We start from the raw sequence: 114,778 nt of genomic DNA, 5'->3' as shown, positions 1-114,778 counted from the left end.
GGAGTAATTACAGAGCGCGTGCAGCCCACCGCTCGCTGCGCCTTTAATAAACTGTACGTGTTCGAGCACATGCTCATTTAGCCTCTCTCTAACAACCGAGACAATGAAAGCAACATTAGTTTATCATTTAACCCTGACAAGTGTGCACAAGTTAGAGATCAAGCAAAACTCAGAGAGGGGAAGAAAGTGTGTTAAGAAACTTTTGTGCAAATAAATGTATGTATCAACTGTTTATTACTATCACAAAGATTCTCACAATTATACCCTACAATTAGGAGAAATACAGCGCACGAGAATGAGTTGCAACAGTAGAATGAAACATTAACATGACTCATTTATGGTGTTATACCGCCATCTAGCGGCCATGAAATTCCAGTGCGTCAATAGAGTTTTGAGGTAACAATGAAACCAATGCACATTCAAATTAATATTTCGCGTTCATAAAAATGACGTAAGTTATGAAACACAGAGTGAAAGAGAGACTACATATAAGACAAAAAATGTCCCCAAAATTTAAAGACAGAGGTCATCAATATGTCAGCATGTGATAGACATTTAAAAAAAATCACGAGATATTTACGTTATAACTAGAACGAAAGTGTGAACTGAAAGCAGAAGATTTGGGGTGAATTTTACTCATAATGTTTAAGTCCAAATTCAGTTCATTTTAACGTTCAACTTTGTCCTGACATACAAAACTAGAAGTCCGTTCTTGCCTCTAATTTTGTAATCCAACTGCTCCTTTTTAACAGAAGACATGCCGTCGGATGTTGCTCTCTTCGTGCACCTCTCTCATTATGATTGCTCGCTGTTGTTGATTTAAGCTGCTTCATTGTCTGACTCTAGAGCTCCTCGGCCTGACCACAACTTCATAAACTAACCCGCCACCTCTCATCAAAACAACTCATCCAACCATTGTTTTGCACAAACATTTCCCAACTCGTTTGCAAGCAGTCTCGTACAACCTTATATTTCTATATAAGTTTCTAGAACATAATATTAAAAAGGGTTAGTTCATCAAAAAAATGAAAATTCTCTCATATTTTACTCACCCTCATGCCATCCCAGATGTGTAAGTCTTTTTTTTTTTTATCTATTGAATACAAAGAGTTTTAGAAGAATATTTAAGCTCTGTAGGTCTATTCAATGCAAGTGAATGTTACCAAATTTGTAAAGCTCCAAAATGCAAATATAGGCAGCATAAAAGTAATCCATAATACTCCAGTGGTTAAATCCATATCTTCAGAAGTGATATAATAGGTGTGGGTGAGAAACAGATAAATATTTTAGTAATTTTTTTACTATAAATTCTCCTCCTGGCCCAGTAGGTGGTGATATACACAAAGAATGCTAATTACATTAAAGGAAGAAGAAAGTGAAAGTGGAGATTGACAGTAAATTCATATATATATATATATATATATATATATATATATATATATATATATATATATATATATATATATATATATGTTTATCAATTCATATTGATAAACCATGTTGAAAAGGCATCTTTTTATAAAAATTATTTATGTTAAAAGCCAAATTATGTAAATTCCATCCATCCATCCATCCATCCATCGTCAACCGCTTATCCTGTGTACAGGGTAGCGGGGGGCTGGAGCCTATCCCAGCTAACATTGGGCGAAAGGCGGGGGACACCCTGGACAGGTCGCCAGTTATGTAAATTCCATAAATACATTTTTATTTTGTACATGTATGTGAGAATGGTATAATAATGAGACCTCTTCAAATATTTTAAAAAGCTTCATTTCAATTTCTAAATGCTTAAAAATGCAAAATGATCAAAAACCCAAATTAAATTATATTCTTTAAAATATAATAGGAAATCCTTAAATATATTTACCTAAACAAAAAAAACAAAACAAAAAAAGAACTTAAAAATTAACAAAAAAATATCAGTTTTTAGTGTCTGAGAATCAAAATACTCATAAAAAAAAATACTGAGGGAATACCTCAATGAGTGCAACAGGATTGGATTCATGGATCCCTCAACATAGTTTTCTTTACAAAAATTTCACTGGCTACAAATGAAACAGTAACAGACATTGTAATAAATATGAAACTTAGGTCATCTCCATTAATAATTAAAAGCAATATAAAAAGTTGCTTTAAATGTGGCTTGAGTGTTATACAAACAATGCAATCAACCACACAATAAACAGTCACAAAGAGTCCTAGCCTAATTTTGGGCAACATTTTGCACAAACTCAAAAGCAGTTCAGTACCCAAAAATATGTCTTCCAAGGTTGAAATGATCTGTTGACCTTGAACATGATTCTCATATTGAAATGATAACCATAAACAAATGTAAGCAAATTATAAAACTGCACTAAAATCAGCTATAAAAGTGTAACTTTGCAACGAAAAAAAAAGCGAGGTATAGTAAAACACCCCAAATTTATAATTCATATAACTAATATACCTGCCAATTAAGGTGTAAGGTGTGCACTTTTCAGTGAGCTACTCAGTAACTCCAGGTGCAGACATTAACAGCAAGAGAATGGATCCTTTTCACAGACCTGCTTTGACGTGTTTCCACCTTCTTTAACAACTTAAAAGTAGAAAATATGTTTACATTTCCAATTTTAAAAGTATTTAGTGTAAATTTATAACATTGTATTTTTTATATTATAGTAATCTGGATTACATTTAAAAAAAATCAGTTACCATAGTGGCGACGAGGCTTAACACAGCTGTTGAGGGAGTGACAGAAAATTTGGCCTGTTTCTTTCTTCTTACAGCTATTATCCAGCACTTTATATTTTTTATCTTCTTTGCGAAGCTGTGAATGTGTAATCACTAATTTTTTTATTTTGCTGTTGGAGCAAATGGGTAAGAAAAATTGTAATGTGCTGTGGCCCCCCATTCACCGCCATTCAAGTTTAGCCAACTATGACGACTTCCACTTGGTGAAAGCGGACGTGTGAAAAGGGTCCATCAGTAACAGTGCAAACTAAATGTATAAAACACAGGGGTTTTTTTTCTTTCTTATTTTAAAATGTGCACTCACATATCAAACACATTTGTAGGTAAAGCATAGCTAAATTTTTAGGAGAGGAGGGTTAATCTGTGTGTGCTCTGCTGGCTTATAGCCTACAGTTCATCTCTGGCTTGTTTTGCTCGCCACTGTGGGTGCCGGGTCACATGTCCAGCCGCAAGCAGGACTAACCGCATGAACTCCTCTAATTCAAAAGAGTAGTTGGTAAACTTTGGATGTTCTCCAAGAGTAGGGTGATGACCCTGAGACAGAACATTTTTGAAATATTAGTAAATCATTGTGACTTAGAATATGTTTATAAATTAAAGATGATAATTACTATCATTATGAATTTGCAATGGTCCCAAAAAGTATTTGGACACTTAAAAATGTATGAATTTTATTGCATTTGTTACAAAATATCATTGCAAGTGGCACCTGCAAATAAATGGTACTAGACCTTTTCCAAGAACTAACTTCATTTTTCTGTTTCTGAAATTACTCAACTGGTCCCAAGGTCATTTTTAGTGGATGTACAGTATAAAGTCAAGTTCACATAGGTGTTCTAGCAGAGTACCCACAGGTGTAGTTCATCACATTACCAATGGACATGTTCCACTTAGTTTGACAACCAGAAAGAGTCTAAAAAAAATCATTTTAAACAGTATCTATTTTTCCCTTCAAAGTAAAAAGCAATCATTACATACACTGAAAATGAGAAAAATGACTTCAAAGCCAGTACTTGGCTTCAGTGTGGATTTTGCAATTTTCACACTTTTTTCTCTGAATCTGAGCACTGTTGAGCCAAACCTCTATGTCACAGAACAGATCATAAGCTGTTTCTATCCAAGTTGCACATTTAATTAATGCAAAAAAACATAATATCACAAAAACAATATGCGAATAAAGCCACGTTTCTATTCCATGTGTTCAAAGAACAAAATCTTCACTTCTGGAAAGTGCAGCCACTTTGACACTTTTATTAAACAAATACTCATGGTTTAGAGTACATAAACAAAACACAGTAAAGAACTTTGTCTCATGTCTGGCAGCGACAGTGCGTCACAGTTCTGGGAACCCTATGTGTGTGCGTTCCTCCTTATTTCTTTGCCGTGCGGATCTGCCATGTATTCTTCAAAAGTGTCAATAAACCTGCTTTTCAACACAGTTCAAGTTTCTATCAACTTATTTGTTCTGCAAACTCTATGCAGGCTTTGGATTTTCTAGACACTGTTATTTCAGGATGACCAGAGCAACATTTCAGCTGTGATTGGACCTCTGGTTAGTCCAGTTATTAAGTTTTTTGATGCGCATCTTGTAAAATAATAGTAAATGTGTTTCCATCATAGTTTATGGGCATTTCTTCTTATAAAATAAAACATTTATCCACCACCAAGTGAGTGTATATGTTTTTATGCGCATTTTGGAGATTTTATTTACATCTTGGTGTGTCCATCCAGCAGTTTTTATGCGATACCCTAAAATGCAATAATAAATATGTGGATGGAAACCCAGCTATAGTCTAAGAGACCTGATTTGGTCATAACTTAATTTTGACAAAGTGTGGTTACGGCGCTTTCTCTTTACACGGCAGTATTGTTTTATCATTTAAAACCAAACAAACTTCTTTGGTGAATTTTTTTGCTTGAAGAGTGTGCTTGTGCTATGTGTGATCTTTCTATAAAATGAATGCCACTTGATTTGATATTTTGTTATCTAATGCAATTACATTCATACATTTTTAAGCATGGCTCAAGTGTCCAGTAACTGAATTATAAGTATAAACTTATTTTAATTATGCTACAGTATATAGTAATACTGAAATTAAATATAGTAAATTGGAGTGATTCCCAGGCAGCTGTGTGTGTGTGTGTGTGTGTGTGTGTGTGTGTGTGTGTGTGTGTGTGTGTGTGTGCTCTCTTCACCTTATCCTGGGGGAACACTTTGTCCTTTTTCTGCCAAGTCATGTAATGGACTCCCCTCAGTCGGGCCAGATCACGGTAGCAGCTCTCATCTTGACAGTTGTACCTGTGGAATACAGAAATAGGGATGCTTTATGTCCCAAACTTAGCAGGCAGCAGCCCACAATGCCTCTGCAGATTCAGTTTGATGGATAACTGTTTAATTAGGCTGTATTTCACTGTCACATACACACACACACACACACACACACACACACACACACACATACACTGTCAGAGCCAGACTCAGCTCATTTAGGGATGCTGCTTTCCTCCTAACACACACGCAGTACATTAGACAAGTAAATCATAGAAGGTTGACTGTGCCCACATGGTTTCTGGAATTGATTAGTGCACTGGGTAGACATGTAACATGACATGCTATCTTAAAGTCAGCACAGGATGTCAGACAAACACACATGGGAATTCATCATCACTTATCATGCACAAACAGTACTGTCAATTTGCAGTATCGGTAGTGAAACAGAAATAAACTTTTTAAAGAAACATGCAGAGTATGTCCTTGTTCCGTCATATGAAAAAAAGATGCATTATTTGATGTGGAGTCATTAAATAGTTCACCTAAAAATTACATCTCTCATCATTTACTCACCCACATGCCATGCCAGATGTATATGACTTTCTTCTGCAGAACATAAACAAATATTTTTAGAAGAATATTTCAGCTCTGTGGTCATCATGATGTAAGTGAATGGTAGCCAGAAGTTTAAATCTCCAAAAAGCACATAAAGGCAGCATAAAAGTAATCCATGTGACTCGAGTGGTTAAATCCATATCTTCAGATGCAATACGATAAGTATGGGTGAGAAAAATGTCTATATTTTAGTCCTTTTGAAGATTTGGATTTAACCACTGGAGTCATATGGATTACTTTTATGCTGCCTTTACGTCCTTTTTTGGAGATTCAAAATTTTGGTACCCATTCACTTGCATTGTATGGACCTACAGAGCCGAGATATTCTTCTAAAAATCTTTGTTTGTGTTCAGCAGACGCAAGAAAGTCACATCTGGGATGGCATGAGGGTGAGTAAATGATGAGAGAAATTTAATTTTTGGGTGAACTATCCCTTTAAAAATGTATGAATGTCATTGTATTTAGTTCTGGGAATCGATTCCAAATAGAATAGATTCCTTGATTCCGAGGCATTGGGAATCGAGAATCGATCCCAAGCTGGGAATCGACTCCACTCAGGGCATGATATATTTTACAGGCTTTACAGAACTCATTCAAATCACATATTATAAATATTTTTCATCTGTATTAAGCAATTGTACAAGCTCTATAAACATATCAGACAGCTGCTTTCCAGACCGAAATGTAGTGGACAAAAGGTAGTGGACAATTACATACTAAAATAAACCTCTTTCTAAACACGAACAACTTATGAGTGGTAACAGGCAATTTCTTTACATTATTTGCGGTAGTTTTTCAAATAACAGGCATATCTGGTCAGCCAACCTTCCCTTAAATTCATCCAATGGGATGAAGTATCACAAATTGGAATGTGAATATAGGCACATATTTATATTTAGAATAGACCTAAATCTATATTTACATTATTGCATTTGGCAGACGCTTTTATCCAAAGCAACTTGCATTCAAGATAAACATTGAAATCAGTTTGTGAGTTCCCTGGGAATCGAACCCATGACCATTGCGTTGCTAGCACCATGCTCTACATGTTGACATATAGGAACATATACATTTTCTAACATCAAATTAACCTTTTGAATTGTGCTACTATAACCACTTTCAAAGTATAATTTCGGAACTCTCATTTAAAAACTGCAGCTGCTCACCACAAACCGTTCATAAACCGTTTATAACTTTAAAGGGTTTTTAAAGTGCCTTGTTTCAAACTGTAAAATAATTTACATTCCTGAAGGTAACAGCACTACAATGGGGTGAAGTTGAACACACAGAACACTTAGAGAGCAGAAAGGTACACATGCCACCTACAATTCAAATATGACGGACCAGTCGGGAAGGAAGAGGAGGTGGGTCAGTCCGGCTCCATGCATCCCAATAAAGATATCAGAGTTGTGTGTGATGTGGATCTGCTCCAGAAATGACATCTCTCTACAAACACAAATCACCTTTAAGTGCAGTGCGGATCCTAATGCAAACATCAAATCAACTATCTCCAAAGAAATCAATACATTTTAAAAACAAGTAAGACTAAATTACTCACTTGAATTTGTAATCCACCAGTTTGACCTCAAATAAAGGCACTGTCTTCAGGGCATTTATAAGCTGCACACACACACACAGCGGGGATTCAGAGGGTGATTAACGAGACCTCACACTCATGTGGACAGAGGCCAAGTAAATCAAGGCTTTTTACCAAACAGGAGTCTCCAGCAAATAAGACTTTAAATGGGCAGTTAAAGAACCAGAGTGATAAATCAATGATAAGCAAAGAGAGAGGGAGAGACAGAGGGAGCTCCTCACCTCCAGCTGGTTTATTATCTTACGGTACTCAGTGCTTCTAGCCAACAGTGTGACACGAACTTGGCCTTCCTGACAGAGTAAAAAATAAATTACATTCAGATATCATATGCATATGACATACTGTATGTTTGTGTCTAAAGATATATTTTGTAATATGGTAAATCCATATTATTTTTAAACTATACATTTAGATGAGTAAAGAGGGAGAAAATGTATATAATGTGCATTATAAGACAGAACTGGGCTCCTCCATTGACAAGTGACAAACACAATGACAATATGTAGGCATAAATTGTACAACTGTGCCATCTAGTGACAGATGGAGTAATCACTGCACTGATTATATGGCCTTATAATCTAAACATTATTGCAAATCCACAAACACAAGAGACTGTGGCACAGACTATTGAAACTGTGGCATATACTAAATAATATTTTATGGCTGTTTTCCATTTTCCTTTTTGATTTGAAATAGTATCCCCTAAGAAACATGCTTTAGATCAAATATGTTTCCTAAAAATGGATGTCTACATATGTGAACAGTGGGACTAAGTTGTGAAATTTGAATAATACCAAGCTATATAAAGTCAGATTTCTTTTAATCAAATTGTTTATTATGTTTCCAGGAGTGTTGTTTATTCATGTTTTTGAAATGTTACAGACAATACATCATAAATTAGCATAAATTATTCTGATTCAAACTATTGGCCAGCATCATCCAAACACAGCCAACCAAATGTTAAAATACAATTTTGCGTGAAAAATTCTTAATCTATATGTACTGATTACAAACGTCCCATGTTTGACAAACATGTTGAGTTGTCCAAACATCATCTGCATCCTGAAACTGAACTTTTGACCAGATGTTAGGAGTGAACGCACCCATTGATTCTCAATGTGATAATGCACAGTAAATAGAGGACAAAAATGAGCCTATAGTCCACGTATGTGGTCATTGTGTTTAACAGCACCGCTCCCCCCCGGAGCAACCTAGAACTAAGTGCCATGCTCAAGGACACAATGGTGGTGGCTGTGGGGATTGAACCAACAACCTTCTGCTTACCAGCTCAGTGCTTTAGCCCACTACGCCTCAACCACTCACATGACTCGGTGGGTCAAAAGTTTAACCCTTTAATGACTGAGTATTCTGAACTGAGATCAGTCGGCTTAAATGAAATTAAATTATGCATAGCCTATAGAAAAACCAAAACATAATGTCCACGCATGTGGACGCAGGGTCGCGGGAGGATAACATTTCCAAAATTACATGATGAAACAATTCATTCAGTGTGTATTAGTGTGGTTTTTTAAACATTTCATTCAGAGACTATGATATTCTCTCAATATACAAGTATATAAGAATCATGACTAGTATGTGCATATTTTTGTGTGCGTTTGTGCATTGTGCAATATTATTACCTTTGGTCCCTCTTGTGGGACATTGAGTCGATAAAGGACATGCTGGGAAAATGCCCTGAACATCCCCTCACTGTGGCAGTCAGAGATCTATCAAAGTACGCAAACATGTTGCAAAGAAACAGGCACACACACATCCGTCAGTTATATCTACCACACATTCACTTTAAATAGAGTACATGCCATTTGCAAATACAGGGCGACAGAATCCTAAACATGAGGATAATTTGAACGAAAGCAGCAGGCGTGTTCAGTCTCATACAAGGCAAATATTCTATATCACACACACACACACAGCTTCCACCAATGTCATGCAGAGATGCATTAACATAGACAGATGACAGCAGATGTAGAGCCGAAATGAACAAATGAAAAAAAAAAAAAAACATGAGCACAATAGAGCAATAATGCAAGTTAATACAGTTAAAGGAATTATTCTGGGTTCAATACAAGTTAAGGTCAATCGAAAGCATTTGTGGCATAATGTGGATTAACACAAAAATGTATTTAGAATTATCCAATTGAGGGTTACAGTGAGGCACTTACAATGGAAGTGAATGGGGCCAATTTATAGAGGGTTTAAAACAGAATTGTGAAGCTTACAATTTTATAAAAGCACTTACAATAATTCTTCTGTTAAAACTTGTGTATTACTTGAGCTGTAAAGTTGTTTAAATTGTCATTTTTACAGTCGTTTTTGGGGTTTAGGGTTTGTTGACATTACATCGTCATGGCAACAAAGTTATAAAACTGGATATAACTTTACACAGAAATGGTAATCGGTTTTATCACACTAAAATCATGTCAACATGCATATTTTTTGTCTTGTTGCAATACTTTTGAAACAGTGTGTTTTTTAACATTTACCGATTGGCCCCATTCACTTCCAATGTAAGTGCTTCATTATAATTAGATTTTTTTTTTTAAAGGAGGGAAAAGTCTAAATGAATTTTTGTGGTAATCAATATTATGCCACAATTGCTGTCGATTGAGCTTAACTTGTATTGAACCTGGAATATTCCTATAAAATGTAAAAAGCTGCATGACTATCAGTTAGGATTTGGAAATGTAAGGGCATAATGCCACATAAATTATTCAAGCAATGTTTTTTTGTCTTTGGGATACTTACAAGAGGGGTGTTGTAGAAAAGGCCATATCGCATTCTCGGAAGGAGAGAGAAAAATGCGTCTCTAAAACACACCTGTGGCAAAATATTAATTTAAGGAGTAAATATATGAACTTAAGGAAAAGTGGCACATGTGAGAAAGGGTGATGTGATACAATGTAAAAGTATTTTACCCTTTTAGAGTCAAAATGTTTGAGGTGGATGATGTCATAATCCGAGAAAACTTGCCACGTTTCACTGAACAAGTCTCCATATCCAAACACACTCTGAAAGGCAAAACAAAATTAACTGAATAAACTTTTTTTTTTAACATTGAACTTAATGGACATTACAATGCACTTAGTTATGCAGCAGCCATTTCACCCTGTAGCTCAAGACTGGTTGCTACTGAAGCTAAGCAGTGTTGAGCCTGGCCAGTACCTGGATGGGAGACCTCTTGGGGACAACTAAGGTTGCTGCTGGAAGAAGTGTTAGGGAGGCCAGCAGGGGGAGCTCACCCTACAGTCTGTATGCACCAGTATAATGATGAGGACACTGAACTGTAAAAAGGCACTGTCTTTTGGATGAGAGGTTAAACTGAGGTCCTGACTCTCTGTGGTCATTAAAAATCCCAGGGCTTCTTGTAAAAGAGTAGGGATATAACCCTGGTGTCCTGGCCAAATTCCCTCCATTATCCCCTCTCAATCATAGCCTCCTAATATTCCTCATCCATGAATTGGCTCTATAACTCTACTCTCTCCTCACCACCAATAGCTAGTGTGTGGTGAGTGTACTGGGACACTATGGCTGCTGTCACATCTTTCAGGGTGATGCTGCATACTGGTGGTGGTTGAGGAGAGTCTCCTGTTCACTGTGTACAGCGCTTTGATTGTAATGTCTGAAAAAGTGCTATATAAATGCCACATTCATTCATAGTCTGTTATTGGAGGCACTTTCTTAATGAAATGAATAAGCCTGAATTAAAGAATCAGTTCACCGGTTTACTTGTCTTTTTATGCATCTGTGGAACACACAAAAGATTTCCTGAGTGTTCTTTTCCATACAAGGTAAGTCTTGCCTTCTGCTATAGCTTTCAAATCTCATTCATGCATTCGCATATACAAAATTAAAGAGATTGTTTACCCAAAAATGAAAATTCTCTCATCATTTACTCAACCTCATGCCACCCCAGATGTGTCTGACATTCTTTCTTCTGCAGAACACAAACAAAGAATTTTAGAGGAATATCTCAGCTCTGTTTGTCCATACAATGTGTTGGTGACCAGACGTTTGAAGCTCAGAAAATCACAGGGACAATTAAATGAATTTAAATGACTTCAGTGGTTAAATCCATGTCAATATTTAAGTCCTTTTTTTTTACTATAAATCTCCACTCTCACTTTCAAAATGTGAATGTGAAAGTGAAAGCAGAGATTTATAGTATAAAAAAGGACTTAAATATTGACAACCACTGTAGAGAATTTTAAATTCTTTTACCTGCATGAGTTTCTTTTTCGCAGAGACAATTTTATGTTCTTACTCGAAAATAAAATAGTGATATTATTTTTTTGTTACACTGTTTAATCCATTATGGCGGACAAAATTAATCACAAGTGAAAGATTTAATCACTGGTTAACATTTTAATCACTTTTTTTGTTAATCCATGCTTAAATGTTAGTGGTACCACACAACTCAAATTAAAATAAATCCTAGATCAACAAATCTTTGATTAGCTCTAAACTCTTCTTAATTTAATCCTTATTGTTGCAACCCATAGTCACATTGTTTAAAAAAAAAAAAAGCCTCCCTCCTTCTCCACACCCCTTCATTCTTCCCTCTCTTCCTTATGCTTGAAAAACTCATGTATGAACAATAGGCAGGATAAGGTTTCCTCATAAGTCACTCTAATTTCTGCCCACGGTTTTCTCTTTATCTTTTCAGCAGTACAACACCTGAAACTGAGGCAATACATTCATCATCAAACCTTCTGTTGCTGTGTTTTCTAATCCTGACAAGTAAAAATTCTACTTGTGACAAATTCACTCAGAGTCCTTATGGTTGATGATATATTGGAAAATATGTTTTCAGAACACAGTGTTTTTGTGCATGTTAGAGAGAAGAACACTTACCGTGTCCCACATGACGATGTTTATGTCACGGCTGAAGGAATTGTTGATGTGTTGGGAGATGTATAGATTAACAAAGTCACAGAAATGATGATACATGTTAACTCCTACAAAATACACATCAAAGATGCAGAGCATTGAAATATGTTTTATTAAAAACCACAAAGCATATGAGCCTACGCCGCTGTGAAAGACAAAAATAAAAAGGCACAAGCACCTTAATCAGGGTAGACGCCATATTTAATTTCAGTCATGACAACTCTCAGAAAGATATTAGCTTGGGGTGCTGTAAGTGATTTTTTCATGGAAAGATATGCAAAACAAAATGTCCTACTCCCTGAAAGACATTATTGTAATAAGTGTCCTGAGATATCTCATGGTTCTCTGTGACAGCCCTGGACTCTGTAAACAGCAAACAAAAATGTGTCCACGGTCCGTGGACAAGGACTCTTCTCATAGTTCTCATAGTATTGTAGTTGCAGCAGATTATTGTGGCTAACTGCCATTTTTAAGCCATTGTGTTCATAACACTTGTCAGTTGAGGGTGCTATGATGCTGCTGTTGATTTAAACAAATATTTCTGCACGATATCTGTCTTAATATAACTCATTTGTTATCTCTGGAGTGCAGGGTTTTGGAAAGAGGGGGTGTGGCTAATTCAGCGGCTCAATCTCGTGGAAGTAGAATGGCTGAAATAGCTACAGCACCTTTAATGTGGGTATGACATATTTGCTGTAGCAAAGCAAGTACAGAGACTTTCTAGAACATGCACAGGCATACTGAGTTAACTGTGTGCTTCTGCTACTGAACATAGAAAAACACAAGACATGCCTCATCAAGCATGTATGACATGCTGCTGCACGATTAGACAAATACAATCCCCATGTAGCAGATCTAGACTGGTGGACCTGGCAAGGTGGAGGGTTTTAGAAAAAAACACTAGCAGCATGCTGCAGTAAAACTGGCTTACTTGCAAACTGATCAAATTTAAATGTTAGCCAAACAGAGGTATGCAAGTTGATTGGCTACCTAATTACATGTCTAAGGTCCTACCAGCTTGTGCCATTCATAGTTTCATGCCTGAACTAAGTAATTTGACACAAATAAAAAAGAAACTGTGAGGGATAGAATGATAGTCTTTTCAATGATGTTGATTGTTCAGATGGCAAACATTAAAATACATCTTGTATCGTGGAAATGAGAAGTGATCTAGGACATTAAAGGAATAATTCACCCACAAATGAAAATACTGTCATAATTTACCCAACCTCATAGAGAACTTGTGTTGTTTTAGCACTAAACAAGTTCTCCTGAGAACACGCATGCCACTGTGAACAAACTTATTTCATGCACTCATGTACATGCTAGAGACAAAAATGTCTACAATTTGGGTCGTACATCGTACATCTTCAGAAGACTTGGAATATGATGTATGAGTCGCATGGACTACTTTTTCAGCTTTAAAGTGAGTTACAAGCTGCCATTGTTTTGAAAAGACAGACAGGGATGTTATTTTATGTTCTGCATAAGAAATAAAATCATACATGTTTGGAATGGCAGAATTGTAATTTTGGGGTGGACTATTCCTATAAGGCTGTATTTTCATCCCTCATTGCCTCGTTTTCATTGAAGCTAAATTAAACATGCTGTCTTCCCTGATAAAGGTCCATTATCCCAAACATGTACAAACTGATAACCTGCATCCAGCTTCATGAAGACAGTGGGTCTATTGATTATGACATCACAATGCCCGTCATCTGAGGGGAGAAAGTCAAGCTTGGAGTATGTCTGCAATTCAGCAAACCTAAAAAAGGAAATACCCAGAGGTCTCTGAGCAATGGAATTCTTGACATGTACACAAGTCATTATAAAATCAGCCTTGAGTAATAGGATTCATGCAAAAAAAAAATATTTGTCATCATTTACTTAAAGCTATCGAATGGCTTCAGAAGCCAGGAATATAGCACAAAACGCATATAGACTAATTTGATGGTACTTTTAAGGTACAATTCGACCTTTTAAAAGCTTGACAACTGCTGGTAATAGTCTACATTTATTGTATCAAAAAGACCAGCAAGAATATTATTTACAATATCTCTTTTTGTGTTCCACGAAGGAAAGAAGTTCATGTGGGATTGAAACAACATAAGGGTGATTAAATGATGACATAAAATTCATTTTTGGATGAACATAGAAATATCGCTGATCATTGCAATGTTAGTATGAGAAGAGTATTTTAGTGAAATATGTTTTGTAACAAGAGGAGAAACAAATACATTTAGCCAAAGCAAATAGTTTCTATTTGCAATAAAAGCTTATGAAGTTATCTGAATCAATGTTTTTAGCAATAGGCTTTTTTTATTATTAATCATTAAGTTATTTACCAAGACTGAAGAGGACTTTTGTGTGTTCCTTCTGAGGCTAGTGCTTGACTATTAATGCTGCAGTGACCACCAATCTCACCCTCTTTAAAGAAATCCTCTTTATACCTGCAGTGACATAAGAGAAAGAGAGATAGAGAGAAACAGTGCGGTCATTTAGACAGGAAGTTCTCACAGCGCTGTCAGACAGAAAACTATTTCACACAGATCTACATTTTCCTTGACCTCCCCTGACCTCTCATGACCTCTGCGGGGATTCCTCAAGTCCAGGTAAAGGTTTGTGGCCCTGCAGAACCGCATAAGACTTGTGCACTTCAGAGAAGAATCCCCCTTTAAAAATCATAACATATCAGTAAAAGTGCCATTCGAAAGAGTAACGAGCCATTCAAAACTAAATAATATTTTGGTCTTATTGGAAAAGACAGAGCAGCTGAGGTAAAGGCTTCAACAGACAGGTGGGCAGCTGAAATGGGAGCTTTTGTGATAGGGAGGATCAGAGAGCATTGTGTAAAGGTGAGATAGAAGGTAAGAGAGGGACACTCACAGGACTCAGTGGCTTGCACAACGTCTTCATTTCATTGAGTTGCTCCCTCACATAGCCAAAATCTGCCTGCTTCCAGAACAATTCCTGGGCAGTCTGAATAGAACTAGCCCTAAAGAGAGAGAGAAAAAAAAAGACAGCCATTATCAAAATTTTGAGTATGTACTACAACAAGAATACATTATAAACAGGTAGTCTTATATTTAAAGGTCAGGTCTTAAAAGTATAGTTCATACAAAAATGTAAATTCAATTATTTACTCACCCTCAAGTTATTCCATACAATTAAAGTGAATGGTTTAAAGTGAAGCTATTTTAACCCTTTGATGAATAATGTCCACATCAGTACTTATCTTTCAAAGCTAGGTTTAACCATTAGGAGAATTATATGGGCGCGGGGTGGGGGTGGGGGTATCTTTGACCCTTACCCACAATTGTATAATATGTCATTGTGTTTTTTATTTATAACAACAAATTAAAAAAGATTGACAAAAGTTTTGAAGCACCAAGTACCTCCAGAATGTTCACTATTATCTAATGGACAGGTTTCAATTTAATACCCTGAAATACATCAATATATTTAGATATTTGTAATTTAATAATTCAGACTTTAGAGGCTTAATATCAGTCCTTCTGCACTTGAGTGACAGTGGAAAAATAGGCTGCATTCAAATGTTGGTAACTTGAATTAGCAAGTGTTAGTAACAGGTATTTGATGAGCTAAAAGAACACAACTTTGCATTCCATGGAGAAAGGGTTTGCTGTCCATATGAAAAGAGACTTATAGGAACTGATTTACAATGGTGTCCATTGAATAAAGCTCCTAGATCACATTTATTTTCAACAAAAAATTGAAAATAGTTTTTGTAAACTGAAATTTAATGGAAAGATGTTTTTTTTTGTAATCTTTTGTCAGCAGAATGATCCAAAACACTTTAAACAACCATACATGACATTTTTGCTGCAATTCCTATGGAGCCATTCTCAACAGGGGCGAACATTCAAGCTGACAAATGATATACATACTGTTGTACAGATTTTGCTCTTATGGAAAGAAATTGGTACTTTTGTTCACCAAAGTGGAATTCAACTGATCACAATGTATAATCAGGACATTAATAACGTGAAAAATTACTATTACTATTTGAAAAAAAAAATCTGAATTTCTTAAACTACTTCAAAGAGTTCTCATCAAAACATCCTCCTCATGCAGCAATGACAGGTTTGCAGATCCTTGACATTCTAGCTGTCAGTTTGTCCAGATACTCTGGTGACATTTCACCCCACACTTCCTGTAGCACTTGCCATAGATGTGGATGTCTTATCGGGCACTTCTCACACACCTTACAGTCTAGCTGATCCCACAAAAGCTCAATAGCTTTTCACACTCTTTTCCAGTTATCTGTTGTCCAATGTCTGTGTTTCTTTGCCCTCTCTAACCTTTTTTTTTTTTCAAAAGTTGCTTTTCTTTGCAATTGTTCCCATAAGGTCTGCATCCCTGAGTCTTCTCTTTACTGTTGTACATGAAACTGGTGCTGAGTGGGTAGAATTCAATGAAGCTGTCAGCTGAGGATATGTGAGGTGTCTAATTCTCAAACTAGAGACTCTGATGTACTTATCCTCTTGTTTATTTGTACATCTGACCTTCCACATCTCTTTATGTCCTTCTTAGAACCAGTTGTCCTTTGTCTTTGAAGACTGTAGTGTACACCTTTGTATGAAATCTTCAGTTTTTTGGCAATTTCAAGCATTGTATAGCCTTCATTCCTCAAAACAATTATTGACCGACGAGATTCTAGCCATTTTTTACCTAATATTGACCTTAAAACATGCCAGTCTATTGTATACTGTGGCAACTCAAAAACAAACACAAAGACAATGTTAAGCTTAATTTAACAAACCAAATAGCTTTCAACTGTGTTTGAAAATGACGGCAAGTGATTTTTCTAGTACCAAATTAGCAATTTAGCATGATTACTCAAGGATAAGGTGTTGGAGTGATGGCTGCTGGAAATGGGGCCTGTGCTTTTAAATAGTGATGGCGTTGTTTTTACCTCAGTAATGTATGAATAATGAGACGTGTAAAAGTGTTAAAGAAAAATACATATTTCACTACTTTGAGTAGGTCAGTGAAGAAAAGCGTACCATCCCGAATCAAGTCTGGTACACACAGGATAGCTGAACCTGTGCTCTGGGGAGCAATTCCTTTCATAGCCCCAGCAGGCCTTCCTGTGCAGCAGAGCATCCTGCCATAGCCAACAAAGAAGACAAAGCTAAGTGTACACCATAGCAACATATCATCACATTTATAATCATTTATGGTCTTAATTGTTTTATTCAGATTCCCATTAGTTTCCATAAAGTGGTCGCTAGTCTTTCTAGGGTAAATTATTAGTATGACAAAAATAATAATAAAGCTACTGCATCCAAAACAACAAAAATGCTTTTTCACATTTCACTCACCTTATAATTAATAATTATTACAATGTGACCATTATAAATATGTATACATAAAAAAAAACAGAATGAAATAAGTCTCTCATCCTTTTGCCGTCCCAGATGTGCATGGCTTTCCTTCTAATGCTCAATACAAACTAAGATTTTTTATTTTTTTTAATTCAGCTCTGTAGGTTCTTACAATGCAAGTGAATGGTGGCCAGAACTTTGAATGTCCAAAAAGCATATAAAGTCAGCATAAAAGTAATCCATAGTGGATTCCATAGATCCACAAACTCCAGTGGTTAAATCCACATCTTCAGAAGCGATATTTTTGTATTTATATTTATTTATTAATAAAGCACTATTAAAACAACAGACTGTTGACCAATGTGCTGTACAGTAATAAAAGTAAATAATATAAACCCCAAGAGATCGACAAACAAACAAATAACAAAATAAACCACACCCAAAAAAATATCAAATGTTAACAGAAAAGAAAAAACAAAAATGTACGGGTCAATAACGTGACAGAAGTTTTTTTGTGTCCATATGATTTAGTTAAATATAAAAGGGTTCAAATGTGAAAGTAAATGTACAAATTACTTGCATACATTCTTTTATTGAGGACCTAGTCTAAAAGATCTGAATATTTGGGGCATGATGGCAAAAATGTCAATGTGGTGTAACCGTAAAAACTTTGTACCAAATAATTAAACTTGCTTAAAAAAGGTAAAATTCTCAATATAACACCCTATCAACTAGTTTGGAATAATCTTACATTAGAACTATTTAATAGTAAATAAAATACTGGAACACCATTGTTCTGAAAATTAAAATAATTTGGGGGATCTTGTCAGTAAAGTTAATTTCCTTAAGCGTCAAGTTGGTGTAACCACAATTCAAGGAGCAATTTTGTTATGTGCAAGAAGACCATGTGGCAGGGAATAATATCATAGAGAAAGACCCCTGATGACTGCTGCATAAAAAGTTTAGTAACTCTCTTTAAAATATTTGAGATAATTTGATATGTTTAGGGTTTGGTCAGGTATGCTTGTGTCAAATGTAAAATAGTATGACCCCAGTAAAACATTGATCATTCATCATAAATAAAAAAATGTGTAGGCTATTTACTTTAAAAAATTATGTTTGAAATATTCACACCAAGGTCATGTGCATGTGTCCAGTATTATGCTTGTCAAATTAGATTTTAAATTGAAATGTCAAATGTTACACCATTTCACTCCTATTACAAGCCTGTCTGTTAGAGGCCAATTTGAAAAAATATCAGTAATTTATGATGCTGATTAAAGTTAAAGTAAATATTACACAATATTACACAACATTTACATAAGTATTACATTAAGCAAATAATAATCTGACACCTCCTGTTGAACATGAACAGCAGCTTTAAAATACCTCAAACTCCAACAATTCAGTGATAGGAGAAACATTACTCAAAGATGAAGATGTACACTGTAAAATACAATTTACTGAATTCCTGCAATTTCACAATTAATACAATATAATAGAGGGAAATTCCATGTAACGGTCACCCTTACCATGGAAAAAATAAGTTTTGCACACACCTGGCCTCATCAACCTGACCTCCTATTCTATTATGAGTCTGATGTGCTGCACATTCTCTCTGAGCCAGAACCTTTGAACTCACGTCATTCAAAACTAACAATGGAGGACTGGAAACATTTCAAAGCTCACGCCCTAATCATACATGATTCTCCCTCTCTCTCTCTCTCTCTCACACACACACACACACAATTTTTGAAAACATGTTTTTACTCTGATTTGTTGTTGTCAGATGTTTTTCCTTTATTGAAATAAAATAGTTTACATCAACTTGTTTGCTTGATTTTCAGTGTCAATCAAGTCATCAAAACTCAATTTACCCAAATGCTAGAGAGTAAAGGTGCGCTTTCAGCCGACATTTTAAAATATTTAAAGTGTGAGCTAATCTTATGTGGAGCAGTAATTCATTCCAACGCTTCGGTGCAGCTACTGCAAATGGATGATCGACCATTAGCTTCAGCCTAGACCTGGGAACAGCCAGAACCATCTGGTCAGAAGGCCTAAGAGACCTAGAAGGCTTATGTATATGCAAGAGTGCTGACAAATAAGAGGGTGCTAACCCATTCAGAGATTTAAAAATAAATATAAGAATCTAAAATAGGCTAAATATACTCTCGCTTATGAGTGCCCATCAGAAGCCTAGTAGCAGCATTCTAGACTAATTGCAGCCGAGATAATGATGATTGGCTAACACCAACGTATAAAGAGTTACAGTAATCTAGCCTTACCAAGACAAAGGCATGAATCACCTTCTAAATATCACTAAAAGATAGAAAAGTCTAAGTTGCCACTAATCATAAATAAAAAAAATCTCGATTTGACAACCGAGTTAATCTGTTTGTCAAATTTCAGAGCGCAATCAAACAGAACACCTAGGTTTCGCCACCGGTTTATAAAAAGGGGCCAGTTTACCTTTTAAGTCAGAGACATCAGTCCCCAAACCAAACAATCTCCGTTTTACTCATTTAGATTAAAAAAATGTACCGACATCCAGGCTTTAATTTAATTTAAACAATTCAAATCTAGAGCACTATTATCATCTTTTCTCAGGATCATATAGATTTGAGTGTCATCTGCAAAGCAGTGAAAAGAAATACCATGCTTATTAAAAATAGACCCTAAGGGCAGCATATTTAGCGAAAACAAGATAGGACCAAAGATAGACCCTTGTGGAACCCCACTAGTACGAGTGGCTGAAGAATAAAAAACCTGACCGATATTGACCGAAAAACTTCTATTTGACAAAAAAGACTTGAACCATTTAAGAGCAGTACCCTGAATACCCACCACCTCCTCAAGGCGGGAGATAAGAATCCCATGATCTATAGTATCAAATGGTGCACTAAGGTCTAATAGCATAAGAAACACAGAGTGTCCTGAATCAATTAATAAAAAGATGTCATAAAGTACTTTTAACAAAGCTGATTCTGTACTATGGTGAGCTTTATATCCTGACTGGAAAGCCTCAAAAACAGCATTTTGGTCAAAGAATCTCTGCAATTGGCTAAGAGCGACTTTCTCTAGGACCTTAGACAGAAATGGCAATTTGGAAATTGGCCTAAAGTTTTCGAAAACCATTTGATCCATGTTTGGTTTTTTAAAAGAAGCTGCACTACAGCATGTTTAAGATACAGTGGCACTTATCCTGTTTCAAGACTACTATTAATTATAGCCAGGATACTAGGCTCAATAATATCAAAAACCTGTTTGAAATGCCTAGATGGTATCACATCATAGGGACAATTAGTAGGCTTCATTTAGTCTAAAATTCGGACAGAAAAAGGATAGAAACCGGTTCAAATTGACTAAAAACCACCTGACATATAAAAGTGGCTGATGGGTCAAAAGTAAAATGTACAATATCTGATCTAATATTAACAACCTTATTTACAAAATACTAAGAACATTTTCACAGGTATCAAAAGACACATCAGTGCATGAAATATTAGTCGGATTGATCACAGAATTAATAGTACTAAATAAAACTCTAGGCTTGTGACAGTTTTTGGTAATATATTAAAAATAATATTGTGATAAATATACAATGACTCTCTTAAAATGTCATATAACATCTGGAGTTTATCTCTCTTACATATTTGCTCAGCTCTTCTGCAAACCTGTCTAAGGCCACAAGTGACCTCATTTAGCTCTGGCTTAGGTTTATAATTCTTTACCCTTAAAGGAGCAACAGAGTTCAAAATGGAAGATCAAAAGGAATTAAACAATTTGAGTAGAGCCTCCACATATGATAGGTGTGGGTGAGACAAAAAAAGAATGTGAAAGTACTTAAATATTAATCTGTTCCTCACCCAGACGTATTATATCGCTTCTGAAGATATGGATTAAACCATTAGTATAGATTACTTATGGATTACTTTTATATGCTTTTTGGACCTTCATAGGTCTGGCCATCATTCACTTGCATTATAGACCAACATCTGAACAAGTCAAATTACTTCCCAGCTGTACATTTAAGGCAGCCACAATTACTTAATCAAGAAAAGTTGTGTCTACATTTTCTATTAAAATGTTTGTTTGTTTTTTGTTTGTTTTTTGGCAGATTTGAGCATTGTAACCAATCAGAGCTACAAACAGCTACTATTCCTAATTTGAAACTGTAAATGGTATGTCTGACAAGCTTAAACCCTCTTCAGAACAATAACCTACTCACTTTTAAGCCAATAAATAAATAAATAATGTTATAAATAAAAATAGCATAAAAACTAAGTAAATATCTACCTTAAAAGGGCAAAGTGGGTCCTCTTTGCAGAGTTTGGCCACAAGTTTGTTGTTGTGTAGATAGAATGGAATATGCTGCTGGGGCAGTGCCAGGCTGCCATAGTCAAGCTGTGGTTTGTAGTTTGCGTCCTGGTTACTGTTTGTATTGGAGGTGGTTTTATAAGTACAGACCAGGCACAGAGCTACTAGCAGCAGCATAGTCCCTAACACCTCATGCAAGTAATTTCACTGGCTATGAGCACCTACAATAATTTATGAGAGAGAGACAGACAGAGCACAAAAGGTTAGAGAAAAACAAATTACTTACAGGGGAGGACAAACACCAAAGCTCTGGAAGTAACTAGTGTGGGAACCCTTAAATGAACGGATCTTACTTGTGTGGAAGAACCACAGGAAGTATTAGTGACCTTTTTCCTTCAATTGTTTAAGCAATAAGACCAGGAATTAGGGAAATTAATGTCAAAACAAGCACACATTCTGTTCATAGCTTGTGGCCGTGGAACGACTGTGGGAAAGCAGGCTGTCATTCGCAGACACAGAAGCTGTAGTAGAAATGATCATGCATACAGGCATTATAGTATAGAGTAATTCTCAGTAAACTAACTTTGAGCCAATATAAGTGAGAAACTTTATTGATATTGACCAGATGACATAGTCTAGATCTATGTCTAAATCTCTAATGAAGATCAGCACTTGTATGCACAGTTCATTTATAATGCAAAACAGTTTTTTCTTGGTATGTACAGATGCTGCAGGGTAGGTCCAGGTTTCGTGAAACATTATAAATAGCTGCAGGGCTTTTCCTAACCCTGCTGACCCTAACCTAACACCAGGGAGTATTGCCTAAAGCTCTTGTCAGCGACAACAGTTCTCTTACATACTAAAAATAGTTTAAGTATGCCTTGAGCATTTGCTACTTTTGTGACAACCATTATTAATTTGACAGTCCAAAAATGTACCATAGTAACCTGTAGTTGCAATAATTGTTACTGTTAATAAATGAACCAATAAATCTACTATGGTATTTAGGCAGAAACTATGGTTATCATGGTGAACTGCTTGTTCGACAATGTAATTATAGATTCTTGCATAATTAAAAACCTCATGGGAAAAACAGTGTGCAAGTGTGAGGGTGTCATTCAGAAGCCTTATATTTCATGGAATGTGACACTGAGAACTTTAATTTAATTATTGGATTTTATTTTCTACCAAAACACAATACAGCAACAAAAACTACCACGGTACTTAACACCTTTGTCACTATACACTGCAAAATATTCCTGATCCATAATGAGATCAATGTGAGCAATGTCTAAAGTTTGATTTTGAGGTAATTGATGTAATATTTAATAATTTATTGCATGTTGCAAATTTAGCTAATTAGAATCCCTGAAATTTTATCACATTTATTTTGAGACAACATACTTTGCCATTTTCAGTTTTGCGCAAGGTGAATAAATAAAATGTTTTTTGATAACCGTTCAATAAGCGAAAGGATAGTTTTTGGGGTACAAAGCCCCCATGTTGCAGGGGCAAAAGGCCCCCATTAAACACACTGTTTCCACAAGTGGGGTGAATAGATTTGTAATTAAAGTGGGCTAACATTGACTGATCTAATTACAATGGAGATTAATTAGAATAGTTGAAATGTGACAGAAATTAAAAGAAATGTATTTTATGTTATTTTGAATATGCATTTTCTTCATTTGTTATTCAATAAGCATCAGTTAACAAATTTTGCTCTATAACTATTGTCCCAATGTTTACACAATATACATTTTCTTTATATATATATATATATATATATAGTAAAGTCATCAAAACTGTGGAATAACATAAATGGAACTATGGGAATTATGTTGTGACTAAACAAAATCCAAAATAAAAAACAAAACTGTGTTACATTTTACCATCTTTCAAGTAGTCACCCTTTGCCTAGAATTTGCAGACATGTACTCTTGACATTTTCTCAACCAACTTCTTGACTGAGGTATCACCCTGGGATGCTTTTTAAACAGAATTGATGGAGTTCCCATCTATTTTGGGCTGCATTTCTTTATTATTTGGTCCAAATCATCAATACCAAAACCTTTTTTTTTTTTTTTTTTTGTATAAAATTATTTTTTATTATTTATAAAAGTTTTATAATGAAATAAATTAATATGGTGGTACAATTATATTTTTGTCAACAAAACTAATTTCAAACATTTAAGCAAATGTCTTCAGATCAAAAGATTTTTAAGATCATGAGAAACATTTCAGTCAAGTGTTTCAAAACTTTTGACCAGTAGTGTACATGTATATATCTATATAAACTCAAGAAAAAAAAAGAAAATGTCCTCTCATTTTCAACTGCTTTTATTTTCAGCAATCTTAACATGTGTTAATATTTGTATGAACAAAAATTCAACAACTAAGATATTAACTGAACAAGTTTCACAGAGTTGTGACTAACAGAAATGGAATAATGTGTCCCTGAACAAAGAGGGGGTCAAAATCAGATGTGCTCAATGGGATTCGAATTAGATTTGAGATCCGGGCTTTCGCTGGCCATGGCAGAACACTGACATTCCTGTCATGCAGGAAATCACGCACAGAACGAGCAGTATAGCTGGTGGCATTGTCATGCCGGAAGGTCACGTTAGGTTGAGCTTGCAGGAAGGGTACCACATGAGGGAGGAGGATGTCTTCCCTGTAACACACAGCATTGAGATTGCCTGCAATGACAACAAGCTCAGTCCAATGATGCTGTGACCCTCCACCTCCAAATCGATCCCGCTCCAGAGTACAGGCCTCAGTGTAACACTCATTCATACATTCACATTTCGGATATTGCAATTTATTGACCTGGCCACATCTGCAGTCCTCATGGCTCCATGCAGCGAGGCACGTTCATGTAGATGAGCAGGGACCCTGGGCATCTTTCTTTTGGTGTTTTTCAGAGTCAGTAGAAAGGTCTCTTTAGTGTCCTAAGTTTTTATTACTGTGACCTTAATTGCCTACATTCTGTAAGCTGTTAGTGTCTTAATGACTGTTCCACAGGTGCATTTTCATTAATTGTTTATGGTTGGAAGCATGGAAAACATTGTTTAAACAATAAACTTTTAGAATAAAGATTTGTAAAGTTATTTTGATTTTTACAAAATTATCTTTAAAATACAGTCATGAAAATGTGACATCTTATATATATATATATATATATATAAGTAACTAACATATCATTAAGTATTCTTATGGTTACTCCATTTGTCCTGAACAGAAAAAAAATCAGATTTTTGTTTCTGAAAAATATATCAAAATTACTTTGAACTCAGAAAATGAAAATATGTTCATCATAGTAGAAGTACACTCACTGAGCACTTTATTAGAAACACTAAGTGCCCAACATGGACTTCTGCTGTTGTAGCCCATATATATATATATATATATATATATATATATATCACATCACACACACACACATATATACAGTGAGGAAAATAAGTATTTGAACACCCTGCTATTTTGCAAGTTCTCCCACTTAGAAATCATGGAGGGGTCTGAAATTGTCATCGTAGGTGCATGTCCACTGTGAGAGACATAATCTAAAAAAAATCCAGAAATCACAATGTATGATTTTTTAACTATTTATTTGTATGATACAGCTGCAAATAAGTATTTGAACACCTGAGAAAATCAATGTTAATATTTGGTACAGTAGCCTTTGTTTGCAATTACAGAGGTCAAACGTTTCCTGTAGTTTTTCACCAGGTTTGCACACACTGCAGGAGGGATTTTGGCCCACTCCTCCACACTGATCTTCTCTAGATCAGTCAGGTTTCTGGGCTGTCGCTGAGAAACACGGAGTTTGAGCTCCCTCCAAAGATTCTCTATTGGGTTTAGGTCTGGAGACTGGCTAGGCCACGCCAGAACCTTGATATGCTTCTTACAGAGCCACTCCTTGGTTATCCTGGCTGTGTGCTTCGGGTCATTGTCATGTTGGAAGACCCAGCCTCGACCCATCTTCAATGCTCTAACTGAGGGAAGGAGGTTGTTCCCCAAAATCTCGCAATACATGGCCCCGGTCATCCTCTCCTTAATACAGTGCAGTCAGCCCTGTCCCATGTGCAGAAAAACACCCCCAAAGCATGATGCTACCACCCCCATGCTTCACAGTAGGGATGGTGTTCTTGGGATGGTACTCATCATTCTTCTTCCTCCAAACACGGTTAGTGGAATTATGACCAAAAAGTTCTATTTTGGTCTCATCTGACCACGACTTTCTCCCATGACTCCTCTGGATCATCCAAATGGTCATTGGCAAACTTAAGACGGGCCTTGACATGTGCTGGTTTAAGCAGGGGAACCTTCCATGCCATGCATGATTTCAAACCATGACGTCTTAGTGTATTACCAACAGTAACCTTGGAAACGGTGGTCCCAGCTCTTTTCAGGTCATTGACCAGCTCCTCCCCTGTAGTTCTGGGATGATTTCTCACCTTTCTTAGGATCATTGAGACCCCACGAGGTGAGATCTTGCATGGAGCCCCAGTCCGAGGGAGATTGACAGTCATGTTTAGCTTCTTCCATTTTCTAATGATTGCTCCAACAGTGGACCTTTTTTCACCAAGCTGCTTGGCAATTTCCCCGTAGCCCTTTCCAGCCTTGTGGAGGTGTACAATTTTGTCTCTAGTGTCTTTGGACAGCTCTTTGGTCTTGGTCATGTTAGTAGTTGGATTCTTACTGATTGTATGGGGTGGACAGGTGTCTTTATGCACCTAATGACCTCAAATAGGTGCATCTAATTTAGGATAATAAATGGAGTGGAGGTGGACATTTTAAAGGCAGACTAACAGGTCTTTGAGGGTCAGAATTCTAGCTGATAGACAGGTGTTCAAATACTTATTTGCAGCTATATCATACAAATAAATAGTTAAAAAATCATACATTGTGATTTCTGGATTTTTTTTAGATTATGTCTCTCACAGTGGACATGCACCTACGATGACAATTTTAGACCCCTCCATGTTTTCTAAGTGGGAGAACTTGCAAAATAGCAGGGTGTTCAAATACTTATTTTCCTCACTGTATATATATACACACACACACACACACACACACACATATATATATATATATATATAGACACACATACATGTACACATATACATGTATATATTTACATGTGTGTGTATATATACATGTATATATTTACATGTGTGTGTGTATATATATATATATATATATATATATATATATATATATACATACATGTGTGTGTGTGTATATATATATATATATATATATATATATATATATATTATTTTTTTATTATTATTTTTTTTTAAGTAAATTTAGTCTTTCTTTCCTTCTTGGAGAAACTAAAGCAAGGCAGCGGGTGCATTGAGGGATGCAGTCGTCATACTACCGGAAATTATCAGCCGGCATGTGTTACTATTATAAACCTCAAGAGGGATCAATAGCTCCTAATTTTACACTGCTTCTACACAAAGTAGTAAAGGTTCATGAAATCTGGCTCATAACATTAATATACAAAAGAAAACATTTAAACAGAGATTCATGCATGTGCCTGCACAAATACATACAGTATATCTCACTTTATTTACACATAAATCTGTAGATATTCTGATGATATCTTAAAGTCTGGACTGTAATGACATTACAAATTCATAGTTTGACATTTACAAAGATCATAATATCTCATAGAATATGAGAGTGAAACATTTCCCTCACTCAAGCATCTTTCTTTCACAACTCAATCAGCATGAGGATTAGAGATAAATATGTGCAAATCTTAACTAATAATTTAAAGTCTACTAACTTAGGGTTGTGGGAGAAATGAGATGAAACTTCAGGATGTGTGGTGCCCTGGTGTAATCTGGAAAGCACGTTTAATTGTTTACACAATGTAAAGAGATGATCAACGCCACACTAGAGGATGATAAGAAGAAATGTAAAATGCCACAACTGTGAAAGGAACCATTTCTTAAATACCTATAATGTTTAAAAACAATTGAAATTTGTTGAAACCGTTCACAGCAAAAAAAAAAAAATTTTTTTGTTTGTTTTTAAATCGCAAATGCTGCAATGTGCAATTGTGCAAGCACAGCAACTCCTACTGTAAAGCTCTGTTTACAGTAATCATGTTTGAGACTGTTTGAAGAGTTTATTTTTGATTTTTTAAAAGTTCATCAATTTGTGTTTTGTACATGTTCTTCACATCCTGTAGATCCAGACGCAGCTCTTCTGCTTCTTCTGCCTTCTCTCCATACATCTGCAGGATCGTGTTGTGTCTCTGCTCTAAATCCTGTAATGTGCACACACATTTAATCAGTGTTAAACTAGCAGGACGGAAGTCCTTAACCTTTAAATCCTTTATACTTACCTTCAGTTGCACTTTGAATCTAGGAATTTCCTTCACTTTACTCTCCATCTCATCATTCTGATTGGTCAGTCGCACTAGCTCTTCTGCCATCACAGTGCGGCTTCTCTCTAGACTAGCAATCTCCAACTGAGCATTGAGGATTACAAAAGGAAGAGAGAGTAACTTACTATATACAATATTAAGTTACTTGAAAGATATATATAGATAAATATATATTTTTATTTATCTTTATTTTTTGATTTTCTCCCCTTTTCTCCCCAATTTGGAATGCCAAATTGCCAATGCGCTCTAAATCCTCGTGGTGGCATAGTGACTCGCCTCAATCCAGGTGGCGGAGGATGAATCTCAGTTGCCTTCGCGTGTGAGACAGTCAATCCTCGCATCTTCTCACATTGCTTGTTGAGCGTGTTCCCGTGGAGAATAGCGTGAATCCTCCACGCATGCTACATCACCACGCATCCACACACAACTCACCATGTGCCCCACCGAGAGCGAGAACCACATTATAGCGACCACGAGGAGGTTATGCTATGTGACTCTACCCTCCCTAGCAACCGTGACAATTTGGTTAATTAGGACAATTGGCTGGAATCCCTCAGCATGACTCCAGGGGTGGTAATCAGCGCCAATACTCACTGAGGTACCCAGGCCCCCCGAAAGATAGATATATTAAAGCATTCATAAACATTTATTTTGTAAACACCAAGGTAAATTACTGAATCAGCACACTAAGGTAAATTCAGAATCTCCCAAAATTGGTTGTAAGCATAAAGGATGTCATAATACAATTAGAACAAACTACAAAAAGGGAACAGCCAGAAGTACCTGCAGCTGGGCTATCTCACCCTCTCTGAGTTTGAGCTGAGACTGCAGGCTCTCAATAATACTTGATCCACCACCCAGCCGAGCTGCCTCATACAGGTTAGTCCCACTGATGGACATAGTCATATTGCTGAAAGAAAGGTCAAGAGAATCCTCCTGCGGAAAAATAATGCAGTCAACTTTAACCTTGTGTGACCCTGCGTCCACACGCGTGGACATAGTATTTTTTCTTTGCTATACTCAATGCATAATTTAACTGAATACGGTTCACAAGACTCTAGACTGTCAATTAAAGTGTTAACTTCTGCCACACCAAGTCACGTGACAACAGCATTCCGTCGATTTCCTTGAAGCGCTCCTACAGATGCAGCACCAACTAAAGTTCCTCTGGTAAGAAAAATCTTTAAATTTTTTCATTGAAACCTATTTCGTTGTAAAGCGTAGTCTCTAGTTTCGTTTGATATGCAGCTTTAAAAAATCTGTAAATTTTTCGCGCATCAGCACGCTGATAAACATTGACACTGGCACCGCATTTCCTCAAAAGTAGAAAAACAATTATTTTGAATAACTTTCAAATTAAACACATCTGTGGGGTATTTAGCTTCATTTTAATATACATTTTGTTATGTTTCAGGTTGTTATCTCTGTGCAATTTCTCATTGAGAATAAATTAGTTCATCCAAAAGCTGAAAATCTTTGCTTTCAAAGGTTTAACATGGAGTTAAGATGACAATAATGTGCATTTTGAACTTGTGGAGACTTGTAGAGGTCCACCATTTTTTTTCTGAGGTCTTAGCTGATTTCTTTTGATTTTCCCATGATGTCAAACAAAGATGCACTGAGTTTGAAGGTAGGTCTTAAAATATATCCACAGGGACACCTCCAATTCATTACACCTCCTATCAGAAGCTTATTGGCTAACTGTCTAAAGGCTTGTCATCATTTTCTGTAACTATCCAAGCTGCTTAATGGCATAGTTAACTTGGTGTATGTAAACTTCTGACCCATTAGAATTGTGATACAGTCAAGTAAAAGTGAAAGAATCTGTGGTGCTGAAAATTACTTGTGTCTTGCACAAAGTAGATGTCCTAAACAACTTGCCAAAATTATTGTTTGCTCATATTAAATCTGTTGAAAAAAAAAATTGTTTTAATAACTTCATCCTAAGTGTATGTAAACTTCTGACTTTAACTGTGTATATATATGTATACAGTATCTCACAAAAGTGAGTACACACCTTTTTGTAAATATTTGATTATATCTTTTCATGTGACAACACTGAAGAAATGACACTTTACTACAATGTAAAGTAGTGAGTGTACAGCTTGTATAACAGTGTAAAATTGCTGTCCCCTCAAAATAACTGAACACACAGCCATTAATGTCTAAACCGCTGGCAACATAAGTGAGTACACCCCTAAGTGAAAATGTGCAAATTGGACCCAATTAGCCATTTTCTCTCCCCGGTGTCATATGACTCGTTAGTGTTACAAGGTCTCAGGTGTGAATGGGGAGCAGGTGTGTTAAATTTGGTGTCATCACTCTCACACTCCCTCATACTGGTCACTGCAACATGGCACCTCATGGCAAATAACTCTCTGAGGATCTGAAAAAAGAACTGTTGCTCTACATAAAGATGGCCTAGGCTATAAGAAGATTGCCAAGACCCTGACACTGAGCTGCAGCACGGTGGCCAGGACCATACAGCGGTTTAACAGGACAGGTTCCACTCAGAACAAGCCTCGCAATGGTCGAAAAAAGTTGAATGCATATGCTCAGCATCATATCCAGAGGATGTCTTTGGGAAATAGACGTATGAGTGCTGCCAGCATTGCTGCAGAGGTTGAAGGGGTGGGGGGGTCAGCCTGTCAGTGCTCAGACCATACGCCACACGCTGCATCAAATTGGTCTGCATGGCTGTCGTCCCAGAAGGAAGCCTCTTCTAAAGATGATGCACAAGAAAGCCCGGAAACAGTTTGCTCAAGATAAGCAGACTAAGGACATGGATTACTGGAACCATGTCCTGTGGTCTGATGAGACCAAGATAAACGTATTTGGTTCAGATGGTGTCAAGCGTGTGTGGCGGCAACCAGGTGATGAGTACAAAGGCAAGTGTGTCTTGCCTACAGTCAAGCATGGTGGTGGGAGTGTCATGGTCTGGGGCTGCATGAGTGCTGCCGGCACTGGGGAGCTACAGTTCATTGAGGGAACCATGAATGCCAACATGTACTGTGACATACTGAAGGAGAGCATGATCCCCTTCCATCGGAGACTGGGCCGCAGGGCAGTATTCCAGCATGATAACGACCCCAAACACACCTCAAAGACGACCACTGCCTTGCTAAAGAAGCTGAGGGTGAAGGTGATGGACTGGCCAAGCATGTCTCCAGACCTAAACCCTATTGAGCATCTGTGGGGCATCCTCAAACAGGAGGTGAAGGAGCACATGGTCTGTAACATCCACCAGCTCCAGTGGCAACCTGTGAAGCTCTGGTGAACTCCATGCCCAAGAGGGTTAAAGCAGTGCTGGAAAATAATGGTGGCCACACAAAAATTGACACTTTGGGCCCAATATGGACATTTTCACTTAGGGGTGTACTCACTTTTGTTGACAGCGGTTTAGACATTAATGGCTGTGTGTTGAGTTATTTTGAGGGGACAGCAAATTTACACTGTTATACAAGCTGTACACTCACTACTTTACATTGTAGCAAAGTGTCATTTCTTCAGTGTTGTCACATGAAAAGATATAATCAAATATTTACAAAAATGTGAGGGGTGTACTCACTTTTGTGAGATACTGTATATGTGAACGAAACATAAATGCAATGTCACTCTGTATAAAAGCATCTGCCAAATTAATAAATACAAATCTTGTTGTTTTTTTTGTAAGAGAATGCCTTGATCATACATGACCATAAAGCACAGGTGAGGTGATCACTCATGAAATATTTGGGAGGAGAAAAGACTAACTGCGAGACTTCACTATAAATAAGCTGAGTGGATGGGGGTGTGAGATGAGTGCACCTGTGAGAAAAGTGCAGAAGGCAGGCCGGTGTGCTCAGTCCCACTAATGGAACTGGAGCGGGACAGTGTGGGAGTGGAGGACGTTTGAGCATCACTCACAGACAGACTCAAACACTTCCTCTCCTGTTGATATAAAAACACAGAGATGCCTCATGTCAGCTTGGTTCCTTATAATAAATAGTCTGGGATTCAGTTCATCTCAGATCAAGACTGTTGATTTTACACTGCAATTTATAAATGTACGTAATGTCTACTCTTAATACATGCAAACATATTTAATAGTCAGTTATTAATAATATACAACAATTGATTTCATTTTAGAGGAAAAGGATAACAGTCTTTCCACACAAATCACAGGACAAACCTTTTCTTTAAGGGCCTCTTGTGCAAGGTAGCATTTCTTCTTCTCCTGCTCCACCTTCATTTTCTCCATTTCCAGTTGGTTGGTGAGAAGCAACTAAAGAGGACCAAATAATGCAGACATTAAGAACAAGAGTGTTTTTGTGTGTGTGACCACTTGTGATTGGACCTCATGAAAAGCATCTTAATATCTGGTGAAAATAGGGTCAGAAAGTACCTTTTCCTTCTTGGTCACTTCCAGCAATCGACTGTGCTCCCCTTTAAGATTATCTAGCTCCACACGCTCCCTACACATCCAGAAATAAGTGAGAGTACAGTAAAAGTAAACACAGTAACTAAAACATACAGAACATAGATTCAAACAAACACACAAATGTATCTTGACAGTACCATAAACAGACATATTATTCAACAATATAAGCTTCCAAAACTCCGTTTCCATGAAAAGTCTGTTTCTGTTCTTTGTTTCTCCATCTCAAACTAATTACTCTTGCCATAGCCACAAAATCAAAAAGTATTTTTTTTGTACCAGTCTTGCAATCAAATAAATGTTTTTTCCCCAGGCAAAGAAAGTAATATTAAAGGGATCATGGCATACTCTTTTTTTTTTTTTGTAAAATGAATGTAAACTATTCACTCAAGCACAGCAGCACAATAAACCGTAAATATCAAACAGTCATGATATTTGAAATATTAATGAATACGTTTACTCACGTTTTTGTTTTAACTGCCCCATTATTTCAACAACAGTTCCTTTGAAAAACAGATGCCGGAACACATCAAAACGGTCAAAGACGTTCATCTAGTGCATGTTTACATAGAAAAACTATTCAACTTAGCACAGATGGGTGCAAAAGCGAATCCAGAATGTATTTATACTCAAAACAGAAAGACACAGGATGGAGGTCTACTTTTAAGAGTTATAACTTGGTATCGTGCCTTTCAAAAGCGGTTCGTCTGTTGCATGTTTGTATAGAAAAACATTTGAAAAGTAGTCCGGGACAAAAATCTGTCCCTCTGGTGTGCAGGATTATTAGGCACATTTGTTCTCTCCTCTTTACCTTTCTGAATGAGTGCCAGTGGGCAGCCCAAAGGTGCAGTGATGTAAAAGTAGGTCTTGCTGTAGAGGCACTTGTATATTCATCTCTTTAACACAATAAGGAAAATCCAAAAAGCTGCTTTTTCAGCCTGGTTTACAGTTGAAGAGGTTTACATACACTTCGGTTGAAGTCATTAGAACAAATTTTTTAACCACTCCACAGATTTCAAATGAGCAAACTACAGATTTGGCAAGTAATTTAGGACATCTACTTTGAACATGACACAAGTAATTTTTCCAACAAATGTTTACAGACATATTGTTTCTCTTTGAATTGACTATATCACAATTCCAGTGGGTCATTTACATACACTAAGTTAACTGTGCCTTTAAGCAGCTTGGAAAATTCCAGAACATTCTGTCAAATGGATGTATTTTAAGGCCTACATTCAACTTCAATGCCTCTTTGCTTGACATCATGGGAAAATCAAAAGAAATAAGCCAAGACAATTGTGGACCTCCACAAGTCTGGTTAATACTTGGGTGCAATTTCCAAACACCTGAAGGCACTACATTTATCTGTATAAACAATAGTATGCAAGTATAAACACCATGGGACCATGCAACCATCATATCGCTCAGGAAGGAGACGTATTCGGTCTCCTAAAGATGAAAGTAGTTTGGTACAAAAAGTGCAAATCAATCCCAAAACAACAGCAAAGGACCTTGTGAAGATGCTGGAGGAAACAGGTAGACAAGTATCTATATCCACAATAAAACAAGTCCTATATTGACATAAGCTGAAAGGCTGCTCAGCAAGGAAGAAGCTACTGCTCCAAATCCTCCATAAAAAAGTCAGGCTAAAGTTTGCAAGTGCACATGGGGACAAAGATCTTACTTTTTGGAGAAATTTCCTCTGGTCTAATGAAACAAAATGGCCATAATGACCACTGTTATGTTTGGAGGAAAAAGGGTGAGGCTTGCAAGCCCAAGCTCACATCCCAACCGTGAAGTTTCGGGGTGGCAGCATCATGTTGTAGGGGTGCTTTGCTGCAGGAGGGACTGGTGCACGTCACAAAATAGATGGCATCATGAGGAAGGAAACTTATGTGCATATATTGAAGCAACATCTCAAGACATCAGCTTGGAAGTTAAAGCTCGGTCGCAAATGGACAATGACCCTAAACATATCTCCAAAATTGTGTCAAAAAGGTTTAAGGACAAAAAGTCAAGGTATTGGAGTGGCCACCACAATGCCCTGACCTCAATTCGATAGAAAATTTGTGAGCAGAACTGAAAAAGCGAATGCGAGCAAGGAGACCTAAAAAACTGACTCCAGTTCCATCTGGAGGAATGGGCTAAAATTCCAGTAACTTATTGTGAGAAGCTTGTGGAAGGACACCCAAAATGTTTGACCAAAGTAAACAATTTAAAGGCAATTCTACCAAATACTAACTAAGTGTATGTAAACTTCTGACCCACTGGGATGTGATGAAAGAAACGCTGAAATAAATAATTATCTCTACTATTATTCTGATATTTCACATTCTTAAAATAAAGTAGTGATCCTAACTGACCTAAGACAGGGAATGTTTTCTACAATTAAATGTCAGGAATTGTGAAAAACTGAGTTTAAATGTATTTGGCTAAGGTGTATGTAAACTTCTGACTTCAATAGTAAATATGCTCTTTTTGTATTGAGGTTCTGAGTTCTGAAACTTACAGTATGTTTTTACAATTAACACTTACATGTCAAAAGATCAAGGAACATTGTATTCCTTATGTCATGACCCCTTTAAATATTGCTTTACAATGCAAATTGCTTTTCCAGTGCTGAAGACCTTCTTCCTACCTGCTAAAGTCATCCTCCAGTTTTTCCAGTCGCATCCTCTCTGCATCCAGCTGTCCCTGCAGACGTCCCTTATCCTGCCTCAATAGAGAAGTCTGGGATTCTAAAGATGCTATCTGTGCTCGGATAGCATGCAGCTCCTCTGTTGCGGACCGCTCTTTCTCCACGGAAACAGCAAGCTGGGCTTGAGCATCAGCTGAAAAGAGAGTATAACAACAGCATGAAAAACATTCTTCCATCAAAGCTTACAAATATCACCTCTGGTGATGTCATATGTAGTGTATTGTTTGGAGATCAGATTTAAAGAAGTGAGATGAGCCACTGACACCCAACCATGAAAGAATAAGAAACTGCAAAAACAGACAATTAGTCTTACCTAAGCGATCAGAGATGTTCTTCTCCAATTTTTCCCATGAAGTTGTCTGGGCTCCCAACGTGGCCTGAAGGTTCTCAATTTGCCGAAGGAGGGGGCGTGTTGCTGAGGTAACACTTTGGCCTAACTCCTGATTTCTGGTCTCTGCTTCTTGTAACCTCTGTTGAAAACCAAGGCCAAGTATAAACACATATACAGTACATAAACAAACAGACCATCAGCACCATCACCAATAAATATTACGAAACACTCACAATGCATCAACATAACAGAAAAATGTAAACAGTCTTTGAAATACACCAGGAACTCTTATTTTAAAATGTACGCACTTCAATGTGTCCAGCTGCTCATTCAAACAGATAAGGGAAATAATTTGTACAGCGCACGCATTTATTTAATTTAATCGTATTCTTTTGAAGTTTGATAATCACATTAGGTCATATCATGATTCCTGTCTTTCCACCCCCAAATTTAAGACCTCTAAATATAAATTAAGACTTTTGTTGTATCATTTAAGATATTTAAGACTTTTTATGACCTTACATTTTGGAAAACTGAATTTAAGGCATTAAGACTCCGCAGGGATTTAACAGTCTATGCACTCCATTATAATTGGCTTGCAATATTTCCTATAACGGTGGAGCAGTAAGTAATGATTTTTTGATGCAAGTTACCTGCTGAAGCTCACTGATCTCCTCCCTCAGATAATCTTCTTTCTTGGCCTGCTGCTGCTCTGCCCTCTGTAGAGCTAGCCTCAGATTCGCTACCTGAACACAACAATTAAACAGTAAAATCAATACACAGTAAATCATAGACATAAAGGCTAGCATTTATGGACCCTATTAATCAGCAACTACATAAGGCATAAGGCAAGATAAGGAACTGACAAACTTCACTCAAACAATACTGATGTAACATGCAAACACAATCCAGTAAAAAAATAAAATAAAGAAGAACAAACTATTAATATTAAACTATCTATAGAGCAGCTTTCATATTAGTAGTTCAAAGTACAAGACAAATGGGTGGAAATAAAATAATTAAAGAAGTCATAATACCAAAAATTATAAAAAATAAATAAAACAGAAGAGTACATTTCTCTAGTAAATTAAACTATTCCAAATAAAAACTGAAATTAATTTATATAGAATGAAATTACCTGATCACCCAGAGCCTCTTGTTGGAGGCGGGAATCTTCTTGGGCTTTTTCCAATGCCAGGCCGAGCTCCTCTTTTGCTTGCACCTCTCTGCTCAGCACCAGCTCCTGGGCCTCACTATCCTTGGTGGCGTTTGCCTTGTGCAGTTCTGCCAACTCCCTAGACAATGAAATACCAACCAATGAGGGAAAGACAGAAAATATTCAAAGGCAAACTGCAGTAATAAGTACTCTAACACAATGTGACATAGTAAGTGTCCACTTCTGTGAAAGTCTAAATGTATATGGCATAATAGTCTTTATTTACTTGTAGGAGCTGTCCAGGGCTGCTTGCAAACTCCTGTTCTTCTCCTGGAGCTCCTCGCTGGAGGTCTGCAGTCTGCTCAACTCCTTCTCCTGTCGCTCCACCACAGCATTCAGCTTCTTAATGTTTTCTCTGTGCTGCTTTTCTACTTCCTCCATACCATCCAAAACCTACAATCACAACATTCAAACCTCAGCATTCTCTTCTCATTCTACTAACATTTGATATCAACCAAAGTCATAATACCAAAAAATTACAACCGTATCCTCATTTCTTTTATAAATGAAACAGTTTTGGATTGGTGGTTGAATGAATATTCCAGGTTCAACACAGCATTTGAGGCATAATGTTGATTACCACAAATATTTATTTAGACTCCTCCCTCATTTTCTTGTGATGTATGAACGGTGAGCTCTAAACACTTTGCTAGTTTTGAATACTTTTTGTGTTATAAACCGGTAAGATTCGATACACCCTGTTCCATAACTGTTCTATACATTATAGAATAAGAATTAAAAATCCTCGGGCTCTGGAGACATTAAAAGACACTTACATACTCAAGCTGATACCCCTGACAGGGCCGCAGACTGGAGACAAAATTCTCTGAGTTGGTTATAAGATTGGGGGGAGGGGGGGGTCGAGAAACAGATCGATGGAGTTATCGTAGAGGGAATTAGCTGCTAACCCATTAGTGACCAAGACAGACTTGGAGCAAGTTTGGAAAAAGTTGGAAGACCTTGAGAATTGTAACCAGCAAAACAACATCCGAATTGTTGGAATTCCTGAGTACGAAGAAGGCAGAGATACGGTGAAATTCCTAGACAAGCTCTTCCCGAGTCTGCTCACCATAACAGGACATAAGTTGGAAATCGAGCGAGGTCACAGAGTTCTGGCTTGATCCATGGAGGGAGACAGGCCCTGATCAATTCTGCCCAAATTTCTGAGATCATCCTATAAAGATCTGGCGTTAAACGAGGAGGAGTAAAGAAAATCTTTCTTGGGAGAACCACAGCATTTTCTTGTTCCAAGACTTCTCTCAACAAGAGAGAAACGTGGTCGTTTCAAGGAATGCAAGAAACTTTTACATCAACGGAACATCGCTTTTGCACTGATGTTCCCGGCCAAACTGAGAATAGATACCAGGAATGGCCACAAAATATTTACATGCCCACAGCAAGCGATGTCATTCATCAAGTCAATGGAATGAGAACGTAATTGTGTGACACTCTTGATGCAGCCGAGTGGACCTGACTCACTGAAGATTCACTTGACTGTCCAAGGAAACTAGACGCCTTCTTTGTTTCTTTTTGTGTTGGTTCCGCCTAGCAGCTGGAGTTTGTTTTGTGGAATAACACTCCTTCGGGACAGACTGTGGATGTATCTGCACATTCTTTGTGCTTATGCCTCCTATTGGATGGACTTTGTTTTGTGGAATATTTCTTGCAAATCATTATAGAGTGATTATGGCATGTGTTACACTCAAGTAACAGCCGAATGGGACAAACACACCTTTGGGAGAGTTATGTGGATGAATCTACACTCATGTCTCATATTGGCTGGAGATTGTTTTAATGATTATTTGCTGTTGTGTAATTCTGTTTTACAAAATTTGTATAGAAACACGGGACTTGAGAAATCACGGGGGCTCTTGTAGGCGCACATGGACTGTTTGAGTTTGGAGGGATGGACGCCGGTTGCCGCTGTCATGTGCGGTGTTGATGCGCATGTATTTCTTTTTTCTGTTTTTTTTTTGTTCTGGGGGAAGTTCGGGGTTTGTTTGTTGCTCTAATGTTTGAATGCGGTCTTTATAATTTAGTTTTTGACACACAATCTATTTTTTCTAATATGTAAAATGTTAATATGAGTGGATTGTCTCTCTCCATGTGGAATGTTAATGGGTTGGGCCACCACATAAAAAGGTAGGTTATTTATTTTCTTAAACGTAAGAAATATGATATAGTGTTTCTTCAAGAAACGTATATTTCCCAGCAGGAAGCTGAAAATTTTGGGACAGGTTTTCTTTAATGCTGGCTCAAGTAAGAGCAGGGGAGTAATTACATTGATAAGTAAGCATCTACAATTCAAATGTCTCAAACAGATTACAGATAAATTATGAAGTCATTTTTGTTTTAGCAGAAATTCAGGGGCAAAGGCTAATATTTATGCACCTAACGCTTTTTTTATAGATCTTGAAGGGATGTTACAAGCTGCTGGCACCCCTCATGATATAATATTGGGAGGAGACTTTAATCTTTTGATGGGACTCAGTCCTTGATCATAGTGAAGCAAAAGTGTGTAAGCCCCCTAGAGCAACATTAGCCTAGTTTCCATCCACTTTTTGCGCTATTTTGCTATCGACAAAGTGAAAATGCGTAAAATAAATTGTGCAAAATTTGTAGTCTTCTGCCTGTTTCCATTCAAATGGCCTTTTATCGATAAAAATGGTGTGAGTGATGACGTCATGCCTAAAAAATACACTTATCCCTCTCGGAGGCTTAATTAGCCTGATAAGGGACCAGAATCACCATCCGGCCCTGCCCTCCGCCCTGTCACACTGATATTCAATAGGCTATTTTGAACAATCATCTAAAGCATCACAACTGCATTATGTCATGCATATTTATTCCACAACTTTTAACGGCCAACTGAACTTGATTATCATCTAAAATTAATTTTATTGTCATAATACAAATCCATATGGTAGAATGGGATTATCTTTTAAGAGTTTGGAAATATACGGGTTGGGGAATATTTTTATTGGATGGATTAAGTTACTTTATAGACACCCAGTAGCAGCAGTATAAACAAATGGATTCATTTCAGATTATTTTACTCTGGATAGGGGCAACCGTCAAAGGTTGCCCTCTTTCCCTATTATTGCTCTGTCTTGCCCTGGAACCATTAACTGCCACAATAAGAAGGGAAGGTGATTTTTCCAGGGGTGGTGGGGGAGGTGTAGTGCATAAGCTTTTGCTTTATGCAGATGATATTTTTATTATTCGTCTCCGACACCATTAGATCTATGCCTTGCCTCCATAGAATAATTATTTCCTTTTCTAAGTTCTCGGAATACAGAGTCAAATGCGAAGCTTCGGTCTAAATCCGAAGCTTTGGCCCTGACAGCGTACTGCCCAGTAAAGGCTTTTCAGCTGGGCACCTTCCAGAGGCCCAAACAGGGCATTAAGTATTTGGTCATTTTATTCTCAGCAAATTTGTCTGATTTAGTAGAGATAAAAATTTGAGCAATGTGGGCAGGTGAGCTTTATTACATTTATCTATGATTGGGAAGGTTAATGTTTTTAAATTAATTGTATTCCAAAATGTAATTACCGGTTACACTTTCTCCCTGTAGATGTCACCCTCTCTTATTTCAAGCAATTTGATAGCAGGGGTGGGAGCAAGTCATACATGTTCAAGTCACAAGCAAGTCTCAAATCTTAACCATCAAGTCTCAAGTGCAGTGCAGACAAATCAAGCAAATCAAGTCCTGATGAGTTTCAATTCAATCGAGTCAAGCCACAATATTAAAATAAATATGGTTAATTTTTGAAATACATTTATTTTTGCTCTGTAAAGATGAACTTATATACATATCTACATATATATTAGTAAATTGTGTTAATGAACATGCACAGTATTTTTATCGTGGGCACTTAAAAATACTGTGAATACTTCTAGATACATTATTATCCGAATTGTTTCGATTTTTAGAATACACCTGTATACAAAGCAGCCCTGCCCTTATAAACTATTCTTTATTAGGCATTATATGGAGGTAAGATGAAAAGAAAATGCCATCGAAACTTTTCTGATGGCAATCAGTTCCCTTCAGAAATACATTTATATAAAATAGTCATAAAAGTATTGCATTCAAGGCTTTAGTTAAAGTCTTCAGAAGACATAATCATTATGAGAGAACTTGGATTTCGTCACAAGTCATTCTGTTTATTTTATACTACTTCTGTCACATTTTAAATAAAGTGTTGTGACTGCAAATCTGCCTGTTATGTATTTATATTGCCAACAAATATTTATGGTATATTGTAAAAGGCACACGCACATTTAGAGGCAATGTCGGGTCATTTCAAACATGAGATTAATCATGAATCATTTTAATTTACTGGCAACCCTCAAACATTAGAACAGTAATTTTACATATTAATCTTTCTGAATATTGAAATTATTTACTTACCTTTCCTTGTGGTTTTTGAAATGTCTGATGAAATTCGAGGTTGTGGTGTTTGTATCAGATATTTTTGCGTTGCATATTTAAAAAAAAATTATTCACACTGTCCAATTCGAAATATATCCAAAGGAGATTATTTTGGGAATTCGACATTCATCTGTCATTTTGGTGCACTGTGAACGCAGCGTTAACTGCACAGATGCAGATCAGTGGTGCTGGCGAGCTTACATTTTCGCAAGTGAATTAAATGATGTCGCAATATTTTTTTTTTATGCATTTTATTACTGTTTGTAATACGTTATTGAAAATAATAATAATAAATAACATTATTTATTCAAGTCATTGTCGAGTCATTCAGTTCAAGTCAAATCTCGAGTGATCATCTGACACACACAGTTGATGTGTGTGTCAGATGATCCCACACAGTAAATGTATGTAGTTTTTCTATACCAGGTAATTGCAATTTGAATTTCTTATGTTTGGTAAAAGTTTGAAAGTTAATCAACTTCAATAATATTATTATGTTTGGTTCATTGGTAGCTTTGAGTTTGATTTATTATTTTAATTGGCTTGTTTGAATGAATTACTATTACCTGGTCAAATAAATAGTTTTTGATTCATTCTGGAAGACTGAAGTTTTCTAGTATATTTCTTATTAAATACAAATCTATGGTCAGAGTTGGCTTAACTAAGCTACTTCAGAAGTAACCCATTAGTTAAGTAAAAGGCTAAACGGCGATACGAGAACCTGTAAGGACTTAGCCAAATAGAATTCAATGGGAAAACTAAGATTAGGACCAAGAATCTGTAAAACAGAACTTACTGTAATTGACTGGGACTAACCGATGAGTCGAGAACCTATAATAGAACTTACTAAACAGATCAAACCGAGAATCTGTAGGGACTTAGTCTTAAAACGTACTAATATTTGAAACTGATGAGTTTTGTAGTTAAAGGACCTGCGTTTGGCCGGTACAGGACCCAAATAACATTGAAATAACAAATACAGTCTTAAAGAGAGAATTAATAAAAATAATAAGATACAAAACTTAAATTCAGATTGAGCATAGATACATCAACGAGGTAACGAAAACAATAAATTATAAGATTAATAAAACATGGAACTTCATGAATCAAATAATCAATGTATAATTTTATGCGCACGATAAGACAGAACAAGCAGAAGACCTTCAGCCACGCTATTGGATGCCGCCATTGGACCAATAGGTAGAGCCCCCTTACAAAGAGATATCAAGCAGAAGGCTGGAGGTTCAGAATTTGTTTACCAGGAAGTGGGGCAATTACTTAGTGTTTTGGGGTGACTCTAGGGGAGGGGCTGTGGAGAGAGATATTTAGTTTTAATTATATATGATTATTATATTTGTTTTGTTTTTTTGTTGTTGTTTTTTTTTGTGTATCTATTTGTGACCACAGGGGTGTTCGTCGGGGTTAGGGTGGGTTAAACGTTAACTGTTGCTTCAGTGTATATATGTTGTGTTTTTTATTTTGTTATATGTTTATGAACCAACATAAATGTTAATTGAAAGAAAAAAAATCAGGTTGCAGTGAGGCACTTACAATGGATGTAAATGGGGACAATTTTGGAGGGTTTAAAAGCAGAAATATGAAGCTTATAATTTTATAAAACAACTTTATTTTCTTTATCTTTTGTTAAAACTTGTGTATTATTTGAGCTGTAAAGTTGTTTAAATCATCATTTTACAGTCATTTTAGGGCTTACGCAGCCATGTTGGCAAGTTATAAAATTGGATATAACTTTACACAGAAAAGTTATTTCATCACACTAAAATCATGTTAACACACATACTTTTGAAACAATAAGTATTTTAACACTCACAGATTGGCCCCATTTTCTTCCATTGTAAGTGCATCACTGTTACCTCGATTTTTGCTTTTTTAAAGATAAGTAGGGATGAGTTATTTGTGGTAATCGACATTATGCTTCAAATGCTGTAAATTGAGCTTAACTTTTATTAAACCCAAAATATTTCCTTGAGTTATGTATCCCTCACCTGCTGAAAATGTTTCAGCTCTTCTTCCTGCTCCTTAAGTTTCTTGGTGTGTTTGGTAATCTGTGCATCACTCTCTTTCTCTTTCACACGTAGTTTCTTTATGATGTTGGAGTGCTGTAACTGTTGCTTGGAAAGTTTTTCACCTAATCAATCCAGAAAAAGTTAACAGACACACCCTTTTACAAAGACCCAGATCTTTCCAGGATCACACAGTAAATGTTTTATGATACTGTTAATGAATGTCAGATTGTTCAGGTCCCATGAACAAAGCTACCTAGAACACTTACCTTCTTCAAGAAGCTCTCTAATCTGTTCCTCTTTCTCTTTAATCAGTTCCAATGTCTCATTTGAATTTAATCTGCTTGCCAGTTCTTCTCTGAGGCCTTTTATTTCCTGTGGATAAGACATATGATGCATTTTAATAGAATCAAAATTGTGATTTGCACACCTACACCAATCATATATTACATCTCACAAAAAACTGCCATACTATATAGCACTAGATGTAACAACTTTGGTCTTTCTTCAAAAGTAAGAGGAGGCAAAATAACTGACAACAATCTAAGAAGTCAACTTGTAAAACAACAATAACAAAATATGATACCTTTTTAGCGATGTCTCTTTCCTTGCAGGAAAGCTGAGCTTTCCTCTCTGCTTCAGCTATGCGCTGAGTGAACTCATCTTTTAAGGACTCAACACCAAAGCTTTCTTCCTTCAAGCTGATCATCTCACTGTGAAACACATGCATTTTTAACTGTAATTCAAAAATAGCTTATAACGACATACTGTGCAAGGAGTTCTTCATAGAATGTAATTCCACACCCTCAAAGCATGCATTTATAACCAGTGTTCTTGCCAACCAGCATATAACATGTTCAGGGGCAAAATAATCTGTAATAATATGTCCCTTTCCCTAGGTTTTTTCATTGTATGCCAATGCGACAGGTTCTTTGTTAACTAATCTATTTGTCTATCAAAAGTATGTGAACACAGTGTCCGGTTTTTCTAGAGCTTGGTAAATATTATTGCTGCCTTCGTCTGTTTCTATGCCCTAGTTAGCTATTGCAGCCAATTATCATTCTAGAAACACTACCGCAGAGTGTTTTCTGTGACATATGTTCTTCAACTTACTCTTTGAGATTGTCACACTCCTCCTCAAGTCTGGCCTTTTCTTTACTGACCACAAGTAACTGCGATTCTCTTTTCTCTAGTCGACTAGAGAGCTCCTCGATTATCTGGGGGGACAAGAAAAACGAAACAAGCAACAAACAATTTTTGGAACAATGTAGCCAGAGTGCAACACGATGTATTGATTAAGAACAACAATATAATTTAAATACATGACTCTCTGGAAATCTTGATTCTGATTGGTCAAACATTTTCCCAGACAACCGATTTTCTATTAAGCTGTTCTAGTTGCTGGTCTCTCATATCACTCTGTGGTCTCTTTCTTCTTGCATAACCTAATAAAATAAATTCAATTAAAATCAATATTTCATGTATTTATTTATTGGGAGAGGTTATTTGCACTAAGTGCAAATAGTGATAGATACTATTTACCCCCCTAATTAAATACTAACATACAATATAAGGGCATCACTGCCATGTGTTTGTGTTTATTTAGAGTCCCAGACACCCTACCCCAATCCCTAAACTTGCCTAACTCTAACCTAACCCTTATTAAAAAAAAATAACCATGGATTTACTAAAGTAAAATAGTATGCATCCTCATGGTATTTTGTAGTAAATCATAGAAAACAAAAAATGAAACATGGTTATATTAACACTATATACAATTGCATTAAAACTATGGCTTCCGCTAGATAAACATAGTTACTAAAATATTTTACTATAGCAAAACCATGGTTAAATGCACCCAGATGAAACCCTTCTCTCAACTCTCCGGCCTTCACTATAACTAAATCACTGTGAAGAAATCAATATTCATTTTGATTTATTATAATAAGCAGTATTAAAGGAAATATTGGTAGTGGAGACAGGAAAAAGGATTGGAAAAAGTGGGACAAAAGGCAGAATCGAACCTGGGTTGTCTGCAAAAAATATAACCGTCACACCGTCATTACACCCTGCACCACTGCAGTGACAATAGTGGGCGCAGTTTGTATAACATTTTTAGAAAGCTGAAAGAAATTGGGGCTTGGGTAACTCAGCGAGTATTGACACTGACTACCACCCCTGGAGTCATGAGCTTGAATCCAGGGTGTGCTGAGTGACTCCAGCAGGTCTCCTAAGCAACCAAATTGGCCCGGTTGCTAGGGAGAGTAGTCACATGGGGTAACCTCCTCGTGGTCGCGATTTGTGGTTCTCGCTCTCAATGGGGCGAGAACCACATTGGTGGTGCGTGGATCACGGTGCGTGGATCACGGAGAGTAGCATCAGACTCCACAAGCTGGGAGTCTCCGTGGTGTCATGCAAAACGAGCCACGTGATGAGACTTGTCCTCTGACACCCAGATTGAGGTGAGTAACCCCACCACCACGAGGACCTACTAAGTAGTGGGAATTGGGCATTCCAAATTGGGAGAAAAGGGGACAAAAAACATTATACAAAAATAAATCTGAAAGAAAAAACTAAAATCAAATGCTTGTCATGTATTAACTGCAGCTTTACTATGTGGAAGTCTACAATGGCGAATACTATTTAAAAAATGCTATTGGTATACAACATTCTTATATTGTGTTTTTACTAGACTATTGGAGTGCAAATAGCCACACTGTGTAGCAGGTGCTATTTACACCTAGTGCAAATAGACACTCCTTTAATTATGTGGTAGTAAGGCATGTTATAAGCATAGTCAGCCGGTCATCATTGCAAAATAACCAACTTTTAGTGTGATACAAGACTCCTCAACTATGTGTCAGGGTTCTTATCACCCTGTCTGGTTTAATTTGACCAACTGACTGTACATTATCCCTTACATAATTGGCCCTTGAAAATATTTACAAATAAATCCAACCTTTTGGAGCTCCAAAACCTGACACGTCAAAGCTTCTTGTTTCTGCTCAGTAGTCAGCGATGTTTCATTTGCATTGTATTTTTGGCTACTCAGTGTGAGGTCAGTTTCAGGCTCCTGATCACCTTCCTGCAGCTCATATGTCTGCTCACAGTTCACAGGCGTTGCGCTGCGCCCGCTCTCCTCCATCTCGTTATCATCCAGTGATTGGTCATGCATGGATTCTTCCTCCTCCTGTTTGGTCTGAGGGGTTGACTGAACAGGACCAGACATGGGTCCAGATGTGATGGAGGCTAAAGTGCGGTTGCCCGGGATTTCATCATCAGAATTCACTTCGCTGACACTGCGGCTGTCCAATGACTGCACGCTATATGAGTCAATACGCTCAAAGGCGTCTGAGGAGGAACCGCAGCTTTCAGTGAGTTTGGGGTATTCATCCAGACGAGGGAAGTCCCCACATGTTGAGGCAGAGAGTAGCTGGAAGGAGTCCTGCATCAGGTGCAGCGCTGCTTTAGCGTCCGCTGTCTCCTGTCTGGAGCTGGCAGAGCTCTCACTTTGCACACTTTCATGGTCCAAAACCTCAATGTCACTGGTAGTGGAAGTACCAGAAGAGAACGCACTTACTGGGGGAGACGGGGTGTCACTTTGTCTGTCCTCTGACTTTGTATCTTTGGATTCTAACAGGATTTCTTTAGGAGGGACAGACAGTGTTTTGACTGGATTCTTGGTCTCAATGGTCAAAGGGGGTTCTGAGCTGTCAAAGACACTGAAAGATTCAGTCTCTGAGGATGATAAAGGTACATTTGTAAGTGTGACATCTGAAGCTAAAGTCACCCCATCAGATTCTGTTCTGTCCTCGCAGGTCTCCGTTTGGACAACTTGCTCTGGTGCAATGACTGGAGCCGAAACAACAGCTTCCATTTGTGACAGCACATTTTCTGAGGATGGCTTTTGCTCCAACAGTTCAGTCCCATCAGGCTTTATTTCAACATTTTCCAGACTGCTGCATCTATTGAGGACTGCCTGACCTTGTGAATGAACGCTGGCATTGTTTTTGATTTCCAGTTCCTTCTCCTTGTCTGCTTTTTCCCGTAGCATGCGGTTAGACTTGGCAGGTGGCACAGACACCACCTTAGTGTTGTTTGCAGTTTGCATATCCCCATGAGGCAGAAAGGCACTGAAGAAATCCTCTGATTCATCAACCACAGTCCATGTGACAGGCTTAGTAATAGCCTCAGATGATGGAGGGGGAGTCTTAGTGCTTTTCTCTGAGGGAGAGTTCCACTGGTTCATTCCCCATCCTGTTGATACCGGCTTGCCTGGTGCATCTGAAAATGTTTTATAAAAATGCCAACAGTGTGTAACTGAATAAATACACACATAGAACTACAATTTTAACGTATTCTTATTGGTAGAACACATTTAGCAATTTTGGTATTCTCTTTATGCACTACCTATACACAAGTTTGGACAGCAACAGCGCATTTCTCTTTATGTCTATACCTAACAAACATCTCCCTTTCAAACACACTCTTTTTCCTCATATTCTTTGGTGGCGGTTTCAATTTCTCGGAAACAAAGTTGCCATTTAATGATAATGTTTTGCAACACAGTGTGTATATATATTTTAAATGAATTGGCTATGAATGTTAAAACTGTTGTTTATTATTAGTTTGGGTAAAGCATGCAAATAAGTCATTTATCAGGCATACAATCCGTGTCAATGTTACTGTTCATTATGTCCTATGCTGTCAATCACTTGCGTCAGCCCATCTCTGCATATTTGTTTGTTTTCAACGATCTATACTTAAGCGTTAAATGAAAGATTTTGGCACTGAACCTACCAGCAAAGGTCAGTACGGTCGTCTCACCCCACTGGTCCTCTTCTTTGATGTCCAGAACTCTGTCGATGGATTTCTGAGCAGTTGTCAAAGCTTGTTTGGCAAAAGTAGACAGGTGGGACGCGTTGAACCAACTCATATTGTTCCACTTTCGATTGGTTATGTGACAACGCAATGAACGTCTACACAAAACAAAACCTCATTAAAAGCGTCCCAAGTAATAACAGGTTTATTCCACACAAACCAGGTTGGTGTTTGTTGATTAGGCCACTGTCCACATTAGCTTAGCAGCTAATTCTGTTCGCAAAACAACTGACAGTCTACATAATCCCATGCTAAGATGAAAGTCGATGATATCGATAAACAGACGGCTGACATTTTATCTTTGTTTTACTCATCTTATAGGATGGACACACTGTTTTTTTAGATTATCTCTGCCTGCTCGTGAAATGTTTCCTATCCACGTAGCATCAACATATCCTATACGTGACGTCAAGGCGACGTCACCAACTTCCACGTAATAAAATATTAATAAATGCAACTAATTTAATAGTAGTTAATACTGAAATTGGTCATATAATACACATTTAAATTTAAGTAATAATACAATATTTAAATTTTAGTACTTGAGTTACTGAACAAAATACCGCTTTTTAAATAAAAGAATAAAAACATTCCCGAAAATGAAAATTATTATTTATTCACCCCAATGCCATGACAGAAGTGTATGACTTTCTCTCTTTCTGCACAACTCAAACGATTTTTTTTAGAAGAATATCTTAGTTCAGTAGGTCCATGCATTGCAAGTGAATGGTGACAAAAATGTTAAGCTCCAAATAGCACATAAAAGCAGAACAAAAGGCTATCTTCAGAAGCGATGCAATCGGTTTTTGGTGAGAGCAGACCAAAATGTAACTCCTTTTTTCATTGTAAATCTTGCCACTGCAGTACCTAGACACAATCATGATATCAAGCATGATTACACTTCCAAGATCTTGTCACAGGAGCAGAGCGCTTGATGGTGCTAGGAAGTGTAATCAAGCTTGAAATCATGATCGCCAAGGAGACAGATGTCAAGATAGTGAAAAAGAAAATTTAAAATTTTCTCATGAAAACCCAATTGGATTCCTTCAGAAGACTGATTAAACAAGAATAATGGATTACTTTTGCTGAAAAATGCTTCTACACATCGTGTGTGTGTGTGTGTGTTTTCTGCAGAAGAAAGTCATACATATCTGAGATGACATGAGTGTGATTAATCAATGAGAGAATTGTAATTTTGGGGTGAACTATTCCTTTAAAAAACTATTCCTTTTGCTTTCATAACCTGCACTATAGTTATAGGTACTATATAGGTACTATTCCTTTAATAGGGATTTAGTGCATGGAAAATGTGGGACACAACTGAATTTTAAAATAAATTAATAACTTTTTCTACAATTGAATATCAGTTTAACAAACTGTGTATAAAATATATTATTGTATTATATTAATGCCATAAGTAATGAGGCACTAATTAAAAGTACTTCAAAACATGGGAGTTTTTATTTTTTTGTTAACTAGGTTAGTTAAACAATACAATAAGTATGGCATGCTACATTTAAAAAATAATGTTGACTCAACATCGCTGTTTGCTTGTTCCATTGATGTATATGATGCAGTGACAACCAGTTCTAGCTCTTATAAAAGCTGCTGGGAGCATCACTTGAACCAACTGCATTGTCCAAATAAAAAGTTTATTCTGTACAAATAAAAGATACAGAAGTCAGCCTGACCTTGCAAATAAGTCTGATTGTATTTCGGTAAACTAAAAATGTGTTGACCTCCTGTAGACTGTAACATTCAGTATACCACGACAGTGCAGTACTGACTAGTACATCCTAACCTCTTTTCTAATTACTGAATGAGCCCACAACAAACAATATACTGTTAGTAATCTATAAACATTTCCTTTACTCACAGCAACTCCTCATCGTGATCCAAACTCACACATGCAATATTGTACATGATCCATTGCTCAAGTTAGTGACTAAATGAGCAAAATAAAATGTAAAGGTATTTTGCAGAGTAAATCTACTCACAAACCAGGCAAATTACTGTACAATGACACTAATACTTTTTAAAATAAGGTATACCCTTTTTAATTCAAACATGAACAATTTTTTTCTACAAGACAATGAACAAGACAGACAATAGTATTAATGCAGAACAATAACAAAATAAATACATAAACAGTTTGCTTATAAAAGAAAACCAAATCCAACAAAATGCCTCCTGTGAAGAATATAGCAGTGCTAATCAATGAAACAGCAGACCCCTCGAAGTGTAATTCATAGATGGATCAAACTGACCAAAAATAAGATATTAAATGCCAACCACAAATGTTACAAATGAGCATGAACATGTGATGTCAGTAATGATGCACTGCAAGATGATATTTACAGACTGCATTGCCTAGGCTGCTTCATTTTGATGACTACTGCAATAAATGCTTAAAACGGTCCATGAGAATGAAGCATTTGTCCTATGAGATAAAGATGAGTTTGAAGAGCAGTGTCTGAGGAGTTGTGACATCAGCCACTGCCAGCTCTTGGCCATTCACTAGTCCAAGCTCTGCAAGCACAGATGGTGTACTTAGTGAATGATTCTTACATAACACAACATTATTATCATTTTGAAATATGTTTAGTAGTTTAGTTACACATGCTACATTATATTACAAAATAAATTCAACCACCTTTCAGTGTTTTGCTTAGATTGGGACGCGTTCTCTCTTCAATAGACGCTACAGTCTGAAAATAAACAAAAACAGACTTAAGTGTATGAAATATTTTTTTCGTACAAAACTAATCTATAATATTAGTGTAAAGACAAACAGAACTCATTTATGATCAATCTGACATTAATTTTATAAAACTCTTTTAACCTGTAAGTACAGAGTTTTGTTTTTTCCATCCATAGTTGTAGTGATGGCAGGTGACTTCATTTGGCTAGGAAAAGAAGATGACCGTAATACAGTTATCAGTATATTACTTTGGAGAAATCCACAACTACACTTGAGCATAAAAGAACAACCAGTCAACAGTTTGTGCATAATGAAAGGCATTTTTTCACCATATTGTCTATTCAATACTACAAAAACAAAGAATATGAAAAATAATGGCAGACAAAAAGTGAATATTAAGATGTTTCCTTGCAAATAATTATTGTCGAACATTATGTTCGGAAACCAAGAAAATGTTCAGGTGAACAAGGAAGATTGTGACTCACAGAGAAGTACTCTCAATCAAGTAGTCCAGAACCTCTTGTAGTTTAGCCGAGGGTAGGAATGGCAGGTCCTGTGGCACCTGACTGCAGGCAGAACAGTTCTCCTACACATGCAACATGCAGAACATTAAAGCCATGAGGACTTTAAAACCATTAGCAAATTCCTAAAATCACAACAGCTATCAACAAGTAAAATAATAATATAAAAATGTATTGTAGTGTTATCACAATACCAAAATTTCAGTAGTTGGTACAGATCAGTGTTGGGTGTAATCCAATTACAAATTAATTACAGTAAATGAATTACTTTTAGTCAAAATTAATGTAATGCATTACATTAATTCTTGTAATCAGAATAGTTACTCCCATTCAATTAATTTAATTACTTTTAAGTACATTATAGGGTAATACGTTTTTTTTAAGTAGGGCCTTACTGAAATCTGTTTCATCCATTTTTTCTTTTTTAATTATTTTAAGGAATTCCATGTTTTGACGTTTAATTTAATTTCATCATCAAAACGGTGTCTAATCAAATTAATTCTTAACTTTTAACAAGACAAAATTACTTTCAAAATACCATTTAATTTAAAAAACTTTTATTCAGTACAACAGTACTCTTGCTTGCTTATTATTTATTAATATTATTTTAATAAAATCACTAAAGGGAATATGTCATTTTACTATTCAGTTGTAATTTATTTATGTTGCAATTTCTTAAATTACAGGCATCTAGCTTTTACTTTGACACATGCTTTTATTTTGACGTGAGCTACGATTTTGACGTGTGGTTTGACGGAAGCGTCACTTCTTTAGATAAACAGTTCCCTACATGGCCTAGTGTGATTGTTAAAGCACAAAAGCTGTGATTATATAAATGTATAGTCTACATGTGCTTCACAGTGGATTAGTGCCCTGCTTTGTCATGTCATAGAACGCAAATGATTCTCAATGTCTGTGTAGTTTCCGGTGTATGGGTGTGGCTTCACACATTCATTTGAAGCACACAACTCAAACAGATTAAGATTGCAGCCTTTCACAGTTTAATAATCACACTTGGATTTAATCACAAATTTAATTTGATTAACTGTGCATTTCAATGTAAAAGGAGTAACAGAGCACATGCTCAAATAAGTGTGTGAGCATTTATAAGCTGTCATGTGTCATTAAGTCGGTGCTACAGAAACACTGGTATTGTGACATCTTTTTTTATTTTAGTAATGACTTGGTACCAAAGTACCGGTACTTTTGACAACACTAAATGTATTGTAATTTTTAGTTATGTACTTGGTTCCGCGTTAGACTCTCATTACTTGCTAGACTTACTGGGAAGTGACTTCCTGTCTAATAACTATACGAATATTCTCCCACACAGTTAAGTACCTAGATAAAGTGAACAACATTAATAGATGGATTCAAAATCACTGACCTTTCTTTCAGCCTCAAAGGTGTACGTGTACAGTCCATCGACATCATTGAACACCAGGTAGTTGTTTAAGGGGATGTAGGCACTGCACATCGGTAGTAAAAAAACAAATAAGACATGTCAACGAACACTATAATCTTTGTTCCCAATGAAATGTCATTATAACTTACCTAGAGGCAATTTTGAAAACCTCTGTGGCACAAGCAGCTGAAATGTGCAAGAAAGAAAGAAGTGGCTCAATTGTACTGTATTCTCCAGTGATACCTCAACTTGCTAAACTTGTCAAAAGCCATTCAAGCATGTCAAGTTTAAGGAATATTTGGTTTGTTAGCATACCAGCAATAACAGCATTTGTAGAAGCAACAGCAGGAATTATTCTCTTGACAACTCCTGAAAAACAGGTGAGGTAATAGATTAACACCCATTTCATTTTATCATCCAATAATGGGAGCTTCTGAACAATATCACTTAAAAAAAAAAGATACTTAAAGGAATAGTTCACCCAAAAATGAAAGTTCTTAAATCATTTACTCACTCTCATGTCATTCCAGATGTGTATGACTTTCTTTCATCTGCAAAACACAAAAGAAGATTTTAAGAATAATATTTAATCTATGTAGGTCCTCACAATGCAAGTGAATATGTACCAACATTTCTAAGCTCCAAAACGCACATAAAGGCAGCATAAAAGTACTCCATATGACTCCAGTGGTTTAATCCACATCTTCAGAAGCGATATGGTAGTTGTGGTTGAGAAACAGATCAATTAGTCCTTTTTTACTATAAATTCTCCTCTTTGACCAGTAGGTGGCAATATGCATGAAGAATGTGAATCGCCAAAACCAAAAGAAGAAGAATGTGAACATGAAAGTGGAGATTGATAGTAAAAAGGGAATTAAATATTGATCCGTTTCTCACCCACGCTTATATTGCTTCTGAATATATGGATTTAACCACTGGAGTAATATGGATTACTATTATGCAGCCTTTAAGTGATTTTTGGAGGTTCAAATTTTTGGTACCCATTTATTTGCATTGTAAGGACCTACAGAGCTGAGATATTCCTCTATAAATCTTCGTTTGTGTTCAGCAGAAGAAAGTAAGTCATAAACATCTTGTACAGCATGAGGGTGAATAATAATGAGATAATTAAAATTTTTGGGTAACCTATACCTTTAAAGATGCTGCAAGTGATTTTTTTATGAAAGAGAAAAAAAAACAAAAAAACAAAAACAAATGGATGCAGGCCATGGCCAGATTCTTTGTTTAGCAAATCAGATGACTATGAGGTACTTTCTACCATTAATTCTGCAAATTTACAAGGAAGCCCATATATGGGATGCAGGAAGCTGAGAGCATCCGTTTGTTTGATAGTTGTCAGTTTGTCATGTAAGAACGTCATTTTGCTACCATTGCTTTTGACAACTCATGTACATATAAGGTCAGTGTAACTGTTCGGGTTTGCTGATATCAAATTGCAGGTTTACTTTATTTTTCTTACCCGTGACATTGAGATGCTCTCCTGCTCCTCTGATTACAGAGATCTCGAAAAGTGCACCCCAAACTGCACACTTCCGCACTATACTACATAATTTGTGTAAGTGTAAGTAGTGCGAGTAGTATGTCAACACTGAAAATGCAACAAAATGTAGTGTATTATGAGTACTCGGATGATTCACTTTTGCAACTGTCAAAACGGAGTGTGGAGCAACAAGGTGCACCAACTTGAACTTTTATCTCCCGTGTTCGGAATGCGCAAAAAGTCTAGTGTGACCGAGGCTTAAAGGAATGTTCTGGGTTCAATACAAGTTAAGCTCAATCGAAACCATTTGTGGCATAATGTTGATTATCACAATTTATTTTGACATGTTCCTCCTTTTCTTTAAAAAAAAAAGTAACAATCGAGGTTCCAGTGAGGCACTTACAATGGATGTGAATGGGAGACAATTCTTTACGTTAAAATACTCACTTTTTCAAAATTATAACCACAAGACATAAAGGATATGTGTAATATGATTTAGTGTGATAGAATCACTTACAAAACTTTTCTCTGTAAAGTAATAGCCAATTTGACAACTTTGTTACCATGACGGTGTCAACAAACCATAAAAAGACAAACAATTCACTTTACAGTTCAAATAATACACAAGTTTTAACAGAAGAATAACTGCAAGTGCTTTTATAAAAGTATAAGCTTCCTATTTCTATGTTTAAACCCTCCAAAAATTGGCCACGTTCACTTTCATTGTCCCCATTCAATTCCATTGTAAGGGCCTCACTGTAATGTTGATTTTTGCTTTTTTTAAAGAAAGCATAACATTTGACCACAAATGCTGTTGATTTAGCATAACTTGCATTGAACCCGGAACATTCTTTTAAGTCTGGTGGAAGTTCCACAACAGCTAACATCACTTAAGGCACTTTTAATGATTATCACTTGTGGAAAAAAACCTTTCCAAACCAGTTGCCCAATTCGGTGATCAATGTGCTACAAAGTGCCTGATAAAGACCCACTGACCAGGTCTCTCTCACTCACCCTGGGTGAGTCTGTAAGTCACCCCTGTGATGTTGAACTCTGCTGCTCTTTCTAGAGATTTCTGGTACACCCATTGGATGTGCTTAGGGTCATCCCCATCTAGGGCAACATCATCTGAGGACAACATATAAAAAATAAAACGCAATCAAATACAGTGCACCCAGTGTACACAATCTGTTTGAAATCTGCTTCAGTACTATGTAGGTAAAGTGCATTCATTTACCTCCAAAGGGCTTGTCTTTGGGCCAAAGCAGCATGCGGACGTATTCAACACAATGTTCAGGTAACCTTGGCATAGAGGCGATAGTACACATTGGGAAATTTATCTGAGAACACAAAGACAAAAAATATTCAACTTAACAACAGAACTCCCACAAACCTAAAAATATAAAATTTAAAGTTCATAATTTTTTTTTTTTATGTTAAAATACTTCCTCCTACTGCAGCTTAGTACGCAGAACCAACTTAAAGTAAACCATTCATAGGTTAGTTCCTCTGAAAAGGGCAAATACTGTGGCACTATCAAAACATTGCTCTGCTTATTTAAGAATCCCGACCGGGCTGACCCAACAACATTGGTTAAACAAATGGTTTGAGTTTGGATAGGGACTCTCTGTTAGTCCGACCAATGTGTTTACAATCGGTCATGTTTTTCCAGTTCCATTTGGTGTCACTAGTGCCACAGAAATTACACACTTCACCTTTAAAGGGAGAGTTCACCAAAAAATGAAAATGGTCTAATAATTTACTCGCCCTCATGCCATCCCAGATGTTTATGACTTACTTTCTTCTGCTCAATCAACACAAATGAAGACTTTTAGAAGAATATTTCAGCTCTGAAAATCCTTTCAAAGCAAATGAATGGTGGCCAGAACCTTGAAACTTCAAAAATCACAAAGGCAGCATAAAAGTAAGCCACAAGGTTCCGGTGGTTAAATTCATGTTTTCTGAAGCGATGCAATCAATTTGGCTGCGAAACAGACCAATATTTAAATCCTTTTTTTTTTTTTTTACAATAAATCTCCACCCCACAGAATGTGAAAGTGAAAGCGCAAAGTTATAGTAAAAGGACTTAATTATTGATCTGTTTCTCACACATACCCATCATATTGCTTCTGATGACATGGATTTAACCACTGAAGTAGTATGGATTACTTTTTTTGCTGCCTTTGTGATTTTTACAGTTTGAAAGGTCTGGTCACCATTTACTTGGATTGAAAGGACCTTCAGAGCTGAAATATCCTTTTAAAAATCTTAATTTATGTTGATTGAGCAGAAGAAAGAAAGTCATAAACATCGGAGATGGCATGAGGGCGAGTAAATTATTAGACCATTTTCATTTTTTGGTTAACGATCCCTTTAAGCTAAACTGAATATCACACTTTAGGTTTGGCTTTTAAACACATAAGCCTAGTATGCTCTATAGGGTGATACACCTGCGGGGGGTAGAGCTCCAGGGTGCAGTCAATGCAAGCTGTCATGCCAGGAAGAATGACTCGAGCATTGCCCTTGAAGCCCTCTGTGCCTCCATCTATAAGAGGAATAATGGAGCTGGGTTCCAGCACGCCATCTTCATAGATCAGCAGGGACAGCTGACAAAGAGAAAACCTGACACATAAACTCTAACATAAGCACATACACAGCATATAAGCACTTTATTCAAAGGACATACACAGAACACTATTTCAATATATTTGCATGCAAAGTTTGTGGATTTATACAGGAGACTAAACACATACCAGCATGCCATTCATCCATCTTCTGGCAACAACCGAGTCCAGGCCACACACTACTATATGAAATTCTATGCAGTAACACAGCATTAGAATTACATGTAAGCTTTATGAATAAAAAACAAAAACTGTTAAATGAAAATTATTTTCGATTACAAATTTTCAACATATTATTTGACATGCTAGAATAAGATCAGAAACTTTATCTTCAATTTCATAAGGAAGTCAAATTTGTAGGTTCTAATTACGCCTGTAAAATGTGTCATCCAAGTCCTGGATTTTCGTGAAATGTCTGTATTGATAATTAAGGGAAACAAACTTATTTTGATACACACATCAATAGATCACATATCATATAGAACATTTTAGAAACATTTCAACATCCCACACAAATGAAGGCCCATCCCAAAGTTAGAGGAATGACAAACTATGCAAAGTTCGGTACACTTTGTATAGAAAGATACGGAACAACATTGCATCCTGCTATTCTGCCATTTATGAAGTCTGCTGCAACCTCTGCCTTTGGTCGCCCCACATCTTTAGGTCTGCAGACAAAACAGCAAGCCATACATTTTTTTTATTTATTTTTTTAAAGAATGAAAAAGATGCCTCTCTCTGCACTCATGATTGAATAAGTACAAAAATGGCAACAAGAGTTGACTATGACAAACCTGAAGAGGAACTGTCTGTTGAGGTTGGAAACATCAATAGTGTCCATGTCCACCACATGAATGTGTCGAAAACCTGACAAGGCCTTGGTGCAAAAATTGCACCACAGAAAAACAAAACTCTTGGATTAGATTTACTGAGGTCAACCAGCCTGTCTACATGTACATTTAATCTAGCAATCAGCCTCCAGCAACTACAAGGAGGTATGCAGAAATGGCAGTTGTCTTACAAAAAACTGGAACAAAGGAACAAACAAAGGAACCTGTTTGGAAAATACAAAACAACAAAGACTTTACCAGATCTTTCAGCAGTTCACATCCGAGTCCACCAGCTCCAATAACCAGAATTTTGCATGTGTCCAGTAAAAACTGGAGAGACTGCAAGAAAACGTGTATAGTTTGGCAAAAGAAATAAGCAACATTCGAGTTGACTAGCTTGCATTAGAATCATGAAACTAAAATAGGACCCATCCAGTGCATTTAAAGGTTTCATGACATGAGAAATAACATTTTCCTTGATGTTTTGACATAAGAGGTCATTGTACTATAAAAACATACTGTAAGTTTCAGAACTGAAAACGTCCTACTTAATAGAAAAAGAGCATTTATTTAAATCAAGCTGCAAAAACAGCTCGTTTGGAATTTGTGGAACTTGTGATGTTACAAGGACCAAATACATCTGCATATGCAATGCCCATATTACAAAATTGTGTCAGTCACACAGTTGAAGAGCAGAAAGATGTGCCTGTCATGGGAAATTCATCCTAAGTGGACTTACACAGGACACCTTCATTTGCCTGTCTAGATTTAAATGTTTTTCTACATAAACATGCACAAACAGACATCTTTGACTGCTTGATACATATCTTGGGCCACTTTTTAAAAAAACGGTTTACATCTTGTGGCAATACTTTTGAAACAGTGAGTATTTTAATGTTTACAAATTGGCCCCATTCACTTCCATTGTAAATTCCTCACCAAAACACTGAATTTTGCTTCTTTTTGTTGTTTTTTAAAGGAGTGCCAAATCTAAATTTTTGTGGTAATTAACAGTATGCCACAAATGCTTTTGATTGAGCTTAACTTGTATTGAACCCAGAATATTCATTTAAGAATTATTTAAACTACCTCATTGCTGGGTTCAAAATCTGGATGAGTGAACGGTCCAGCTCTCTCCAAGAACTTTTTGACATGGTCCCATCTTCCCTGCCAGTCATTGCAATCCCCAATACCTTCATCCACAACCATGCTGTAAAATGAAAAGAAGAAGAAAAAAGATTTACATAACGGCTTATCATGTAAGTTGTTTAGCAAACACAATCTAAATATTATACAATCACCTAATAAGCTTTCCAAAACGATATTAGCAATAGTTCAATATTTTATGTCCGGGGTGGCAGTGACTTAAGGTGGGATTAATAATACATACAAACAAGGTGTCTCATATTAAGTGTAATGAAAGAACATGGTTATGGCATGTGTGCAATCAGCAGTGCTTGGAGGTTTTATCAAAATGTCTCCTTCTAGCGTTTCTAGCTAGATTAGATAGTAGGCATTTTAACTCATATTGTTAGCTATTCGTAACAATATCTAAGCAAGGTCTTTCGATTGGGTTAGCTTTAATTTCATGTAGTAACACCTCCCAAATCTGCTGGCTGCCACATCTAAATTCTCGTCTTTCACTAACTTCTTATTCAGCTCCTCTATTCTCCTTCTTTTCTTCTCCCTAGAAAGAGAGAATAAAAGAAGGTTCATTCATGATCTGCTACACGCAAGTTAAAGTTCTTGCGTCCTGTTGATTAAACTAAAAGCACTGTTGCGAGGGATTTATTTTCAGGTTTGAATAAAATATCACTTACGGCTCCTCTCCTTCCGCCATATTGTAATCAACATACAAAGTGAAATACGCAACCTTATGACACCGCAATCCTTCCGACTCACGCTATAACTTCAAAATAAAAGTCCGCTTCAATTCGGTCCGATGTTCAGATTTTGGATTTTGGACATCAGTTTTCCACGGATACATTTTGTTACACTGATTTTTCTACACTGATTAATATGTCTTGACCAAAAACAGTTGCCTCAGGCCCACAAACTTGAAAATACCTCAAAGGTGTATTTTTTGCATGTGTTACCAAATTTAACTTTGGTTGTTATTTTTTTTTTTTAAATTGGTATCCTCTCTCATTTGCACATAGGTGTAAGAGCCAGAATTAAATTAAAAGACAGTTGATAAAAAACATTATCATACATTTGCATTTTTAGTGTCTCTGATATGTGAATATTGTTTGAACATGTAAAAAAAGAAAAAAGGTTACTGCAAAGGTTAGAGCAACAATTCCTCTAATTGTTATTTGCCCATAAACTAAGATACACAAAAAATCTGTTTATAAATATATTTTATTAGATGTTTAGGATTAGGTCTATTGAAAGTGTAAACTAGCTATTTTGAAAATTAAAATAGCTTGTTGGGGGGGTCATGATATTATAAATGTGAAAGACAATTATTTGAATTTCATTATGTAGTCTGATGTACTACGCTTGATAACATGAAAATCTATCTTCCTCTCTTTTCTCTTTTCACCAGTAGAGTAACACATCTACTGTACATACTCATGGATGGGAGAGTAATGGAATACAACGGGATTATATATTTAAAATACAAAAGATAAGTAACTATATTCCACTACAGTTACAATTTAAATAATTGGTAATTAGAATACAGTTACATTCTAAATGTATTTTGATTACTGAAGAGATTACTTTGCATTTTATTGTCATTTGTTTCATTTAATATTTAGTCCTTTCAGATGGAAAACATTTGTACATATAAATTATGCAATCCATAAACTTTCTTATGATGTGTTACATTCATACGAGCAGACAGAGAAGTAAGTCTGAAGTAATTTTGGAGCAGAAGAAATATTTATTTCTATTTCTTCTGCTCCAAGATTACTTCAAACTTACTTCTGTGTCTGGTCGTATGAATGTAACACATCATAAGAAAGTGTTTAATTGTGTAAATTGTCAGCATTATGCTAAGCTAAAATGCTATTTCTAGCCATATCACATGCACATGTTACCAGGTACGATCATATTTTTTTATCAAGATTTTTTAATCTTGTTTTAGAAACAACACTGCATAATATATATCTGCATGATTTTATGCACTACATTAATGCCACATGATTGGCTGTTTAGATATTCGCATGGATGATTGTTGGTGTCAGACGGGCTGGTTTGAGTATTTCTGTAACTGCTGATCTCCGCAGTTATTATCTGGTGACTGCAAAATAAGCATGCAGGGTAAGTCACAAGAAAATGTGTGTTGTCAGACTGGTTACTATTTGTTAATGTCATGTAAGTGCTGGATCCGTGCTTGCATGTAACAAAACGTAATGCTGCTCCATAGTTAGACAAAAAGGAGATTTAATAAGACAGATTAATGGATTTTATTTAAACTGTTACATAAAAATCATCACCAAAACAACACATTTATGTGGTCTTGAAAACCATGTGAAAAGAGTTTCAAAGTGATTGAAAAGGAAAAAGTTAAAATCTAAAATAAAAAAATAAAAACAATAACAACAACAACAACAACGATGAAAGGCATAGTATCAGACATGAAATATAGGCTATAGAGACAGAAAATAAAGGAATATTCAGGGTTCAATACAAGCTAAGCTCAATCGAAATCATTTGTGGCATGATTTTGATTACTACAAATAAGTTTAAAAAAGCAAAAATCTGGGTTACAGTGTTTATTCTACATGGGGGAGGGGGTGCCCTCATGAGGGCTGCCATTTTAGAATCATATGATATGACCTGTTGAATAATAATCACTTAAACTGTCCTGTTATTTGACACTTTCACTCATTGATTAAATGAATCATGGCTGACTGTAAATAGTACATTTCTACAATGGCATCTGAAACTGAAAATTATTTATTTTTAAATGATGCTGCATCCAAGCCGCTAGATGTCAGTGTAAGTCCAAGATAAGACAAAGACAAAAGTTACTGAGTGCACCTTAACCCAGATTTGTGTTTTTTTAAAGAAAAGGAGGAGCAAGTCTATTGTGGTAATCAACAATATGCCACAAAAGCCTTCGATTGAGCTTAACTTGTACTGAACCCTGAATATTCCTTTAAATATTATGTATCAGAAGTCATTTTATTTTGACTATATGCAGTCTAGCTCTCATCTCCGTTCTCTCCTGCTCCTCTGATTAGACGCTTGTTCCCTCGTTTTCCTGTAGGGCCCTTTGGCTTGGTGAAGGCTTGTTTTAGAGCATGCTGCTTTGGGTACACCTCCTCGTACAGGAAATCCTCTGTCAAACCCTCTCCACTATCAATCTCCATCTATGCACGCACAACATGTAAACAGATTAACTGAAAAGTGTATAAGTATGCTGTCTTTCAGCTATCTTGAAACACGGTATTAGGAGCAATAGTTGTTTTTGTTGTCATCACCTTTTTGGCAATCTCTATGTGGTAGTCCCTCTCTACCTCATCCAGCAGTCGATTCTTACAGCTGGAGTATAGCATCCTTTCTTTGATGCTACAGCTATACCCAGGCATGGAGTAGATGAAAACTGGTTCACGTATACAAACACAAAACACAAACATGACACATTAGCTTTAATGAAGAAAAAAACAGGGAAGAAGATAGTTGTCACACTTCTAACCTGAGAAATATTCACTGGAGTTAAGTTTATTTTTAAAAGTCAGTTTCTGCATAGCCACATACCTTAAAATCTTGGCTACATTGGAAAAAAATATACAGTTCATAGAATACAAATTGAAATTTTGTGACATACCAAATTTGTATGACTTTCTTCTGCTGAATACAAACAAAGACTTTAGAAGAATATCTCAGCTCTGTAGGTCCATATAAGTGAATCACATTTTTGAAGCTCCAAAAAGCACATAAAGTAAACATAAAAGTAATCCAGAAGACTCCAGTGGTTTAATCAATGTCTTCTGAAGCGATCCAGTTGGTTTTGGGTGAGATCAAGACAAAAATATTTTTAAAAATTCACAATAATTCTTGACATCTGCAGTCTCCTTGGCAATCATGATTTCAAGCTCGATTACACTTCCTAGTACCATCTAGCACTCTGCGCACTAGGAAGTGTAGTCGAGCTAGAAAGCATGATCATACCTAGAGACTGCAATGTCAAGATTTTTAGTGAAAAAGGAGATATATTTTGGTCTGTTCTCAGCCATACTCAATCAGATCATTTCAGAATATATGGATTAAACCACTGGAGTCTTATGGATTACATTAATGCTCCCTTTATGTGCTTTTATGGGGCTTCAACGTTTTGGTCACCGTTTAATTGCATTGTATGGACCTACAGAGCTGAGATATTCTTCTAAAAATCTTCATTTGTGTTCTGCAGAAGAAAGAAATTCATACACATCTGGGATGGCATGAAGGTGAGAAAATGATGAGAGCATTTACATTTTTTGTGTGAACTACATTTAAAACACAAGTGACAACTTGCCCCAATAAAACTGTGACAACATGCCCCGACCTAACTTTCATGAAAAATAGCTTTGTTCTAAGAACACATTTAAAACTTTTGGTAAAAATCTGCTTTCATAATACAGCTGAACATTACCAGTGTGGTTTGATTACGTTTGCTTGTTTACCCAAGATCTATAACAAAATGGGGAGGGAAGTATTCACAAAAATTATTCTGATTTAAGAGAGTGTTGAATTAGGTGTTTGAAATCAACACACAAAACCTCTGTTATAGAAAACACACTTTTGCGTAGTTGGACTTTTGACTCCAAATCTCATTGTTACTGACAACTTCCCTGTGTGACAACTAGCCCCAGTTCCCCCTAATTATATGTGGTAAATGGTCTGCACATATATAGCACTTTTTTTTAACCTTAGCGGTTTTCAAAGTGCTTTACACTGTGACTCATTCACACATTCAAACACACACACTCACACACCAATGATGGCAAAGCTGCCATGCAAGGTGCTAGCCTGCCATTGGGAGCAACTTGGGGTTATTGGGGTTCAGTGAATTAAAAATCACAAGAAGTCAAGAGAACTTAGTGTTAAACGTCATTAGGCAAGATAATCTTTTATTAGTTAAAGGTGATGTGTGTTTTCTGCACTACTTGTGTCACCAAATAAAACTGCAAAAATAATGTCTGTTTTCAAACAGATTGTACACAAACAATTCCAAAATAACAAAAACATTACACCATTCACCTTTAAGAAATATATCTTCCTAAAGAGCCTCTAGAGGACTGCAAACAGCTGAACAGTAGTTCCTCATTAGGACTTGGTACTAACCTACAGCTTCCAGCGCCTGTCCTTGATGGGCATGTTTGTACAGGAAGAAGTGGTATCGTGGGGCATCAGTTGGGATTCTGCTCGGCAGCTCTTTTGTCTCTGTAGGACTGGTGTGGACTAGTTCAATAGTTTCTCGTTCAGTGTCCAACCTCTTAGAGAACACACAGAAAAAAAGTAAATGCTTTGTGTGCGGGTTTATATAGATAATATAGCATGCAGCAGAGGAAATATCTTTACACTTAAAGCTTTCTCCTATCTTTGTGTAAGTTTATTGCATATTGGACATTTTCATTTATTACAGAGTAATTAGATATTTTGGCTTCTTAAATGAAATTTTGAGCTCATAAGAACCCAAGTTCCTCAGAATAAACTGTTTATTCCATAACAGTAATCAACATTATTTTTTTAAGTATACTGATGCTCTCATGCAAATTGTTACTTAGTCGGTAAAAGTTAACTTAATATTTTGCTTTTGAGCCTATACATTTAAAAGTTCATTTGTATTATCTGTACATGTGGCAACGCCTCTCCATTGTGTGTATGTGTACCTGTGTACCTGTATACCTGTGTATGTATTTGGAACTTACCAACTGAATGTAATTGATGCGTTTGTGTTTAAGTTGCTGTAAAGCATGTTTAGCATCCTCTTGTAATGGGAACGCCAAACCCTGCAAAGTCGGATTTTTACCATCCACGCTGATCTCTGTCTGTGTCGGAAACACATATAAGACACACAAACACAAGAGTTTGTTATTATCTCCTTCTAAGGTATTAAGTTATGTAAGAATTTACAAATTCACACTTTTCATCAGGCTTTTGATGCAACGCTATTTTAGTGGCAGCTATGTCACTACATTTGAAACAACAGATCTTACAAACTCCTCTTTTTTTAAATGCCGAGTATGAAGGTAAAATAGTGCCTAAATGATTTGACAGCGTAGAGAAAGATTTGTTAAAGCATAAATGAAGTTACAAGCATGATAGAAAAATGTGCATGCGCAGAGAAAGATTTGTGAAAGAGTAAATCAGATTGCAAGCGTTAAAATAAATGGCTTGCGCACTGAAGGTTTTGTTAAGGTGTAAATCAAGGTGCAAGCGTAAGAAATATACATTATCAATATTTTAATGCATTGCATAAGTGTTATTCATGTGTTGAATTACATTACAAAGTAAATGTGGTCTGTATTCTTCTGACTTCTTTGTTTTTTTGTTTGTTTTTTCTTTTCACACTTACACTTTTGGCACTGTTTTTGTGCCTAAACATGGCCAAAAACATTGCAAACCTGCAATCAGCGATATGCAAGCAAAGAAAGGGTAATGATAAACTGGTCAAGGAAAACCTCATTTGATTGGTTACTACAGGTAGACCCGCCTTCCTCCTCGTGCTTTCAAGTCTTTTTAGTGTGAAATTCGTGCCAAAAGTGTGAGCGCAACAAAAGAGAGGACGGAACCGTGTATATCGGATTATTTCTGGAAAATATTTATGCCACAAACACAAGTAATTTACATGTTTGCAGTAGTTTATTTTACACATACTGATTCTTCATGGTCAATCCGTTTTGCTGTTCCTGACACCCTTTCTTTGCTTGCATATCGCTGATTGCAGGTGTGCAATGTTTTTGGCCATGTTTAGGTGCAAAAACATAGCCAAAAGTGTAAGCGTGAAAAGGAAGTCAGAAGAATACAGGCCACATTTACTTTGTGATAATATGAAATTACAGATTCACAACACATGAATTACACTTATGCAAGGCATTAAATTATTTCTAATCACTTTTCTTATGCTTGCACCTTGATAACACCTTTTCAAAACGTGTTGATCTCACTCTGCGCATGGAAATCATTTAGGCATAATTTTAACTTAATAGGCCGATTTTTTTAAAACTGATCATGTCCAAACATAATGTCTAGAGACGTGAAAAGGAATTTGACAGCACTCTATTTAACTGTTGTTGACTTAATTTATAAATTATTTGGTTTCTATATGCCTGGTATGTGACCAAAGCTATTTTTGTTGAGTTTGTGAAGAGTTAAATGTACGTATACTTTTCTTATTTGATTGACATGTGATAAATGAAGCTACCTTTGCTCGCCCACTGATGGTTGTGACCCGCCTTCGCTCATCCTAAACGGAAAAGTACAAAAGATTATTGTGTTTAATTTGCAAGCACCTTAATACTCACACACTTTAAAACAAACGAATCATAGGACACTCAACTGTGCCACTTTGTCTTGTCAGATGCATCATCAAGAAATACATTTGTTTACTAATGTGAGACAAACTATTAGGCATTCATAACTACAGTTTGTATGAAGCCATTTGCACACTTTTAACCTTCCTCACCTCTGTTATTTTAATCTGATGGAGCTGTTGTTCAGCAGTAGTGAGGGGGGCAGGGCTAGAGGAGGAGGAGAGGTGTCGTAGGTATCCTTGGAAACAGATGTCTTCCTGCAAGTCAGAATAGGAAACTTAGATGTTTAAGAAACTTAGTGCTTAGATGACACATCACACCTCTTATTGTGTGACCTGAAGAAACATGAGAAAATGTGAATGCAGTGCGCAGGCAGAACCTAAAATGTTTGCTTACAGTAAGGCTTTGTCTCATAAATTAAGTAAAAATAATACCGGACATGAGTGCAAGATCCATTAGATTGGGGTTTGGAGTTTTAAAGCACAAAACAGATGTGCAAAATTGTCAGGAAAACACATTACTGCACATTCTTAAGTCCACTTAGTCATCTCTCTACATACCTGGACTGTTCCAAATAGTTCCCCTTTAAGGTGACTGCTGCCAAACTCTGTCTTCAGTGTGGCTCGGGTAGCAGCATACACCATCTTTAACCTCACCTGTGTAGTGCCAAATGTATGCGTATTGTCATTCAGTATCTTGAATTTTAAACCCTGAGGTTAATTTAATATATTAAAATATTTAATATGGAATTGAGAGCACAAGAGTTTGTACTTGGCATAATCATTTTACTTTACCTACAGAAAAAATGTATAAACCTGGCTAAACTGTTTTGCTGGTCTTAGTTGGCTTAATCTGGTCTAGCTGAACTTCCAGCCTGGCCAAACTGGTGCTTAATCAGTTTAGGCTGATTTAATATGATTTTTCTTATGGGTTATCTACTTACTGGTGACTGATCTGGTGACCAGGAGATAAACAGCCACTCATAGCCCAGCTGGTTCTGTGTGTCAAGGCGGTATAGGATATAGCAGGGCTCTAGAGTGTCCAACATTGGCAGGACACATGCGTCATAGTCCTGGTCCCAGCTTTGAGACGCCTCTCTGTATGCCCCCAACACCAGGTGCTCTGAAACACACACAGACAGATACACACATATACACACACACACACACACACCTCATAACACAAACTATGACTACTTGCTGTAGCCCCAGATAAATGCACTGACTTGTAACCAAAAACAGAATGGTGCCATGAAGTTGTTATCGCATTCTGCATGTGTAACATCCCACGGTCCAATTTATCTTTAGCTTTTACTTGACATTCTTTAGAGTCAACAAGTGACTTAAGCTCCTGAGACCCTGCGTCCACATGCGTGGACATTACGCTTTGGCTAAGCTAAAGGCTATGCATAATTTAATTTCATTTAAACCCTCTGATCTCTGATCTCAGATCAAGAGATTCTAGGGCCTAGGCTGTCAGTACCAAAACATAATGGCGCTGATCTCAGATGAGATTGTCTTTGAGAGAAATTACATCTGGTAAGAAATATCATTAAGTTTTTACATTAAAACCTGTTTGAGTCAAAAGAGTTGAGTCTCTAGTTTCATCCGAGGGAGTTAAAAAAATAGACTTGGGGGGGTCCCCAAGATATTTATGTTTTAGTAAAAATAATAATTACAAATCTGATTAAATTCATGCAGTGGATATTGTAAATTTAGTTTGTTTATAGGCTAGTTGTCATGTCTCTTTAAAATGTAAATGCCCCATCCCACATCTAAAGACCTTGCATGCATGTGACATCATTGACAATGACTGCTTGCTTGCTTGGCGCCGCTCCGGTGAAGCTAACTTTAGCTAAAAAAGGGAGAATAAAACCTCCACTCCCAGTCGGAAAGAGAAAGCTTCTTACTGACTTTTTTGATGATGGGGACCCCCTCATAAGACTTAATTAAATTCTAGCATCTATGGGATGATGGTAATCAGTATATAGATTTAGAATTTTCACACATTTTTATTCTAACATGGTTGGCAGTGATTGGATGATGCTGGCAATTAGTTTGAATCAGAATGATTTATGCTAATTTCTGATGTAATTTCTGTCAACAGTCGTGGGCAGGGCCTGTACAAAGTGATGTCACTTTGTACAGAATCTGCGAACAGCTTGTTCTGAGACAGTACTTATGAAGTAATGTTTTGTGTGTGTGGCCAAATCGGAGGCCACTGTATCCTACCTACATGATATGACCAAGATACTCAAAATGTTCATTTTACATCTTGATTTATCATATTTCTTATAAGTATATCTATTATTTATAATTAATTAATACATTTAATAATACATTAATTGAGTAATAATTTATTAAAATAAAGTTAATCTATGCCATGATTAATTGGAAAGGGTAAAGAGCCTAACCAATCACAAATTCCCTCAATTGTTACCCCAAAAAAACTGTCATGTAGGTTTTAAAATTCTTAAATGGGGTCAATGGAAATTGGGAATGATTAATATACATTAGGTGACAAATATATGCAGAAAGATTCCTCTCAAACAAATTATCCTACTCACCGCTCCTTATAACAATCTTCACCAGTCTGACAACTCCCCTTCTCGCCTTCACAAGGAACTCTCTCAAATCAGCAGTTGCTGGTTTCACCAGAAAATCACAATGACAGTACAGAGAACAACAGGGAACAGTTAGATAAAGAAAAGATCATTTTCTATACCGTAACCCTTAGGCATATAGCGGCGCCATTTTGTGGCCCATTCTGCATAATGCAGTGGCTCATTTCAGCTTATCGTGGCTCATTCGGCCCATTTCACGGCCGGCCCACCAGTCTGCCCGGTTCTCCCTATGGCCAGTCCGCCCCTGATCGCCCCCAAAATGCCCAGTATGCCAGATTACTGGATTGGTAATCTGGCACACCGGGCATTTTCCCGGTGGGCCGACGCACTTTGGGGCCGATTAGGGGCGGACTGGTCATCGGAAGAACCGGGACTAAACTGAAATGAGCAGTCGCATTATGCAGTACAGGCCACCAAGCGGCGCCGCAATAGGTCAAAGTGGGCAGCGATATGTAGAAAAGGACAGCGACACCCCCACCCCCCAACATATTCTTGGCCAGTTTCTATGTAAAATCCCAGACCGATTTCTCTTCCCAGTCCACCCCTGGGGGACGGAATTTCGGTGCCACCCCAGAGAGATCACTGTACCTTGCCTGGCCCCCACTGCGAAAAAAATCCAGACACCGCCCCTGTATTACAGGCGTATTGCAAGTGTATTTATTTTTTTCAGGCCTACCTTATAATTGGATCAATTAATTGTTTAAAAGATAATATAAACATTACTGAAACAAAGGACATTTTACACGCCTTCCACACTGTGCAGCCTGTGCCTCATTCTTGGCCTCACCATGGTAACCGGGCATCAGAACTCATAAATGATGTAAGTGCAGGTGAGCTGGATGAGGAGCAGCGCTTCCGCCTGTAAGATTATATTACCTCCCATCATCATTCAGATAAAACGCAGCCTAGTACCATTTCTGTATGAAGACTATGACCAAGAGCTTGCTTATTAAAACACGAAATTTAGCAGAGCTATCAACATACTTTCACAAACAAGTTTTCTCTTTTAAATAGTTAATATGCTTGCGAGATGTTGCCTCTGACTTAAAGACATTCACATGTAGACATCATGAAAATCTTAGAAAAGTTAAAGCAAAATATGTCAAATGTTTTTAATTTAGATCCTTCAGTGGTCTAACTTTGATTTGGCTTTTTTGTGATCTTCTGAGCTAATTTTATGCTTTTGCTTCAAACTTGAAAATATTGCCTGACAATTGCCTCATTTCACTTAAAGAAAGTGATTGGTGCAGATATAAAAAAAAAAAAGTGTTTATTCTCAAATATTATAAATCACTATGAAAGCTACAGCATAAAGTATAATAAAGATCTCTTTTAGCTTACCATGAATTCCCGTCTGGTGCGACATCCCAAACAGCTCTGTTAATGAACTAGTTCTGTCAGAATTCCTATTACAAGTCCCACACTGTCTTCCTATTGTCTTCACTGGCACTGGTATCACCACTGTGCCCAGCAGTGTGGTCTAACTCACTTCCGTACAATGACATCAATGCCCCTTTAGCATCCTGAGTGGGGAATCCTGTTTGAAACTTGATCTGAAGAACTGAGAAAGATGTGTAGCCTAATATTACACCTGTCAGGGATGGGTTTCAGCAAACCAACTATCTAGAATTATTCACTTATCACAGGGGGCCCTTGTTAGGTATAACGTGGAAGACAGCACCTGTTATCTGTGCTTCATGGATGCTGGTGATTTTCTCCCCACAGTAACCAAGCCTTAGCATTCTGTGACTCTCTCGTTCCTCTACAAATAGTTATGCAACGATCCATTTGTGAAAATAAATAGCACATTATCACTCACACACATCAAGGAGCTGATAGGAGCACATGAAACAGCAGCCTCTGGAAGCTCAAGTTCCACCAGCCTGACATGAGATACTATGCAGGCGGCTGACCCCCAACCAACAGGACAGGTTGTTAATTTAGACAATCCAAAAAGCTACTGAAATGCCACTACAATTAGTAAACTCTCTTTCAATGAACAGTCTTTGAGATTCTGCATGTGGTTGATGTTATTTGATGGATGGAATAGCACATTTGTTTAAGAAATTAGAATGCGTGGGTATGGTCTCCAGTTTTATATTTTTCATATCAGAGCATATAAGGGACAGAACTGTTTAAATCAGATAGTATTTCTGTGTATAAAGAAAGAGAGAGAGAACACGCCTGTGAGTTTGCTAGTGATGGCTTCATGTTTAATTCACTCATCTGTGAGCACACAAACCCAGCCATTATTCATTATTCACGCAGCCCTCCCTCCAAAGATACACACATGCTTATCACACAGATTCTCTTTCTCACTTACACACCCAGTCCATCTTTTTAAGGGACCATTTAGTTGGTCCACAAACTAGACACAGTGTAATGAAAAGAACAGAATGCAGCTGTCTCGAGCATGGCCTAGTCTAAGGCATTGCCACTCTAGATTTCCCCCCATCCTGAACACAAACAAGGATTTTTAGAAGAATATCTCAGCTCTGTAGGTCCTTTCATGCAAGTGAATGGTGGCCAAAACTTTGAAGCTACAAAAATCACTTAAAGGCAGTGTAAAAGTAATCCATATGACTCCAGTGGTTTTATGTAGGCCTTCTGAAGCAATGTAATCTCAGAAACAAATCAATATTTAAATCCTTTTTACTAGAAATTTCCACTTTCACTTTCAGAATGTGAAAGTGAAGATTTATATTTATAAAAAGGACTTTAATATTTATATGTTTCTCACCCACACCTATTTTATCGGTTTTGAAGTCATAGATTAAACCACTGGAGTCATATGGATTACTTTTATGCTGCCTTTATGTGATTTTTTGGAGCTTCAAATGTCTGGTCACCATTCAATTGCATTGACCAACAGAGCTAAAATATTCTTTTAAAAATCTTAGTTTGTGTTCTGCAAAAGAAATAAAGTCTGGTATAATATCTAGGATGGCATGAGGATGAGTAAAATATGAGATGATTTAAATTTTTGGTTGAACTATACCTTTAACTAGGTAAAAATTCACCTATGCGCAAAGCCGCAACAAGCAAGTTTATTGAGCTGTCTAAGGACTTTTATTTTGAAGTGTTGTCTTTTATTGTGCTGCTTATTTTTTTTTTTTTTTTATCATGTTGCTTAGTTGTGCCGCGTTCATCCTACAATGTATTCTGTTCTCTTGATTTCTCTGCCTTAGTTGCCATTTCTTTCTGCGTAATTTAACATTACATGTACCAATGAGTAATGTTAGACCTCTGCGTGTGTTGGGGCGCAGGTCTTTGGAAGGAAAATGGCATTTGAAGAGGTCATCTTTAAAAATACGACACCCATGTCAGGTGTGTTCATTTATGACGCTCGGAAGAGCGTATGCCACAGCTTCATATACCGAGACACCGGCTGCTAGCCAGAAATTTGTATTTAAAGCATTAGACATCGCGAAAAAACATCGGAGTGAAAAAGACAGACGGACAGGTTTCGAAAAAGAGGTTGACTAAATTTGTTTTTGCATGTGCAACGCTTTTGATGCTCCGTCTTTTCTGGATTCTTCTCCAAAGGTTCCGGTGTCCCCTTATGTTTGCAGATGAGTAGTTGAACTCAAACAGCTCACCCAGCAACTACAGACTGTGCACCCGAGTGTGCTTGCAAAGGCACTGTACAGAAGCATCCTTTATCAAGACCAAAATCTAATCGCTATAAATAAACCTGCAAGTATTTTACATTTTGTCGCATGCAATCTATTTGAAAGATGTCTGTTCTTTTCTACGAATGTAGCCCTATAGGAAGTACCTGAGCTTTTGATGATTATAAAGTTGCATTAAACAAGTCCTATTACATAAAAAACAAGCTGTGCTACTTTCCTATGCCATTCAGTCTCATAGATGTTCATGGCATTATAAACAGCATTACAGATTGTCTGCTTTGCTTGCTAAGATAACTGATGGGATGCAGGCAGGATCACAGTTACCTCTGCCACCATCTGGAAAAGGAAACTACTGGAGTTTTGATCCTGGCTAAAACAGAAGAAGCTGCTGAACATGTACAAACACACATCAGATCACTCCAAGCTGAAAGGAACTATTTGTGAGTTTGAACTATGAACCTCAATAACTGTATTAGGTAGGGATGCCCCGATGTATCGGCTGCCTATATTTATCAGCCAGTTATTGACCAAATTAAAACCATCCTTATATCGGTTATAAGCATTAAAACACTGAAATGAAAAACAATGGTTTATTTATAATAAATGTATTACACACTTTGTAAAAAATCAAATGCACAATCCAGAAATAATAATAGCCACAATATGAAGAAGAGTTGGCACTCCTAAGAACATGTATTATATATATATATATGTTAATGTGAATGTGTCCATAAACGAACATGACAGTTGTGAAAGCGGCACTTACCTTTAGGTTACATGATGAGGGAAACCATCTAAATTGCTTTGAAACCAGCAGACTTTTACTTCTGATATCCATTAATGCTGTATGATTGATTCAATTATGATTGAAATTGCAATATGGCTTTATGTGATTACTAAACCCTTATAAGGCTGCATTTTAAACTGAAAAATATTTAGAATAACAAAATAATCTTTTTTCATCAGTATTGAGAAAGTTACTAAAAAAAGTAATCCATTAAAAATTATTTATTACTCTAAAATTTATAATCAGATTACTTTATCAATTACTTCATTAGATAAGTAATCACATTATTAATTACTTTATTTTTAAGTTACTTTCACACAAAAAAATCTTCATTTTTTCCACTCAACAAATTCAAAATCTCATTGTCACACACCCACATACAAAGATATCAATATTTTTTGGGGGGAAATATTTAGAAATGTAGAAATATTTGTAACCCAAATAATGTACCAACAAGTAATTACTTTGATTGAAAGTCAGTAACTGTAATCCCTATTATTAAGTCAATGTCTTTAATTGGATACAGTACATTTGAGGGCAATTTCTATTTGGTTTTAGGGGTAACTTGATTGATTGATTTTTTGACATCACGTAAACTTGTATTTATCCCCATTGCAATGCATTTTATTTGCCTACAAAGTGTCAGACATCATTTACTGTGAACAGATAATCATGTACCACCACAACATACCTACACTGTATATTCCCTCTGTCTCACTCAGGACGGTCACTGTGGGTGTGCCTGTTCCATCTGAGTGAGTGACATTCCCATTATACAGCCACACTTTAAAGTAATTAAACATTCTATTCAGCATGATCAGGGTCACCATGCTTACTGTCAATGATTGTTTTGTTTGTCTGTTCAATCTCTTATTCCGAGATCTTTGAAGAGTAGGATCCATTCCAGTTATCTTACATGACTAGAGTTAAAGTGAACTAAAGTATAATGGTTATTGTATTCAGATGGGTCTGAGCCCATTGTTCAGAGTGAGTGGAGAGGAGGATGGAGTGACAAGGGTGAGATCTCACCGGCAGGCCCAAAGTGCAGTCACGCAGTATCAAGTTTTGGACAGCACTAATGGCTGCAGCTTGGTAGAACTGCAGCCTGTCACAGGTACTGAATAACATGAAAAACCCTATCAGATCTGAAACCAAGGGTTACTCCTAAATGTTATTATTGTAAATGTACCTAGATTTGCATTTAATTAATGGGACCTCATATTTGTTGTGAAAAATGGTCCCACTTTATATAAGGTGTATTTAACTGCTATGTACTAACGTTAAAATATTATGTATTTGTGTAACTTTGTTGTGTAACAAAACAAAATTCATATTTGCTGTTACTGAGGTTGAGGTACAGGTAGGTTTAGGAGGAGTTGGGGTAGGGTTAAGGTTAACAGTTTAACTACACATGTAATTAAATGCAGGTACTTTAAATGTAAGTACAATGCAACAACACGTATGTACATAAGTATACATTAAAGACACCTAATATAAAATGTATCCTGAAAAGCTTACAATTCAGTTTTACATATACTTTTTTATATATATAATAATAATAAAAAAAACTTAAAGCAAAAATATTTTTAAGCTAAATTGTAATGTTTTTAGGAGTGAAAAACCAACTTCAGGTACACATGGCTCTTACTTTGGCCTGCTCCATTCTGGGAGACCATAAATATGCTCACTGGAACAAACTGGCACACCAGGTATGCTAAATATAACAACCTCAGATCAAATGGGGTAGCACTGGTTCCTCAAATGGAGATCAGACCTATTTCTAGATTAAAAATGATTTAAAACCACACGTTTTGTAATTTACCATTTGCTAAATCAGAGTCCAAGTAACAAGACTAAATTCGCTACTCAACAAAATCTAGGTCCAGATTTTAAGAGCATTTGTTTAGTCAATTAATTTTGCAATAATGTGTTAATCAGTGGTATAATGTTTTCTTGAGACGTGACTCATCATTGTCACATTTGAAGACTGATCTTATGTTTGTCTCACATTTCAGGTTACAGAAGCTGCCAGTGTGTGTGCTGCGACAAATGGGTCTGGTGCAGAGTAAAACCCGATACCTCCCTCTTCACCTACACTCCCGAAGGATCACCCTGCCAGGGGTCAAAGGTCACAGCAACATTACAGTGTCCTGTCCACTTCCTAAATACTTCACCTACACTTTGAAGAGACTACAGATTCCATTACCAGAAAAGGAATGATATTTGGATCACACATGAATAATAAAGCAATTTTTTGAAATGTGTTATAGTTCAGTTATGTTGACATTTAAAGGGATAGTTCACCCAAAAATTTAAATTCTCATCTTTTACTCACCCTCATGCCATCCCAGATGTGTATGACTTTCTTCTGCAGAACACAAAGATTTTTAGAATAATATCTAAGTTCTGTTGATCCTTACAATGCAAGTGAATGGTGACCAGAACTTTGAAGCTCCAAAAATCAAACAAAGTCAGAATAAAAGTAATACATAAGACTCCAGTGGTTAAACCTATGTCTTCAGAAGAGATATGATAGGTGTGGGTGAGAAACAGATCAATATTAAAATAATTTTTACTAGAAACCTCCACTTTTGCATTCTTTCACATTTTGGTTTTTGGAGCTTTAAAAGGTCCGGTCACCATTCACTTGCATTAAAAGGACCAACAGAGCTGAAATATTCTTCTAAAAATATTTGTTTTCAACAGAAGAAAGTATACACATCTGAGATGGCATGAGGGTGAGTAAATGAGAATTTTCTTTTTTGGGTGAACTATCCCTTTAACAGAATTAGATGACTTTGCAGGTCATTAAAATGTCTGGTACAAAGCATAAAGTTTCTGCGCATCTGTTAAAGCATTAGATACCATATTCTTAAGTTATCAGATTTTGTGTCAAGACATTTTGTAATAAAAGCCCAAGAAAAATTATTTTCCCGACCCCAAAGCCTTAATGTTATGTCAGTGTGTTTTCTAAAAGTTTGGATTTGTTGGATGATATTAGATTAAATCAAGATCTTCATCCACAAACACTGTTGAAGTCAAAGAAGACACCACTACAAGGAATTCACTGTACAAAAAGGCATGTTTGAAAACACAAGCTTCTCCAGCACCACCATATATCAATACGTATCAGGTTACCATAGATGCATGTATATATATATATAAAAAAAAACAAATAGAAACAAAAGGTCTTCATGTATAATACACTCCTCAGGTATGTCGACTCTGCTATTGCAAGCTCCTGGGGGTAAGCGAGGGTTGTTAGGTTTATGTAGATGTTACAGGTGGATGAGGCCATGACTTGAAACGCATACACATAACCATCACATGGTTTTCCAGCCCACTGCTGATAATGACTAGAGCTTAATTGTGAAATTAAAACCATTCAATCTTTACAGTTCAGCACTTTAAAGAGAGGACAGTGGGGAAAGGGATGGAGCATAACATACATGGCAGAAAGAGAAAATGCACAAAATGGGAGATCTGGGCAAATACGTTTTGATGGTCATTAAGTGGAACAAACAAAACTAATTTCTGTATCTAAAAAAAAAAATGTATGTATGTCCATTTCATTGAAAACCTCTCCTGTGCTCTCCTTTAAATCATTAGGAGACACCACAGAAGCAACTTGGTTTAGTCTCTTCGAGAAAGGAGAGGATGGCAAGATGGAGTGTTGAAGGTGAAAGGTCTTTCCATCTTGCTCTAGTTTTCTCTCAGTGTACATTGGCCTGCACAATGGAGATTATCTCCTGAATTTCCCGCACCATCATGATGCGTGTGAGCATGTGCTCCAGTTGCTCGCTCGTGATTGGTTGAGTGGAGTACCAAATAGGGCTGTTAGGTGCCACGACAGGTTCTGGCGTCAGGTAATACGTGTCATTTCGACCCTTGGCAGTCTGAGGGCTAAAGAGAGATCACAGAAAGATGAGGGAGAGGCAGAGTAAGTAGAAGAAAAAAAAGGCAATTATCTAATCTGGGATTATTTTATTTGGCTCGGTGAACAATCCAAACCAAAAGTATTAACAGAGAATATGCTTGTGGGACAGCTCCCCTGTTAATCTTTCAATTAATAATTATACTAAAGCCATAACTAACTTCAGCATTCAGGTCTATGTCATTGAAACCAAGGGATACATTTACGCTAGCCATTGCACTACAGTAGCATGTGATATAGGCAGTGTCTCACCATTTGAAAAGGTAAAAGTCATAGAGCTTGATGGGACAACGCAGTGGGTTCTCTGGGTCTTCGGCTTGCTCTACGTACATGTCATCCGTCACTAGAACAATAAAATCAATGTTATAATGTGAATGTGTTTTATAACTTTTTCATAGTAACTTGTGGGATAACTATTAGTTGGCTGACAAGTGCCAGGCTGTTATTTGGCCATTTTTTTTTTTATTACCTGCATCAGCTAATAAGCGAGCATGCTTGGCTGATTGACGTGTTTGCACCCTCTTGTGTCAGTTCAAAATTCTACTCACAGACATGTCAACATTTTCTGTTTTCTATCATATTTGTTAAATTTTGTGTAAAATAATTTCTGCAAATTTGTGTCATATGCTGTCATTAGATGTGAAAGTAAAAGTTGAGATTGATAGTAAAAAAAGGACTAAATGGTGCTGTAAGCAGTTTTTTTCATGGAAAAAAATGTTCCTACTCCCTGAAAGATATTAATGAAATAAGTGTCATGAGCTATCTCACCAGTCTCTGTGAGAGCTCAAGACTCTGTAAACAGCAAAAAAAAAAAATTAGCTCGCAGGCCACGGTCTCTGACGAAGAGCTGAAATATTCTTCTTAAAATCTTTATTTGTGTTCAGCAGAAGAAAGAAAGTCATACACATCTGGGATGGTATGATGGTGAGTAAATGATGAGAGAATTTTCATTCTTGGGTGAACTAACTCTAAGTCATCAGTCACCCTTCTCTCTAGATATAGCAATTGCATCAGCTGCTGAAAAACCCATTTTGGTTGATCACTAAAACTATGACTAAGGAGATGTTTGGTAAATTTAAAATGTAAAGTTACGTTTTAATTGTAACATCTGACAAAAACCTGCCTTATGCCGGATTCACAAATACACCGTGAGCAGGGCATGAGAGAGGTGTGAGCAACGCATCGTGTTTGAGCTTTCACGTCGGCCGTGTCTCTTTTCTAGGTTCCTACGGCAGTGTCAGGCAGTCATGTACACTTGTTTATTAGTCACTCTACATCTTTGGAATCCTCTCGGGCAGGCTGGGCAGCTAAAAATTATAAGCATAAAAGTACAGCTGCTCTCTACTTGAATGGAAAGACTGAAATTTCCAAAATGATTGGTCAAGATTACAATCAAAGAACATACACAAATCAGCAGTTAAATCTGACAACAGGGTTCTAGGTAGCTCTCAGCGAGTATTGACACTGACTACCACCCCTGGAGTTACGAGTTAGAATCCAGGGTGTGCTGAGTGACTTCAGCCAGGTCTCCTAAGCAACCAAATTGGCCCAGTTGCTAGGGAGGATAGAATCAATTGGGGTAACCTCCTCGTGGTTGTGATTACGTGGTTCTCGGAGTAGGGTTGGGCGATGTCCCCTAAATTGGCAGTTGACGATGTTGACAGTAAAACATCGCGATAGACGATGATATCGTTTTCAAAAATTATGTGAAAAATTATTATTTCGTTATTTCACTAACCCAACTAATGACCCGTCGGCGCTTTATCAGTAGGTTGCACGACACGTGAAGCATTTTTTTTTAGCTTTCACTTAAGAAGAGTTGTGCACTTTTTATTTTAATATATCTCTTTACATAAATACTATTTTCCACTTAAAAACTATAATATCGTTATTTTACTCACTGATGAGCAAAAGGTCGAGGCCAGAAATGATCATGTACCTGCAGGAAATGGCCATTGATGGAGAAGAGGACCCGCTGACTTGGTGGAAAACGAACGACAAAAGGTTTCCGTTCATGGCAAGATTAGCACGAAAATATCTGTGCATGTGTGCTACCAGTACTCCATCAGAGCGGGTCTTCAGCACAGCGGGTAGTGTAGTTACTCCAATCCACAGCTTATTAAAACCAGATAAAGTGAATATGTTGGTATTTCTGGCCAGAAACATCGAAATTTAAACATGGTCTATGGTGAAAGATATTAGACTTCTTTACGCATTTTTCAGCCATCCGTTATGGAGCTATTCGATTTTGCATATAATTTTTAAACGTTCATTTGTGTAGTTCATATGACCACTTTACAATATTTCAATAACATAATTTATTTTGTAGCCTGTGCTGAAGTTAATTGTGCTGCTAATTATAAGCTGAAATGTTAATGCCGAGTTTCGGTCTGAGTGTTGTTCCCGTTTTCCTGTTCTTTATTTGTTGTTCTTCTATGTTTTAATAAATGTGTGTTATTCATATTCACCTTGTTTCTTTCATTTGATTTGACATTATGGATTTATGGCCAAGGAAATTTTTCTTTAAAAGTATTAACCAGACAAAAGTTATTTGACGTTCGCTGGTCTGGGTTTATCTTAAACTGCCGCTTCAGTATATACAAGTGCTATGTGACAATGAGCAAGATTTTCTGAGACACTACAACTACTAATAATTAATTAATAAAGGCTATTTTCTTGTAGCCTACAACATAACATATTTTAATCTAAATGTACAGTGTAAGACATGTAAAAAAAAGACAAGAAGCTAACAATGTCAAGATCAATATTTGTGTAGCCTGCCTGACACGGTATTTTCACAGACTAACACATCACGTCTCTGGCATATACCACAGTATTTAAAATAGCATATTAGTTATATTCTCAATTTAATTTACAGAGCAATCCCTGCAAAGTTTTTAGGTTAACTATAGAAGAGACTAGGATTAGTGAGTCACACTAGCAAGACTCGCAAAAGGGGGGCGTGGCATCACGATGGTGGCTCTACATCGTGATGTTGGTCAGCCATCACGATGGACGATGATATCGTCCATCGGCACAACCCTATCTCGGAGTAAGTTGTGCGTGGATCGCAGAGAGTAGCATGATCCTCCACATGCTGCGAGTCTCCGCGGTGTGATGCGCAATGAGCTACGTGATAAAATGCACGGATTGGCGGTCTCAGAAGCGGAGGCAACTGAGACTTGTCCTCCGCCACCTGGATTAAAGTGAGTAAATGTGCTACCATGAGAACCTAGTAAGTATTGGGAATTGGGCATTCCAACATTGTGGAGAAAAGGAGATAAGATAAAAAATAAATAAATCTGACAACAATAGTATCATAAATGATGCTTCTTTACCTCAGTAACACTAAAAAACCCAGTCTTTGGGGCTGGTTCAGCTAATGCGCGTTCTCGATCTGATTGATAGGCGATGTCGCTATCTAAAAGGTTATTGGCTCTTTTACCTATAAAGAATAGGTGTGCTACGCAGAAAAAAGGCTCACGGCCAAAACTATTCACTTCTGGGACGCGACACCACGTGACATATGCTTGCACCGGGAAGGATGTAACATGGGTGCCGAAACGAAACCGCGGTGCTCATCCCTCGCTCAAGGAGGATATGTGAAACCTGCCTTATAATATGGCTGCCTCTAACCTTTCTGTCCAATATGGTGAGGCCCAACTCCTTTCAGGTAGCGAATGCTGGTGCTCTTGTCTTTAGGATTGGTAGGGTTCTTCTTGGTGTGTCTGAGCACTTTGGAGAAGGCCACTTTCATATGCTGCTCTACTGTGGTCAAGTGAAAGTACCTGAAGGAGACAACATTTTAATCACCAAATATTCCCTGCTGTCATCCTATTAGAATTATGGTGGGGAAGAAAGCAAGAGACTCACTTGGTGTTGAAGTACATGAGTGTAGTAAGTAGAGTGGATGGAGAATGAGCTCCCAACTGTTTACACTCCCATAGCATCTCCTCTGTCACATGGCTTGGGATAATGTAGCCTGGCAAAAGGAAAAGTCAATTAACATACTCCCAAATACTCAGATAATTTAAACACACACACACACACACACTACATACCAAGAGGGTGAACACTGGGCCTCCACTCCTCCAGAATTTTGTGTAAACACTGACAGAACCGACCATAGTACTGATCTGAAAAGATGTCATCTACCCTGCCATTCTCAAACATGTACTACACCAAAAAGAAAAACAGAAAATTTGATTATTTAAACTATAGGACGACAAGCAGAGCATACAGTTCAAGACAGAAAGGATTATCAGTAACATATTAACATTATCAAAGATTTATAATACTGGACCATATAATTTACTCAGGATTTCTGGAAGTTTAATGAAGCTAAATTTAAGACTTTAAGACCTTTTTAATACCAACTAAAGAAAATATTTTTTATGAGGGATCATAAAAATTACATTTTCTTATTTAGTACTGCCCCGAAGAAGCTATTTGACATAACACATCCTCACATATGTTCCAAAATAGTAACTGAATTTACACACATGATCCCGTTTAGAAGTTTACATTCCCTTGGTTTCTAATATGGAGTGTGGCTTTCTCGATGGTCAATGACTGTTAGTGTAATAATTGTTCATGAATCCCTGCTTTGTCGTGAGCAGTGAAGATGTCCAATTTTCTTAAGAAAAAAAAACACAACTACAGTAAAATTATTTGGTTTATCTGCATATTTGAGTTCTTCCCAACAGTGGCTATATATGAGGTCCAGATTTTGACAATTGAGGGACTAATACACACCTATTACAAAAGGTGTAAACAATTATTGAAGGCAACGTAAGAACAACCAAGGGGTGCAAACTTTTGAACAGTATGATTTGTGTAAATAGGAGTACATTTTGTGTTATGTAGCTTTTGAAGGGCAATACTACATAAAAAATATAAATCTCTTATAGGCTATTTGTATACATTCTGAAAGGAGTGTAGAAACTTATAAAAACAAAAGGGTTATGCAAACTTCTGCACTTAACTCTATAGGCTATATAGTAGTTTGTGATAATTAATATTTAATTTTAGATTTAGTTTGTTCCACGATTTAAACACATTTTAGCATTTTTTTTTAAATGTACAAATTCCATGTAGCCTATCCATATGATGTCATATTGCATGTGTAATTATTAAATGACTTAAAAAAAATTACAACATTGTAACCAAAACTTCAAAATACAACCCCCACATCTGAACATATAAGTGCTTGTACTACGTAAAAAGTGCCGTGTAGCTGTCTTAATGTGACATTGTCTGATTTACCTCCGTGCTCGTGGGAAATTAACATTACAGAAAAATACTCGCTTGCATATTCACATGCTGCAGGAAAAAATAGATCGGCTTCTTTCAGCTCATTGTTGAAAACCCCTTTTTTTTTTTTATTGGTGCATTTCTACATGTGCTGACTGACAGGATGAAAAAGAGTGCACGCCAAGTGTATGACATCATTGCCATGGTATCCAGATACATTTCAGCAGATTTGCAGAAAGACTAGTATGAAAGTATCGTCAAATCAATGTGCAACGCTTCGAAATTGCTTCTCTTCTCTGCAAACGATACCAAAGACAATAGCGAGAAGGAAAATGAGTACATCAAAAATAAGTAGAAAAAAAGTCAGTGAGCCTACCAGCTGAAACCAGGACATAATTACAATGTTTGTCGAGAATTTCGAAAACGGGACGTCTGGTCACCCCTCTCAAACGCAACGTGAAAACAATCCTCGCAACCAGAAAACAGTCCCTCATACAACAATTAATGCCATGACCTTATGAATTTAAGACTTTTTGCTCCGATTTAAGACCGGTGGAAACCCTGTTACTATATAATCTTTAAACTTGGATTAGAAGCAGACAAAAGGAGACAAAAAGACTTACTTTCTGTATACATAAAAATACATAGTAGAGTGAGTCGGGATCAAATGGCTCCCCCTCCAGCCCTCGAGCCTCTTGGTTCATCAGGGACAGAGCCAAGTTCAGCTCACCCACTGAACTTGACACCAGATCTTCCTGGAAACGAAGCGGCTGCCGACCTGAAGAGATTTTTTGCTGTTAATTTTGGTGCAATTAAGCATCACTAGAAGCTTAAATATTGGCAGTTAAAACATGTCTGCTCACGTTAGAAAAAAACATTATTGATCAATGGTATAAATAGACACTCACTGAGCACTTCATTAGGAACACCTGTACACCTACTTATTCATGCGATTATCTAATCAGCCAATCATGTGGCAGCAGTGAAATACAAAGTCATGCAGATATGAGTCCCGAGCATCAGTTAATGTTCACATCAACCATCAGAATGGGGAGAAATGTGATCTCAGTGATTTCGGCCTGGATCCAGATGGGCTGGTTTGAGTATTTCTGTAAATGCTGATCTCCTGGGATTTTCAAATACAACAGTCTCTGAAGTTTACTAAGAACGGGGCCAAAAACAAAAAAAATCCAGTGAGGTGGCAGTTCTGAGGACAGAAATACCTTGTTGATGAGAGAGGTCAACAGAGAATGGCCAGACTGATTCAACCTGAAAGAAAGGCTATGGTAACTCGGATAACCACTCTGTACAATTGTAGTGAGCAGAATAACATCTCAGAATGCACATCACGTCGAACCTTGAGGCGGATGTGCTACAACAGCAGAACATCATGTCGGGCACTTTATTAGGACCAGTGTTCCTAATAAAGTGCTCAGTGAGTATATAGACGTTGCCTTTTGAATAACAGAAATATAAACATACGTCCAATAGGTGCAAGTTTATTTTGTTCATTCTTGTCCAACTCAGCATTTTTGCGCTGAACCCAAAGCTTCCACACATCCAATCCTTCCTCAGGCTTCAGTGTGTTGGGGAGAACCATCTCAGGTGGATCTTCTACCTGTGGCTCTGCCTCTGTCTGTGCCAGAAAACACAGAAGTAAATCATTGCATTGTTACTATACCAAAAGAAGTGATGTGTAGTGCACTTCAGACAAATGCACATTACCTGTTAAAAGAATAGTTCACTCAAAATGCAATTATGGCAACATGCCAATAACCTTATTGATCTTGTGTGATGATGTTTGGTCACAAGACACACAAGAACAAATCCAGATTAATGTTACTGATGTGTTGTCCTATTTATTTGGGCTCTGTATAGATAAGTTTATCAATGATTTGAGAGTGAATAATGACTTGCATTTCAGTCGGTTCATCATCCAAAGTGATCGTATGATTTCAAACGTCTTGGAATATAAGGGCATGAGTGACATGGACTACTTTATGACACTTTTGGGTGCTTTAAGCTTTATAGTGAATTAGGGCTGGGTGATTTTCATTTTATTGATTAATTCTGTTTTTTAAATCAAGGAATCGAGACTTTGCATAAAAATATTAGCAAATGCTATTAGTTAGACATGTTGTAAATCAGCCAAAGGCTGAATAAAGAAGATATTTTTTTATAACGCCTGCCTTGATGCCCCCCCCAATATGATCATCTGCACATGTGTGAACACTACAAATGAAAGTAACAGGTTAACAACATGAAGGCTGATATGAAAGACACAGGTAATATTTCCAGTACAACTGTACAGTGTGACTGTAGCTCAACTTCATCCATCATGCATGTATACACCGGCCTAATCCAAACTGGCCTTGGCACTGTGCCTCTGAAACTGGATTCAGATAGATTGCTAATTATTGCTTTGTTTGGTGGTGGGGTTTTAAGTGTACTGAATTTATAGCCATTATTTGGGAAGTGATCGTTTTGACGAACTGTAATGATTAATCATTTCATATTTGCACTGCTCAGTGTGTCCTAGGGTTGTACCGATAGACGCTGGTCAGAGTGATCACCAATAGCTGATGCCTTTCATGTCAAGATGAAATTTGGCTTGTTTTTTTTATTATTATTATTATGAATATATTAACATTATTTTACTGGACAAACATACATTATAATTTAAAATGTTTTTAAATAATAGTTTAGAAACATGTGATCCATGACAACACCGTTTTAAAACTTGTAATATTAATTTAAAATACTTAAAATGTAATCAGTGACAATGCATAAGCATATGTATCTAACATAATTATGTATTTTTCAGCTGAGCAGAATTATTCCTATATCTATTCTGGTGTCACTATTGCCCTCTGCTGGGCTTATTTTTAGTCCCACTCCATCCCTGATGGATCATTTTACTCATTAATGAACAGTAGTTTTACAAGTAAAGGAAACAAACTCTTGCATATAACATGAAATAATTTAAATAATAAATTAAAGCTTATTTTTTTGATGATTTAGGCTTTGTTCAAAGTTTTGTGAGCATAGAGTCATGAATTTAGTGCCGTAAATTTAACAAAATACTTGTGCCCATTCTTATATCTTTTTTTTTTTTTAAATCACCTTTTAATAGAATAAAGGAAATAAACATTTTTACAATTAAAAATAATACATAATAATAATAATGAAGAGACAGAAGCAATTGAGACAGCCTAAATAGATAGAGGAACTGTGGTGAATTCTCCAAGAACCTTGGAACATCCTCTCTGCCAACAACCAAGAAAAACTGTGTCCAGGTGTACGTAGGAGAATTAGTGCTGTTTTAAGGCAAAGGTGGTCACACCAAATATTGATTTAGCTTTTTATGTTTACTGGAGTTTGTATATATTATTATTTTTATTTTATAGGTTTGGAAATAAATTAGCATCACTTCATTGACCCTTAAAACACATGGCCATAATATGCACCTGTTACCCTCTGTAATTCTATTTTATTATGAATTCTGTGAAAAGAATCCACATTTTGATCATAAAAATAGATCGCTCGCCAACTGTCACAGACCCACAATTTTTCTACAGTTAATCCTGAAAATTGTTTGAGTTAAAAACATGTACATTTTGTAACTTTAAGCTCATCATAGCAATATCTTACATTATGTACTTTTTTTTTATATATATATATATATATATATATATATATATATATATATATATATATAGAAAGAAATGATTTCATTGATTTCCTCTTGGCCATTTTTGAAAGTGTGCAAAACCTTTGAATATTTGCATTGCCTTCAGTGGCTTAACTTTCAAGTGAACACTAGGAAGGACAAGTCTACCCATTGCTAAACTCCGACACACCTGTTTGCATTAGTTTTCAATAAACCGCCGACTTTTTGCAGTGGAGAGAGTGCTCCCGGTTGCCAGATTCTGTGACTAAAGCGTCACCCCACAGAATATGTTCAAACTCTACAAGTGACAATTTCTGATTGTGGGTTTTCACCTATAGAAATCTGGCAACCTCACACATGTTGAAATATAATTCTGACCAGCAAAGATAAAGTCTGTTATTTATCAAACATAGAAAATTCTATATTTTACTTGCACGATTACTTCTAAGCTCACAGGTTTGGAATGACAAGGGGGTGAGTAAATAATGACAGAACATATTTTTTTTTTCATAAACTACTAATTTAAGCATGTAAAATTCCTGCTAGTATGTGTTCTGGCTGACCTGCAGGTGGAGCTGTTGTTGCTGAGCCTCCCCATCCTGTATATGCTGCTGCTGATGCTGAGGATCCCATATGTGCAGGGCTTGCGTAGTCCCGGAGTAAGTGCCCCCGACTGTCTGCACTGCTACAGGGATGTGAATGTTTCCATTCATAAACTGTGCAGGGAAAAGTGAATGTACAACTTCCTCTTGTGTGGTCATTCCTGATCCAGACACCGGAACACCCACTGCCCCGGCAGCCTGAGATATCATCATCCTGTCTTTGTCTTTATCTTGAGCGTTAGGCGAGGCCTGTACCTGCACAGTGCTGTAGGCCTCCTGAGGGATCGCAATGTGGGTCACACCTTGCTGCTGTGGGGCAGAGTACACAGGTATGGTCCAGGTCTCACCTGCTGGGCCAGTGATGGTACCGGTGGCACTGTACAGGTGAGTGCTATCAACGGTAAGCAGGTCTGGTCGAAGTGACAGGTAACCTTGCTGCTGGCCCTGTGGGATGGCCAGTACAGTAGCTAGCTGCTGCCCTTGAGGCAGCGAGTAGGAGACAACTGTAGGGACGTCCACCTTGCGTTTCTTTGCAGGCTGGAGGACAGCAGGTGAGGTTCCAAGTCGTCTTTCTGCCTCTCTGGGGGAGCCCTGCTGCTGAGGAGACAGAGCCTCCACAGTCTGGATCTGAATCTGCTGACCTCCAGCAACTGCTGCTACAAGCTGGGCCTGGATCTAAGAGAGCAACCCACATGTTACTTTATATAAGACTACGACACTTTTAGACCATGATTTCAATTACCTTTCATAGTTTTATTCAACACAAGTACTCACAAAGAGCAATACCTAGCTAATGAATATATTCAGAAGTGATATGATAGGTGTGGATGAGAAACAGAGCAATATTGAAGTGCTTTTTTTACAGTAAATTCTCCTCCTGCCAGTAGGTGGCGATATGCATGAAGAATGCAAATCGCCAAAAACAATACAAGAATGTGAAGGTGAAAGTGACGACGATAGTAAAAAATGACAAATATTTATTTGAATTTTCATTTTTGGGTGGACTATCACTTTAATGGATTTATTCATCTAAATTTCATAAACTGTAGATGCTGATTAGTTGCATTTATCTGCATGCATTACCTGCTGTTGTTGTTCCTCGGTAAGCTCTCCCTGTTGTATCAGCTGTGTTGTAGTGACTCCATGTAACTGCTGTTGGGTGGGAGAAGCCACTTGAAGTACCTGACCAACTGTTTGACCCTGCTCCCCTTGAATCTGCACCTGCCAATCGGTAGATGAAGAGCCATTTAAACTTTTCATCGACTCATTAATTAAAATCATTAATATCAGTCAACCAATATACACACACAAACACAGAGGACAATAAATCGGCTGATATTAGATTTTTTTTTTTAAAAAAATTTAATTTTCCCTTTAGGCCAATTAGTTTCTTAAGCTGCGATGGCTTCCAGAATCACCTGCTTGCATGTGATGGAGCCGTCTGAGACATTTAAGTTCACACAGTTAGTTTTGTTGTTATGTGAAATCATGTGAAACACAGTCTCATTTAAACAATCCCACATATCAGAGCAGTGAAAGACACGTATGAGCTCATGATGTTAAAGTGATCAGGTGCTACATTCTCTCTCTTCTCAGCAGTTCCCTGTTAAATTTAACGGTCTTGTGATAAAAATTATAAAGGCAAATATCAATAAAACTTGTATCATATATCAACTGCAAATATAGCATCACAGGCTATTTTCATGGCAAGATCAAGGTAGTTTTAAAAGTTAATATACACAATATAGTATATAAAACAGTAATATACACAAAGAAAATTATATAAGACCTTTTATTTCCATATAAAACTTTTTTAATAAAGGTACATTTTCCCATTTTTGAAAACATCCACTAAAAACTTTGAGTAGAAATGTTACCTAGTGGCATTACAATTATGACACTCCAGTAAAATGTGTTTTATGGTGTCTGACAAAAATCACATCTTGGTGACACTTCACCTTTCAATAAAAACATATAAGTCTAGAATGACCAATACGGCATCTTGTGTAAACAGTATGGTCATATCTACACTCAAAATGAAAACTTGTGAAAGATTTTTTATTTATAAATGGGCTGACTTCATACAACTTATTATGGATGCACTTGTTCTGTTCTAATATACTTGGGTCTGGCTTCATAGAAATCTGGACATTGAGGGTGGAAAACTGAAGAGAAAGCTGCATTGCATTGGTTTGTTTTCATCTTAACTGCAAATTGAAGAGCAAGTTTCAAGCACCTGTTGTCAAGTGATGGATCCTTTGCTTCAATATACAAACTCTGAATGGGTGAAGTCCTGAATGCTCCTACAGAAAGTCGTAATCCAATATGGTGTACAGTATCCAGCATTTTAATGTAAGGCAGATGATTTCCTGGCAGATCTGTAAACTATTCTCCCATAGTCCATTTGGGATCGCACCAGTGTTCTGTAAAGATGTAGAAGTGTAGTGCAATCTGCACCCCATTTTGTTTTAGCCAGTAGCTTTATGATGTTTATTTTTAATAGTTTTATATGTGGGATAAAAGAAAGTAACAGATTGAATTCACAAATCCATTTTCTTACAGTGGAGCGCTCATATACAGTATATTCCTCCTAAGCGCTTTTTATAATGGCCTGTATCAAAACTGTGTCCCTCTGACTCACAAATTTTGCATGCTGGTCAGTCTGTGACACTCCAAGCAGGTGGTCCAGTCCGAGTACACTGAAAGTGGTCAGTAGATTGATGCTATTGCTGGATCCGCACGAAAGATATAGAGCAACTTCAAAGTAAAAACGCTTCACATGTGCTATAACAGGGTTCCCACTCTTTTCAAGGCATTTTACAGGACATGTGCCCAAAGGGTGTAATATTGAAGTATAAACACACCAGAGGTGTTTATTTTTTTCTGACTTCTGCATTTGACAGTTTCAGATAACAGTTTCTAGACAAGTAAATGTATCAAAACTTCAATCAAATAAAACAGAACATTGCATTGTTTGTATCGAATTAAGTGCTTTTATACTAAATCCTCACAGCACAATCCGAAACAAAACTGGAGATATTTTTGTCAGATGAATTGCTGAACAACAGAACATAACAGATGTGAGATATTGCTTTAATGCATTATTCTATCAGAGCGAAGTCATCTACAACACACACAGAGCATACGTGCACATTGTATATTTATTTTATTAAATCGCAGCCTTTTGTGGATTAATAATCACAACAGGAAGGGGGGGGGGGCTGGTTAGCTCAGCGAGTATTGACTAGGGATGCACAGATACCACTTTTTCTCTTCCGATCCGGTTCAGATATCGGAAATCTCAGTATCGACCTATACCAATCCGATACAGTGTTGTTTTTTGCATCAGTTTAGAATATCTGTACATTATTGTGTGGAACTAATTGGGTGTGCTCTTCAATATGTAAAACACCACAAACCTCTGACTACACATTATTTCATTATAAATGTATAGCTTATTAAGAAAACCTTTATTGTTAACTAGTATACTGGATAATGTAGCAACAAAATTAACAGTAATTCCAGTAGAAGTCATCAGTAGAAAATAGTTTTTTTTTTGGCAACATTTTCTCAACTTGTATCTGGATTTTAAAGGATTCAGATCTCTTTTTTGTTAATATTGTTGTAAGATATCAGCTCACTTTTCATTCATTTTTGGAACCCATTCAACGTAAATATTATTATCATTTGAAAAATTATAATAACAATAATATATTATAATAGTAATCTTATATAATTATAATTATAATAGGATAATATAATCGTTCACCTTTAACTTTTAAACCCTCACACTTTTTATTTTGACATTTCTAAACTCTCCAGAAAGTCCTGTAAGTGAGTCTGTTTACAGGCAAGTTCACAGTAGTTTAATTAGCTTCTTATTCAAATTCTGGTAAAAAAAAAAAAAAAAAGCACCTCCAGTGCCATTCTAAATACATATTATAAGTGAACCGAACTATTGAGCGTCTACATCTGAGATGTTGTTAGTGAGTAGCGCTCAAATATTGGGTGAAGGCTAAAAAAATAAGCGTGCATGTGTCAACAGAGCAGTGAGCACGAGTCATATGAACTACTTTGTGTTTTAATGGTTCTTTTATGTAATTTCTTGAGCTTGACTGTAACGAACATGACTAACACAAAGTATATGATTTGGATTGGGCTCGTCGGACAGATACCCAATACATTTAAAAACATCAGTATCGGAGCAAATACCAATCCAGATATCGGATCGGTGCATCCCTAGTATTGATGCTGACTACCACCTCTGGAGTTGCGAGTTCGATTCCAGGGTGTGCTGAGTGACTCCAGCCACGTCTCCTAAGCAACCAAATTGGCCTGTTTGCTAGGGAGGGTAGAGTCACCTCCTTGTGGTTGCAATTAGTGGTCATAATTCATGTTTTCCGCATCATGGAAATCATAGGGCCTTTCATGAGTTAGCTGTGGTATAAGTGGACCCTGATTGTTGAATTATTCAAAATTAATTCATATTCTGATGTGTAAAGGCCGACTCAACACGCTACCATCTGGGGTGTAAATTAACAACAACAAAAAAAATCAGTGTTCGCACCGATGTCATTGTCTAAAGTTTACAACTCAAATGTTTTGATGCAATGATATATAAATGTTCTGAGAAAAGACAGGGTCAGACCTGTACTTGAATCTGCTGTTCAGATGCTTGGTGCACAGCTGCAGCCAGTTGGGGAGAAATCTGAGTAGATGTCACCTGCACCTAGGCAAAGATTAAGAGGAGGTCACCATTATATTCCACTTTCTAATATCACAACTAGAACAATTAAAAGTCATTATTTTCCTTACAGGACATGCCAGCTCCAGCAATGACCCCGCCACCTCTGTGCTGTCTGTATAGATGCAGTTGGCTCCCTGCTGGTACACCATAGTCGTGGTGGTGCCGCTGGTCTGCTGACTGAACTCCTGCAGCACCTCCGTACCTTTGGTGGCCAGCGACTCCAGAAACTCTTTCATGCGGTGCTGAGGTACAGTGCGCACCTTTTGCCGCACATACTCGTCGAACGAGATTCCACCGCCTTCAATGGGCTCATTCATGACAGGTCAGTCCACCCTGCACTGGAGCCTGAAAGACAAGGAAGGGGTCTTGAGGATAATAGATAATAACATAAACTACCAGTCAAAAGCTTTGAAACATATTGAATTAATATTTCTTTTTGATCAAGGTTAAATGCTTAAAACTAGTTTTATAGACAAATGTAAATGGTGCAAAGAAAAGCAACCACCAAAGTACAGAGAATACATGGTGATTCCTGCAATACTGTTTAAAAAGCTTCAAGATGCCACCTCATGAAGTTGGTTGAAAGCAAAGAGTGTAATCTAGGCAAAGGGTGGCCACAATGAAGATTATAAAATATAAGATGGTTTTGATTGAAAATGTTCAGTCACTACATATTTATACCCATACTTCAATTTGTGTTATTAGATAACTACTATTCTAAAATGTGAAAGATAAAGACTGAATGGGTGTGTCCAAACTTTTGACTGGTCCTATATGTTTGTATAGGATAACAAAGGCTGTTACAGAATAAAAAAAAAGCATATATTCTAACAGTTCATCCAATTTATTCCTTCACTGTCATACACAGGTTATAGGTGTTTGACATTTAATTACATTTAAAAATGTATGGTTTTGTGATGACTGTAATGAACCCAACCATAAACCTGAATCTGCATGCATCCTTGTGCAATACTGATAGAATGGTATAAACTGAAGGTTAAAGAGTTTTTTTTATGTGTTTTAGTGCAAATTAATTGAGATTTGTATATGGGCAAATAGCATGCATATACAGCAACACTCTCCAACATTGCAGGACTTTGGACCCCTCAAGCAAAGCAGTGATGATGGTGCTCTCAATCTACCCTTCACACATCCACAAAAAGCCTCACACTGAATGCTTTTTACCGAATAAAACTGTACTGAGTAAAAATGTCATAAGCAACAATAAAGGCTACATTCGATTTTAAAATTGGTACTACCTGCCTGTAGTAAATCACACACTGGACCACTCGAGCGCTCAATACTTGTGCTTCAAGAAAATGTTAGCATTCACGCTAACATGCTAACTTTTGTCAAGCAAAGGCTTCAAAACACGATGCAAATAATGCACACTTAACACTTGCACTGTGATTTAAAATATATTAATTATCTGCTACTGCGTGTAACTAGCCATTATTCCTGCAGCAAATGTGGCGCCGAGCACGCAGCTGGCTGGCTAATATGAGCTTGCTTGCTAACACCACCCATGCTACCTTAAATAAAAGCCAAACAAATTTCCGCCAAAACACGCCATTCAAAAACAACTAATACTCGCCGTACACATGCAAATCACGCGCGCTTTGTTATCGAACGCTATTATTGTATTCAAAATCATTTGTGACATCATAAGCGCTATTTATGCCGTGACGTGTGATTATTTCGTACATACATAAATCAAGCTTATAAAACCCTACCATGATCGGGTGCAAACATGCCCTACCGTATTGGAAAAATACACAAAATTGCTGCTTGGACGTCTGGGATAGCTATAAAAAATATATATATATATAAATGTGTTTGCGATAGAGCTGACGGAAGCAGGCCTGCTGTGACAGCGCTAGACACCGGGCTGTCCTGTAGCGTGAGCGCCGTGTCGGGTGAAGGCAGGGACGGAATCGCAGCTCCCCCTTCCGGCTCCACTACACTGCCGTTAGCACATTCACAATGCCATGAACGCGGAGCCAGTCGACAAACGACACGGGCGCGCGCACTCACTATGTATGTACGGTATGGTAAACGACTATACTGTAACAGAAAGTGCGTACCCACTGTACTTTCGGTTAGTGTGTTTGAACGTTTTATTGCAAAAGCTTATAAACCAATGTCTCAGTACTCCGTCGTGTTTTACCCATGTCTTTCAGACTGTGTGAACCTGCTTGTAATTGAATAACGATAGGCTTGTGTCAGTGATGGATGGGAACTTTCTTCAGAAATATATATATGTAGGACTTGGGTGGATTTGTGTTTTGTAAGCGCTTTGTACATTACAAATAATTGCATGTATTTAAATGAGCGAGTTAAAGTTCTGAAATGTCATTCTGCATGGCTCATTTCAGCGTGCTTGCGCCTTTAAGCACAGCTTTATTCACTCCAGTCCGCCTTAAAGCGCCAAGCATGTGTCTGTGAGGGCCTCCCCCTGCTCGCCCTGCAAAAGGCTGCCTGACTGAGCTCTTAAGGTGGACCTGATGAGATATACTGTATATCGGTTGATTGTATCGTTTATGAGTTCAGAAAGAGTTAATTACCACGGTTTCTCCCTTAACCCCAGAGAGACCCAGTGCTGTAATTTGGTTAAATTAAACGTATAGCTCTTTACAAGCCTTTTAATAAGAATATAAAAAATACAACACTCAGCACAACACATATGTAATTAAATCTTCCACATAAACTTATTATTATCAGCTGTTTTAATGCTCAGCCGGATAGAATAGAAAATCTTGGCTTGAAAAGCAGATTATAAATATTATACAATTTGCATAAAGGGATAGTTTACCCCAAAATTTAAATTCTCTCATAATTTACTCACCCTCAAAGGCAAAGATTTTGCTTGAATATTTGGGGGTTGCAGCATGAAGCATCTACATATTTCCATTGATCATGGTAAAAATATCAGGGTTTGTTTTGATTATTGGGGGGGTTACCTCCCCCATCCCACTAGAAACTATGCCCCTGCTCACCCTAATCCCATCCATGATGTGTATTAATTTATTTCTTCTGCTGAACACAAAATGAGATTTTTAGAAGAATGTCTCAGCTCTGTAGATCAATATAATGCACGTGAATGGTGGCCAGAACTGAATCTCCAAAAGCACATACATGCAGCATTAAAGTAATCCATAAAACTCCAGTGGTTAAATCCATATATTCAGAAGCGATATGATAAGTGTCGGTGAGAAACAGATCAATATTTAAGTCCTTTTTTACTATATATCTCCACTTTCAGTAACATTTTTCTTCTTTTGTTTCCGGCAATTTGCATGCTTCGTGCAAATCGCCACCTACTGGGCAGGGAGGAGAATTTATAGTAAAAAGGATTTTGATTTGTGTCTCACCAACATCTATCATTTCACTTTTGAAGATATGGATTAAACCACTGGAGTCATATGAATTACTTTTATGTTGCCTTTTTTGCTTTTTGAACCTTCAATGTTCTGGCCACAATTCACTTGCATTGTATGGAACTACAGAGCAAATATATTCTTTTAAAAAATCTTTGTTTGTGTTCAGCAGAAGAAAGAAATTCATACACATCTGGGATAGCATAAAGGGTTATATCCCTTTAAAAGATATATACAACAATATTACAAGCATATTGTTTTTATTTAAATAAATTAGAGAAAACATTTACACATTATTTTGGTCTTTATATAGCATTTCACAAATAGCTTATAATTTTTTTCTTATGGTTGAAAATAGTAACAAGCTGCTATTAAGCAAACCGCTTGCTGGACGTTTCTCTATACCCCCTCCTCTCTTTGAGGGTTTTTGTGTGAGTGTGTTTGACATACATTTAAATAAGATCTTGTTAAATCTATCATGTAGACTTAGTTGTAACAATCACATGGCAAGTTTGAACCAAGTGGCCTACTTCTAAGCCAAGGTTGAACTGGCAAAGCAAGCCACTGTTAAACAGTTAATCACAAACATAGGTATGTTCACAAGACGTTTAAGCAAGCAAGTCCATCCACTCAGCAACCATCCCTGGAACATTCCCAGGCAGCAATTTTCTGTGGATACAAGTGGCATTAAAGCTCCTATCAGCTTGAATGGGAAAAGATGAAAATCTCTACAATGGTTGGTCAAGCTTACAATCAAAGAATATATTTCAAATCAGCATATAAATCTGACAACAATAAAATCTGCTTCTTTAGCTCAGATTACGCAAAAAAAAAAAAAAAAAAGATTTTTCAGGCTTTTCCAGCTAATGCGCATGCGCGTTCTTGAGTCCACTGAAAGGCGATTTATGTATCTAAAAAGTAATTTACCTGTAGGACTTATTATTATACAAGTAGGCCACATATTAAACAGTGGAGCAAGCGTGATATGTAAAAGACAGTATTATTGAATAGAATCTAAAGTTTAAGCACTTAAGTAAATTATATTTCTATATGCAGTATCACTATATACAGTATTATATACAGATATTATACATTTACTGATCAGTGTATATATATATATATACACTCACCTAAAGGATTATTAGGAACACCATACTAATACTGTGTTTGACCCCCTTTCGCCTTCAGAACTGCCTTAATTCTACGTGGCATTGATTCAACAAGGTGCTGAAAGCATTCTTTAGAAATGTTGGCCCATGTTGATAGGATAGCATCTTGCAGTTGATGGAGATTTGTGGGATGCACATCCAGGGCACGAAGCTCCTGTTCCACCACATCCCAAAGATGCTCTATTGGGTTGAGATCTGGTGACTGTGGGGGCCATTTTAGTACAGTGAACTCATTGTCATGTTCAAGAAACCAATTTGAAATGATTCGAGCTTTGTGACATGGTGCATTATCCTGCTGGAAGTAGCCATCAGAGGATGGGTACATGGTGGCCATAAAGTGATGGACATGGTCAGAAACAATGCTCAGGTAGGCCGTGGCATTTAAACGATGCCCAATTGGCACTAAGGGGCCTAAAGTGTGCCAAGAAAACATCCACCACACCATTACACCACCACCACCAGCCTGCACAGTGGTAACAAGGCATGATGGCTCCATGTTCTCATTCTGTTTACGCCAAATTCTGACTCTACCATCTGAATGTCTCAACAGAAATCGAGACTCATCAGACCAGGCAACATTTTTCCAGTCTTCAACTGTCCAATTTTGGTGAGCTCTTGCAAATTGTAGCCTCTTTTTCCTATTTGTAGTGGAGATGAGTGGTACCCGGTGGGGTCTTCTGCTGTTGTAGCCCATCCGCCTCAAGGTTGTGCGTGTTGTGGCTTCACAAATGCTTTGCTGCATACCTCGGTTGTAACGAGTGGTTATTTCAGGCAAAGTTGCTCTTCTATCAGCTTGAATCAGTCGGCCCATTCTCCTCTGATCTCTTTCATCAACAAGGCATTTTCACCCACAGGACTGCCGCATACTGGATGTTTTACCCTTTTCACACCATTCTTTGTAAACCCTAGAAATGGTTGTGCATGAAAATCCCAGTAACTGAGCAGATTGTGAAATACTCAGACCGGCCCGTCTGGCACCAACAACCATGCCACGCTCAAAATTGCTTAAATCACCTTTCTTTCCCATTCTGACATTCAGTTTGGAGTTCAGGAGATTGTCTTGACCAGGACCACACCCCTAAATGCATTGAAGCAACTGCCATGTGATTGGTTGATTAGATAATTGCATTAATGAGAAATTGAACAGGTGTTCCTAACTTATCCACATTGTGATAAGTCACACTGAAGGGAACGCTGGCGCGTTTTGGCTGCCGCTCCTAAACTGTTTCACTATTGTTTGTTTTTATGTTGATGCGGTTTTTCTACCTGCTATTTTTAGTTCTCAACTTGTTGCTATGTCGCGGGACTATTTTACATTTGCTGGATTATTGTTTATATCTGCCTGCGTTTTCTGGAGGACCCTGGATCCCTATCCGAGGAGTTTACCCTGTGGCCTTACTTTGAACTTTCGCTGCCTTGAGACTGTTGCGATCCTGGATCCAAGAAGCATGGCTTTAAGGTACACTGCACACCAGTTGCTGAACTTAAAACAAAACTACTACTTACAAAAAGATGTTTATGCACTCTGTCGAAACGCCGGTCTGCTGAGACGAAGACGGTACATTCATCGGAGTTTTGGCCGTAGATATGACCTCTTTCCTTTTAGCAACATCTGCGTGCCAATGTGTTGGCGTCATGCTAAAAGCGTGTCTCGTACTGGTGCAGTCCTGAGTAATCTATCCTCGTTTGTTCGGTCGGAGTTGCACTCTGTGATGTACCAAAGCCCCGTGAATGTTGGGTTGTTTAATGCACGCTCAGTAAACAATAAAGCACTGCTTTTATCAGACATTATCGCAGAGCGAAAACTGGACCTATTGTTTTTAACTGAAACATGGCATAAACAAAATGACGGTCTCCTCTTCAACCAGATCACTCCTGAGGGGTATGGACTGTTTGATTTACCGCGATCTACTGGTCGAGGTGGTGGAATTATTGTGGTTCATAATCTGCAATCTAACATCAGCGCCGTGAGTGTACCACAGTTCTCATCTTTTGAATGCCTTGTTTTAAATATTTCTGCTCCAAAGGCAATTACCATCGCTACTGTCTATCGACCACCAAAGGCAAATGAAGCTTTTATGACTGACTTTGCTGACTTGTTGTCAATGTTGTGTTACAAATTTGAGAGAATCCTCATTCTAGGGGATTTCAACATATACATTGATGAAAATGACTGTGCGATGGCAAAAGACTTCCTATTTCTATTAGACTGTTTTAATCTTAAACAGTTTATCAGTGGTCCTACACATAACAAAGGTCATACATTAGACCTTGTGATTGCAAACCAAGCAATTATATCACATCAGTGCACAGTTGATATTGGTCTTTCTGATCATCTGGCAATCTTTTTAATATGGAACTGCCTTTTCCTTCTACGTCTTCTTCACATTCTGTTCATTTTCAGTAAATGGAAATCAATTAATCCGGTCAGATTTTGCAGACTCTGTTGTTTCCTGTCTTAGTGGTCCACAGTCATCTCATCTGGAAGATAAGATTTTACATTTGAATGCTGTGCTTGCCTCTAATTTTGATTCTTTTGCTCCCTTGAGGTCACGCAGAGTCTCTTTTTCTCGTTATGCCCCATGGTATAATGATGACCTGCGCTTTAAGAAAAAAGCTTGCCGTAAAATGGAGCGTAAGTGGCGTAACTTCGGGCCTGAATGTATTTTACCAGGCTTGGAAAGATCACTTGGCGGAATATAGATCTGAAATTGAGTCTGCTAGGTCTGTTTATTTTTCCCAGATAATTGATGATAATCTAAGTAATCCAAGACATCTATTTCATACTATAAATAGGCTTCTTACAGCCAATGTTGGCATCTCTCTGCCTGTTTCAAATCAGGTGTGTAATGATTTTCTCAATTTTTTTAGCTCTAAAATTGAAAATGTTTACAAAATGATTCATGCTATACCGGTTTCCTCTTCTATACTACGCTTGCCTTCTTTCTTTGGCACATCCTTTACTATCTTTTCTGAAGTTGACTCTGAGCTGCTTACTAGGGTGGTAACAGGTATGAAAGTTACCAATTGCATACTTGATCCCTCCCTACAAGCCTGTTTAAATCCTGTTTTGATTCATTGTGTCCAGTTGTTCTTGGCATTGTCAATGAATCTTTGTGTTCTGGTGTTGTCCCTGCAGCATTGAAAACTGCTGCTGTAACGCCTGTTCAAGAAGCGTGATGCAGAGTTGGATAACATAAATAACTATCAGCCCTATATCAAATCTTCCTTTTCTGGCAAAAATTTTGGAACGTGTTGTGGCTTTGCAGCTACATAGTCATCTCTCAGTAAATAATCTTTTTGAGCCCCTTCAGTCTGGTTTTCGAAAATTTCATAGTACTGAGACAGCCTTGGTTAAGGTCACCAATGACCTGTTAATAGCCTCAGATTCTGGTTCTCTTTCCATTCTTATCCTTCTCGATCTTAGTGCCGCTTTTGATACTGTTAATCACAATCTTCTACTAAACCGTCTGGAAAATGTCTTTGGTGTTTCTGAGACTGTATTAACCTGGTTTAGATCTTATCTCTCGCATCGTAAACAGTTTGTTTGTATGAATGGTTTTCGGTCTGAGATTGGTTCTGTCCGTCATGGGTGTTCCCCAAGGTTCAATTCTTGGTCCCTTACTTTTTAGCATTTACATCTTTCCACTCGGACTGCTACTAAGATCACTTGGACTTAATTATCACTGTTATGCAGATGACACTCAGATTTATATTCACTCTAAGCCTGGTCAAAATCTGGATGTTCTTTTTTAACACACTGTATTTCTGAGATAAAAACATGGATGTCTCAAAATTTTTTGTGTCTAAATAATGATAAGACTGAGTTCTTGCTTATTGGCACTCCTCATCAGCTTCGTAAGGCTGGTTCACTAATTCTGAACATAGATGGGACTGACTTGGAGGCACAGACTAAGTTAAAAAACTTGGGAGTTATATTTGATTCTAGTCTGTCCTTCGACTCTCATGTGCTGTACATTGTTAAGAACTCTTATTTTCATCTCAGAAATATTGCCAGACTTCAGCTCTATGTTATCCCTCTCTGTGACTGAAAGGCTTATCAATACTTTAGTTTTTTCTCGCATTGACTATTGCAATGCACTTCTTGCTGGAGTTCCAAAACCACACTGAACAAATTACAATGTGTTCAAAATTCTGCTGCTAGGATCTTGACTGGAATCAGAAGAAATGAGCATATTACACCTATTTTAAAGTCTTTGCACTGGCTCCCGGTCAAGTTCGAGTCGATTTTAAAATACTTATGCTCACATATAAGGCACTGCATGGTCTGGCACCGCAGTATTTGTCTGCGCTTTTAACTTTATACACACCCAAGCGTCATTTACGCTCTTCACAAGCTGGTCTATTGGCAGTCCCACAGACTCGGTTGCGTACTGTAGGGGATAGGGCTTTCTCATCCTATGCTCCTAGACTTTGGAATGCACTCCCTTCAAATATTAGAGATGCACAGTCTTTAAGTTATTTCAAATCTTTATTGAAAATGCATTTTTTAGGCTAGCTTTTATTTGACTTTTATTTTATTGTATTTTATCTTGTTTTTTTTTTTTTTTTTTTTCTTTCTGTGATGTATTTTTGTTTTGCTTGTTTTATTATGTAAAGCGCTTGAGAAGCTGCTTTAAAGGCTTATATAAGAATAAAGTTATTATTATTATAATAATCCTTTAGGTGAGTGTATATATATATATATATATATATATATATATATATATATACATATATATATATATACACTGATCAGCCACAACATTAAATCCACCTTGAAAATATTGTGTAGGTCCCCCTGGTGCTGCCAAAGCAGCACCAACCAGCATCTCAGAATATCATTCTGAGATCCTATTCTTCTCACCACAAAGATGTGTTGTTTGAGTATTTCTGTAACTGCTGATCTCCTGGGATTTTCACACACAACAGTATCTAGAATTTACTCCAAATAGTGCCAAAAACAAAAAACATCCTGTGAGCAGCAGTTCTGTGAATAGAAATGCCTTGTTGATGAAAGAGGTCAACAGAGAATGGCCAGACTAGAACGAACTGAGAAAGTCTACGGTAACTCAGATAATCACTCTGTTCAACAGTGGTGAGAAGAATAGCATCTCAGAATGCAGTGCACTGTTTTTGGCGGCACAAGGGACCTACACAATATTAGGCAAGTGGTTTTAATGTTGTGGCTGATTGGTTTATATACAGTATATATATATATATATATATATATATATATATATATATATATATATATATGTTCTTTGTTAAATTAGTCATCAGCATGCTTTGTCATGTTATGAACAGATTGGTACAGTGCAATGCTAATGGTCTTACTGAAATCCTTTATATTTAAGAGATTACTTAAACACGTGATACCAGCAAGAAACAGATGTAGAAAAATGGAGAAGGAAAAATGCTGGATTTGCTGAAGCCTTCAAATAAAATTTTATTTACTCTAATTTAAAATATTTCATTTTAAACTAAAGTTGTACATCTCATGGGGCTTATTAACCTGTTTTATTTGGATTGGGGATAAGGACTCTGCTTAGAGTCAGAAGTTCAGCAGGATATCAACCAGATGGCAAAAAGATTACTGTGCAACGTCAGACGGGCTGGACTGGCATCATGCAGTATATGCAGTAGTTTTAAGAAGACAGCATTCAATGATTACAAAGACACCAGTGATAAACTAGACAACAGAATCACATCTGAAAAACACTCTAAAGAGCTGCAAAATTCAGTTTACTGCTGACAAACTTCAGGTGAGTGCTCAACAATGAGAATTTTGCATGTAAGGAGTTTTCTTTTATTATTTCTGTTGGGGATTAAATTCTAAGAAACCTTTATAGTGCTGTACAAACTAGGTTGTTCACCCACAGTAGGCTGTGAGTTGACAAGGCATACATAACATATAAAGTACTGTGCGTGTGTGTGTGTGTGTGTGTGTGTGTGTGTGTTTGTGTATATATTCAGTCAAGTGTTTCAAAATATATATATACATATATATATATATATATATATATGACTTTAAATATTTCAGTTTTGTTATTATTCTAATTATTATAATAATAATTATTATTATTATGGGATTTAAACCTGGGTCCCTGTAAGCCAACAGCTCTGTCGATATTTCAGTTTTGTATGTTGCTGCCTGTTTACTTTCTATTCATGTCCTGTCTTAAATTTAAGAAATAACTCTTTAACATAGCATGTCAAGCAGAACATCAACTAATAATTAAAAGCTTGCTTGCACATCTAAATCTATTCAATCTATTTCAACATTTATAGATCATTACTTCATCGCTTCTTAGAACTTCTTAGAATTTCACATTCTGTTCGCTCAAGATTGGTACAAAAAAAGTGTTTTTGCAAATGTTTTATGTAAATTTAATTTTAAATCTTAAAATATTTCTTAATTGACTCATAGTGCACTAACTGCAACAACTGTAAGGAGAAATAAAAAGGGTGATAGTGCTAATTATGATTCCAGTTACTCTAGTTTCTGGATTATATTTGCCTTCATATTCCATATGTACAGTATATCCCATAAATATATACTGGTTTTGATTGGGAACACTTTGAAAGGTGTGGCATCCTTATAGTCTCATTAATCCATTTATATCTTGTTCTGTCACTGGTCAGATCCTGGCACCCCTTTTGCCTGACAGCCTTGGGAAAACAACAGAACACAATGGCTTGGCTAATCACTCTAATTTTAGGATTGCGTCTTCTCCAGCAACCTGCCACTGCACTTGGCTCCAACTCAACACAACTCTCAAACAAAAACAGCCTGAGCGCCAAGACAAATAATGATTTACAACAAAATCTTCCTTTGTCTCATCATGCAAGCTGGATTGAGGAAGGAGTTGACAGTGGGTTGTCCAAAGACTTGCTTTTACCCCTTTGGCCACAAAGGCTAACACAGGATATTGTAAATGATGATGATGATGATGATGATGATGAAGAGAAAGATATCATTTTAGCAAACAATAACAGTGCCCTTTTACAAACCACATCCATAATGCCTGTTCAGTTGACTAGAAACACACACACCACTGCTTTGATAAATAACAATGAGAGAATGAACAAAGACCAACCTTTGTTGATGACCACAAAACCAATCATACAGAAGAACACTACAATAAATTCTACTACAGACAATATGTTTTCAGAGACATTTACTTCCAGTGACAAATTCAATCATAGCACATCACTAAATAATGTAGAGGTGAACAACAATGAAGATGTGAAGACATTTCAAGATTCAAAGTATGTCTCATCCACACAGAACTTAAGCTCCATCACAAAGGCTGAAATGTTGGGACACAATGGCACCTTTGTGACGCAGTCCGACTTTATGCAAGAATCCTTTGAAAATCTCAGAGTAGGAGAAGAGCAGTATGTCAGAAACTATGCGCCTGCAACCACACCCCTTTTACAGATTGGTTAGTACAAACATCTTTGAAATGTATACTGTTATACAGAAGTGATACAATAAAGAAAGAAATCATGATTAATGGGTTAGTTCACCCAAAAATGAAAATTCTCACATCATTTACACACCCTCATGCCATCCCAGATGTGTATGACTTTCTTTCTTTTTCTGAAAACAAACAAAGATTTTTAGAAGAATATCTCAGCTTTGTAGGCCCATACAATGCAAGTAAATGGTCAAAAAGGAGATAAAGTCAGCATAAACATAATTCATCAGATTCTAGTAGTTTAATTAATTTCTTTTGAAGTTATATTTGAGTAAGAACTGACCAAAATATAATTCCTTTTTTACTGTACATCTTGACATCAGTCTCCTTAACAACTGTGATTTCAAGCTTGATTACGAGCTTGAAATTATGATTGTTATAGATTGTTTATAGGAGTTATATTTTGTTCTGTTCTCACCAAAAACCAACTGGATCACTTCAGAAGACATTGATTAAACCACTGGAGTTTTATGGATTACTTTTATGCTTCCTTAATCTCCTTTTTGAAACAATCTTTGTTTGTTTTCAGCAGAAGAAAGAAAGTCATACATGTCTTACATGGCATGAGGGTGAATAAATGATAATTCTCATTTTGGGGTTAACTATCACATTATTTATTTCTGAATTTCAGATAAGGGAATTAGTGAAGAGGCTGAAATACCCATGGATTCATCATCCACAACTCCATCTGTTATGCAGGAAAACAGAACCACAAATCAGAAAACAAAAAAGAAAGGTAATCATGAAATAATGGAATTTTATTAGAACTATATCCTTATTTGAGTGTAGACAACTTGTTGAATTTCTAACAAAAATTTTCTCCATTTCAAAAATAGATGATGAAATAACAAAATGGTTTGGCGGTTTGTTTAGACCATTAACCGAAAGTGACCTGTCAAGTGCCTTTGATCCATGCATACTGGGCCCATGTGTGGTTTCCTCAAGTGGTAATGGCACCCGACTACAGTGGGCGGACTTGAAACGGACTCTGACCTTTGCATGGGAGCTCCATGTCTTTGGCTCAGCAATACTTTTCTTGCTGGTAGTGGTAGCTGCAACTTTTGGAGTATTTGGTGGGGCTTATTTGCTTCATCCCTTCTGCGAGGCTTTCACTCTGGCTAATATTCTAATGCTGCTAGCAGGTTTGCTTCGATTTGTACAGTTAATAATTGACCCGTACGGTACCAAAAATGTTCTGACTCGCCCTGCCCTCACTGCATTGTATAATTTACCTGTTCCCTTAATGCTTTGGGCCCAAGTCATCTTGGCACTGCTTGCTCTGAGGAAAGAAAGATTCAGTCTTCTCCCCACACCTCCCCAATGGCTCTCAGTGACTGGGGGACTGGCAGGACTTCATTGTACTTCCCTCCTAATGGCTGACCTTCTATCAAAAACCTTGTCGCCAGCATTGCCTTTAATGCTGCATACGCTTACTATATGCTGGGGTTTACCACTTTGTTTAGGAATCTTTTTCCAGTCTCTAAAGCAACTCTGCTTCTCCCATAGGACCACAGTATCAAGGTGGAGTGCCCCTAAGCACTTAGAAAACAGTGTCAAGCGTGTGCTGTTGTTGTGTGCTGTACTGGGGGTGCTCTCCTGTGCATTACAAATCTATGGCTTCCTCTGGCTGTATGGGTTACTTGGTGACTGGCGCAGATTTGGGTGGGGCTGGTGGCTCGGACAACTCTGGGCACGACTGATGGAATTGGCTTGGAGTTTTTCTCTTCTACTGCTGGGAACTCTGGCGTTCTGGAGGCCACATAGTGGCAACAGGAGAGCAGAGCAAAGTAAGCGGACAGCAAAGAGAGCAGGGCAAGGGAAACTGATGTCACACTGGAAAAGACTGTTGGAGAGGTTTCCAATGGGGATTTGGAGGAGTCCAGATAGAAATTGGGCTGAACTGCTGCCAAATAATTGGGAAGGGCACAAACAGTCTGGGGCAAATACCAGCCATGCAATCATCCAAAACCCAGCAACACCAGTCATGACTGTACACAACAACACTGAAGTTATTGATGGAGGTGTCCTTTATAGCAGCAGTTATGATCGTCATGCCACTTCTCCGTGGACTAGTGGTGTAGAATGGCAAGAACAAGAGTACTTTCTCTCACTAATTGAGTTTGACCTTCATCCCCCCTCTCCTGTCAACATCGGTCACAGCATTGACAGTGCTCACCATCATTCTCACTTGTTTGGGGTAGGTACCCTTTTCACCCCTTCACCACCCTCCTGGACCACAAATGACAGCTCAACAGCACCACTCGGGAGTTACATTTTATCACCCTCCACCTCAACTAACCAAGCCTACAGCTGGGCTTTAGATGCTCGCTCAAGCCCCATCTCCACCCAGCATTTTAGAACTGCAGTACAACAGACTCAGGTTTCAGTGATTGAGCCCCTGTCTTCCTTGACTCCAGAGACTATTAGAAAAGTGTGGGAGAGAGATTCAGAAATCCCAAAAGTCACTGGTGATGATGATGATTGGGCCAGTATTGCAAGCGAAGATGACATCACTAGTTTTTGAACTCTTGAAAAATGTAGCACTGTAGCACTTTCCATCTGCAGAATAGCAGATGAGATTCATGTGCTCTTAAATAGACAGTGTACACACATTGAAAATGTTGTCATCATTTACTCACCTTCATGTTATTCCAAACATTTATGACTCTCTTTCTTCCATGGAATACAAAGGAGACATTATGCATAAAGTTAGCCTCAGTCACCATTTTAGTAAAAATGAATGTTGAACAAGGCTATACTTTCCTTAACATCTCCTTTTATGTTCTATGGAAGAAAGACAAGCCAACAGTACATGTTTGAAACAATGATAGGTAATTAAAGAATTATGTAATTAGCAATTCTCTCTCAGCTTATTTAGAAAGCTGTTTTGAAAACAAAGTTTATTTTTGTAATTCCGTTTGGTGGAACTAGTGGCACAGAGTTTATTTTTTTTAGAGCTTTAAATCTGTTTAAGGTATGTATTTTGAAGCTACCATATTTTTCCAAAATGGAAAATAATAGAGAAGCAAAACTGTTGTAACTCTAAGTAACAATTATAAAACATAAAAGTGGATTAATAAAGAATACACAAGATGTTCTACACATCAATTGTGCAAACTCTCAACTTAATAAGACACAGGTGAAAACAACAAGTTGAATGATGAGCGCAGATTTGATTGGTCAACCAAGCGATTCAAAAGTGAGTACAAATAGCTGTGTGTCTCGGTGAGCTTGTTAATCTCTGCCTTTAGGGTTGTGGTGAAAACTGTTAATTGCATTTTGGTGTTTGCTTGACGAGTAAACTATTTTCAACATGCCTTGAGCAAAGGGAATTTTACTCTTCACAAGAGCTGTGATGATGGTGACATCTTCTTTAAAGCTGGGTCATGAAAATTCTTCAGACATTGGTATTCTTTATAGACCTATCTTGGGGGGGGGGGGTCTCATTTGGCAAACAAATAATTGGCAATGGAGCTCAAGGTACAATGTCTAATAATACTGCGATATCTAAGTTGAGACCAGGAGAAATGTCTGATTGCTATGTTTCTAATGATGAAGGTAAGTTAATTTATTGGATAAAATTGGCCCTATACGTATACAGCTACTCTTAACTAAAAACTTGTTCTTTTAAAAGCATGGCTCTGCCTTACTGAGGTCAAGTTGAAACACCTGGCTCTTTCAGTGCATTGTGGTGATGATGCTGCTGCAAATTCCAGGACAGCGAATGCTATAATTTATGGTCAAACATATAAACTAATCTTGCTCCCCTCTTCACATTTGTTTATTCTTGGTGACTTGCCCTTTTTTCTGAACATTTAATTTCTAATCTGCTCATCTGAAATGTCTGTTAACCCAAATATTAACACTAGTTAAGTAACAAGATGAAAAATAGCTGCAAGCAATGATGAAAGGCCCAAGCACAACTGGTCCATTTCTATCAGGTTGCTTTCGGAAAACATTGCAAGGTGGCAATATTCTAAAGAATTTTGAAGCAATTCATGTAAACGGAGGACTATTTCAAAGTCTGTTAAAAGTGCCACACTTCCTGCTGCCAATTGGTGGTACTATGACCGTGACCTATAATAGCTTCATAAAAGTGATCAGCCCCCCTTACCAAACATACAGCAGAATGTTCATCAAAATCATACAATGCACACAGAAGACATGAGAAACTTCCTGTTTCACATTCTTAGCCATAAATTTGTTTCGCCATGGTGACTCCTTTCAAAATCTAAAAAATCTGTTTGCAATTTAGCATCTGCAATGTCTTGGCAGGACATTGCACAAATTTGGTGCCAGTCACATGAATCTCCTAGGAGGAACATTTAAAAGTTCAGAGCTTGTGATTTTCATCAAATTCAAAATGGCCGATTTCCTGTTGGTCAGAGCAAATGACTATAATTATAAAAGTTGTCTTGCTTGATGAGAACTTAATATTTACCAAGTTTAGTGACTATATGAAAATAGGGGTGCGACAGAGCCCCCCCCCCCCACATGCCCATGTATGAATTTTTGCCAGGACCTAATGGCTCTGTGTGCACAATTTCAAGAGTTCTCATGCATGTTAAGTACCCTAAAAGTACAGAAAATAATAAATATAGCTGCAAGCATCTATAATGGGTCCAAGCACCAGGGCGCCATCACCACCTGGCAGCTCTAGGGAAACAAAGCATGGTGGGTGCATGCATTTGAGAGGGTAAATGTAAGAGGACTATTTCAAAGTCACACAAAGTGTCACACTTCCTGTTGCCAGTTGGTGCCGCTAAGACTGTGACCCACAGTAGCAACATCCATGTGATCAGCCCCCATGAACAAAAAGACAGCACCAATATGATTTAAATCACACAATGCACGCAGAAAACATAAGACACTTCTCCCACTTCAATAATTTATTGCCTTGCAATGGCAACTCTGTTCGATATATCAAATCTGTTTGCAGTTTAGAATCATCAATGGCTTGGCAGAAGGTTGCATAATTTGGTGTCAGTCACATTAATCCCTTAGGAGAGTATACAAAAGTTCAGGGCCTACAAATTTCTAAAAATGCACATTCAAACCAAAATGGCTGACTTCCTGTTGGGTTGAGCTAATTTGAAAGTTGTCCAGCTTAATGAGAACAATGTACGTATCAAGTTTGGTGACCGTTGAAGAAACTGACCCCACTATGTTAGTCAAAAGGTGATGCTACAGGGCTCCCCAGCCACGCCGATGAGTTAACTTTTTCCCAGGCCTATTGGCTGACAACTCTGTGTGTGCAAAATATCACGAAAATTCAAGCATGCCAAGTACCTCAAATACATGAGAATATACATAAAAAGGAATGACATTTAATGTGTTACTATGGCAACACTATTTAAGGTGACAAGAATACCTTCAGAATTTTAAATCTACACTGTCTTGAAAGCAGTGCTTGCTTTTTGAAGCAATTCAGGTAAACATAAAATACATATTTCAAAGTTTGTTAAAAGAGCCACACTCCCGCCAGTTGGTGGTGCTACAACCATGACCCACAATAGCCACATCAATGTGATCAGCCCAGAAGGTCAAACATATGGCTCGATTTTTATGTGAATCACACAATGCACGATGAATATATGAGACACTTCCTGATTCCTTTTAAAAAATATATATATATATTTATCGTGTCACCATGGCAACACCGTTTGATATATAAAAAAATCTGTTCACAATTTAGCATTATCAATGTCTTGGCATGATGTCGCCAACATTTGGTACCTCTAACATATATCCCCTAGGAGGAGGATTTCAAATTCCAGAGCATGCATTTTTTAAACAATCCAAAATGTTCAACTTACTGCTATGTGCAGCTTATGACTGTAAGCGCAAACGTTTTCTGGCTTGATGAGATCTATATATGCACCAATTTTGGTGACTATAGGTGAAAATAGGGGTGCTACAGAGTCCCCCCTTCATACCCTCCCCTGCAACTTTGCCTAGCCCTAATGGCCGATGACTCCGTGTGTGTATGCAACCTTTCAAGAGTTTTCACACGTTAAGTGCCCCAAAAGTACAGAAAACCTTGAAAAGAAGAATCCTTAGAAGAACAATAGGGCCTCCACACGATCGGTGTGGAAGTGGAAGTGCGGTGCTGCACTTCCAATGCTGTGCCCTAATTATCACAAACATTCAATACATCAATGTAATCAAACAAATGAGACTTTACTCATACACTGAGTAGCATAGTGTTAATGGATGTCGAGAACGGATCGATTATCAGGAGTCTATATGAAATGGAATAGATGGAATCAGATGAATAGATGGAATCAGATGGAATAACGTCTGTATTGTCGGAATTGTCTGAGGCCAAAGAGTGCCAGGATATGGTGAAATTCCTAGATGGGCTCCTTCCGAATCTGCTTGACATAACAAGCCATAAGCTGGAAATAGAGCGAGCTCAAAGGGTTCTTTCTCTGAGATCTATCAAGGGAGACGGGCCCGATGAATTCTGCCCACATTTCTGAGCTCATCCGATAAAGATCTAGTGTTACACGAGGCGAGAAGTAAAAGAAGGCTTTCTTGGAAAAACCACAGCATATTCTTGTTCCCAGACTTTGCGAATTCGACGAGAGAAATGTGTTCGATTCAAGGAATGCAAGAAACTTTTTACATAAATTGAAGTTCGCTTTTGCACTGATATTCCCTGCCAAATTGAGAATAGATGCTAAGGATAGCTTTAAAACATTCACATGCCCACAGCAAGCGATGTCCTTCATAAAGTCAATGGAGTGAGCAAGTCATCTTGTGGTACTCTCGATGCAACTGAGTGGGTCGGCTCACTGAACATCCACTTGACTGTTTGAGATCTGGGGATCCCAAAATGTTGAACCAGATTTTCAAACCATCTCAACACTCCACTCTCATATAGGTCCCAGAGTGTAGTAACCCCCCTCCCAATCCACTCTGACCAGCAGGAACGGGACTTACCGATACACAATCTTGGGTTCTACCACATGCTTGAGGCAGCATTTAAATAAATGTCCGACTTAAACATTCTGGACACTTTTGCCCATACAGAGTGTACATACAAAATAACAGGGTGTGACTTAACTTCTCTGATTAGTTTGATAGAGAGGCTTTGCAATGGCGAAATAGGGGCAAGAAATTCCTGTTCAATACCAAACCAGGAAGGTGCTTTCTCAGGTGGAAGAGACCAATGAGCCAAATGTCTGAGACTGACCGCATAGTAATAAAACAAAATCTTGGGTAGGCCATGCCCACCTTTGTCACTCGGCCTACGTAACTTAATGAAATACAATCTGGGACACTTACCATTCCAAATGAAGGACTTCACTTCTATGCTATCAAATTGCTTGAAATAAGAGAGGGGGACATCTACAGGAAGAAATTGTAGTAGGTAGTTACATTTTGGAATAAAATTCATTTTGATAGCATTAACCTTCCCAATCATTGATAGATGTTATGAAGCCCACCTTCCCACATCGCTAGAAAACCTTTTTATTGAGGCGTCAAAATTAACTAACTAAATCAGACAAATTTTCTGGGAATAAAATCCCCAAATACTTAATGCCCTGTTTGGGCCACTGGACGGCACCCGGCTGGAAAGCCATTACTGGACAGTATGCTATCAGAGCCAAAGCTTTGGATTTAGACCAATTTAATTTGTACCCTGAGAACTTCAAAAAAGAATGAATAATTGTGTGGAGACAAGACATTGTGACCCTATTCAGAGTAAAATAATCTGAAATTAATCCATTTGTTTGTACCACTGCTACAGGGTGTCTATAAATTAATTTGATCCAACCAATAAATGTACTCCCGAACCTATACATTGCCAAAATCTTAAAGATAATCCTATTCTATCATATCAAATGCTTTTCAGCATTAAGTGAGATGGCAGCTACTCGCTACCGACCACATGATATTGATGAAACGCCTAATGTTATCAGAAGAGCTACGGCCCTGAATATACCCCACCTGATCTATATGTATAAGAGTTGTCATAACTTAATCAGTTAGACACAATTTGTGACACAATTTACATCTAGCTGCAACTTTTACACTCGCTTGGATCTTTGTCCTTTTTAAAAATCAGACTGATCCAGGCTTGTGTCATGGTTAGTGGAAGATTTCCATTCCTTAATTGTTCCATATAAACTTCTAATAATGGTGGAGCCAATTCTGTAGCATAAGATCTAAAAAATTCAGCGGCAAAAACATCTGGCCCCAGAGCCTTGCCTGTTGGCAAGGCCTTAATTACCTTGTCAAGCTCCTCCAAGGTTATCTCAGAACAAAAATAGTATTATATCTGTATTTCAATCGGGTCAATTCTCTGAGGCCATCAGATGACATTCGCCGCTTCAGCTCTGCCTTGGCACTTTTAATATTCCCTTCCAACTCCACAAGATCACATGCTTTGGATTTTTTGGTGAACGAGGCATACTGGATGATCCGGCCCCTAAGAACTGCCTTAAGTGCCTACCAAGCCACGCCCACAGAGGATACTGAGGACCAGTTGGTCTCCATATAAACATTGATTTCAGTCTTTAACTTTTGTTGGAAATCAGGATTTTGCAAAAGAGATTTAAGTGCCAACTATATGATTTATTTTCTCTATATGTGGCAACATCTCTAAACTCACCTGGTTATGATCTGAGACTAAGATGTTTCAAATTGAGCAGTCCACAACAGATCAAATGAGGGATTTAGATACAAAAAAAAATATCTATTCTAGAATAAATCTTATGAACTGATGAAAAGATTATTATTGTCCCAACCAGATGGGTTCAAAAGTCGCCAGATATATGCAAGACCAAGATTTTTACACATCCTGTGAAGTGTCAGTGTTGCTCCATGTACACGTATGAGAGCCCCCGCAACAACTTTGCCATCAGATTGCTCAAGTCCGGAGCTTCTGCACAAATTTTGTGAGGCAAAATTACATAACAGAAAATACTTTGTAAAACAGACCCTTGCCAACAGGCAGAATAAACACAAAGAACATTTAGCTTCATTCACAGAACTGTCTCAAAGGTGTGTTCTTCCTCAAAAAAAATTGTAAGTGACGTAGGCCGATTAACCAAGGTTGGCTAGGAATCCCAAGATTTTGTTTTATTATAGTGCTTTCGGTCTCTGAGAGAGCCCTTCCCTCGTTTTGTATTGAACAGGAAGTTCTTGCCACTATCTCGCCATTGCAAAGCCTTTCTATTAAACTAACCAGAGAAGTTAAGTTGCACCCCGTTATGTCTCATTTGGATGTGGTATGGACAAAAGTGTCCAGAATATTTAATTCAGACATTTTTAAAAATGTCGCTTCGAGCATATGGCTGAACCCAAAATGATGTATTGATAAATCGCCTTTCTGCTGGTCAGAGTGGATTGTGAGGGATATTAATACGCTCAGTGACCTATATGAGAGTGGAGTGCTGAGATCCTTTGAAAACATTTTGAGATTCCCAGGTCTCAATTCTTTAGATATTTACAACTGCGTCACCTGCTCAATACTATTTTTGGGAGTAGCATACACCCCCCTAAAGTGGCAGACACTCTGGGAGTGGTGATTACTGCCTCTCAAGAGATTATGGGAGAAAGATTTAAACTTCATATTGGAGGAGGGAGTGTGGGCTAGGATTCTAAAAAACATAAAGTCTTCATCTAGAGATGCAAGGGTGCGCCTAATGCAATTTAAGATTTACATTGATTCTATTGGACCACCTCTAGATTGTATAGGCTTGGTCTTAAAGGCACACCTGCCTGCTGGCGAAGACAATCAGAAGATGGGGACACTACCCATGTTTTTTGGTGGTGTGTTAAGATCCAAGAATTTTGTTTAAGGGTTCAGAGATTTGTGTGACATATTGGGCTCTCAAATAAAATTTTGCCCCAGATCCTGTATTTTAGGCTATGGGGTGGTCATGTATTTATTAGCATAAATACATAAGAAAATGGGTTCAAGCCAGTGTTTTGATCGGCAGACAGATTATCCTTGGGGGATGGCGGTGTGTGTGTGTGTGTGTGTGTGTGTGTGTGTGTGTGTGTGTGTGTGTGTGAGCGTGTATTTATCACTTTGTGGGGACCAAATGTCCCCATAAGGATAGTAAAACCCGAAATTTTTGACCTTGTGGGGACATTTTGTCGGTCCCCATGAGGAAAACAGCTTATAAATCATACTAAATTATGTTTTTTGAAAATGTAAAAATGCAGAAAGTTTTCTGTGAGGGTTAGGTTTAGGGGTAGGGTTAGGTTTAGGGGATAGAATATAAAGTTTGTACAGTATAAAATCCATTATGTCTATGGAAAGTCCCCATAAAACATGGAAACACAACATGTGTGTGTGTGTGTGTGTGTGTGTGTGTGTGTGTGTGTGAGCTTTGACCACAGTGATGTTTGTTGGGGGTCAGGGTGGGGTTGGTGATTGGGAGGGAGAAAGGGAATAATGGGGGTTAAAAGTTGATTCTGTACATATGTTTTGATTTTCTGTTTCATTTGTTGGAGTCAATAAAAAGTGGTAATCGGAAAATGGAAGATAATGACAACAAAGCATCTGAATTGATTGTGTGGCAGCTGTGGATACAGTTTTGATTGCAAACTCCAACTTCCTTGATCAGTTCCTTGCACAGGTTTAAGAATTTTTGTTATAGCACATCCTTTGTGCTTAAAAATGACAGTTTGGTGTGCTCATTGTCTTGATGTTCATGCATTCAAACTTTGGATATTGCACTCACAAGACACAGACCAATTTGGTATATTGGGCCACACTGAAAAATGTATTGGCTCGTATCTGCCAAATCAAATAAATTTTCATAAATTTATGTTAAGAGCGTTTCTAGATGATATATACACACAATTTGTGACACAATTTACATCTAGCTGCAACTTTTACACTCGCTTGGATCTTTGTCCTTTTTAAAAATCAGACTGATCCAGGCTTGTGTCATGGTTGGTGGAAGATTTCCATTCCTTAATGATTCCATATAAACTTCTAACAAATGTGGAGCCAATTCTGTAGCATAAGATCTAAAAAATTGGTCAACCTGTATGGGTTATTGTGAAAACTGTGAATTGCATTTTGGTGTTTGCTTGAGTAGTGAAACTTTCACCATGTCTTGGGCAAAGGGAATTTTACTCTTCATAATGTCTGTGATGGTGACCTCTTTAAAGCTGGGTTAGGGTTCTTCAAAAATGGGTGTTTCTTAGAGACCCATCTTGGACAAAGATATTTAAAAGATAATCCTATTTGGTAAACTAATAATTGGCAATTTTGCTCAAG

The 114,778-nt window shown here is 37.3% G+C and overlaps 6 protein-coding genes and 1 pseudogene across 14 annotated transcripts; 2 read left to right on the top strand and 5 right to left on the bottom strand.

Moving 5' to 3' along the window:
- Positions 1 to 1,635: 1,635 nt before the first annotated feature.
- On the bottom strand, positions 1,636 to 21,980 carry eogt (EGF domain-specific O-linked N-acetylglucosamine (GlcNAc) transferase). The gene is made up of 15 exons (XM_052100981.1): positions 21,767 to 21,980; positions 17,150 to 17,250; positions 15,009 to 15,117; positions 14,700 to 14,794; positions 14,468 to 14,572; positions 13,781 to 13,887; positions 12,087 to 12,190; positions 10,151 to 10,243; positions 9,981 to 10,052; positions 8,855 to 8,941; positions 7,436 to 7,504; positions 7,176 to 7,237; positions 6,944 to 7,063; positions 4,927 to 5,029; positions 1,636 to 3,264 (listed from the first exon to the last, which is right to left on the bottom strand). Exons 1-15 carry the CDS (start codon positions 21,962 to 21,964, stop codon positions 3,118 to 3,120), a joined length of 1,572 nt encoding a protein of 523 aa, XP_051956941.1. The 5' UTR covers positions 21,965 to 21,980; the 3' UTR covers positions 1,636 to 3,117.
- A 5,234-nt stretch (positions 21,981 to 27,214) lies between these two features.
- tmf1 (TATA element modulatory factor 1) lies at positions 27,215 to 48,600 on the bottom strand. The gene is made up of 17 exons (XM_052100962.1): positions 48,119 to 48,600; positions 46,278 to 47,602; positions 44,432 to 44,535; positions 43,905 to 44,031; positions 43,588 to 43,693; positions 43,301 to 43,443; positions 37,085 to 37,251; positions 36,781 to 36,937; positions 36,296 to 36,388; positions 35,625 to 35,781; positions 35,252 to 35,444; positions 32,578 to 32,647; positions 32,365 to 32,457; positions 32,001 to 32,123; positions 28,977 to 29,129; positions 28,152 to 28,277; positions 27,215 to 28,073 (listed from the first exon to the last, which is right to left on the bottom strand). Exons 1-17 carry the CDS (start codon positions 48,252 to 48,254, stop codon positions 27,933 to 27,935), a joined length of 3,414 nt encoding a protein of 1,137 aa, XP_051956922.1. The 5' UTR covers positions 48,255 to 48,600; the 3' UTR covers positions 27,215 to 27,932.
- A 1,057-nt stretch (positions 48,601 to 49,657) lies between these two features.
- Positions 49,658 to 59,651, bottom strand: uba3 (ubiquitin-like modifier activating enzyme 3). Of its 3 annotated transcripts, XM_052100984.1 has the most exons (18): positions 59,602 to 59,651; positions 59,430 to 59,468; positions 58,871 to 58,991; positions 58,040 to 58,120; positions 57,746 to 57,828; positions 57,539 to 57,619; positions 57,323 to 57,366; positions 57,081 to 57,145; positions 56,778 to 56,933; positions 55,565 to 55,667; positions 55,342 to 55,455; positions 53,142 to 53,195; positions 52,976 to 53,012; positions 52,809 to 52,890; positions 51,386 to 51,486; positions 51,042 to 51,105; positions 50,853 to 50,907; positions 49,658 to 50,728 (listed from the first exon to the last, which is right to left on the bottom strand). In XM_052100984.1, the coding sequence occupies exons 1-18, from the start codon at positions 59,619 to 59,621 to the stop codon at positions 50,640 to 50,642; spliced, it is 1,389 nt and encodes a 462-aa protein (XP_051956944.1). In that variant the 5' UTR covers positions 59,622 to 59,651; the 3' UTR covers positions 49,658 to 50,639. The 3 variants fall into 3 exon arrangements, with proteins under 3 accessions (XP_051956944.1, XP_051956945.1, XP_051956942.1); XM_052100985.1 differs by lacking the exon at positions 59,430 to 59,468 and having other exon boundaries at positions 59,602 to 59,640; XM_052100982.1 differs by lacking the exon at positions 59,602 to 59,651 and having other exon boundaries at positions 59,430 to 59,497.
- Positions 59,652 to 61,935: 2,284 nt separating this feature from the next.
- On the bottom strand, positions 61,936 to 70,241 carry twf2b (twinfilin actin-binding protein 2b). 5 transcript variants are annotated; one of them, XM_052100990.1, is made up of 10 exons: positions 70,217 to 70,241; positions 68,819 to 68,896; positions 67,196 to 67,374; positions 66,813 to 66,908; positions 66,387 to 66,509; positions 66,136 to 66,185; positions 64,648 to 64,765; positions 64,061 to 64,211; positions 62,215 to 62,336; positions 61,936 to 62,103 (listed from the first exon to the last, which is right to left on the bottom strand). In XM_052100990.1, exons 1-10 carry the CDS (start codon positions 70,239 to 70,241, stop codon positions 61,936 to 61,938), a joined length of 1,110 nt encoding a protein of 369 aa, XP_051956950.1. The 5 variants fall into 5 exon arrangements, with proteins under 5 accessions (XP_051956950.1, XP_051956948.1, XP_051956949.1 ...); XM_052100988.1 differs by having other exon boundaries at positions 64,648 to 64,767; positions 66,144 to 66,185; XM_052100989.1 differs by having other exon boundaries at positions 66,405 to 66,509.
- A 1,768-nt stretch (positions 70,242 to 72,009) lies between these two features.
- LOC127625669 (pseudouridylate synthase RPUSD4, mitochondrial-like) lies at positions 72,010 to 75,640 on the top strand (annotated as a pseudogene).
- A 723-nt stretch (positions 75,641 to 76,363) lies between these two features.
- Positions 76,364 to 93,481, bottom strand: qrich1 (glutamine-rich 1). Of its 3 annotated transcripts, none has more exons than XM_052100966.1 (12): positions 93,234 to 93,481; positions 91,569 to 91,845; positions 91,402 to 91,482; positions 87,837 to 87,974; positions 86,715 to 87,428; positions 83,964 to 84,117; positions 83,105 to 83,259; positions 81,290 to 81,404; positions 81,102 to 81,210; positions 80,865 to 81,016; positions 77,481 to 77,571; positions 76,364 to 77,197 (listed from the first exon to the last, which is right to left on the bottom strand). In XM_052100966.1, exons 2-12 carry the CDS (start codon positions 91,815 to 91,817, stop codon positions 77,008 to 77,010), a joined length of 2,148 nt encoding a protein of 715 aa, XP_051956926.1. In that variant the 5' UTR covers positions 91,818 to 91,845; positions 93,234 to 93,481; the 3' UTR covers positions 76,364 to 77,007. The 3 variants fall into 3 exon arrangements, with proteins under 3 accessions (XP_051956926.1, XP_051956925.1, XP_051956927.1); XM_052100965.1 differs by having other exon boundaries at positions 93,260 to 93,481; XM_052100967.1 differs by lacking the exon at positions 93,234 to 93,481 and adding an exon at positions 92,760 to 93,223.
- Positions 93,482 to 101,684: 8,203 nt separating this feature from the next.
- LOC127625655 (uncharacterized) lies at positions 101,685 to 106,623 on the top strand. Its single transcript, XM_052100964.1, has 4 exons — positions 101,685 to 101,811; positions 102,692 to 103,494; positions 104,162 to 104,266; positions 104,367 to 106,623. Exons 2-4 carry the CDS (start codon positions 102,741 to 102,743, stop codon positions 106,052 to 106,054), a joined length of 2,547 nt encoding a protein of 848 aa, XP_051956924.1. The 5' UTR covers positions 101,685 to 101,811; positions 102,692 to 102,740; the 3' UTR covers positions 106,055 to 106,623.
- The last annotated feature ends 8,155 nt before the right edge of the window (positions 106,624 to 114,778 follow it).

Source organism: Xyrauchen texanus, chromosome 32 (assembly GCF_025860055.1).
Source record: "Xyrauchen texanus isolate HMW12.3.18 chromosome 32, RBS_HiC_50CHRs, whole genome shotgun sequence".
Lineage (NCBI taxonomy): Eukaryota > Metazoa > Chordata > Actinopteri > Cypriniformes > Catostomidae > Xyrauchen > Xyrauchen texanus.
The sequence above is the reverse complement of the archived record's forward strand: the minus strand, read 5'-3'. Positions and strand labels throughout refer to the sequence as shown.

Coding starts and splice junctions, on each gene's coding strand:
- eogt (XM_052100981.1), bottom strand. CDS start 21,964: ATGCTGCTGCTAGTAGCTCTGTGCCTGGTCTGTACTTATAAAACCACC. Junction 13,888..14,467: donor AAAAGTCCTCTTCAGTCTTG/GTAAATAACTTA, acceptor TTCCTTTTTTAG/GTTTGCTGAATTGCAGACAT. Junction 7,238..7,435: donor AGATAATAAACCAGCTGGAG/GTGAGGAGCTCC, acceptor GTGTGTGTGCAG/CTTATAAATGCCCTGAAGAC.
- tmf1 (XM_052100962.1), bottom strand. CDS start 48,254: ATGAGTTGGTTCAACGCGTCCCACCTGTCTACTTTTGCCAAACAAGCT. Junction 35,782..36,295: donor AGATCAGTGAGCTTCAGCAG/GTAACTTGCATC, acceptor GGTTTTCAACAG/AGGTTACAAGAAGCAGAGAC. Junction 28,278..28,976: donor GTGAGATAGCCCAGCTGCAG/GTACTTCTGGCT, acceptor CTCAATGCTCAG/TTGGAGATTGCTAGTCTAGA.
- uba3 (XM_052100982.1), bottom strand. CDS start 59,497: ATGAACCTTCTTTTATTCTCTCTTTCTAGGGAGAAGAAAAGAAGGAGA. Junction 58,992..59,429: donor ATAGAGGAGCTGAATAAGAA/GTTAGTGAAAGA, acceptor TTCATTTTACAG/CATGGTTGTGGATGAAGGTA. Junction 51,106..51,385: donor TTGATTGAGAGTACTTCTCT/GTGAGTCACAAT, acceptor TTCTTTTCCTAG/CCAAATGAAGTCACCTGCCA.
- twf2b (XM_052100990.1), bottom strand. CDS start 70,241: ATGTCGCACCAGACGGGAATTCATG. Junction 66,909..67,195: donor GGTCACCAGATCAGTCACCA/GTAAGTAGATAA, acceptor GGCACTACACAG/GTGAGGTTAAAGATGGTGTA. Junction 64,766..66,135: donor GGGCGAGCAAAGGTAGCTTC/ATTTATCACATG, acceptor TCCGACACAGAC/AGAGATCAGCGTGGATGGTA.
- qrich1 (XM_052100966.1), bottom strand. CDS start 91,817: ATGAATGAGCCCATTGAAGGCGGTGGAATCTCGTTCGACGAGTATGTG. Junction 87,975..91,401: donor AACAGCAGATTCAAGTACAG/GTCTGACCCTGT, acceptor ACCGATTGGCAG/GTGCAGATTCAAGGGGAGCA. Junction 84,118..86,714: donor AACAACAGCTCCACCTGCAG/GTCAGCCAGAAC, acceptor TTTCTGGCACAG/ACAGAGGCAGAGCCACAGGT.
- LOC127625655 (XM_052100964.1), top strand. CDS start 102,741: ATGGCTTGGCTAATCACTCTAATTTTAGGATTGCGTCTTCTCCAGCAA. Junction 103,495..104,161: donor CACACCCCTTTTACAGATTG/GTTAGTACAAAC, acceptor TCTGAATTTCAG/ATAAGGGAATTAGTGAAGAG. Junction 104,267..104,366: donor TCAGAAAACAAAAAAGAAAG/GTAATCATGAAA, acceptor TTTCAAAAATAG/ATGATGAAATAACAAAATGG.